The 144,179-nt window shown below is 43.8% G+C and overlaps 1 protein-coding gene and 1 long non-coding RNA gene across 3 annotated transcripts; one reads left to right on the plus strand and one right to left on the minus strand.

The window, feature by feature from the left end:
* Positions 1 to 5,919: 5,919 nt before the first annotated feature.
* On the plus strand, positions 5,920 to 19,630 carry LOC119712576. The gene is made up of 2 exons (XR_005259843.1): positions 5,920 to 5,992; positions 18,526 to 19,630. It is a non-coding gene; the product is annotated as an uncharacterized LOC119712576 (long non-coding RNA).
* ST3GAL1 (ST3 beta-galactoside alpha-2,3-sialyltransferase 1) lies at positions 18,763 to 97,699 on the minus strand. 2 transcript variants are annotated; one of them, XM_038163934.1, is made up of 7 exons: positions 97,571 to 97,699; positions 44,636 to 45,439; positions 34,023 to 34,219; positions 30,668 to 30,847; positions 25,955 to 26,000; positions 23,649 to 23,768; positions 18,763 to 22,234 (listed from the first exon to the last, which is right to left on the minus strand). In XM_038163934.1, the coding sequence occupies exons 2-7, from the start codon at positions 44,945 to 44,947 to the stop codon at positions 22,061 to 22,063; spliced, it is 1,029 nt and encodes a 342-aa protein (XP_038019862.1). In that variant the 5' UTR covers positions 44,948 to 45,439; positions 97,571 to 97,699; the 3' UTR covers positions 18,763 to 22,060. The 2 variants fall into 2 exon arrangements, with proteins under 2 accessions (XP_038019862.1, XP_038019871.1); XM_038163943.1 differs by lacking the exon at positions 97,571 to 97,699 and adding an exon at positions 74,838 to 79,465.
* Between the last annotated feature and the right edge of the window lie 46,480 nt (positions 97,700 to 144,179).

Raw genomic sequence — 144,179 nt, forward strand, 5'->3', positions numbered from 1 at the left:
ATCCTCCCAGAGTGTATTTACATTACAGAAAGATCGAGCTTATAACAACTAGCACTGGGGAAGCTTTGCATTTCTGAAATACCTGAATAGTGCTGTCCTAGCCCATTTGCTGCATGTTTTGTTTTCACAGAAATGACATAATCACCATAAACAGCATTTTTATGACATTGTGCATGCTGTGAATTCACGTGGTAATTCCCTGAAGCATCTGTTCCTCCATATTTACAGGTCCTTTAAAGGACCACAGTCTACCTGTGTACAGCTTTGCATCCTAATATTTCCTGATTTCTGCCACAGATTAAGGGTGCATTTCTCAAGTGCATGGCAGTGAAACAGGGAATGTATTGAAGACACCTCAGCTAGATATCTCTGAAAGATCTTCCTAGCTCTCTCCTTTTGGGAGGACGTTTTAGATGACAGGGTAGGAGTAAAGTACTTTGTGAGGAGCTAGGTGGCATTGAGACTGCAGCTGTCTTGGGAAAATCTGGATCCAGAAACAGTGTTGGCAGTGCTGACACAGAGCAATGCTCTCTAGAACCTGGCTAAGTGTTTTCCTCTCTAGCAAACCTTTTGCAGGCATAAGTTACCCTGCAACTACTTGCATATTTTAAAGAAATCACACTGCTGTGTAACAGTGATGTTCCTGATACCAGTTTCTTGCTCACCTGCTGGTTTACAGCTTTGGCAGTGTTTGTCTGGTCAGGGTTTGTCTGAGCTCAGCCCTGAAGCCCTTAAGTGAAGAAACAAAAGGTAAGAAAACACTTAATGACTGATGAGCTCCTCAGAAATCAGTTGCTGAAACAAATTTTTACACCAATACCTGAATTGATATGGTTCATCCTGGGCTTTACTGAGTTTAGCAGTTCTTTGAGTTGGTGCTTCCATATGTGTTTGAGCACTTTTAGAGCAAAGGGAAAACTTAAGTTTCAGACAGAATTCCACTGCCTGCTATTCTGTTTAATATTGACATTTTTCAATTGCATTAACATCCAGTCACTCAGCTCATCTGGCCCCATCCCAACTCACACAAGATCTCTGCTTTTCATTAAAAAATATTTTTAGAGCAGGACAAGTGGTGTCAATGTGAGTTTCATCTGGGGAATGTCTGTTTTCCTTTCAGCACACAAAAACATAGAGCTGGGCATGTGAGAACAGACACATCGTCATGGTCCATGTCTGGAATGTCAATAATTTCATTATGATTTGTTGGGGGTGGAGCATACTCAAACCTTGAAGAAGCCAAAACAGTATTTTCTTTATACAGGGCATCACAGCTGATCCATCCCAATCTCAGAGAACCCCTCAAATTCTAAGATCAAATCTACAGTGTGTTAATAATTCCTCAGACTCCTCATAAATCCTTTACTCCTCTGCCATACTCAGTCTCCCTGCTGCTAATGCAAGTGCTTTCTCCTAGTGATGTCCTGTCAGGAAGCACAGTTTGCAGGGGGGTTTCATGTCACCATTATCTTCTTTTTGCTGTTCTGTGAGGATGGTACCTCACAGAACATTTCAGTTTTGCTCTACTGTTTTTCTGCCAAGTGATCAACTCTCATTCTTTGTCGTGAACCCACAGCAGGGATTTCCCATTCAAATCCTGGGCAGGTCCAGTCTTAGCTTCTACTAGAAGGAGTGCTCAGACCATTAAATACAAGGTGGGGTTTTGTTTGGGTTTGTTTGGTTTGTTTTGGTTTGGTTTGTTAGTTTGGTTTGGTTTTGGGTTTTTGCTTGGTTTTTTATTTGTTTGTTTTTGTTTTGTTGGTTGAGTTTTTTGATACTATAAAAGGCAGCAAAAAAGGAGAGGTTGCTGCTATGTCTGTGTGTGAAGGGTGATGCTCTTGGCATCGGTACAATCTGTGTGGGACTAAGAGACTTATCCTGGTCCACACTCATTTCCTTAAGGTCATCACCTCTGTTCCTCTTTGTCATATCTTAGACTGATGGTTTTTTTCTCTCCTGACCCCAGGCCTGCAGACTTCAAGGATAGGATTTTCAGAAGTGACTTAAAAAGAGTTTATAGCTTGAATAATCCTGACTCTTCTAATCTTTTAACTCTGAGATGGGGCAGGCTGTGCTGTTTGAGTGTCAGCACATCTGCACCACGCAGAACACAGGCATGGTTCTGGTATGAGGAAGCTGATGTGTAAATTAAGATTTTCCTTTGTAGCCACCCTTGATGACAAAACAATGTCTCACCTTGCATAGGGGAGCAAGGTGAGTCATCAAATCTGATGACTTCATTCTTCCCACAGACACAAGGCAGGGTGAAGTTCACCTCTTTTCCTTCCTCTCCTTATGTGCTGGAAGGTATTTTGGAGGCTGAAATGTTTCCCACACAAGCTCAGGGAAATACAGGGTGTTTTAAAACAGAAAAGACTGCCAAGATTCATGGAAACCACTTAGCAGTAGCAGGAAGAGGTAGACATTGTTTTACCAAGACAAAGAACCAATATCAGAGAAGATGAAAGGCACCTGAGAAAATGGAGAGCTATCGTGGAGGACATGACCTGAAGACCCCAACTTTTCATTTCCTTTGGGTCTTAGTTTGTGGTTTTACTGATACCTGAAGAGAAACAATGAACTCAGAAACCTCCTGTGAAACTCCTGTGCGCTGTTGTGCGTGCCTGGGTGTGTTTGTGTGTTGCAAACCCCCCTTGTGCAGCCCCCAGAATGGCAATGGTGGTGAAAGCTACACTGAAGAGTCTGAGAGCTCCTGCCCAGTCACAGGAGCTTCTGTAGGTACACATGCTAAGGTTGTGCTTGGCCTTTCCAGCTGTGCCCAGAGGCCAAGGCAAGACTGATGCTGAATTTCCACTGAGAATCCACTTTGGCTGAAATTAAATGATGTCCTGGTGATGCCTTGGATCTTTTGAGTGTCTGATCAGGGGGAGAGGAAAAAAACTAGATTGAGAAATGCCTGCTAGGTGGTTATAAGGAGCAGTCACCTCCAGTGTCCTGCTCTTGGACTCCAAATCCTTGTACATGTAAGCACACAGGAAGTTCTGTGTCTGGCAATGGTCAGAACAGGAATATTATTGCTTGATTGGTCACTTTTCCCCATGTCTGGCTTCCACTTTCCAGAAATAAAGCAATGATTAGTAGCACAGGAGAGGAAGCTAGGAGAAAACTGCAGACAAAGTTGAAGTTTAGTAGGTTATAAACCTTGCTAGGTTTGGTGAGTTCCTGGCTGGGCCGTGTAGTGTTGGGAAAGTAAAGTAAAATTTTAACTCAGACAAAAATCCCAATGGTGAATCAGCAACCAATTCTCTAACATCACATCTCTGCAAGCACGTCCCTCACGTCTCCGAGGAGTGAGTGATACCTTTTCCTGGGACATGCACCTTCCATGTGATGTTCCTGAGTTCGGTGCTAAAAGAAGAACAGTGCTGCCTGGCATGTTTTGACCTGTGTGTGCTCTGAGCATGCCATTACCTCTGATGAGCTATTGTTTTTCACCACCCCTTTTCCTTTAGTGTTTTGTTTTTTTTTTTTTTTTTTTTGAGAATTAAGGCCTGCAGTCATAAAAAGTGCTTCTGCTCATATCCGTTGACTACAGGTCTGGGTGTGATTTGTTTCCATGTGAAGATATTGATATGCTTCTGAAAGATAAGGCCTTCTCTTGCAATGCAGATAAAAAGAGTATCTGTCCTGAGGCAAGACAAACTGCAGAAAAGCTTTCCAAACAGAGAAAATTACCTTTCCTGATTCACAGGTCATAGGTGCCTGTAATGCCTAGTTCTGCCACGAACACGGTGTATCAGAAGATTTCAGAAGAGGTTATAGTGTGAGGACAGCTGTTAGAACCCTGGATGCTGAGAATTTTAAACTTTCTATGTTGAAAGGCACAGACCCTCAAGAGACCATTATATTTGACTTGGGGCCATGGAGAAGGCTTCTAAAATTGAATGATAGAACTGGGATTATGGGTGGGTAGCTTGAATAGAAGTGTGTAATATCACATGGTGGGAAACTTAGAGTTTAAGGTTTTAGAATATAGTAATATTTATAAAGCTAAGATGGAGGTTTTAGGGCAGTGTGTGGTCCTTCTTCACCTTCTTCTTCATGGGTTTGGGTGGTATTTTGGAATTGGACAGAAAAGTCCACATTGTGGGGCACGGGTGATTGGTTACTGGGTTAAAAGTAAAAATAATTTAGGTGTCATTTCTTAATTGGATAATTTAGCCCTAAAAGACCTTGAAGAGAAAGATAGTTAGCCATTTTGTAGCTTGTTAGTAGAATGCAGCAGAACTCATGACTTGTGAGACTGTAATATAGATAAGAAATAATAATAATTTGAACCCAAACACGAAATACCGTCTTGAGCGCTTCAATCCCGACCTTGACAGAGGCAGAAAAAGAAGCCAGGAGCTGGCAGGCATCTACTCTGGAAAACTGAGTGGGAAATTACTGGGCAGCTATGGGAATTTGCTGTCTTGCCCTTTATCTGCTGCAGCCATCCAACCCTACCCTCAGTGCCAGCCTGCAGCCCATGTGTGCTTTTCTCACCTGCAGCCACTTGACTGAAGGCACCCACCAGAAACGGTGATGCATCAGCAACTGAGCAGAAAAGAGAAACAGCTTGCACAAGGAGGAACTGAATGTAGATAGAAATGTAAAAAAACTTACTACTTCCTCGTTAACATTCGCTGAGTCGGGCAATATGGTGGTTGTCCAGCCCCTTACCAATTCAAGCCTGGATGTCTCATCTCAGGGAGGTTGCCCCTAGGTTGGTAATTAGCAAACACATTGGAGCTGTGCAAGGAGCTCTGGGGGGCTCTCAATGCCATGTGAAATACTGCACTTAAGATAAATGTGTAGGCACTCACTGTTGTCTCTCACCACCATAAATTAGATTTGTAGGTAACTGTGTGAAATGGGGGCAGCAAAGAATTTAAGGTTTAACACTTTGAGATCCCATACTGCATTTGACATCTGGACAATGCCTTGGCAGGAAATGCAGTAATTTACACTGTAAATTACTTTACCTTGCGCTGTAGAAGGCTGACTCCCTGGATTCCCTGGAGCCTTATGGAAAATGGCGAAAAAACTTTGTATCCAGGGATGACTCTGGCTTTCATGAGAAGCTTGTGCTTTGTAAGACCAAAGCTCTTCAGCCTGACTAATGACTTTGCATGGTATTTTCATGCTCAACAAGAGACCTGCTATGGAAAACCAATCTATGCAACACTATTAGCCTCTCACTGTGGTCACAGGTTTTCTTGCCATGTTCTGTGGAGGATGATTTCTGTTCATGCTGTGGAGTATGGACCTCTGCTTACTCTGTATTGCACTGTTCTTTGTGACCAAACTACTCATCCTCCAGCAAAAGGAAAATGGAAAATTACTGATACTTTTTTTTGGTGAGATTTATACCTCTTGCTTGCTCCTTTTGCCTCTTTCACATCACTGCATATAACTGAAAGAGTTAATAAAAAAATTGGTAACACAAAAATATTGTTCTCTCTTACCTCTCTAGGGAGCTGGAGCTTTTCAGGCAGCTTAATAAATAGTACTATGAACCCAGGGCTGTTTTTGCAATAGGTGGCTTTAATTAGTGTTTAATGTAGGCTGGAAAGAGAAAAGAGGATTTCAGAATCAATGCTAGGAAGCAAGTAACATCATTGCCAGGTCAGAGAGTTTCTTCTCTCAAAAGCAACCATGAAATTTGCCCTGCACGGTTCTGGATTTGTTGTTTCTGGCTTTCTGTGGTTGGACTTTTCCAGTTTACAGGAAGAATATGTCCATCAATCCATCCTTCCTTTCTCAGTACCACTCCTTTAAAGGCTGCCTGGGCTGCTGGCATCCAGCTGTGAGCTTTCAGGCTCTGTCAACATCACAAGGGGTGTGTGCTACAGAAGCACTGTGCCTTCATTTAATTATATGCCCCCAGCTTTTATTCTGAGTGAGCTCAGGCTCACAGCCTGTTTCTCTGCTGGAGGTTATGTGTGAGGGCAGAGGCTCTGGGACAGACAGCCCCACCAGGAAGCTGGAGGTGAGTTAATGAGAGCAGCTGCAGCACTTCTGGTGGGCAAAGAGGAGTTGAACCTGGATTATTGCATGTTGTTATCAGTAGTGAGAAGAGTGGATTATGAACAAAGCTTTAATGCCATGAACTTTTAACAGCTGCTTTAAAAGCTGTATTTTGAAGAAAGAGAGAGAAAAAAACAACTAAACACTGAAGACCTGGGGAAAAAGGCAATGCAAGAAGGAATCAGAGTGATAGGGTGGGAAGGGGAGCAGAGAGATCAGCCCATCCTTTGTAGAGGAAGAGTTGCCTTAGAAGTGCATATTAATGCTTAATGCTGCCTTATGTACTTTCACAGATGTCAAAACCCTTCATGCTCAGCTGGTTTAGCATTGTAGTGCTCATGGACCCCATTGCCTCAGGTTACCTGTGAGCAGGCAGAGTTGTTGGCTTCCTTCATCTACACAGGTAGCAATGGCAAAACTTAGAAAGTACCTAATCCAAAATTTACTGTACAGTAAAAAATTGTTCACCTCCTTGCTGCTCTCCCAGCAAGCACTGGCAGAGAGCAGAGGGAAGATTCGTGGGACACAAAACTTTCAGAGATTTCATTTCTCCAAATGTTTCTGTGGTTCTGAGTGAACAGGTGGAAAGGAAAGGACAACAGAAGATGCTGAGACAGAGTGTAAGGGGTAATGTACTGGGGTGTGCATGGAGATGCCTGCAGAGCAGCACAGGACTGGGAACGTGCCAGACTAGACATGGTGTGTACTGAAGGGGCTGATTTTTTTTTGCTAGAAGCACATTTGCTAGAATTTTCCTTCTGATATGTCAAAGACTGTGGGACACAGCTGCTAACAGTCAAAATGGCCACCATCCAAAGTCATAATATGTTGAGAGAACAGGTGTATTTAATCCCCCTTCCCAGTAGTTACTCATTAAAGAAGGCAAAATAACCCAAACCAGCAGGTATTGCAAGGGAGGAAAAAAATAGTTAAACATGCAGGTGATAAACATCTGAGTTACTGATTAACTCCTGGCTTTTGTAACCCCAGAGCTGTTCAGTTGGCTTACTGGGAGACCAAAACACGGAGTTGTGCCAGTGCAATAATTTATAATGCACTTTCCCTCTCCTTGGCACAGGTGTGCCTGGGCTGTGACAGTGAGGACAGCACTGCCCTCTCTTGATGGGAAGGGTTCAGATCTTTCTCAAAGCGTGTCAAAGCAGCCAAAAAAAAATCCATGTAGGACAGGGTGGATTGAAGTATAACTTCTTCTTTGGGATGTCAACTGCCAGAAGTTGGGAGGGAAGAGAACGAATAATTGACTTGCTGTGTGTGCACATCCTCAGGCATCTGCTTCAGGATGTCCTCTGCAGATGGGATACTGGGGCAGCTTTGGTCTGTGACTCTGTGGCCAGGTTTATGCTCTCAGGGAAAACTCTGGGCTGGAAAGGAAAGTGGAGACTTAGCCCTTTCAGGAGCAATCACAGTGAAAGCAGTGCAACACTTTTGCCAGGATGGAGAACAGGTTGATGCTCATTTGTGAGAAAAAATAGGTGATTTCAGATGCCTTCCTCCACCTGAAGCATCTTGTTTTCCCTGCTGCTTTCCAACCTGCTGCATTCAGTCTGGAGTGATGCCTCAAGCAATATCTCTCCCTGGCTGTCAGGGTTGATGTTGTCACTTGTTACTGAAGCCTGTCACCCGGGTTTCACTGAGCACAACCTGCTTGCCATCTGGAGGGAGGGCTGAGAAGTGAGGTGGCAGCACTCACTGCCATCGAGGGCTCAGCTCAGCCTCCTCAGCTGTTGGCTCTTCCTTATGCTGCCTGACTAGAGCATCCTGAGGTCCTGCAGGGATGTGAGGAAACTCCTGAAGATGTGAGTCCCTGAAGAGAGGCAGCTTTGCCGTGTGGTGCAGAGGAAGTCCTTCCAAAATTTAATAGCTGCATTTTTGACTAACACAGCTTGTGCTTAAGCAGCCCTGGCAAAGAACTGATCCTGTGACACCCCAATCTCTGCTTCACTCTGAGGTTGTAAATGTGAGGAAATGAACAGAAGCACTCAGCACCATCAGTAGAGATGGACACAGGCTTGCTGAGTGGGCAGGATGTCAGGGGCCCATCAGGCTGAAAGTGAATGCTAGACCATGGTGAGCTGAGCCAAGGAGGGCAGAGCTGTGTCTCTGGGGATAAAGGATGCCCTGCAAATGGAGTCTGAAAAGATCCAAGTCTTGTTTGTGTTCTCTCTTACTTCTGTTCAGTCTCTTTTAGAACTCTTCATCTATAAGCCAAAAACAATAGCCATTAAAAAATCCAAACTCTTGTTTCTCACCATTAGCTGTCACAGAAGGCAAAAATGCCCATTTGCTGGACCAGCTCATTCTGCTGCTTGACCTGCCTTTGCAATGCTCAGCTTTAATATTTTTCACTTTAAATTTCACAGTAAGGCTCTATTTTCCAGGTCCCAAACAAACAGCAGGGTGCACACTGAACAATAGCAAAGGGTTTGGCAGCATGCAGGCTTCTCCTCTGTGCCAGAAAAGCTTTTCTGATGGCCCTGAGTTCCTCTTTACCCCCCTCTGCCAGGGCCTGACATCAGGGAAAGAGAAAATACAATTGAATGCCATCAAGAGTAATGTTCTGTTTATTTTCCTGCTAACAGAATTATTTTCAGAACATCTCAGAAATCAAAAATGGGAGCGATGGGAGGGGTGGGAAAAATCAGAACAAGCCCACTTTGGGATTTCATTAGCTGCCAGCAGAGAAGAGACTAGGATCAGGACTGAAATGCACACCAGAGACACAATAAATGAAACTGGACATGTCACGTGTCCTTGTTTACCCTTCTAGTAAAAGATCATGAAGAACTGGGGAGGTTTCTCTGCCAGAAGCAGGATGATGTAATCTGTTAATTGTGTTTATTGGTTATTGCTGGTTCCTATAGCTGTGTGGGGCAGTCACTCCAGAGCAGCTCATACATCAGTATGGATTTACCAGGGGAGAAAATAAAAGGAGATATGGTCTCCTCCCCATGAGCAGGGGCTGCTGTTTGCCCCTGTGCCCAGTGATGAGGCACAAAATGGGAGAGCCAGTCTGGCATCTCCTGGCTTCTGGAAGGGACGGGTCTCACCCCCTCTTTTTACCTCTCTCCTTTTCTCCCCACAGTTGCACCAGTGCAGTCTTGCTCTCTTGCACAAGCTGTAGCTTGGATGGGAAGGGGAAAAAATAAGCATCAGTGGGGCTGGGGCTCTAGTAGCTTCTGTAAAACAATTTTTTTTTTTTTGTTCATTAAGACTACTGTGTTAAATCCCGCTTTGTCAGCTCTAAACAGTGGAGATCCTAGTCTGTTCCTGAGCTCTCTTATCTCACGGAGCAGCAGGACACATGGACAATGCAGATCATCTCAAGGTTAGTGGAATGTTCTGTATGTCTTCTTGCACGAGTGGGGTCCCCTTGTCCAAATGTTATGTGCCCATCAGAGATGTTCAGCTCTGCCTTCCAGGATTTTGAACAACCCTCAAGAGTTCAAGTGGTCTGCTTGTCCTCAGGCCAGGAGAAATGAGGTGGATGCACATGTGATCAGGTGTGGGTAGAGGAAAATGGGCTGGCTTCCATCCAGGTTTGCAAAATGGGAATCAGAGACCAAGTGTGCTGCTCCTGAGCATGCAGTCTCTGGACCACCTCTGCCCACTCCTGTATGGGAGATGTTTCTCCTCTGGAAACCCCCACAGCTAACACTGTTTCCACTGCTTTAATTGTTATTCCCATCCCTGCAATTACAACTGCTGTGGATCAATAACAAACTGATGAGCCAGAGCCTTTCCTGAGGCTACTGCATGGAGCAGGGCATGAGGAATGGAGCAGGAGCCTTTCCAGCTTTCAGCTCACTACCTTCTGTCTCACCAAGGTCAGTAATAACCCAAAATCAGGCAGAACAGAGAGCTGACTGAGCAGGACCCTCTGATGGGCTTGCTGCCTGCTCCTCTCTCAACAGATTGTGCTGGTGATGATGGGGAAGAAAATATATGGGAAGGGATGAAGGACCTGTCACCTCCTGAGAGCAGGCTGGTATCAGCCATGGACGTAACTGGGGCTGGGTAGAATAGGGGCACTTGACCTTTCTCTCTCCATTCCCTGGACCAGTTCAGGGATGTCTTTCCACAGACAACTGTGCTATGAAATGAACTTACAATTTTCCAAGAGAAGTAGTTCTTTCCATAGGAAAGAGTGAATGAGCCATGAAATGACATTTCTGTCCTTTACACAGTATCAGGAACCACAACTCAATTGAGCTTTTAACCAGAACAAGTTACTTTACTGATCTGTGTACTGTGAACTCCCTTCCCCTGCCCATTCCCATTTTGGTAGGGACTGGATTCGTGGCATCATTTTCTTTGTGCAACTCTTTTTCAGCATAAATCACTTTCCATTGTTCCAGTCCAACCGAGTGGAAAAGAAAACATGCACGGGCTTTGATTGCCGTCTCTCTTGCTAGTAAAGGAGAAGTGCCAAACCCAGTCTCTGAGTCAGAGCCAACAGTGCGTGGCCAACACCTGCTTGGCAGTGGGGAGGAACAGTGAGGAGATGACAAAGAACATGGGGGCGGCTCAACCTGCCCCTGGCAGAGTGGCATTTCCTCCTGCTTCAGAGTGCACTGGGGGGACCTGGCTTTGAGCTCACTCAGGTTGGGTCCACAGTGATAAATAGAACACAGACTAAAACCCCGTCCCACTGCTGTCCTTACTGCTTGGTTGTTTGCACACTTGCTGGCCTGGTTTTGGGGGCCATTCCCATGAGGCAACACCTGGAACATGGATCTAATTGCAGCTGGCTGGGTGGATGTGAGCTGTGCCAAAGGTTTGGGACATGGGTATCACCTGCAGTTCTCATCCAAACCCACTAAAAACAATGGGAAGATCTCCTGGTGGCTTCAGCAGCCTTTGTGTCATGTTCTAAACTGGATTCAGGCCAACATGGGATCAGACCAGCCTCACTGCCCAAGCAGCTTTAGGCTGATGTCAGGAGTGGTTGGTGTGAATTCTCAGCAGCAGGGCTGGTGTTGAAGGGTGAAAGTTTCCTCAGGGGTGGGTGTTGGTCATCAGGTCCAGGAGTTTATAACTGTGAGCATGACAAGTCCAGTCAGGGTAAATTTTGAAATAATGGCCTGGATAATGGTTAGTGACTGACCTATGGAACAAATTTTTGTAGATGAAATCTGTTAACCTCACGCTTAAAGCAGCCATGCTGTACTCTCCCTCCACGGATGAGGGTTTTTCAAAACAGAATGGGATTTAACAACTTATTATTTAATAACTTAATGTTATTAATTTTTTCCAAGGAACATTTTCACTTTGTTCCAGAACCTATTGCTATGCTGTAAATACAGATGCTTTTTACTCTTTTCTCTGACTTTCAAAATAACTCCACAACTCCTAAAAATTTGGAGACAGGAAAAAAAGATTTGGAAAACATGTTAAAAAATTAAAACTTAGGCTCCAAGGATAGCTAGATTTCTGTTGTGTAAATATATGCATATTTCTACACAATTCACTTTATAAAAATAAGGTTTAAGATAATTTTGAAAATTATATAGTCATTAATTCCATTTCTTCATTACTCTTTGTAGCACAGTAGCTATATTAAATATTTACATAGCCTGTGCATCTTGGGGATAGGAATCTTTTTTTTCTGTGTTTTTACATCTGGTAGTGAGGACAGACACCATTATGAAGACACTGAACACTTTTGCTGCAGCAACAAGGACTTACCATGTCACTGTCATTTTGGTGACAACCTGTGGTCCTGCTGCATGCCATTAAGTGATAGGATTTTTAGGAACCTGTTGAGGTACAGGAAAACATTTGACTGACAGACAAATTTTGCCAGGCTTTCTTTATCATGGCTGCTGAGCAGATCAAAACTGTCTGGTCAAGGCCCCGATCTTCCAGTGCTAAGCTCCAGGCAGAGGTTTGACAAGCTGAAAGGGTTGAATGGAATGGATACCAAGTATGGCATATCTATAAATTTACGAAAATGGCATTTCCATAAATCTAGATTCAGAAAGTTAAATTCAAGGAGAGGGTACAGGTGATTACAAAAATGGAATTTTTAAAATTCTTTTTTATTTCTTCTGGGACTAATGGAAAATCGTGCTACCTGGTGTAAATTGATGTACCTTTGACCTCTGGGAGGAGATGATCCACATCCATGAGAACATGGCCAAGTATTAGTGTGCTGTAGGACTGCACAGGAGTGGAGGGTCTGAAGGGCACTGCTATCAAAGGAAGTGAATACTTGAAACACAAAGAACTAAAGTTGTTCTGTACCAGTTGTGAGGCCAACATTTGTTGCTGTAAGCACAGTAATCTCTCTATCCTTCCTGCAAAATAGAGCCTCTCCCAAAATAACCTGGATGACAGAGACTCTTCCCTGATAGTTTAAAGGAATTTTTCTGTCTTTTGTTCCAAACCCTGCAACATCAGCTGGTTCACCAGAGCCGTTCCCCTCCTGGAGTAGCCCACTGCCATAGCCCTGTAACCCCAGCCTTGCACATCAGCAGAAAAACACTGTTCACCAGTGCTTTTTCTTCCTGGAAACCTCAGCTGAAAGGACTCTCTGAAGGTGTCTGACCCAAGAGGGAATCCACAGTACTGTATGAGACCAGCCATGGCTTTGGCTAGCCATGCCCTGATGTCCTCCAAGGACAGAGGTCCCATTTCTTCTCCTGGCTGACCTGCTTCCTTCTGACCCTCCTGGTGAGAAAAGGCTCTTGCCTAATGTCCAGCCTGAACCTCCCAAGCTGCAATGCATGGCCACTGTTGCTTCTGCTCCATTTGATTCTACAGAAATGAACGTGTCTCAGTCATCTTCACTTCCCCTTAACAGAAGGGCAAGGCATCAAAGCCAGACAGTATTTCTTGGCCTTTTTATACACTGTTTGCTGTTATGGTAGAAAAGGTGACTCAGGCTGCACATTCAGGCTAGGGACTAACTAGGACCTGATATCATCGATGTTACTTAGTCCATAGTGTGTTTCCTGGCACTTTTTTAGTTTGTGGCTATTCATCCCCCCACAGGCTATGCCCAGGCTTAGCCTGGGACACAGCATCAGCCAAGAACTGTTCCAAAGACAGTAGAGATGAAGCCATCCAGTATTTTTAAGACAGTGAGGTTTATTTGTGCAGTCATACTCCATGCCCTCGGTCACAAGAATGGGTTGTGACCTATCTTATTACATCCCACTTTTATGTTTATATATCTACAAATATAAACATGTCCCAGAACATGCCTCTTAAGTGCCAGCTGCCAGGTCACCCTTTGCAATGTCCAGTATTCCCTTCCTGCCACCTCTGGGGACACAGTGTAAACATTCAGCTTCGTGTCACAGGAACGCCACTCTGATGGTGCTGCTGCAGTACTCTTACATTATTTCATATATTTTTACTTTAAATATATGAGTTTAAGGAATAACATTATTTTAGGTAACGGGGGCGGTTCTTGGGGCTGCAAGAGATGCAGGGTTAGGTGCTAATCAGAACAGATATGTTCAGTCAGCTGGAGAGAACTCATCCTCAGCACTGTGGGTGAGACCAGCTCCAGAAAATTAAGTCTGAGCAGTACTGATGTAGCCACAGGAAGGAATAGCTGCTCCTGGAAGGATGTCTAGAGCTGGTAGATGAGCCTTACTGTGCTTTCCATTATCATGAAGAAAGCACTGGGCAAACAGCTCACACACTGCTGGCAGCCAGCAGCCAGATAGACCTTCTGTTTTCATTGAACCCAGATAATTAATTTGCAGCATTGATTGTTTTTTACAATATATCTGTGCCTCATTTAACATTTGGTACTACAGCTGAGAACAAATAAATCCAAAACTACACAAGCTGATGGTACTGGTAGCATAACATGAAAGTCCTTCTAGAAATAACGGAGTTGCCTTTATGATCCACAAAGGACATTTTGTCTGCTATAACTAAAGCCTTTTACATCCCCAAATAAAAGATTTGTACCACTATAACATAGTTAGGACTCACAAATATGTGTTCCTTATCAGGAAATGAGGTTACAAGGGAAGAATTTTTTATTTCTTTTTTTTTAATGGTGAGCAGTTCTATATGGTCTGCAAAAAAAAAAAAAAAATTAAAAAAAATCATCCACAACATATCTGGGAGTGTTGTCCCCTTTCAAACAGAAAGGAAAACTGCACAGAAAGCAGCACTGATAGAAACCCTTTGGGTGTGAAGCCTTGCAGAACTTCTCCCATCTTGTTCTCCCTTGCAGCCTGTGGGCTCTTGCATTTAGTTATTACCCAGAGGCCAAAATAGATAGATTCAGCAAATAAATCCCAAGCCTTACAGCTGTGAAGATAGAAGTGTGAGGAGGGGACCATGCTCTGAGCCTGTGATGTGACACACTGCTCTGAAAGTGCTCCAGAAGCCCCGGGATAACTCATGGGAATGGGAAAAGAGCACGCTCTAGTGGGGAAATTATTGAAGCTTGTTAGAAAAATCTATTAGAAAACAAATCACTGAATGCTACATGTGAGAGCAGCTGCTGCTTCCTATCTCTGTCCAGTGCTTCTTCTCCCATCACTGTGCATCTCCTGTCACTTGTTGCCTCTGGTGCCCCTTAGCCTGGGCAGGGGGACAGTCCTTCCAAGGCTGTCCCACCTACTGACACACAGCTTGGGCTGATTTAAGGAGCCAGAATTGCACCTTCTCCCTTTGCCTGACTGAGTGCACTTGGCACAGGGCACATTTGCCTGTGCCAGTGTGGCAGGGCCAGTAAGGGGGGCGTGGGAGGACAGTTGGGTCAGACCTTGATGGCCAAGTGCCCCGTCAGCACAGTAATTAGCAAGCTCCTTCCCTCTTCCTTTCACTGTCACACAGTGGAAAACTCTGTCTCCATTAGGAAGGAGAACTCATTACTGGCAAAACAGACACTAATCAGATATTAGTTGTAACCATTAATGAAAAAGCTAATGAGGTGCTGAGATCCCCAGCGCTGACTCAAATGAGTTAATCACATCTCACTGCTCAAAGGCCCATTAATCTGTGTGAATGCTGATGTTTCCCACTCCTTTGCTTATTATAGGAAATAAAAACACCGTTCTGGCTTCATTTGTGTGCATCTGCTGGATCTCTCTGCTAAGCTGCAAAGCCATGTTGCAAAACCTGCAACATGGTGACATGCAAAACCTGCAACTGGTGACAAGCAGTGACGTTCCCTTGGCCCACGGGAAGCCATCGCAGAGGTGGAATGGCACCCACCTTCAAGGAAGGAAGCAAACACTGTGCCCACAGCCACATAAGAGTGATTTCTCACTGCCCCTGGCTTTTGGTCTAAAATGTTATTCCAGCCCCTACAAGTAACAAGAAGTGAAGAGCCACCAATGCCCCAGGTGCATTCCTCCTGAAGCAGCTTGTAGTTTTTTTCAGCTGGTTTCCTGTCTTTACTGCTAGTGGTGAGTATTAATCTCACCTGATTCCAGTGGGATAATCTCTGGCATGGATGAGTAATTGAGGTAGTTAGGTGTAAATTTGACCTAGATTTATTTCAGGTGTTGTTGGCAATAGATGTTTGCAGACTTCCAGTGATCCCCTGGAATCCACAAGATTCCTCCAATATCTAGTTTATTTTAATCTGCCTGGAATGGAGTAAGTTTTATTCCTAGCACCCACACAGTGCTGTGCTTTAGATTGGTGGCTGTGGGAAGTGAGTGAGTGGCTGTGTGGGAGCTTGGCTGCTGACCAGGGTCAAATCACACGTGTGCCCAAAAGCATCACCAGCCTAATTCACTCCTGGCCCACCTACTCTGATGAACCAAACTAATGGGTAAAACTATTCACTATCTATTTATCTTCAAAAGGTTCTCCAAAAGGTCCATTTGATTTATTTTTATGTATCCTGTCTTCACCTTTAAACCTGTTTATTTCTATTTCCTTACCTACCTGTTCAAATCAAACCCTCAGATGATGGAGCCTGTCAGCTTGCAGAATTTCTCCCTGCAGCCAACTCTTTGGTGTCCCCAGCGAAGAAACATCAGTCATCAGCTTCTCCCATGCCCCTTTCCTGTGGCTCTACCTCTGCAGGCAGGAGCTCTGTGCCTCATCAGCATCTTGGGGAACTTGCTCACACTTACCCACCCTCTGATACCTGAATCCTTCAACATTTAAAGGAGAAAGAGAAGTTGAAATAGTGGTGGGACACGGAGGAACAGTTTTAAATTAACAGACCAGAGATTTAGATTAGATGTTACTAAGAAATTATTTACACTGAGGGTGGTGAGGCACTGGCACCTCAGGTTGCCCAGAGAAGCTGTGGATGCCCCATCCCTGGAATTGTTCAAGGCCAGGCTGGATGGATCTCAGAACACCCTGGTCCAGTGGAAGGTGTCCCTGCCCATGGCAGCAGGGTTGGAACTGGATGACCTTGAAGGTTCCTTCCAAGCCAACCATTCTATCCGACCATCTCTGTGTTTTTGAATACAGCAGCAAAAAAATTTCACCACTTTTCTTTATCCCCCACTTCTCTCTTGGATCTAGTTTTAAAGGCACAAAACTTATTTCTGGGCTAAACAGATGAATGGGGATACAATTCAGCATCATAAAGCCAGCCCAGGACACAATGATTCTATGATTGGTTCTGTGATTGATGCTATGAAATCACTCTGCTATTTTGTACCATATGAAACCCACTCTGGTCTTTGCACAGGCTGAACCTTCAAAGCACAGCTCAAGTATGGCCAGTCCATTCACACCCCCAGCCCCAGACTGTGGGTTTGGGGTAGGGCAGGGGGAGCAATGTGCAGCTTCCCTGGGTGGTGGCAGCTTTTTGGGGCCAGCTCCAGTAAAGCAAGGAGAGGAACACAAAAATGCACATGGGGAGAAATGGCCATAAGGGGCTCCTTGATGTAACACTTGATTTGGAGCATCCTTGGGGAAGCCATGGTGCTGCAGGATGCAGTGCTTGTGGCACAGGTTAGGAGGCTTTCCTCACTGATCTGGTGGCTGGGTGGACAGAGAGGCCAGTTGGTAGTGGCTGTGTAACTCTGGAGTCTCTGATTATGTGGAAACTATTGTGGAAAATGTCCTGTCTTAGTAGGAGTGTTAATGTCATGGGGACAGACAAACTCCCACAAGGATATGTTTATATTCTGCCAGCAAAAGGTTACCTTAGAAACTACAAATTAAGGAGTAGACCAACATACTAAATTTCCCACAGAAGAAAATTTGACTGAAAACACAGAGATTTATCTCTGCACACAAGTACCTGACCATGAAGAACTTTTCGCCGTGTGAACCCTATTTTATTTCATATTGCCTGCAGACAATAAATGTAATGAGATCAACTCTCTCAAATTCTATAGATAAGACAAGGGAAATCAGATTTTTAAGGGTGGCATGGGACTCCTTTGCCTTTTCATTCATCGGGTTTAATTGCTATTCTGACTGCGAGCCATCAAAGGAACCCATGCCATGGACTGAAGCCATACAGTTCCCCTGTGGGTCCTTTTGCTCTTCATTCGATGGTATAAGCAAATTCCTCTGTCCAAGTCCTGTGGCTGGTCCATCTGTCTGCATGCTGCCACTGTTGCTGCTGCCATGTCTTACTAGTCTCAAGTGGTTTCCAGATTGTAATTTTATGCAAATTACTTTCCTGACAAAATAATTTCAGATCTGGAAGCTGCATTGCATTGCACCTCTTATGAGTGGACGTGAAGCAAAATATAAAATGAGTTCTAAGAAAGCTGTCCCTTGGTGTTATTTTGCTTTGCTGAGGGTAACAGAGGAGCAAGTGCTTTGCATCTCCTCTGCACCTGAAGCGACTGGAATAGCTCCTCAGGCTTGTGTGTCTCTACTTCCCACTTATTTTCAACAAATGTAATTCTGGCTGGCTGTATCCATCGATATCTCACTGGGGCAGCATGTCTAGAGCCTGGGTTGAAAAGCAAAGGGTCAAGCAGTTTCTGAGAACCTGATGCTCTGAAGGTCACACTTGACAGCAGCTCTTACTGTGACCAACTCACCACTGCCTGTGTGTGAACAGGAGCTTCCTGAGCTGACCTCTCGTGACTCCCTGAGCTCATACCTTCAGGATGGTTGCTCCTCAAAGGGCACCTTGCATCACTGCCAGACCATCTACCCTACTCAGTCCTTTAAACGATGAAAAGGACAGATAAGGAAAGCGAGCAGTTGATGAGATCCATGAGAAATGGCCAAGGAGCCAAGGTGGTGTTTCCACATGTAGAGCCATGGTCATGCAGATGTGGGTGTCACCTGCTGAAATGATACCTGACCACAGGGATCCATCTCCTGGAGGGGTTCTTCTAATGGACAGCTCAGCCAGCCATGACTCCAGTGCTTGTGTGACCTCAGCAGGCCTGAAAATAGGGAGCTGGGGTGGATCCTCAGCTCTCAGCCAGGTCAGACAATTAGAATTTTTTTCTCAAGTCACTGATTTCTGAGTCTGCACTTTTTTCCCTTATTTATTCCTTAAATAGAGCATAGATCCATCAGGAGACCACATGCATATTAAGTTCCATTTCTTTTCTCCAGAGAGGCCTAGAGCTGCCATGTGAGCAGTGTGATGACCACAAGCAGCCTGAAACATGCCAATGTCACCCAAGGGATCACAGAATCAAAAAGGCTGGAAAAGACCTCTAAGATCATTGAGTCCAACTAGATGGGTGTGAGGAAGTGGAATAAGCTTCATTACACTGTTATGTGACAGAGGAGATTCTAGGAGTTAATGAAAATACTGTGGAAAAAGAAGTGTGCACAGAAACACTTTGATTTGATTATAATAAAAAATTTATTTTGATTCATATCATACTGAAAAATTAAATAAATAAATTGTCAACAAATGATTGTGTCAGACTCCCACCATAAGGGAAAAAAAATCATAATTGATCATGTAGTCAGAGAAAAGTACAAAGAAAACCTGGACATGGGAGGAAAAAAGTGCACAAGAGATTTGGCTTTGGTAAAAAACATAACACACACTCAAGGAGTGCTTCAGAGATTTTGCAGTGGTGGCAAATACAGTCCAAGAGTTTGAAGCCTTGACATGTTGTTAAATGTTTTCCTTGGTTCTTTTAAATTAAATAAACCCAAAAAGTTTCTAGTAGGAAAACAGTCTTCAATAATGCCAGTAGGAATTAATTCTTCCCTCAGCATCATCTGTTTGTATCTCCTGATTCTGAAGGCAATTGAAAGAGCAGCAAAATTGTGGAGAAACTGAGACAAGAATCTAACACAACAGTCAGTTGCCTAAATGACTCTAGAAAAAGTTCCCCTGGAACAGAAACGTGATGGCACAGACTATTCCTCATCCTACACCTGGAGAGATCCACTCTCTGCCCTCCTTACACTCTGAAAAATGAACATCAGGGGTACACAGTTACTGCTTGCTGTTGGCAACAAAATTAAATGGGAATTGCAGCTTGTTCCATGATGAAGACATTAAATCTATCTGCATGTATGAGCCATGAGGTTTTATATGTGCTGTCAGAAGCAGAATGTTCAGGGGGAAAATAGAAATTTTATTAGAACAGAAAAATGAAACCTTCAAACAACACTGGCTAGAATATAGCTGGCTTCTTTTTCCACTGTTTTTTGATTCTAAATTGACCTCTGTGATAAAAAAAAAAAACAAAACAAACCAACAACAAAACATCAAGGGGATTTAACCACCATGAGTTTTCTTCCAAGTCTTTCTAAAAATGACCGAAAGAGTAGTCAATGTTTCTGAATTACTAATATTTGTCCATGAGGAAAACAAGAAAAGTACTTGAAGCTCCAAAATCCAGCCACACTGTGAAGCTATGACTGGCATCTTACATGCAGTCTTTTACCTCTTAATCTTGCTTTGTTTGTATTACTGCAGCATCTCACAAGAGCCATATATTGATTAACAGCAACCCAAACAAGCTGGAATCCTTAAAGCAAACAAACATGGTTCAGGCAGTAATGCTTCATTCTTTCACAAAGGACTTGTAGAAGACAGTAAGCCCATCAAATCTGCTGTGCCTGTGACATGCAGGTCAGTTCATGCTGGGAAATGGCTTCTTGACACGAGGATTGTGAACAGGTCTCATCACGAGGATTTGAGGATTTGAAAATCCTGCCCTTTCCATATTGCTGCAATGAAGGGTCACACGAGCTGAGGGAGCTCAATTCCCACACAGACATTTGGCATTCTTGGCTCTTTATGAGCCACAAGTCCCGGAATACTCACATGGGTAAAGCAATTCATGCTGGTGAGCAGTGCTGTGGCCCAAAATTCCAGCTGCCCATGACACTGTGCCACATGTTACTGCCTTGGAGGGAACCTCACTGGTACCAACAGGTGCAGAAAGACAAGGGGATAAATCTTGGATGAAGCACATCACTGTTGAAAGGCTTCCACCAGCTCAGATACTCATCTGCTTGGACATTCTGCCACAACTGATGCATAGAGGAGAGGACATTTAGACAATGATTTCTTTTGCCAGAAATTCCAACCAATGTGCTGCATTAAAAATTAAATATGCCATTTTTCCCAAGCCTGATCAAAAGTCCCTTGAAGTCTGTGGCAAGAACTCCTCTGGTTTCACCAAGGCTGAAAGTGGATCCATAATCCGCGAGTCCTGTTTTCATCATATTGAGAAGAGAAGGCCACAGTTTTCTATTCTTCACTGACTGAACTTGGATTTATAGTTTGTCTGTCCTTGAAGCTTAAATGCATTGATTCCAGCAAAAATCTGTGAGTATAAAACCTCCACTGTAACTTCACTCCTCTCACTGCCTGGAGGTACTGACATCAATATACTCATTTCTCCAGAGATGTATATGATTTTGAAGTCTGTCTCATGCTCTAAGATCAGCTTGTACAGATTGTGTCATTGTAGGTGCTGCTACAGAGCAAAAGATTCTTAGTGTATAACTAGTTAATATCCCAAACCATGATTTTTTTTCCATTTTGAATAGAGACCTTGTAAAGAGATACCACATTTTTAAACTTGTAAAAAAAATTAAGAAGAAATTTTTCCTTGGGACTTTTGAATATTTTCCGATAAAAAAAGGTAAAAGTTACCTTCAAAAATTATCTTGTTTGTGTTTGTTCAAATACAATATAGGAGTTGTTATTATTGGTTTTGACTAAAAAAGCATACCAGACAGAAGCTAAACTTTGGTTAATTTTTCCCCCTTTTATAAAAAATGTTGAATTTAGGGTTTGTCATCTTAAAAAAAAAAATCACATTTGTTGCACAATTATAAAAGGCACATATAAATGACTTGAAGAAAGTCCACTTTCCAACTTTAAATAAAGGAAAAATTCCGGAATATTTTCCACCAAAACACCCCCAAAAAACCCCAAAAATTTCATATAACCAAATGAGACAAACAAGTGGCTAAAAAGGCCATTTTTTTTTCCTGGAGTTTTCAGTGTTATTTTCTCCATCATTATGGCTGTGTAGGAAGCAATATTAAATAATACATGAGATGATTTGATTTATATTTTCTAGACACTATCAATGCAGAATGAGGCAATGGTTGAAATATTTACTCCTCCAGGCAACTTCATCATGTTTCTCCTTAATACAGCATGAAAACAGAAGTAATAAGAGAACAGAGAAGAGGTGGTTCAAAAAGAAGATCAACAGCAGAAGTGAATTCATTTCTTTGAGGTAATCCTTACTATGATGTTCACAGCTGCCTTAGTGGATCCGGAGTCCCAGAAGTCATTTTCACTCTTCTTCAAGGATCTGCTGCCTTGCTTGAGGAGAGAACAGACACACAGACAGCAGTTCCTGTGCTCAGGCTTCCTCTAATTGCAGCAGGCAGATCTTTCATCAGTAATTCAAGAATCAAGATGTAGAGCCTAAGCAGAGATTAATTTATTCCAGATTACCAGCTCCCAGCTATCCCAAGATGGGAAATCATGTGCAGCTTGGAAGCCTCGGCCTCGTCCCTTTGGAGCAGTGTGAGATGCTCCAAACCCACTGCAGATCTACACATTCAAACCTGGCTGGTGCCCAGATCATCTTCACTGAGCTGTGTTCTGCTGCATGCTGGAAATTGCAGCCCTACCATGTCCCCATGGCCAGGGTCATCTGCCCTTGAAAAATTTTATTTTTTCAATGGAGGCAAGAGTCAAAGTTATATTGAATTCAAAATCCCCGTCATGGACGCCGGTCTTCCGGAAAGCCCCACCTGAAGTGTTGTTTTCCCAGTAATGATGCCAGTGTCCTTTGCTGTCTGCTCCAAAGCCGTACACATTCACCTAGGAGGGAAGAGAGAACTAGTGTTATGGACTGGAAAGCAATTGCTCTTCATCCGAAATGCTGAAGAAACTCTTTCTTCTCAGTGTATTTACAGGCAGCAGCACCCGAGGTGCTCAGTGGCGTTCCCGAGCTCTTCTGCTGCATGACATGACCACAGAGAAACAGCCCAAGGTCTACCCAAGGCATGTGACATCCTAAGCTATGCTGAGACACCACCAGACCTCAACTCAGAGGGGAAGAGGAGATTTCTATCCATTAATTCTTGTTTGGCAACACAAAAATGCATTCCTATCCCTTAAGCATGATTGACCTCAGGAGGTCTGTGGCTTGGATTGGGAATCTCCTCTTCAGCTGATTTAAGCCACAAAGAGTGAAAAAAAATTTGGTTTGGTCCTGGTCTTCCAAATAATGACCCATGGTGACCACACTTATATGATTGATTATATGACATTTGCAGTTACTTCAGAGAAAGATGGATTTTATGTTCTTTGCATGCACCCAGCTACAGCCTCTCTTCTCCCAAAGGCTCCTTTGTCAATGGCTATGCAAACATCACCACTGATTTATTTAAACTGAAAGTGGTGATATGTCTGACTGGATTAGAATGGGTCATAGCCCCAAACCAGGTCCCTAAATCAACCACACCCAAGCCATTCAAATACGAGCTATTTTTAAGTTGGTTTTGGTAATGTCAGAGCCCTGCTCATTGCCTGCTTACCAGAAAACAGGCTCCAGCCAATCTGCTGTGACTATGATAGAGTCCAGTACCTTTAGGAGTATTTCCATCACCTCTCCAAGCAAAACAAGCCTTGGGGACCAAAACTCTCACCAGCAGATGTGTGTCCAGGACAGGGATTTTGCCAGCCAAGTGATTTTGATGCCCCATGCTGACAAGCCCATACTTGCAGGATTTTGTACAGCTGACCTGGCCTTACCCTAACTAGCTGAGTTTCCAGTCACCTTGGAGCACCTCACATCACTCAAACCAGGGAACTTCCCCAGGTGACTGCTGGATCAAAGGCACATACTAACTACCTAAAGTATAATCCCACAAGCCTGAGTTTGAAAATAGGAGACAAAATATAAGTCAAACTTTCACTAGCAAGATGGGCACAGATACCATTCATGTTTAGATGTCTTTTGATACCAGCTGGAATCTCTGTTTATGTTTAATTATATTCTCCTGGAGTGCATCATAAACCTCACGATTTGCTGACATTAAAAAAATCCATCACTGCCACTTGAACGTGTCTGCATGCTTCTGAGGAGTCTGCACATGTCTGAAGAGGTAAATAGCAGAGAAGGTGGAGAGGGGGAAACAAAGGCTGAGTGAGTGGCCAGGAGCTGTTCCTGGCTCTTCAGTGTGAAATGTTCTGATTTTTATCCATATATCCACACACAGACAGACTTTACCTCATCACATACGTGGAGAGCAAACATCAAAGACAGAAGGCCTGTGGAGGGGTATCTCCCATGATGCTCCAACCAGTTTTCATAGATGTATTTCATAAAAGCTGGATTATAAACCAGGATCTAGGCAAAATTGGAGAGAAAGTCTCATTAGTAAAATACTCTGGGGAAAAAACAATGATAGCACATCATTCCTAAAGAACACTGGGTTAGGGGACCAGGTAAGAAAGGAATAATAGTTATTCCTTGAAGGCAAATAAAAGGCAAGAATAAGTCCCATATTAAGTGCACTCAGGAATATTTCCCATATCAATAGCCCTTCCTTGGTCTTGATATCCCTCCTGCTTACAAGTAATGTAAATCCTGGAGATTCCTACTGAAACCAATGGGTATGAAAAGACACAAGTGAGATGGAAATTAGGCATTAGCCATTCAGCTCTCCCTCCAGCACCCTGCAGGTGAGCTCTGGGGAGCTGGAGTCCTGAACAAGGCAAACATGATATGCCATGACACGTTTCACAGAACCATGGATTAATTCAGGTTGCAAAGATCCCTAAGATCATCAGTTCCCATGAGTCTGAGTGGGAACATAGGAGCAACTGCCTCTTCTGCACAATGTGCCAGCCATGTCTTGGTATCTCTGCAGGTACAGATCTAAGGAAACCAAGGACCAAATGCAACTATCAGGAAGCCTATCAGGTCATGTATGCTTCTTTTATCCTGTTTTTCAAATGTGCCATTTTTCTATGCTGTATGCCTTTTTCTAACAAGACATAAAATGCATTTATTTATCTCACAAAGGTCATCTTCCAGAGACAGAGCACTTAAGATAAGACCTGAGAGCACAGTAAATCCAAGGACTGGTAGGAGCCCTTGGTTTAGAACACCCTCCCCTGAGTGAGGCAAACTGAGACTTTTCCCTCCACGCTGTGTTTGTAATTAGAGTGACAGCATTTCAGTGGTATCTGGTTAGCTGCAAGGCTTTTCCTTTTACAAAGTCAGAGGTTAATTGGTGATATTGCATCTGTGTGTAATCTCTTCTCACAGGGTGTTTTGCCTTGCACAGTGTGGGAAGAAACACAGGGTTCTCTTCTCATGCTCAGGAAGCTGCTGCATATCACTGTACCCTGAGCTGCTGCCACTCAGCTGTGATGTGAGTTTAACAACCTGCCTGGTGCTTCTCACAGGGGTTTTGCAGAGGTTATCATGTGCCTCACAACAGGTAAAATGAGCTTAGGGATTATTTATTGCACCCTAGAGGTCCATGGTTTGAAGCAAAGGAAAATAAACTGATTCTAGTTCAGGCTCTCACCTGAAGGCTTTGGCAAAACCTGGCCTCTTGAATGAAAGGTGTGTGCTTTAATTTGTAATTTTAATGCTCTGGAACTAATGTCATACTTTAACAGCCCTTGATGGACTAGACACCTGTACTTCTTGGGAAAATCAGTCTCTCTAAAGGCTGAGAGAATGAGACCTTTGTTTTTCTGGAAGCTAGAGGTTCTTCCTGGTTATAGGAAGAGCCTGCCTGGGTTATAGCCAAACCATGCAGCTACAACAACAGAAGTCTTTGCACATGTTAATTCCTTCATGGGAATTAACATCCTGCCCCACGGCAAACCCTGCCTCCAGCCTGTCCCTGTCTGTGCTCTCATGAAAACTGTGCTTGAACATTGCCTGTGAGACCTGTAATACACCTGGAGCAAAACCTTCCTGGACTTGGCCTGAGCTCAGCCTCCAAGCTTGTTTAATTGGGTACAGGTAATTACTGCAGCTGTGGGCTAAGAGCCTACCACCAGGAATTCTCCACTGACCTGGAAACACACAGCTTTATTTGTTCAGAGTTCACTTAGCTCCTTATTACAAGGAACTGACCTGGGAGTCAGGAACATCCTTGGTGTTCAAATATTAAAATTATTTAAGAAAACCTCCGAAGTCTCTCCTCAGTATCATTACATACAAATGACTGCAATGGGTAGGAACAGAGCAGTTACTGTGGAGGACAATGCTGCACTTTTAATGCTCCTGAGCAGCACCAGAGGAAGTGATGCAACCTTCAGAACAGTGCTCATGCAATGGCATAGCCACAAAAGCAATTTCTTTCCAACCACAGTTATTTAGTGGTTGATCTATGGCCTAAAAGGCACACAGGAACCAAATTTTTAGCTCAGCTGAGACTTTTAAAGTGTCTGTACTTTGGCTGCAACTTTTTATGAATGTCAAGGGCTTGCTTGGATTCTTACAGTCTCCCAAACAGGCAAAAGACCTATAAATAAATTAGCAGAACAAATCCACAAACCAGCTCTGCTCACCTTTTCTTTTTTGACTTTGATTTTCCTTGGAACTGGAACATATGTGCTGTTAAAGAAAAAAGAAAGACAGCACCATGATAAATAAAAGCCCAACTTATTAGTATTTTCATGTAATTCCAAAGAAAGACTTTTCTTCACGTAAAGTGATAAATTCAAATTATTCTAAAGTAGTAAATTCAAGAAGTTGTTGTAAAATGAAGCTGCAATTATGTAACACAGCAGGAAAAAACCTGAGCTGTCACTGAAGCAATTTTATAGGAAACTATTACGTTCTTAAATATTCAAGGTAATTATTGACAGTAGGACACCGAAGATTTAGTTGAGAATATACTATAGAGTCAATACTATGTGGAGCTCGAGACTTCTAATTCTGGGATCATTACTATTGCAGTCTTTGCTGTTTGATGATGAGAAAGACTTTCCACCTAATTTCTTGGCAGAAAAACCTTCTCCCACCAGGGGGAGACTTTTCCTCTCCTAATACTCGGAGCTACCACATGATTTTCAGAGTCGGTGGCAGCAGAGTTCACCAGTTCTGTGGTTATATGGAACTCGGGCATTCCCAGTACACAACCCCGCTCAGAAAGCTATTTCCCTCCTCCCCAGGGTGATGCTGAAGGCCTCCTGCAGTTTCCAGCATAAAACTTCCAAGTTACACCTTATGACTGGGTTGAAGTCATGAGTCATGTCTTGAAAATGAAAAAAACTTTTATCTTTTATTCCCCATATCTCATGCACAGTGTGTGCCAGCATTGCACAGCTCATCACGAGTGCTGTAAGAGAAAAATCATCCTGAGTTGGTTTCAAGTGAAAAAATTCGGTTGAGCTGGCCTTGTAATTGGAGTATATCCCAAAATATATCCTACACACTTTTTAGATGGGTTGTGGTAAATCACCATATCACCTTCCATTAGTTCAGTCCAAATGTTTTCACTTGGGTTTTGGTGACAAGGTTCCTGTCATTAAGGTTTTATTTTCTTTGAACCACGGAACATGATCACTTTCTAAACTTAGTCTAAATCTTCCCAAACCAGTGGTGACCTGGCAATGTTCTCCTGACCTGCCACCTGTGCTCTGGGCTGGAGGCAGTGAGAGAGGTGAGGGTGGTTCCAATGCTCCTAGGAGGTGATGCTGGTGGGGAAAGGGACACTCATGCAGACTTCTCACTCTGGTCTCAGCAAATATGCCCTTGCAGCTGCAGCTCATGCCTGACCTTGATCAGCACACCAACCAGTCTTGGTGATCCCATGCCCTTTTTGTGCTCATGAAGACAAAAAGGGCTTCTTTGCTGATAGCATCTCCTTAATATCATATAAATAAACAGGCTATCTTTTCTAGAAAGGTGATGTGGAAGAAACAAGAGGGCTGTATTTCATGGATAGATACAGTAGAAGACCAAAGAGATGAGTATGCAGTGTCATGACAGTACTTGTGGACACCTCTGATCTAACCAGGAGCTGCTGGAGCTCTTGTCAGATGACATATTAGTCGTTTTAACCAAGATCTACTTCATTGTTTCAGAATACTCAAGTCCTGCTGTCATGTGGCTGCAGAATTTCATAAAATGACACAGAAAATATTGGCACACTGATTGAGACCTCTGCTCTTATGCTCATGTGAAACCTGGGCTGCAGGGCAGCCAGGGAATGAGTGACCAGGAGGTACCAAACAGGAGTGGGACAGTGACACCTGTGATGAAGGTGGCTACAGGCAGTGTAACATCGCCTGGGAAACATCTTCCATGAAACACTTTCCAGGACTCCAGTGGAATCTGCCACTGTCCCTGTACAAAACATTCATTTCATTGTACAAAACATCTACTGAACCCTTGACCCAAGATCTGTAACATTTTGAGGAATACAGTAACTGTCTTTGCCAAACAAAGTGGAGTTTTTTCGCCATACAGATTCTTAAAAGATTTGCAAGTGAATGCAACCGGGGTATATACATGGCTCCTGAGGGCCTGAAAGCTTCCTATCCCAGAAAAGGCATTTCTTAGTCTTTTCTGGAACAATGCTTAGTCTTAAGGAGACATTTTTAGATGGAAATACATCAGTCAAATGGGACTGAGAATGTCTGAGATAATCACTCAGCTGTCAATTGAAGCTAATATTAAGAAAATATCAAGTCTGGCTTGTTTTGAATAATAAAAAAATTGCAAGAATTATGATAATACTAAGAGAAGAATATATTTAACTCACAGGTTTTGAGTTTTAGGAAATTATTTCATTTGGCTGAAATACAGAAAATTAAACACTGTGTAAAAGTCTAACCAATACAGGATGCTTATCTTTTTAGCTGTGAGTACACTTGGGTTCTTGTTAGTCTAAACTCAGCTGACACTATGCAGCCTGTGCACATGGAACAATGCCCAAGCAGACCAGGGTAAGGAGATAAGTACTTCTTCCTTTCTAAAATACTGACTTTCAAATGTGTTTTATTTTTATTTCATGCTTTCTCCCCTTTAAAAATGTGCACTCAACAATTTCCTTATACCCATTATCTGACACTGTGTGTTTAATGCATGCTCGTAGGTTAATTCTACAAGGCTAAAATTATGCTATGTACATTGTTATGATATGTATGCTTATGATTTTCTGCTTTTATTATTCCAGCTTATTAATTATGCAAATTCTCTGTTTTGAGTATGGCAAATATCTTAAAGTAGTGGTATTTCTTTCATGTGGTTAAATAATTGCACACTAATTTATACCAGATGCTTACCAAGCCCATGTATACAATCCAATTATAAATATATAATATATCCTGCAATTTATTAAGCAAAGGTGTTTTCCCTTTCGTGTGCTGTGACTGCAGTGTGGTCAGTTATATCTTCCTAATAGGCTAAGGGCTCACTTGAAATCAGGGCAGGGCTCAGAGTTCAGAAGCACCAAGAGCTTTCTCCTGGGGCAGGGACAGGCAGTGGACCTGCCTGAAAAACATGTGTCCATGTAAATTATAGAACAATAGAATCATTTAGGTTGGAAAGACCTCTAAGATCATTGAGTCCAAAGTTAACCCACCACTGCCATGTCCCTAAGTGCCACACCTATACATTTTTAAAATTCCTTCAGGGATGGTGACACCAGCACTCCCATGGGCAGCCTGTTCCAGTGCTGGACAACTCTTCTGGTAAAGAAATTGGTTTTGATATTTAATCAAAACCTCCCTTGGTGAAACTTGAGGCATTTCCTCTTTTCCTGTCTCTTGTTACTTGAGAGAAGAGACCAACCCCCACCTGGCTGCAGCCTCCTGCCAGGCAGTTGCAGAGACTGGTAAGGTCCCCCCTGAGCCTCCTTTTGTCCAGGCTGAGCACCCCCAGCTCCCTCAGCTGTCCTCATCAGACTTGTCCTGAAGACCCTTCCCCAGTTCCGTGACCCTTCTCTGGACAGGCTTCAGCACCCCAATGACTTGCAGTGAGTGGTACACTTTTCTAAGTGTACTGATTTTTTCCAAGTTATGAGTGTGTCTTGAAGGTGGATTTTTTTCAAGCCAGTTTATGAGTCTATGTATTAAATGCTGGTGATAAAAAAGGTAAAAGGAAGCTAACACAGATTTTTTTACAAGTTCAGGGAATCTTAATAAGAAATGAAAAGAATCTAAATGTATCTACAAAGAGAGAAAAGAAAATGAAGAGAAGAAATAATACTTCATTTGTTTTTTCATCAAAGAGTCTTAAAATTGCGAAGTGGGTCTTATGGCCAGTCAGCATGCCCAAGACACACTTTTCAAAGTTTAAATCTTCTGAGACTTTGAAACTGGGAAAAAAGTTTAAGTGTCTTGAAATATTTCTCTCTGGAGTAAAGCAATCTGATCTGCTCTTGCTGTCTGTGTGTAGCAGAGTGTCACCAAGCAACCCCACAGGGCTGTGGTTTCACATCCAGCAGATAACCTCACACACAGTACAAATGTCACGTATTTCATTCTCTGGATTAGGAAAAGCCAGCTTAGAGGAAGGAAAAGAATCTGCCAGCAGGCTTCCAGAAGAAACATGCATTTTGATCACATTTCTAATTCTGGTGCTGCCATAAATCTAGCAGGAGACAACCTTTACTTCTGACAGCACTCAGAAAAGAACTGGGGAATAAATTCCAGCGTGCCACATTATTGCCAAGTAGAACTCTTGAATTTAAGACTAAGACATGCAGGTGACACATAAAACATTGTTTCCTCTGCACAGTTCTCAGTCACTTTCCACCAGGAAAGACAGACCAAAGTCCTGACCAACCTGTCCTGGGGAGCTCATCCTCTGGATGGAGCACTAAGTGCTGTGGCCTGCATCTGCTCTCCCTGCCTTAGGTGAGCAACCTGCACAGCCCTCTCTGCCTCCTCATCCTCTTCTGCAAGGGTACTGACTCCCAAGGAACCAGAGAGGAGGAAGGATGAGCAGAAAAGCCCCAAACGAGGCACTGAACCCCAAAGCTTACAAGCCTTCCGACCAAACTGGTCACCTCCACCAGCAAAAACTCCCCTTTCCATTTCTCTGAGACCACTGGGAATGTAAGGGACTGGATCTCGATCCTTGCCTCAACAACAATCATAACATTAAGCTTTTCCTAGAAATCAAGTGTTTAGGGCTGAACTCTGAATTGAGAGGGTCTGTAAAGCACCCCTAGGCCTTACCAGAGGCAGGGATTTGCCCCACATAGGCCACCATCTCCTACAGCAACATGAACTATGGAGCTCCCACCCCTGCTGCCTGCCTTTACTCACAAGTTGATGGTGCCTGTGGTGAGAGCAGTGACGACCCAGCGCAGATCCAGGGTTTTGAAGGGGATCAGGATCATGCTCACATTTGCTGCCAGCTCTCGGTAGCTCTCAGGATAAACAAAGTGGTGAGTGGTCTTGCTCCCAACATCTGATTCGTAGCCAGCAGTGGGGGCACGGTTCATTCTGCAGCCCGAAAATAAGAATTGAGACAGAAGAGGAATTAGGTAAGTACAAGTACATGTGAGTTTTCATCAAGTCATTTGCTTGAGGTCAGGAATATGCTCCCATGACTAAGAGGAGTGCTATATGCAGGGTCTTCACACAGTCCTGAGAGGTGTAGGGGTCCTCAGGCCTGGAATGATCATAACCCATGTGATTGAACAGTAAATGAAAGCTCAGCTTTAGTGTGGAATTCCTTGGACGGGAATGTACCAAGCAGGTGTATCCCTGAGCACATCCCTATGTTCCCTTTACAGTCATCAAAAGAGTGGTGAGTCCATGAGGACACATCTCACTTCATCCTAAAGCTGCATCCTCCAGATGGTGAGGAAAACATTGCCCTGAATACACCAGCTTGACTTCTTGCAGTTCCATTTCCCCCTTATCCATACAGGTGTATTTGAATGTCTAGGGTCAAGGTAATAAACTATGCTATGTGTGACAATAAGCAGCAAATATTCCTTATGATTCTCCCACAAAAAGGCACAAAAGTCAGTGCCAAATAGACACAAAGACAGTGACAAATACAGGACGTGCTGCTGACCCTTCATTTACTAAACCTTACCTTTACTTTGCAATAGGTACTCCAACAGACACTCAGGGTCACTCTGCACACACATGGGGAGCTTTAGGTAAGCCTGGGGTCAGTGCATGGAAATCTGCCCAGGACCTCTAGGGCTCAGTTAAGACGTGTTGGCCAAACAGGGCTACCCTACCTTATGTTGGATGTATCAGAGATTCACAGAATCAGGGGATATTCTGAGTTGGAAGGGATCCACAAGGATCATCGAGTCCAATTCTTAAATGAGTGGCCCATACAGGGAACAGAGAGGGGATTTCTGAACTCAGGACTGCAGAAATGCCTTTATGCCTGTGTTCACTTCTGGAAGCCAATCTGGGAACACATCAGCAATTCTCTCCCTGATGCTTTAGCTCCTCAGTGGCAGAGATTTGCATATTTCTGTGGTGCAGCACAGTGCACATTAGAGATCCCTGAAGCAACTTGTACGAATCCATGGTGCTGTGCAAAAACCATGGAGAAACCCCTCAGTTGTCTCTGAGCAATTTTTTTTTTTTTTTCCTGCAATAACATTATCTCAGCTCCTGGCAGAAGCACAGGGAGGACAAGGAAGGATGTAGCTGACGAGGTAATGAGGAGCATCATACACTGCCAGACAACATGCTGCCCTGGTTAATGATAACAGGAAAGGCAAAATCTGTTTATCAAGTCTATGCCAGGCTGTGTTATTGCAGCTCTCCCCCAGGTGAATTACTTAAGTTTCTTCTAACTCCCTTCACGGGAGTTATTAGTGTAGTTAGAATATCCTGCCAGCTCGTGGATTTGTTACTGAGTTCCCTGTTATTGCCTTCCCTGCCAGAGACCCACACCATACTGTGTAGGAACACTGGAAAAACACAGGATTTTCTGTGTTTTGCCTTGAGATTAGTCAGTCAAATGTATAAAATATGGGTCTTTCTTTCCATCAAGACAAAAGCAAGGCTGCCCTCAGGTCCATGTACCTTTCCTGCCAGCTGTGGTGGGGCTGTCGGTGCCATATGGCAGAAGGAAGAGCTCACACCCAGCCTCAGCAGGAAGGACCAAGCAGGAACTTCCTTCTGTTGGAAAGCAGGTAATTATACAAATAAAAGTGGGCTCTTTGGAAGGAAAGGTGCCCCCTCAGACTCCTTGGCTCTCTCCTGCACTTGGCTGTATTGCCAGAGCATGTGGAAATGAATTTCAGGTCACCAGAGATTTTGTGTTTGATGCAGAGAGGGATCACCTTTTCTGCACAAACTCCCCCGGTGAATCCTAAAACCTTGTACAATCCTTTCAGATCTGGTTTAAGATTGCTCAAATATAAATCTGAGACTGAAAGGTTCACTAAGTCATCCAGAGTTTTGCCCTTGCCAGGGATGGCTGGCTATGGGAAGGCCTCGGAGCAGAAACATGCACCTGGGTGTGTTACTCTTTAGTCATTACTGCCAGCTTTTGAGTCCAGCAAGGTCTTTTCTGCAGGGGTCTGGAAATGTAAGACAGGCAATATAAGAATGTCCACAGAGGAATGGGCCTGTCTCCATATGGAAGGACACAGAGTTAAGCATAAATGCACCACAGCTTCCCACAATTGCAGCTGTCCCACATTTACAACCTGTAGGAACAATGTAGAGGGCTCTCCCTTTCCCTTCATGGATCTGAAAGCCAGGTTGGTGCCTCTGCCTTTGGGGAGGTACTGTTGGCAGAGAGCAAGACATGCAACTGCAGGAAGCAACTCCTGATATGATTTGTGAAGATACAGGTGTCACCTGAAGACGCTATGCCATGCTCAAGCCACATCAGAAGCCAAGGTGGCTTAACAGTTCAAACAGTGTTGATCTTCTGTTGATTTGTTCCTGACTTCAGTGCACAGCTTCCTACCAAGGGTTTTGTTGCTTTTGAGAGAATAATCCCACATGTGGCATTTCAAGAGCAATCCCTCCCTTCCCGCCCTTTACTGCTTTCCAAATTGTACTGTGCTGGCAGCCGTGGTGTGAAAGGCAGATGACACGTTGCAAATGAACTTAGTACAGATATTTTGATTGCCCTCTGGATGATAAGCTCTGCTTACCTAGCTTCTGCTTGCCTTTCAGTGGAACAAAGTAGCTAACCTTGCTGCTTCTTGGAACAAATGGAGAAACAATGCCATCCTTTACAAATTACCTGCAGCCAAACAGGTGACTACTGTCCATTGAAAAGTGTCTTTGGCTTCCTCACCCTACCACTGCTTAGGAATGAACTAGTGCAAGAAAGTCTAATCTAATACAGTCAGCTAAATGTTTAAAAGATCACTTGTGAGCACTGGCTGCAGAAATAACTTTTACTCATAAGTGCAAATCTTTTCTTCTCCTGTGTTTTTCAACACAGGCAGTTAGGGACTGTGCAGAACAAGCTACAGCATCAATATCTAGTAATGTCTTTTTGTCTGAGCTAAAACATGAGGTGGTATCTCCAACACACATAGTTTATGCCCCTGAAACTTAGACTTAAGTACCAGGTTTCACTAGACAGATCCTGAAACCTTGTTTACTCACTTGTCACACCCCCAAGTACCAGTGAATTTTAGACAGCAAAGGCAGCTGTAGCTGAGTGGTTTCCACTCACCTGAGCACGAAGTCATGGGCGTCAATGTCCTGGCCGTACTGGGACTGCCGCAGGTTGCCCGAGTTGCCCACGACGGCGCAGCGCCGGCAGGAGTAGGAGCCGCGCTCCTGCAGAGGATCCCCGTCCCCAGGGATGACCCCAAACAGCTCTGCCAGAGTGGCATTCAAACTCTTGGGAGCTTTCTCTCCTTGCAGCTTCTGTTAGGGAGAAAAAGCACTCCAGGTTACCCACACAGGCAGCTTTTCTGTGAGCTAGAGATGGCTTTTAATGTCTCCCCAAAGAGCAATCCTGCATCTACCCACAGATACTGCCTTCTGCAGCACAAGGCTTCGTGTTGGGAGCCAAAGTGTGAAAAAAATCAAGTGGAAAACTCCATAACTTTTTAAACTTGGCTTCCTTTTTCTCCTCCTCCTCATCAGATTCCCACACTTCCTCTATCTAGCCATGATAGAACATTTTCTCTGAGGCTAGCCTTAGCAGAATAAATGTTCCTCTGGTGTTCTATAAGCCTAAACCCACTCTGGGTCAGGTATTTTCTCTTAGGATATGTATAAGATTTCTTTTATTTATTTATATGTTTGATTTCTTTTAACTCTCCTATAAATGACAAAAAAGTCTCAGGTGAGCTGATGGAAGACAGAAGTGGCTGATATCCCTGTCACAAATTTTGGCATATGCCAGGAGTGGGAGAGGGAAATGGGAAGTGAAATGTGGAGGAACTAGCTTCTCAATAAGAAACTCTACTAGAGCTTGCCCTGAGGGCTGGAGATGTATAATCATCTAAAAAACACCTCCAGGATGAAGAAAACCACCCGGACCTTGGTCATTGTGTCTGCTGCCATGCAGGGGAACTGTTCTGTAGCAGCTCCGCAGTGCATGGCGGAAACAATGGCTGCATTGGGAAGGTACAGGCAGGTGCAGGGCAGGTGATGGTCAGACACTCCCCTTCTGGGGCTCAGCTCTCTGAGATTTACTGAAGAGGTTGGCAGAACTGGCATGCTCTCAAACAGCATCACTCACCCTCGTGGTGCCACTTGCTCCCAAGCTCACAAAAGAAGAACGGCTCCAGCACAAGGCCAAAAAGGCTCTGTCTTGCTCTGCCAGCCCAGGGCATGGAAAGACAGGACGGGAGAGAAGAGAAACACCTTTTCCCACGACTCCCAGGAATGGCCTGGGCTAATTTGGCTTTAGTTTCCAATGTGTTTCCCTTGACTGCACTGCTAATTTGTCCTGCTATCTCCCTCTCTCACACAAACACAAGCAGGTGCAGCACTGTAATTTTTGTTTAAATTCTGTGCTTTTTGCAGGACTTTATTTGCGCTGAAACAAACTACAGGTCTCTGGAGCTTAGAGCTAGAAGATGACATTGAGAACTTGGAACAAAGAAGACAAAGAAATGCATACACAGACTTAACCTTCCCACTAATCCTTCCTAATCTATATACTTGTATATGGACTGCACAAGGTGATTAGGATGCAAAGTAATTAGGATGACCAGACAAGAGCTGTAATTATGACTGTGTATGTCACTATTCAGTGCAAGGCTCAATTATAGAAATGAAAAAGGTCATCTTCTAAATTTGTGTGTGATCCAACAAACACATGGCCACATATCTAAACTCTTGTGTGTTCTTTATGAATTGAATCTAACCTTGTCCTACTCTGAATATGAGAAAAACAATGTTAGAAAACCTGCAGCCTTCAAAGTAATTTGAGACTTCATAGATGTCACAGAGTCTACTACAGGTGTATAATGTAGCGAAATACAATCTCTTTTGAAAAAGGAACTTACTTTGAGTAATTTGAACACATATTTACATATACCATATATATTCTCTTTCTCTGTAAAGATGAGCTGACTCTTAAGTGTCTTTAGGAAATGAAAAGGAAACATACCAAAATCTTATTCTTGAACTCATTTTGCCTGAGAAAATTCAAGAACAGGAAGGTAACTTCCAGAAAATTCCAAGTACCTGAGTGCCCTTTTTAAGTCACATTTTCTTTTCGTCCAGATTGACAGCATCAGAAAGGAAAGACCTGAAGTACTGATGCATTTTTGCTGCATTAAGATAGCAAGAAACATCCTGGATAGGCACCTCCATTTACACAGCTCAGGCATCTACCATTCTTTTATGCTTCTGTTGAGAGTTAACTCTACCGCAACCAAGCTGAAACATGGGAACCAACATCAACCTGAAAGCAGGACACCATTGTCCTACAATCCCTCTGTTGTACACAACTTCCATGGGTAAGACAATTACTAATGCTAGAAATTCTCTCATGACCTCAAATACTGTGATGACCTGATTGCACCGTGTGCTGGACATCCATTCAATGAGACATCTGTCCTTAACTCATTTTAAGTGCTCTGTTTTGATTTCCCAATGATTATCTGATTGAACTGTATGTTTCAGGTCTAATCTTCTATCAACACGGGTTAGTCTTTGACGTTTCAGCAAAGCAGAGAAGAGGAAGCAACAAAGCTGGTTAACTCCAAGGCATATTCAGCTAATAAATGTTCAGACTTCACATGCAGCCAGTTCCTTATTGCACAATGTTTGCTTGGCTTACTGAAAAAAGACCATTTTAATAGCATTACAATTACAAGCCGATTATAGTTCATTTTCCCACACCAAATTTTTGTCCTATTTTTTTTTTTTTAGTATTGTTGCCTTTTCTTTTTTTTTTTTTCTTTTTTTTTTTTCTTTTTTTCTCTTCCTTATCAAGCTCCCACCAGTCTGGCCTTTCCCATAAGGAAATCAACAAAAGCACAGAGTAGAAGTCTGTCCATGCTGTGCAAGGCAGAGCCACAGCAGTGCCACGTGGCTCTGCTAGGACAGCATCCTCCCTCCAGGTGCTGTAGATGTGTGACAGGGATATGTGTATGGATATAGCTGCTACAAATGGCCTTAACTACTCTGGAATACGTGACCCCCGTGTCCTGAGTGAAGTGGCTGCTTTTCTCAGAAGTCTGTGCAAGTAATATGTGTGTCTAAAGAAGCAGTTTAACTTTCTGTCCAAGATCATAAAGCATCTTAACCCATCTTGTGTCCACATATAAAATATCACTCAACACTCCAGCTTCCCTCTGCAAAATACTTGCTGTCACTTGAGAGTCAACTCTCCACCTTAGGTTGTTAAAAACTGTATTTGGGAGTTCAGATTAGAGAAGTTTTGTAAATAATTTCCCAGCCTTAGAAACTCCCCATTTCACATACAGAAGTGAACTAGCTGGTTTTGCATCTTCTTATTTCAAAAAAGCAAGCAAGGAAAAAAAAAAGCAATAAAAAAGAATGCTCAAAGTTCATGCACTCCCTTTCTTCACCCATGAATGGCTCTCCAAGGGAGAGCCTGTTATTCCCTTCTCATCACTGTGCACGCTCCCACTAAGGATGACAAGGGATTTGCTGCTTTTTTAAACTCCTCAGAAGGTTTCACTGGGCTCTCCAATACCAGCACACTGACAGCACTACCAAGCAGCAATACCCAAAACTTGGCTAAGGAGCTGCAGAGGGAGAGTGTGAATTCAGCCAAGGGTGCTCAGAGCTAATGGCTTGGAGTGGTGGGGACACAGCTACAGTCATGGATCACAGAATGGTTTGGGTTGGAAGAGGCCTTAAAGATCACCTTGTTCCAATACCCGTACCACGGGCAGGGACAGGTCCCACTAGACCAGGCTGCTCCAAGCCCCATCCAAGCTGGCCTTGAAAACTACTAGGTTTGGGGCATCCACTTTTTTGGGCAACTTGTGCCAGTGCCTCACCACTCTCAAAAGAAAGAACTCCTTTCTCATAACTAATCTTAAACATGTCCTCTTCCAGGTTAAAGCCATTTCCCCTTGTCCTATCAGCACATGCCCTTGTGAAAAGTCTCTGTCCAGCTCTCCTGTAGCCCCTTTAGATATTGAAAGGTGGCTATAAAGCTTCCCCAGAACCTTCTCTTCTTCAGGTTCAACAACCCCATTACCCTCAGTCTGTCTTTACAAGAAAGGTGTTCCAGCTATCTTCCTGGCCTCCTCTGAACTTGCTCCATCCACATCCTTCTTATCTTGGAGCCTCAAAGGAGTCAGGAGAACCTCCAAGGAAAGCTCTCCTGGTGTGCATCCTGCACCCATGGCCAAGTTTGGCAGTGTATAAACCACAACTTCAAAATCCAAAATTATTAGTGGGTAGAATAGATGAGCCTGCAATCATGGGTGTGATGTAGACACAGACAGAACACGGAGCAAGGCAGAACCCTTGTGGTGGACAGACAGGTACAGCTGTGGGTGTGGCAGCAGCCAGCACTGGTGAGGCAGCCCTGCCAACACAGCCAGGCAGCCTGGGGCAAGCTGGGGTAGCAATACTGGAGTTTGTGGCTTTTCTAATATTTTTAAACTGTATTTAACAGATAAAGAGTAAATAAAGCCCCATGAGAATCTCTTTTGCCCAGCTACTAATTGCCTCACCGCTGCAGTTTGGAGGCATTAACACTCATGCAACACTTTCCAGCTACAAGATTAATCCTAGCAAGAGTCTGGTGAGGCAAATCCAGGTAAACTCTGTTCTACAGACTCAAGGAGAACCTAAAAGGAAATCATCAATTTTAAAGATGCCTCTTTGGTCTGGAAAATATGGGTTTATTCTCGTAATATTTAATGTCCTTCAATTACTATGCATCTAAGAGTTGAAGGGGAAGAACAGAAGAACTGTCGAGTGTTTGGGCTTTGTATAATGATCTGTCCAGTCAAAAAATTTGCTTTCTCAAATATAAATAATATATACATGCATATATTCTGTAAATATCACACAATAATATGCTGAGCTGTACAATTTCTGACTTCCATGGCTGGTATGGGTCACCTCTACACTACTCTGATCCTTGCGCTGAGAGAGACCTGTGAGCTTGGACCCCTTCCACATCCATCTGTCCTCACCACAGGAGGAGCAGCTTCAGCCCAGCTGGACTTATGTGGGGGCTGCCACTGAGGGTGAGAGGTGGCCCAGGGTCAGGTTCTTCCCACATGTCCAAATCTGGTCTGAATGTGACACTTACAACCAAGCAGCTCAACTTCAGGTGGGACTGGGTGGGACTGGGCCAGGCACTGGGACCAGAGCCTGGGGCCTGGTCTGGATTTGGGATTTGGTACCCTCTTCTGCAGTGATCTGGTTGCTACATGCTACCTTCAAAGTGCTGAGCCCTCTGTATTGCTTTCAAAGTGTCACAGACAGCATCCCAGGCTTAAAGGAAACTTCTGGTGATGAAAGTATTTGGACACTTTTTCCTCAGAGAGCATTCAAAATGCATGACTCAGGTGCCAAGCAGCTCTGCTGCTGCCCTAAAAATCAGTGCAGCTGTCCCAACTTCCCCAGCACGTGTGTTGGGTGGGGATGCCCCTTTGTTCACTGGCTGAAAGTAAATTTTTAAGCCATTGTCTTTAAGCTTTAAGCCAAGCATCATAACGTCACCCTAGGACAGCCATCTACTACATTTTTCCTACAAACATAATGAGTTTGAACTTTTTTTTTTTTTGATACACTAATAATATGGCCCCAAGATCTGAGCTTTCTTCCAAAGAAAATGCAAAACCCTCAAACATTGTAAGACTCGAGATAAAAGTTCTTATGACGTGACAGCTTATGAACAATGCGCTACAGAGAAGATTGCCAGGAAACTCTGAGCCTAAATTTACTTATCACAAATTCAATCTATCAACCTCAACATCTGGGCTTAGAACAGCAGGTTCTGATCTATTTTTTATACTTTCTGACCACCAAGAACAACGTATCCAGCCCTTAGAACAATACAAGAAAACTATAAATAAATGCTGTGCTTTGTAATTCTTGCCATATTTCCTTATTTCCATAATGTAATGTAATTTCCTTATTTCTATGTAATTCTTGCCATATTTCCTTATATATGGGTTACAAAATTTAGTGAGAGCATCCACAGCATTTGTGTCATGGCAAAACAATGGAAAGCTTGCAGGTGAGCCAGCTCAGGGAGGTGGGAAAGAAAATATAAACAGAAAGGAATGTATTAGGTAACACCAGGTGCCACCTTGCAAAAACACTCTCACAGTCCCTGAGCAGAAGACGAGGGAAGGCAGAGGAGAAAGAGAGAGAGGAGGTGGGAGACAGGAAGGTTGAGAGGGAGAAAAGGGAGGGAGGAAGGAATTTCTAACAAAATATTCACAGCCTGAAGTGTTATTAATGCCCAGATCCTCCCTGAGAGTAGGGGATTCCAATTCAACTTGAAGTCACAAAAAGTACAGAGCAGCTGCAGGGGTGTACCTGGGAGAATTTGAGCCATTATTTGCTACCTGACTAAAATAATGAAGGGACAGTTTATAGCTGTGTATATTTAAGCAAATGAGAAGCAGGGAGCAATCCTGACAATAACCCCCTTGTTTCCACGAACAAAGGAAAGCCAGGTACATTTTCAGGGGCCTTCTCTGGAGCAGCCCTGCCCCATGCAGCAAGATGAGCCACTGCAGGGATGGTGGCACTGACCTTCTCCCCTCTGCTCCTTCCCACCTGCACAGGTGGTAGCACTAAATCCGGTATACACAAACAGTTTTATTGAGAGCAAGCAGGAATATTTCCTTCTAAAGGTCTCATCCTACCAGACTGAAAGTGTTCAAACTATATATTCTCCAAATAAACCATGACGCAGCCTGGCAGCCCTGGGAAGGGCTGTAAGGAAAGGAAACCACCCCATTCTTTGGTTGCAAATGTCCCTTTGTCTCCAGTACTGGTGATTAACCTCTGAAATCAGTCCTCCCTGTCCTAGTGAGGAGGGATACTAATGCTGCAGGACTATTGGGATGAGTAGCACTTATTCACATCTACAGCAACAGAGTTAAGGGGGAGGGAGGGCAGACTGAGTTTGGTGGACAGGCAAGGGCTGTGCCTGCTTTTAGGGCAGCACATCACACGGGTCTCCCCATGGGAGGGAAGTCACAGCCATGTAATAAAGAGCTCCAGTGCATCTCAGAGCCTCAGTTACAGCTCAACAAAACCACCACACTGTCTGAAATCAGCTCCTGAGAGTGAACACATAGTCATCCCCCCACCACCCCAAAAAGAAGTTTGAGCAATCTCAGGTTTCCTCTACCTCCTTTCATGTACAAATATAGCAGAAAGTCACAAATTACTGAGTTGGCAAAGCACTCATGAGTGAAACATGGCCATGAGCAATGTTTTCTTAAAGACTGGCCAAAATCTCAGAATTGCTTTGAAGATGAGCCTAAAAGTGAGCAGCGAAAAGGGAGTCGCCCTCAGGATGCACCTGGAAATTATTTACTGAAGAAATGACACTCTCTTGGAAAAGCTTACCCAAAGCCACATGTACATAAGGAATCACTTGCAATGAGGAGGTGAGGCCACATCATGCCTGGGGTTTACCCAAAACCATCTTTCAGAGGAGTCAGGGCACTTTCTTCATCTACTACACATTAGGGCAAAGACTTTCAGTGAGTAAAAATGTCGGAACCCAGGATGTCTCTCTGACGTTCCTGGATGATCCGAGCCCTGGCCAGGGGGGTCAGAGACCCTGGCGTGCAGCCAAAGACCCCTGTGGCTTTGAGTTTGACCCATGGAATCAGTTACCAACTTTATATAAAGAATTAAATGTCACAAAGGTTTAGATAGCACAGTAGTAGTGATCACAGGGTGGAGGGAAAAATGTTAAGATTTTGAACATGGGGGTTTGGGACTTTGTACATGGGGTCTGAGGCTCCAAGATGGAGGAATCAGGGCATGCCCTGTCCTTTCTCCTTCTTCTTCCTAGCCTCCATGATTTGGGTGATGTTGGCACTTTCAGATTGGTCTAGAGTAGACAGTCCCTGTCAAACATAGGTGATAGGTATTGGAACATAATAGTAAATATCAAATATATAACTTATAGTATAAAAGACAACACCAGCCCCTTGGGCAGGTAGTGTGCCTCTGACTGACCTGCTGAACAGATCGCGGCAGGCCAGACAGAAAATGTTCTAGATAACAATTAATAAACAACCTTGAGAACAACAGCCGAAGACTTCTGACTCCTTCTTGGACAGCTGGGTAGGAAAAAGGACTTCACAATCTTCACAAACACAATCTCAGGATCGCCCTGATAGCGGCGACCGGCACATAAAAGCTTCCAATACACAATGCAGTTATGGGGGACATCAAAATATTTCACATCCAGGTTGAAGACTGAAAAAGTCTCGGAATCTTAGAAGATTTATTTTTACCATCTGAAAAAAAAATTGCTTTGATTTTGTATTCTAAAGTGGTATATTCCCTTTGAACATGATCTGAATAATAAAAGAAAGAAAACACTAAAAGATGGTTAGACAGCCCTGAAAACTAATGAACAGCTTTTGTTCGGGATGGGGAGGGGAGACTTTCGGCTGTTCTGAAAATCTGCTTTTTTCATTTTGCTGAAAGAGAAAAAAACCTCCTCTGAAAGAATCTGTTTCAGGTTGAGCTGAACTTTTAACACACTGGTGAGGCCATACCTCGAGTGCTGTGTCCAGTTCTGGGCCACTCACTTCAAGAAGGACATTGAGGTGCTGGAGCAAGTCCACAAAAGGCAACAAAACTGGTGAAGGGTCTGGAGTCCTATGAGGTGACTGAGGCTGAGGGAGCTGGGGTGCTTAGCCTGGAGAAAAGGAGGCTCAGGAGTGACCATGTCACTCTCTACAACAACCTGCAAGGAGGTTGTGGCCAGGTGGGGGTCAGTCTCTTCTCCCAGGAAACTTGCAACAGGACAAGAGGACACAGTCTAAAACTATGGCTGGAAGATTTACGTTGGACATTTGAAGGAATTTCCTCATAGAAGGGGTGATTAGACATTGGATGGGCTGCCCAGGGAGGTGGTGGAGTTACCATCCCTGGAGGTGTTAAAGGAAAGGCTGGATGTGGCACTTGGTACCCTGGTCTGGTTGACAAGGTGGTGTTCAGTCACAGGTTGGACTTGATGATCTCAGAGATCTTTTCCAACCTAACTGATTCTGTAAGTTGAGGAAGCACTGCTTTTTCTTTTCTGTTTCACTACAAGAAGGAGCATTACATATTCAGACTTCTGTACTGAGTCCCAAGTTTTTTCTTTTTAAATTTTTTTTCCTAAGAGAGAATGCATTTAAACCTCATGCTTCAGTCAGTGAGTTCTGAGTGCAGAATGCAGCGTGGCTTTGCTCATGGGGTCCATGAGTAACCTCATCCTCTCATTACTGAGCTCAGTCTGGGCTATGCCCACTCCTTTGACAACTGACAGTTATCAGATCCGCCCAGCTCCCGGGTGAAACCTCAAGCCAGGGCAAGGACAAGGACCTGAGCTTGCCATCTTTCCTGCTCAATGCTCCAGCAATGTCCAGACAATAAACATGGGGACCAGAAAGAAAAGTGTCTGGAAGCTGCAAGAAAAAAACACAATAAATGGGACATCAAAGTCATGGCCAAGGGCAGGTGAAAAGGTACAGCACCTGCAGTACTTGAGACTCATTGCAAAAAGGAGGGCCTCATCATAAAGCAATGATATAATTTACACAACCATTAAAGATGGCAGAGTGGCATTTATTTTTCATCACTAAATGCAACAGCCAGTGGAGTGAGAAGTGATAAATCTGATACAGCCTCATTCCCACAGCACCTGACATCCCCTCCAAAACCCAAATGTCCCCACTGCAATGGTGGATGCCTGTTGGAGGGGGCCCCCTCAGGATGCCAGAGTAAGCCTGAAAGACCAGAATTCTACAACAAGGGTTGTGCTCACTGCAAGACACCAAGTTGCAGGCTGCTGTGGGTTCAAAGAAAGGCATGGGACTATTTTTCCAGAAGAGGGGGAAAACAAGTGCAATGAAACTGTGATTTCACTGGGGTTGTTGCAGCAGAGCCTGCACTTTAGCACCTGGGCAGCACAGCCAGGAGTAAATCAAACAAATGATGTCTTGTTTCAAGAGAACATAAAAGGGGCTTTTGTTAGGCAAAACAACAGGATGCATCTTTTTCCCTTCTGTGTTTTATGAACAAGGGATCTGCTTGCTTTCATGATGCTTGGATCAGGCTTCAAGGGGTAGCTGGACCACCCAGCTCAAGGATACACCTGGGGCTGTTCCTTCCCAGTGACCCACAGCCACCCATGATCTTTCTGGATAGGTTTTACACCAACAGCCACAACAGAGAATGTTCTCATACACATGGAATAAATAATTCCCCATTTAATCCTGCTAATTATTTACATATCTTATGGTAGGGAGAGCCCCCGGGGCAATCACACACTTCACAATTAGTTTGATTATCCACCTTGATGAATGGCAAAAAGCCCATGTGAAGCAGAAACAGAGGGGCTATGAAGCCTGGTCTTTGGAAGAGAAGGGACAAAATGACAGTGTTGACATTTGCAAATTCTGGATCTACCACCTAACTCTGTCAGACTTCTCTAGCTTGGAGCAAGTGAATGTGCAGTCCAAGCCCCTCTGAGCTAAACAGCAGCACAAACACCCACTCCTTCCACCTCCTCCTTGTCAGCTGAGACAGCAAATGCTTTGGGCAGAAAACATCTCTTTTTATGTGCCTGGCACCCCTGGAAGCCTGACACCACCACTGTCACCCAAAGCCTGGGCTGTATCCACACCCCCCACTTACCAGCCACCACCTGTAGCTGTCTTCTGGGATCAAGGCATTCTGTGAGGTCAGGAAAGGTTGCATAGTTGAGTTAAATCTCTGATCGAACCAGAGGGAACGTCCCAGCTCCGAAATGCACGTGTGACAGCTGCAGGGTCTCCTGGGGTACTTGAAGAGTTTCTGGACGTGCTCTGAAAACTGCACCACGAGATGTCGGGGGTCCCAGGTGGTGGTGCTCACCTGGTGTGTGTAGTTCAGCAGGAAGGACGTCACTGTGATGAGCAGAAAGGCGAAGGTGAACATTTTTACATTCCTCCTCCTCACCACAACCATCTTTGCCCCTCGGGTTCCGCCTCCAGTGCAGGGAGAGCAGCACAGGGTCCAGTATAAGGCAAAAAGGAAAGGCTGCAGCAGGTGCCTGCCAGTTACCACCCCAGCTCTAGGCTGAGCTGATTGACTCCACTACTTCCAGCCATAAGGGAAAAGCTTCATCTTCTCCAGATGGGCTTAAAAAAAGACAAGCTGGGTATCTCCTTTCACCTTCTCACAGTGCTTCAAAGTTCCTTCCACTTCTCTGTGTCCTGTTGCTAACCTCTCCTGGTGAGGGTTTACTGAAGGCAGACCCTTGTCTTTCTGCATACAGAAATTAAAACTCAGGTTTTGTGTGCGAGAGCAAGCCATACATTAAAACAAGCAAATTGTAGAAAGGATTGTATTCTTTTCCTTGGAATTTAGTTCTTGAAGGGTCAGATCATCTGGGGTTGTACACTCCATCAGAGAGGCATGCTCCGATGTCCATTTAAGCCATGGAGAGAAGTTTGCAACCTAGGGACACACAGACAAAAAAAGAAAGAAAAATGGTCAGATTTTTTTTTTTTTTTCATTCCTCCCAACCTAATTTTTCTGCTTTTCCCTCCCCATCCCAGAACTTCTGATCGGGTCAGAGCCCTCAAAACAGCAGCCCTGGTTTCAGGCTCTGCTCTGGTATTTGCACACTGAGGAGTGTGAGGGTGAAATTTTGGAAAGGGCAGAGCATCGACCTGTGGACAGAGTCCCTTTGTATTGAATCAGCCTCCTGGCTCTGCTCTGGCCTTATTTGTATTACAGTTTGTAGCTATTTGAATGACAGTGAGTCACCTCCCTCCTTCAGGCTGACCTTGATAGCCACAAGATCTGTGGCAAAGTATTCAAAACTCAGAGCAGCTGAACAGCAAGCACCCGGCAAAGCAGGGAGGAGCAGGATGGGGAGGAAGACGGATCAGTTCTTTTCTCTTTCTTTCCCCAGCCAGCTTAATTTCGTAAGAATTGGGATTGGATTTGAGATTAGAGAAAGCCAAGCAAAAACAGCTCATATGTCCTGGGACAAACACGGGAAATCAAAGTATAAATGGCCTTTGTTCCACATGGAAAATTGCTCTTTTTTCTGTCAAGGAAAGGTAGGTGATAGCAGCTTGACTCAAACCTAGGCAGAGAGGCATGGAGCTGCTTTGGAGGTACAGAGGGACCCAGAGCTGCTCTCCCTTCCCCTCCAGGCATTCCCTGCCTGGCAGCAGTGATTTAAATAAGTTTTTAGAAGTCATAAAACAGTGTTTTGTGGGAATGCCATTGTGGGACAGGCATTGTTTCGTAGGAAGAAAAACACGTTGTTTATAAAAGTTCAGATGTTTACCAAAAGTCCCAAACGTGCCATTGGTTAAATAACACTCTTTGTTTTGATGAGTTGGTTTTTTTAAAAAAAAAAGATAGGAAAAAATCAGAGAAGCAACCACGTCACAATATGTGCAATTTATGAACAAATGAAAGCCCAGGGAGAGAAGTCTCATTCACTGCTCAGCTGCAGGCTTCAGCCCAGCAAAGAGCCAGCAAAACTGCAACGGTTACCATGAAACCTCATTATTTTAATTATTTATCTCATTTCTGTGCATGGCACTGAGGCAGGACCCTCCTCACTGCATCACCCAAAAGTGCTGTTTATCCAGACAGGAGGGAAGTGCAGCTGCAGCATCCCCAGCTTTCCTGCTGGCTCCTCTCCTGGGGATCTGCGAGGAGCTGCCCCAGGCCAAACCGCCTTTCCACGGGGCTTGACACAGCACCTTGGAAACAGCTTGGATTTTAGAGGTGCTGTGTAAATATTTACAGAGTCCCACACAGCCAGCTCTGAAAACAGGAACCTCAGAGCTCGTTTTAAGCCTTTGTCCCATGTTTCTCCTCCTCAGCACATGATGAGCAGCATGTGCCCTTCAATTAGCTGCTGTTTGCCAAATGCCTCGAGATTTATTTTAAGTCTGGCCCCTCCACATGCATTTATAGGAGCTCAAGGGCTGACAAGTGGGTCAGGCAGGATAACAAAGGGCTGCATTAACCCCATCTGCTTGGGCTCCTTGCACGAGTAAATCAGGGAACCATCCTCCATTCGCTTTAATGTTGCAGAGGGAAGTTTTTACACTAACCAGAAATCTTCTGAAGTATTCCTGAGTTAAATTCAGGAATCCCAACCTTAGAGACACGATGGGGATGCTGCCACTGTGCCTTGGAGAGCCAGAAAGGGAGCTCAGAGAGCAGCCCCAGCGCACAGCCCCATCCACGCCAGCTGCTCCCAGTGCTGCAGAACAGCCCCAAACACATTTGCTTTCCTAGGCTGGATGCAGATGTGAGCCTAAACAAAAACACAGCCTCTAACAACCCTGAAAACATGCCGAATCCCAGAAGCAAATTGATTTTCCATTTATGGAGTGGATAATTCAAGAGCTGTAATGCTGGCGGGTCAACCCCCCACTGCTGTCAGTGCTGGGCCAAGTCAGTATTTGTAAACACAGCTCCTGCTCTTCTGCTGTTTTTTTAAGAGGAGAAGGGAGAGGGATTATCTAGCCTTCCTTGGAAAAGCCTATAAAATGGAGTATAGCTGATAAAACAGTTCTGGCCTCCAAAACAAGCACCCATTTCACCAGGTTTATTTATTTATTTATTGTAACTCAGCTAAGGTTAAATTTGTATTTACAACTCCAGGAGGAAGAAACCCAAACCCAAACCAGTGTTTACACAGTGGGTTACCATGTCTTCAAATTCCTAATCATCCTGTATTTTTTAGCATATGATGGGAAGGTAACATGCCAGAGTTCCTAAGGCTCTTTTTCCTTGTGGATGTGAACACTGGATACTCTGTTTTACTTCTTACTACTTAGTTTCCTCTGAATGTTCATGCTTCCTATAGATACTTATGATAGAAATATATATACAAATATATATATATATATATATATATATATATATATATATATATATATATATATATATATATATACAAACACACATATATAGGCTGACAGAAAGGCTCCAGGGACTATATATTTGATTTAGGAAAAGGACAACTGAAATGAATGTAAAACCTTTTTTTTTTAGTTCAGTGTGACTTGGAGCTTTCTAATAATTTTTCTTTTTTTTTGCTTTCTTAAAACACCTGGAAGATCCAACCCGGATATCATTACTTTTATTCTTCACAACATCTTGTACCACATCTCAGCCTCTCCCTGTGTCTGTCTCCCTCCCTCTGCTCACACAAGATGCATACATCTCTGGAAAACTGTTTCCACAGGATTCACTAAGATACTGGGAAGTGGAAGGTCAGGGACTGGTGTGGGAACACATGCAGAGATGCCAACCCCAGCTGTTGGGAATGTTTCACTTCTGGATACGACTTGTGATAGTTAAATTAAGCCATTACAAGTAGCGTGATACCAGCCACGGTCCTTATCACCATCCCTGGCATGACCTCAGCACTAGCACATCTGTGAACAGGCTATTTTGGCCTCAGACCCAGAAACAATTTCTGGGGACTTAAGGTAGGGAGATTTAGTGCCCAGCCCTCTCCCAGCTACAGTCCCCTGAGAGATAACCAGAGCTAAAACTGCATGCCTGCAGCTGTGCCTGTGCTCAGAGATGCCAGCTCAGCCCAGGCAAGCAGCAGGTTAAGCTACCTTAAGTGATTGGGTGCTTAAGGTCTTATTTCTGGTCTGGATTTTGCCTGCTACCTTCCCACTCCCCCCTCTTTCAACCACGTCATTGTCCCTATGTAAAACACCTTTGTGCACCCTGGGGCAGTTTATTTATGCTGATAATACCCAGTGATGGGCAGGGCAGGGAAAATGCAAAGGGTCATGTCCCAGGAAGACCAGAAAGGCAGGTTCGGAAGAGACAGGTTCCTCCAAACTCTGTCCTGAGTGTAGAAGTGGGTGCAGGGGGATCAAATGGTCGTGAGAATCGAGCTTAATCTTCTGTCTACATTTACGTTGTAAAAGATACCAGGATCAATCAATTGTGATTGTCATCATTGTCCTCTCACGTTTTAGAAAGAAGGAAAGAGCTTTTTACTTAGGTTTTTTTTTTTTTTGTTTAGGTTTTTTTTTTCTTCCTCCAACGTAGATTTTATTTGCATTGTAAACTCACAATTTGAAGAATGTCCCTGGTCCCCTGCCAATCTGGTAATCAACAAAGATAAAAACACATGGTTCAATGGACTAATACAATGCAATTCTTAACACATTAACACCTTAAGGAAATATGTTGGTTTTTTTTTTACAAATCCACCTACAAATGCAATGTATTCTCACTGCACTTGTCAGGTTCTTTGACGAAAGCTCATCTGCACACCCACAAAGAAGCACAGAAAGAAAAGGGGAACCTAAATAATGCCCTGCTGAGCTGCTCCCAGGCCCATCCCAGGAGCCATCAACTGCACCAGCCCAAAGGAGCCTGGGGGCACAAAGGCAGGTGGGAACCTGAAACAAGAACGAAAAGAAGGGACACCCTGCCTGCATCCCTCCCAGGGCTGGCCCTGCACAGCCTCAGCCTCAGGTATGAAACTCACCCAGGTGAGTCAACTCTGCCTTTGGGACTGAGATATGCTGCTGCCTTGGGCATGGAACGCCTTCTGGGGGGCAGGGGAAGGGCATTTGGGCATTACACAACATCTGTGTGGTCAGCCACACAATATTAATGGTTAATAGTAACCATTGTGTAATGGTTAATTTTTTAAAATTTCTTTTAATGGGTGGGCCTTAGACAAAATGCATGAAGAAAATAATAATGAAAAAAATTGAGAAAAAAAAATCACCATACTACTACCACTCATCCCCCCACACTGTAAATGTGCCAGTACATTGGTGTTTGGCCCTTTTTTGATGCCTGCTTTCCTAGCAAAAAAAGTGCTCTGTACCAGCACCACGTTGAGGAGATCTTTGTTAGCCCGTGTTAGATGCTGGTGGTTCAGGATCCAGCTTTTCTGGTCTGTAACTCACATTAAGACCCTGGTGTGAAATGCACTCTCTAGTTTGAAGTTGCCAGCATTTTCCAGACACAGTGTCAGGCAGAAGAGCACAAAGGCAGCAGAGAGCAGTAGCATCCCGGCACAGAGACATTGCCACTGTTCCATGCAGGGCTTGAACTGCTCAAAGGTCCCAAAATCCTTTAGACTCAAACCTCTCATATCCACCTGCCCTGTCAGAATCTGGGAAAGGACAGCGTGACCTGCTGCAGCTCTCTCTCTCGACTGATGGTGGCCACCACACAACCTTTGGACACCCCACAGTATTTTACAGCTGGAAACTCTACACTTGAAGGAGTAAGTTCAAGCCTTGCTGCAATTTTGGCTTCAAGAGGATGTGCTGTGCTAGAAAGGCCTCAGCAGCAGAACTGCAAGTGCCCATTTTCAGAAACACAGCTCAGATTCCTGCCCTGTAAAACCTACAGAGATTAAGTAGTTTCTCAGCTAAGCCACTGACAGCTAAAATGTTATAAATTCGACAACACCGACAGGATGTCCCTAAGCATCCTTTCTACCATTTGAGGACTTTTTTCCTGTCCACACTTCTTGTGAGCAACTACTTGAGCAACCCTTGGTCTCAAAGCCCTGGCCTGGGAGGTTAAATCTTGCCTTCCAGAACTCACAAGGGCCCAGAGCAGCTATGAAAGGTCTTGTTCTGGGACAACAAAAAGCACATCCCTGGAAAAACAGACATAAATTCACACCCCAGGTCTGTGCTAGGCCTGGAGAGAAACTATGGAGGGAACTGTTTCACTCCAAACCACAGGCTTGTCTGCCCTACCCAGGCTCATCACTGCCTGCCTCCCCTGACCAGAGCTGGCTGACATTTAGAAAGGAACATTTCCTTGGTCTGACACCTCACCAGAGACCTCAGCTTTTGCTGTGTGAGACAGAATGTGAATTACAGGACAGCATGGCAGTCAGAGCTGAGCACAGGGAGTCAGTGTGAATCTTAACCAGATGATGTTGGGACCCCCTGGCAGACCTCTGCTCCACGTCCCTCAGCTCCAGCAGGTCAGTCCCACCAAGCACTGAAGGCCTCATGGAGACATGACAGGGTGCTGCCTGTGCCCCAGCACAGCCTCTGCCACTTCAGCCTGTTCCATGCTCTGGCAGGCAAAGGTGAGCACTGCCCTTATAGGGCACCGAAAGCCACCACACGACACAATTTTGGAAAAGCAAAAGCTGCCACATCCCTTTGCTTTCTTTCTTTCTTCCTTCTTTCCATCCATCCATCCATCCATCCATCCATCCATCCATCCATCCATCCATCCATCCATCCATCTCTTAATTGCATTATGGATTCCATATTCCCCATCCCTGGAAGTGTTCAAGGCCAGTCTGACTGGGGTCCTGAGCAGCCTGGTCTAGTGGAAAGTGTCTGTGCCCAAAGCAGAGGGGGGTTGAAAACAGATGATCTCTAAAGTCCCCCCCCAACACAAACCATTCTATGATTAATTAAAATCAGATTGTGTTTTGTCTCCCTGAGTTCACTGTCTCTTTTCTCCTGTCCATCATTACATCCCCACTGAGACAGCATGTGTGCTGCTGTCCTGTGTGCTCACAGACAGAAAGGCAGACCCCAGTCTCACCTGCCATTTAATCAGGAAGAAAATGATCTGTAACTCTTCTGCCCCATCACTGACCATGCTGAGAGGCATAAATCTGTTTGATTGCCACTGTCAAATGGCATGGCAGCATTGAAATCAGGCAAGGTAGTTGGTATATTGCTCTTAGATTTATTAAAATGTCCACCCCAAGCAACTCAAACTAATCGTATCAACACTGCCTGGAAAACAAAAGCATTCAGGAGCATTTAAGCCATGAGAAAAAGTAGCTTCAGAAAAATTTGAATGCAGCAGCTCCTCTGTGCTTTTTGAATGTGAAGCCAGCTATTGGGCAGAGCTTCATCCATCACAGTGAATAGAAGAAAAACTGGAGATGGTTTATGGAGCGTAACCTGCATGGCATTTTAGGCGCCAGTGATCTGAAAAAAAATCATTACCCACTTGTGACTTATCACTGAGCAGTTTGGCAGCAGACTGGGGCTGGCCAGGTCAAAAGGGAATCTCCCTGGTACTCTGACACAGCCCACCCTGCCTACATGGATAACAGGTCTGTGAGGTCAGGGTAAGCCAGCACCTTTTTGTGCTAGATGTGTACAGGATCAAAAAAACTTGGGTGGGGAATTTTCATTCTGCTGCCTCAAAATAAGTATTTATCTTGGCAGACTTTATCAGGCTTGTTGCTGAGTGGAAATGAAAACTCCCTCGCAGTGTCTGAAGAAAGAGCTGGAGGATTTGGCTTGGAAAAGGTCAAGAGTCTGCTCTTGTCCTTGGGTGTGGAGAACTGCCATTCCTGACACCTCCCACCATGGTGAAGACATTTCTTCCTCCACCACATCCTCCTCCCTTGCACTCCAAGAGTTCGCTCCTGCAAAGACTGGAGAAATCACACTGTTAATACCCAGGATTAATTGTGCTGTCCTCCATGGGCTACACTGTGTACTCATGACTTCAGGCCAAGTAGGAAATTTTGCTTTTTAATGGGACTGCAAATGCCATGAAAGATTATCTGGCTCCAAAATCTCCTTCATGAGGTTCAACAAGGGCAACCCCAGGTATCAATACAGGATGAAAAGACTGAGAGCAGATCTGAGGAGATGGACCTCTCCTATGAAGAACAGGCTGAGACATCTGGGCTTGTTCAGCCTGGAAAAGAGAAGCCTCTGGGGAAACCTCAGAGCAGTTTCCCAGTGCTTAAAGGGGGCTTAAGAAAGGTAGGGAGAGACTCTTTAGTAGAGCCTGTAGTGACAAGATAAGGCAAAATAATAAAAGATGGAAGATTTATACTAGGTACAAGGTAGAATTTTTTACAGTGAGAGTGGTGGAACACTGGAACAGGTTTCCCAGAAGGATGCTAGATGCCCATCCCTGAAAGTGTTGGGAGACCAGGTTGGATGGGACTCTGAACAAAATGATCTAGTTGGAGATGTCCCTGCCCTTGGCAGAGGAGCCCCGTTGGACTAGATGATCTTTAAAGGTCCTTTCCAACCCAAACTTCAATTCTATGACTCTGTGACTCTTAAGAATAAAAAATGCTGATGATCCATTCCATTATCCCAATAAAATTTCCTCCTATTTGATAAATACCATGTCCCCTACTACCATCTCTTCACACAGCACCTGACTTCCAGCCTTGAGAGGGGAGGTGAGAGGAGGGTTTGTGGTGAAGGGAAAGGGTGGGAAGAGCCCAGCTCCCTTCACTGGTGGCACCAGCTCTGCAAGGATGGCATTCACCTGGGTATCACTTATCATTCAGAAACACATGAATGTCTGGGACCATGGAGATAAACTCATGATCCATTTATTTCCACTGGGAACCATGATGTGAGTAAGTCACTGTTGATATAATGGCCTTTTGTTACTGCAGCCAGGCTTGGTATCATGCCAGGTTCAGTGAAGAAAAGCACATGGCAATGCACCACAGCTTGCCAGTGGGAGCTTGGTCTTAAGTTTTCCAGGTCATTACCATGCCAAGGGAGCACTCAGCCTCATTCTTATACCAGGAAACAACCATGAGATAAACTGGGAGAGGCCAGGGAAAAGGCCTAAATTTGTTGATGAATTCAAACCTAACATGCAGCTTCACTGCTGAGCTGTTTATGGTCCATTCCTCTGGCTCAATCCTCAGTTCAAGTATTTTCAGGACAAAACAGGAGCACTGGAATGACGGAACTGTCCAGCCAAGTTGTGAACAGTAGCATTTATGGCCAAGAGGTTGGAGTCTGCCAGGTCAACCAGGGATGTGTTGAAAAACAACAGTAGAAAAATAAGCTGCTGGTCAGAATGTCTTCCACAGCCCCTGTCTTGCTAGAAAGTGATTTTGGAGGAGCCCTACCTCTTTGCACACACTCCATTAATCAGAAAATGGCACCTCTGCTTCCCTGGGGCTACTTAATTTTCTTTTATATATTCCAAATCCCCTTTCCCACAAGACACATTGATGTTTTAAATAGCAAATATATGTTACAAGTTCTTAAAAAATACTCTTTTCCTTATCCTGTAGTTTGCAATGCTGGAGAGACACATAGGTTTAACCTGCTGGATGAGAACTTTTCTGTGGTGGGCCAATATTCACCATGGGCTGGGATGGGGTTTTTTTGGGCTGCACGCCAAGAGTCCAAAGATGGGACAATGAAAAGAACAACTCCGTGGTGAAAATCCTAAACTAAAATTCACCCACTAAAATTTATTTACTCTATGTCTGTGAATTGCTCTACTTCAAAGAGTTCTTTAAAAACTTTCAAGCAGACAACTGGACACATAAAAATTGCTGTTTGATTCCTGTTGACAAACTTTGATAGCAAAGTCCATGGTGGACAGACTGCCCGGGTGCTTCCACATCCTTCCGATGCCATTACGTGATTTGTAGGCTGTGATCAAAGCTCTGCTACTCTTTGCTTGGAAAAGAAGAGTTATCAAAGGGATTTCCAGGACACCTATGTGTGTTTGCACCTAGAAGAATTTTTAAGTGGTTCATGATACGACAAGTCTAGAATTGGAGCGGGTAAGGAGCTTCTCAAGCACAATTTATTTTTATTTCTGTCTTGTTTCAAATCAGTTTGTCAAAATTAAATCTATTTTTCATCTTGATTTGATGTATTAGGAAATTTTCAAAAAGAAGGATCTTTGACATTTTAAATGAAGAAATCTACTTTTCATTTTGCAAAAGAGTTTTTCCGTAAAATGTATAACTTTTGGTAACTAAAGGAAAGCAAAACATTTTGAAATTCAAAATAAAACAAAAACACCACCACCACCATCATTGTCCAAATACAAAGCACACCTTTTACTCCTTGTCTGAGAAAGGAAAATAAAATGACCTTTTCTTTTTACTTTTAGCTTAATGTTGGGATGACTATGGATTGCTTTTAAAATCTTGCTAATTCACCAAAGACAGTAAGAAAACTACTTTCATGTAATTCAAGTACACAGTGACTAATTAACGATAGCAGCAGTAGTAGAAACAGATGCAAACTAAAACCACTGAAAAGTGAATCCTGTAGCTGCATTTGTTTTCATTTTATAGGATTACAGGTGAGGATATAGGATTATTTCAGACTGTAGAATACTCTGAACTAAAGGTGTGTAATGGGTTGAACCTGTCTGTGATCTTTGTGAGGTCCCCAAGACAAAGGAAGAGATGAATCTGACTCCATGTTCTCAGAAGGCTCATTTATTATATTATGAAATTATATTATATTAAAGAATGCTATACTAAAACTATACTAAAGAAATAGAGAAAAGGATACATCAGAAGGCTTAACAAGAACGAATAATAAAAATCTGGCAGTAACCCTGACAGTGACTCCTCAGAGCCTCGACACAACTGGATTGGTCATCATGACTGGTCATCAAATTAAAACAATTCACATGGAACCAATCAAAGCTGCACCTGTTGCTAAACGATCTCCAGACCACATTCCAAAGCAATTAGATAATTATTGCTTTCATTCTTTTCTGAGGCTTCTCAGCTTCTCAGGCGAAAATCCTGGAGAAGAGATTTTTCAGAAAATATCATGGTGACACCTGTCTGGGTGCCAGGTGCCCATGCTGGACATGGGGGCAGCTTCTCACAGAAGCCAACCCTGTAGCCCAAAACCAAAATCTGGCCCCATGCAATCCCAATACAAAATGGAACCCAACCACAGGTGTTTTGCTGCACTATCTGTGAGTATCCAGCTCAAAAATATTCACCAACCTGATCCTTGGTTAAAGCTGTAGGGAAATGTATGCGGCTATAAATACAGTTGTTCGTGACTTTAAAAAATGTGTTGTAAGAAACATTAATTTCTGATATTAAGAAAGTGATTAATGCACTGCAGGGGATGTCTTGGCATTATAATTCTGAATGCCAATAAAGATGGTAGTGATGATAATAGTGATGATATTGTCAATAATCCCAAAACTCTAGGAAAATCTAGGAGAAGTATTTCTGTGCCCATGTGAGTACCTCTGACTCTCCTTGCTGGGATTCCAGCCCTGAAGCAATACCAAGCAGTTGCTGGCACTGTGGGGCTGTTAAGTGGAGCTCAGCTGATGGGATCCTCGTTAAACCAACAGCGTTTCTCTCACAATCAATGCCTCCATCTGACACAGCACTGCATTAAACATTTATTCATCGGGCAGACTGAGTTCGCTCTGGGGAAGATTTAATGACACCACAGGGATTTTCTCATTCATTAACCTGGGATTTACATTTAGTCTTTATGGTGCTACAAAGGTGTCAAACTACCCACAATTAAATTCAGAGGTGTTTTAGCATCTGTGCATAGTCTGGACCTGGCACCCACTGCAAACCTTCCAAGAACAAAATAATACTTCCAAGTTTTTTATCTGCTGTGCGCACTATGATAAGTCTGGCAGCCACAGGAAGTTTACAAGAAGTCTATAAATAATACAATAAAATATATTAGAGATACAAGTAACACATTGGGTAACTCACATCCTGTGCTACAAGGCAGAATTACAAAGCCATTAGGCAACCACTTTAATTGATTGATCATTTATGTCCCTAATAGTTGTACTTGACCTATTTGGATCCAGCTGCACTGTGTGCTCTTGCTACCAGCCCAGGCATCACCCAGCCTCTGTGTGTGAGGTTCCCATTCCAGCTTTTGCTCTGCACCTACAACAGAGGTGACAGTCAAGAAAGAAATGAATGATTCAGGCTGCCTTTCATCCAGAGGGCTGCTAGATCTCAGGTTCTCTCTGATATCTGATGGATACAAGCAGCTGCCCAGAGCAGGACACATGAATATGGCCCTTCAGCACACCAATGGTGGAAGCTTTGCTCTGAACCATGTGGGAGTCTGGGTACAGAAAAAACAAAGGGTTTCAGTGAAGAAGAAATATTGTCTACTTGTCTGGACTTTTTAAAAGTGTTTTTAGAGAAACAAAGATTAGCATACATCAAAGTGGCACACAAAAAGCTTCCCATAATCCTGAATATGAAAATATGTCAAGAGCTGCATGCAAAATGGATTTGCATACATCAGAGCTGCACATACAGAACTCAGCTGGGCATCCTGAACTGCATTAAAAATGGTAATACTGAGGTTTTTGATGCTGATAATTGAATGCTGGAGAAACACACGTAGACATGCACACAACTATAACATCTTTTCCACTTGTCTTACTTGGATGGCTAAAACACAAACAGGGAGTCTGCTAAGGTAACCAGCAACACTGAATGTTTAAGGGCTTCCAATTCAAAGAGAAATTTAAAGTATCCCTTAGCAACACAGAAATAATTAGCAGAGGAAGCTTCAATTAATTTAGAATTTAATTTTTCAATTCTAAAATGGTATCATTGACTTTGTAAAAGGAGAAATTTTAACACAAGAAAGTGGTGACCAGCTCAATATTGCTTTGGTCTTGCTCTCTGCAGTGCTGCCAGCATTCTACCTAGAAATCAGTCTTCCACAGGACAGATGCTGTGAAAACATCAGTCTGAATTTACCCTTTTACCTATGACCAAGAGTGGCAGAGGGGAGATCTCTGTCCTTTGGGCTCCTGATTATTGAATCAGGATGGGGAAGCCCAAGCTACTGACTTTTCCCCAGTAATACTTCCCACTTAGTGACACATTAGAAAACCAAGAACTTCTTCTTGTGCATCAACAAAAGACAACGACCAGTCCTACATGGGGTGGTTTGGTGCTTGTCAGAAACCTCAGCTTTAGCCTCAGGGTCACTGTCCTGAAGTGACCATAATTGTAAGAGCAGCCCTTTGTCAGCACAAAACCCACAGCAGGGCAACATCAAAAGCTAAATTCTGTCCTTGGGTTCAAGATCACACCTCCCATTCAAACACTGAGAACAGGATCCCACACTCACTGCAATGTCCTTTCCCCACCTAAACCATCCCTGCATTTTCAGTGGGACAGGGAAGCTTTTCTTTGGGAGTGCAAGGTTTTGTGCATATGATTACTGAAATGAATGTGGGATCCTGCTCTCACTCCAATGAAAAATTTCATGGTAACTTATAAAAATGGAGTTCATGAAAATGTCACCACTTGCTCTGGAAATAAAGCTCCTGGAAAGTTTTAATGGGCACACTGTTAAAAACTAACAGTCCCCAGTGACCACAGGCAGCAGAGCCCTGGGGTTTAGGGTTTTTCCTTAAATGAGCCACCAATTTGTATCCAAAAGCTTGCTTTAAAAGTGGCAGCTACAAGATTTTTATTTGTGTTTTGCCTTTATTAAGGAAAGGGAAAAGAAACTTTTAATTAAAATCTCTCAAAGATTTGCAAGGAAATGTATACCAAGAAACTCTGGGAAATGCGCTGTTCCACTTGGCTTGGTTTTAAATGGGGTAATATGAGTTTTTAGTCTTTTTATACTACGCCCATCTTGCTCAAAAAAAAAAAAAAAAAGTGAATGCTGAAAAATAATGACAGCATCCAAAGGGAAGTCATTCCAAACAGAACTTAGACATTCCCAGAAGAGAACTGACCTATGACTTCTTATGGAGGAGATGCATCAGCTGAAGGGCACCACTGTTTTTAATTTCTTCTAAAATGAGATGTGACTTCCCAGCCCCAGAAGTATTGTCACACTCAGCTACAGGGGGATGATCCAGTACTTGGTAATTGCTGTTGCTGGGGAGTTTCCACTTTCAGGAGAGAAGAATGGATACCAGGGGTTGCTGTCCTGCAGTGGATTGCTACATCTTCGTGTGAAAGATGACGTTTCCAAGTTTCCAGTTCCCAGCATCACTGCTGCCAGGGTTTTTCCAAACTTGCAGCTGATGGAAATTGTTCTCATTTTGCAGCCTCCTGTATTTCTTGCTTCTGAACTTCATTGCCCCTGCCCTGGTTTATGTGCATGGCATATCTGGTGCATGTCTCATCTCCTCAGTGAGGAAAGTGCAGAGACGCACGGCAGTGACGCTCACAGCGACGGCACCCAGCACACAGAGGCAAAGCAATCTTTCCTGAGTTTTACAAATATCTGCAGTCATTTCTGTTCATGGAGCTACCAGCCAGAACTGCGGCCAAGGACAAGACTGCTCACCCCTCAGAGCCCCTAGGAGAGGTGCAGCTCCTGGCTGACACCCGAAACTGAGGCAGTTTGGCTTTAATCCTGGACATTTGTTCATAGACTCGTGGGAGGCTCAGCTGGGTGAGGTGCTGAGAGGTTTCCTCCCATGCAAAGTCAGTACCAACCAGTCACACAAAACTAACAGAGGGCTTTTTAACTCCTTCTCCACAAACAACCAGTACAGGAAGTTCTCTTGCCTGTTCTCAATCTCTTAAGTGATTTGTTATCACTACCAGATTGTAAGACAGCAGCAAAAAATGTGTTTCCCCAAACTCTTATTTAACGGTCTTAAAGGACTGAAAGCAGAAACTGAAAGAAGCCCAGCGTGCAGATGCAACACTGTGCTGCCATCCTCTCAGTCCTGAATAAAAACCAAACTCTTTGGCATCACCTCAGAGCATCATCCCCTGCAGAGTCTACGAGCTGAAGCTGCACCCTGGCTTGCACAGCAGTGCAGGGGGCAAAAATCACAGAATCACTCAGGATGGAAAAGACCTCTGAGATCACAGAGTCCAACAGTTAACCCAGCACCGTCAAGTCACCATTAAACCATGTCCCCAGGCGCCGCATCCATATCTTGATTGAATATTTTTAGGAATGGTGATTTCCTTACTACTCTGGGCAGTCTGTTTCAATGCTCAACAGCCTTTGTGGTGAAGAAATTTTTCTTAATATCCAATCTAAACAAGCCTCTAAACATGCCCTGGCACAGTGTGGGGCTGCTCCTTCTCATTCTGTCTCTTGTTACTTGGGTGAAGAGACTGACCCCCACCAGGTTATCACCTCCTTTCAGGGAGCTGTAGAGAAAGTCTCCCCTCAACCTCCTTTTCTCCTGACTAAATGAACCCAGAAGGAAATGTCCCCCTGATTTTAGATACAGGCAGAGTGGGAAATAAGCTCAGCCTTATTTACAGGACATGACTCTGTGCTGGGAAAGCTAGGGAAAGTCCAGGGATGCCATGGTCCAGGCAGTCATGGGGGGAGGAGCAGGTAGAGTGGGCAGACTGCACACAGACATCTGCACAGAGCCCACAGAGACAGCAGGGACCAGGTTGCACTCCAGGGAGGCTGATTTTGCTCTCATGCACCTACCAAAATGGCTAAAGCGTGTTTCCACAACTTTCCTTCCTTGCCTTCATCCTCACCTTTTTACTTCAAGGTAATGGAAGAAGCAGGAGAAGGTAGATGGAAAGAGGATTTGCCTGGATTAGCAGGGAAAGGAAGGCTCTGGGAGCAGGTTTACTGACCTGCTGACAGGGCTTACTGCTGGAATTAAACCCTATATGGGTCACGCTGCTGCGTGCAAGGAGGACAGGAGGCACACAGGGATGTCCAAACTTCTGCTGGTCTGAACCAAACCAGCCTTCCACTGAGATAAAACCCCTTTTCTATGGCAAAGGATAAAAAATGAGACATTGTCCCTCTTCCTCTCCACAGCTTTTATCAGAACCATGGAATGGTTTGGGTTCGAAAGGACCTTTAAAGATCATCTAGTCCAACTGCAGTGCAATGAGCAGGGAGATCTTCAACAAGATCAGCTTCCCCAGAGCCCCATCCAACCCAACCTTGAATGTTACCAGGGATGGGGAATCTAGGAATCTACAACCTCTCTCAACAACCTGTGCCTGTGTTTCACCATCCTCCTCATAAAAATTTCTTCCTTATATCTAGTTTGAATCTAAACACTTTTAGTTTAAAACCATTACCTCCTGTCCCATTCTTACAGGCCCTTGGATGTGTTTGGTGCCTTCTAAAAAAGTAGGGCTGGGTCTGCAGAAGCATCCATGAGGTGAAACATGATTTACAGCTTAACTTGTTCAACACAGGCAGAATAAACATAGGATTTGCTTTCAGAAACAACTTTACATGTTGGTAAGCTGCACATTTGGTAGCTAGGCTCCCCAGCACTGTCATAGCAGACAGAGCAAATCAGGAAGTTATTGCAGCCCCACCAGTGCTACTGGGCAAGAATAAAGCTCCTTCATGCCCAGCTGCTGGTCAGCAACATCCCTCCTGTTCCTGTGGGTGATACCTGCCCCAAGCCCACACAATACAGCCCTGTGAGAGCACATGTTCTCCTGTCCCCAGGCTATTTAGTCCTGGTGTGCAAAGCCTTTGGCTTGACAAGTGCTGCACGTTCAAGTTGGCCAGACATCTTTGAAGAAATACCAAGCTAATCAGGAAATTAAAATAGAGCTATCTTCCTGATGAGCAAGCAAAGAAAGAAAAATCCTAATAGTGCTAGACCAAAAAAAAAAAAAAAATCAAAAAAAACCAAAATTCAGAATTCAGGTGGCATTTGTGGCTGTGCAATACAAACAAGTAACAGCCAAAGCACTCACTGCTTCCATTTGTGGTCCTCCACATGAGATGTTTGGGGTATGAGTTTCCAGAGATGCTGAAAACCCACACCACTCACTGTCTTCCACAACTTTTGCCACTCAGTGCCGCCAGGCAGGCAGAGCAGAATCCTTCAGGATTGGTTTGCTGCTCCTCAGACTAAATCACACAGTTCAGCAACATCCAGCTTTGCTCTGACAGCATCTCTGCCACATTCATGCATGGACATCACACCCCTCCCAGCTGACCCAGGCCTGGCTCCCTTGCTCTTTATGGAGCTCTTTGGGAAGGTGTCACAGAGAAGGACTGATCACCTCTGGTTTTATCTCCTGACCCACTCAGGTCCACTTGGTGTGGGAGAAGAACCCCTTGGAGGGGAAGGTGGCACAAAACAAGCAGGTTATTCAACACCCACAACAAGCCCTTTTTTTGGTAATCCCTCCAAATACCACCATACGCAAGACACGCTGGTGCCAGCTCTGCTTTGCAGATGTGGAAGGAGTGAGTGAGCCTGCAGGCATCCATCTTTTTCTCACCATTTTACAGAGCTTGAGGTAGAAATATAACATCCATCCCTGGCTCCCAACTCTGCTCCTAACTCCACTTCTTCCCTCTCCCAGAGCTGCTCAGCGTTTTGACAGTAAATTATCAGGAATGGGAAGCTGGTGCAGTAGCAGACTCGTTACTTTGCCCTCTGCAGTCCCTTCACACCTCCAACCTGCAGCTTTTTCAGGGCTGTGTTTCAACCTCTGAACACTTGTTAGGCAGCCATCCCTGCCAGGGGTAAAAATTAGTTTAAGATGGAGTTGGCTGCTGTTCACATCACTCTTTGCCAAGTCTGATGCTTCCCTCAGCCAGATTTCCTGGCATAGCTGGACTGAAGGAGAAGCACCAGCTGTGCAAAGGCTACTGATAAGGGCCATTTAGTTTACAAATGCATGGGTAGATATCTCAGCACTAAGCAGGTAATGGGAGACTCAAACCATAAAAATATCAAGGCTTCTTTGGGTCCAATTCACATCCTTGTGCATGTGTTTGTGGCAAGTGGAGCTGAGTTCCATGCACGACCAGTGTATGGGAAGTGCTGCACCCCATGGGCACTGCTGGCAGTGCAAACCTGCAGGCACAGCAGCCACTCCTCAATCACAGCAGTGGAGTCTGGGGGTCCACCTGAGACCCTGGGTGCCCCCATCCCCAGCTGCACTGGGACACTGAGCCCCCGTGCCACTTGCCAAGGCTCTCATTTTTGCAGCGGTTAGAATGGCTCCTGCTGGAGATCTTTCCTATTTCCACACTGACACCAGCAGAGCTGCTAATCTGAGTTACTGTCCCCTGCCCCCCACGCAATAGTTTCCATATATACAAACTCCAGAGTTAAGAGGCTTGCATGATGCTTTTTATAACTTTACCACCAACTCAGTTTTTAAGAGCCTTTTCTTCCACTGTTGTGGACAAGATTAGCCTCTGCAATTTGACTGCGCTGCTATGGAAGTAATAAGAAAAAAAAGTAATTTCTTTTTCTTAAAAAAAGAAAAAAAAATCAATAATTGGCATTCCCGTGTAAGGTCTCTGACATTAATTATAAATAAATGTTAGACCTACTAAAATAAGAAAGTGAATTTATGGCAGCAGGTTGCATGCTGCTGCTGAAGCCTGTGTGGCTGCTGCGATACAGATGCAAAAATATAAAGTCTTGAGGACTGCAGTTTGTATTTTATTGCCTCGGAAAATAAATGTGTAATAGCAATAAATGCACAATTATTTAGCACAAAGCCAAAAGACTTCGCAGGCATTTATAGGCTGATGGATGGCTTGCCTGCCTGCTCTAATTTTCCATAAAACAAGGAAGACAAGGATGGAGGAAAATAAACAATGGCTGCTGTCACTATGATTAGCTGCGAGGCGCCAGGTGAGAGCAGCTGGTCCCTGGAGAGGGTAACACTGAGCTGCTTCAGCTGCTTTTTGCTTCAGGAATTGAGCCCAGATTGCAGCACTGCTTGGCAAGGGCAGCTGAGCAGGGGAGGCAGGGTGGCAGTTCCCAGGGTCAGGATGTGCCCCATCCCTGGTGCCTCCGGCAGAAGAATGGAGCAGCCGCTTGGGGTGGGGTGAGGAATTAGTGCCTGCAGTGGGAGGAGGGGGTTGTAGTCAGCCCTGCCACAGATTGGTTTCTGGACAAGAAAAAAGACATCTGGCCCTGATAATCTTGGGGGTCTTTTCCAACCTTAATGCCTCTATGATTCCATGAAAATCTTGCTGGTGCAGAAGGCAGTGGTCAGATGTCAGGGGTGTCACTCATTACGTGACGAAGCAGGGAGAACCTTAAAAGAAAAAAAACTGGGGAGAAAAAGGTGAAAGTCCTTCAATGTCATCTGTTAAAAAGCAAGGAGTGGGGCGGCAGCATTTGAAACTCTTTATGGGATAAAGAAAGCTTGCAGGCAGAGAGCTACCAGCTGGTTCCCTGGCTGTGATTCCGTGCCCCATGGCAATGCCTACAAAGGAGCCACAGGGCTCCATGCTGGGGCCCTGGCAGCAGGAGCTGGTTTGCCTGGCAGTACTCACCACAGTTATCTGCTGCCTCCACCTTGCACCTAGAAGACTCCATGCTATTGTCAGCCACCCCTATTCAAGAGCATTTCTGAGTGTGAACCAGGCATACACTAACAACTTGTTTCTTATTTGTTTTCTTCTAGCTATGGATGTCCATGTAGGCATAAAAGGCCAAATTTCACATACTGCCTTTCTCTGGGTCAGAGAAGCCACATGCAGCTGTTCACATTTGCACAACCTCTTTCAGGCCACTGAGGTTGCAAAGACATGAATCTGGGTGCTTAGTGTGATATGAACAGCAGGTTGCTTATGCAGAGAGCAGTAGTCCTGCAGAGGGTAATGTAAGTATCCTTGTGATGGTGGAGCAGGTGAATGGAGGTGTTCAAGCTCTTGAGTGACTCCCCACGAGCATCCAGGATAAGAGCCAGGATGTGCAGCTCCAGCCCATCCCTGAGACAGAAGCCTCAGTCTCACACTTTCAATGCACACTTGTAATTTTGGAGTTAAATTCTTCCCCTGAGTAATCACAGCGCAGAGAGTCACTCCTGCCACTGGAGATGTGGGGAGCCTCACTGTGCTGGTTGGACCCTGGCTGGATGCCAGGTGCCCACCAAAGCCCCTCTGTCACTCCCTTCCTAAGCTGGACACGGGAGAAAAATATAATGAAAAACCTGTGGGCTGAGATAAGGACAGGGAGAGATCAGTTACCATCACAGGCAAAACAGACTCAACTTGGGAATTGGAACAGGACAATGAGAAATAAAACCAAATCTTAAAACATCTTCCCTCCATTCCTCCCTTATTCTGAGACTCAACGTCACTCCTGATTTCTCTTCCTACTACCCTGGCAGCAGTGCAGGGAGACAGGGAATGCAGGCTGTGGTCAGGTCACATTGTCTCTGCTGCTCCTTCCCCCTCAGGAAGGCAAACCTCCACAGACTCCTCCAATGTGAGTCCTTCCCATGGGCTGCAGGTGTGCAGGATCTGCCCCAGCGTGGGACTCCTCCACAGGTGCAATCCTCCAGGACCCAGTGACCTCAGGGTGTGCAGAGCTGTTGCTCTCATACACTCCCTCCTCTGGCTGTGGGCAAGAAGAACTTTTTCCCCTTCTTATGCACATTATCCCAGAGGAACTACCAGTGTTGCAGATAGACTTGGTCCATTTTGGAGCCAGCTGGCATTGGCTCAGCTGGACATGGGGAGAAGCTTCCAGAAGCTTCTAACAGAAGCCACCCCTATAGTCCCCCCCCGCCAAAACTCTGCCATGCAAATCCAACAGACTTGCATTCTCATTTACTGGGCTCCCAATTTAGACACTGAAATTCAGTGCCTAAGGAGAGACAGTGAGAATAGCCCAGAGTGCAGAGGAAGGAGATACATCAGCTGACAACTGAGATGTTTTTCACTGCTGGACTTGTCAGTGTATTTTGAGCCTGCTCCAACTTCATGCAAAGCCAGCTGAGTTTTTCAAATGATTTCCACCAGCTGTTTTATCCAAAATCCCTTTTTAAAAACAATTAAGGATGAATTTTAATATTGCTCCTATTTATGGCAGTGGACATTACAAGCAGGGCAGCTCCTATATTCAACAGAATCAGGACAAAACCCCCCAAAAATAACAGATTAGAGACAAATGCTGTCTGTCACATCAAGTCCATTCACTTCAATGAGAACTCCAGAAGCAGGTCCTGCAAGAAGGGTATTACTCTTGCTAGAGGGAGTGTCCTGTGAAGGACTCTTGATGTAACTTGTCAGACCCTAGTTCAGATCACAAAGCCAACAGAAAAGTTTCAAGTAACACACGGAACATCTTTCATCAATTACCAAGCTCGAATGTGCAATCAAAAGAATGTTAAAGACTGAGTTTGGCATTTCCGCAATACATTTTCTCTGTGTAAGAATAAAAAAATAATCAGTAATCATCAGTATGACTGGTCTACTTGGATTTGAAAGCAGATAATGAATAGTACATCCGTTTTTCACTTATTAATATAACTAAGCTTGTTGCATAAGATCTGCTTATTTTTGGAAAGCAGCTCTTTTCTACCTGTCCCAACAGCACATTACTGTGTTGGCAAGAAGCACAAGCTTTTGAGTCAATGAGAGAATTTCTTCAGTTTGAACTCACTTGCCAAAGATTTTGTCTTGAAAGTCTGGGTCACCCATTACAAGAGTTTTTGAAGGAGAAGGTCCCCTTGACCAGCTTCCATTTCATCTGGCTGTGTGTGATGCCTGCAGTTTATTTATCTCACAAATGATTACAAAGAAAATTTTGGTAAAGACTCTTCTGCCAGATCACACTCAAGAGTGCTGAGAAGACATCTTCTTCCACCTGTCTTTGCTCAGGACAAAACCTGTTGCTCCAAATCCAAGGTTAGACACAGAACATGGTCCATAATGGCTTTCATCCCATGCCTGTGATGTGTGTGCTCCATGGGGCTGAAAGATTGATCCTGAACCCTGCAGAGGATGAACATCCCAGAATACCCTGGCTGGGACTGAGCCCTAGGAGATCTCATCCCTGCCCCACAAACAGATCTGCAACAGCTGAGGACTTCCTGCAGTGTTCTGATGGCTTCTCTGCACTGCTCTGTGCTGGCTCTTAATACCTGGACAGACTGGAGGTATAGCCTGAACAGACAGTCCTACTGTGCCTGTCACCCAGCGTTTATATTCCTTAGTCCAAGTCTCATAAAAAGCCCAGGTGTTGGTCTTGGAAAGACAAATCAGCATTTCAGTATTTACTTTTGCTTCCATGAGGAGCTATCAATGACATCCAATATATATTTTAAAGTGCTTCTCTTTACCTTACCACTGTACAAAACTCAGAGCTGGGGGAGAGAACACCAGCCTGTATCTGAATGCAAGCAGTTACAAGGTTTGAGAGTCCAGGGGGTTGTGGTGGATCCATATCTGTATCTCTGAATGGAGTTCTCAGGGGTTTATGAAGACAACAATGACTTGGGATACCTCAGCCCTGCTGTGGTCATAAAGCTGATAAAAAGGAGAAGACCAAAGGCATTTACCTTTCCAACTCTGCTTAGTCTAATTTGGTCCTAATAAGGGATAGTCAACATTGCACCAATACAGCAGAAAAACAAATAAGGCATTAGTTGGCACGTTAAATGGCTCCTAATGTCCCTCCACAGCCATGCAGTGTGCTGTCATCACTACAAGCCAAGTACCAGATGCCTTTATTTCCTTTATTTTAAATTGCACTGAAGAGATACTGGTCTCAGGGTAGGCTTTGTCCAAAGGCAAGACTGATCACAGCCCCTTCCCAGGCAAGAGCTGCTCTGAGATATCATTTTCCCTAGCACTGAAAAATGCTCCTAGTTCAAAAATTCATGGCATGGGTTCAAATGTCTCCTAGAAGCTCTTTCAACCACAGCCACAAATATGGTTTCACTCTTCAAATGCTGCATTGGCAGCAAAATCAAAGCTTTGCCACTGCTTGGCCATTCCAGTTTGGAAACAGTATTTTTAGCCAAGATTTCTCCAGTCAACCAAATTCCCACCAGTCATCAATCACAGCAGCCTGCTCAGATAAAGGTGATACTCTGAATTTGTCTACAGCAAAGTAACCCCTTGATTTTGGTGCTCTTGTGGCTTTTCCTCAAAGGTAAATTTCTTCATATGAATCATTACACAGAACCCCTCTGTCTTCCAGCTTGCTATTGAACCATCCAGGAAGCAGCATTTAAATGCAAGAAGGTAAAATAACAGTATTGACTGTCCTTCATCTGGGTTTATTTAATTCTCTAAAGCAAACAGTTTGTGTGAATTGCAGTCCTGGTAATAAAATCGTCTTGCACATTTGCTTATAGAGGGTCACCAGGGAGAGCAAATGCACCTGTACTCAGCAATAAATGTTTGATTCTGTGTTGCACAGCAATTATTCAAAATGAGAGAGACTATTGGATCCAAGACTGCTGCCCTTTAGGACTCAGTCTGTCAAGTTGCATAGCTGTGTACATTTTATCCAAGTGGATTTCATCTCCACAAACTTATTACTGGGTGATATTCCAGGCTTTCAGTCCAAGCTGCACCAAGCCTGCAAAACATTTGACTACCAGACTGTCTTTTCTTTGCTGTAAGGGGCATTGCTTTTTTATTATTATCATTTTTATCAATATCCCATGGCATATGAAAGGAGCAAAATTTAAAATGCATGGGTGGTTTATTCCAAGAGGACAGAGAAAGGCAGAGATTTCAACTGAATCACGCCTAAAATTGCTTCATCCCTGGCTTTAAAAATGCCATAGCTTTAGTCATCAAGAGGAAGTTATGATGCTGGCATGTATTTATTTTCTCATGTTTTTTTGTACTTACTTCAGAAATTTATCAGGAATGTGGTATTTTTCTGTCTTCTTGAATTAAACAAGGAGCCATTAATACATTTTACAAATACATCCTTCTGTAGATACTTTCTTGACATTTATTACTTATCTAGACTTGGACTTGATGTACTTTCACATACTGCTCAGCAAAGAGAAATGTAGTAAAATTCCACAGAGCTTTAAGTGCTTGCAGAGATGTGAACCAACTTCTCCTCAAAGAAAGATTTAATCAATGCAGTGCCACCCCAACCCTGACCAGATGATCAGTCACCATGGCTTTGAGCAATATCTTGGGATGTCTGAGCTTACACACAATTACAGATCACTTAATCACCAAATTTAATCAAGATAATAATTAGGCACTGCATCCTGTTTAATGCACAAGGGTGTGAGCCTTCCAGCTCCTGCTGCCAGATCGGACCTGGACACAGGAATGGAGGTAAAGAATCAGCAAAGTCAACAAACTATATCCATAATTATAGAATAAAAGCTAAACTCAGCTTGCCAAATCCTTAAGAAATCCAGTTTTGTGTGCCAGTTGAAAACCCAAGCCTAAATGATTCTTTCAACAACCTATTTCTTCAGAAGACCAACTTATTATTTTGCATTTGACCAGGCTTGAGAGATAAAGCTCAGGGTCCTGGCACAGTAGGTGTTCAATCGGTGCTTAGTAAGCACTTTCTGCTCAGATAAACCCTGCTCTGCAGAAGGGATGAGGCGGGAAAGAAAAAGCTCAATTAAGTGACTTTTTGAAGGTCAAAAAGCAGAATATAAATCTGTCAGTCTTCTCAGCCACTGTACTACACTGCCTCTTGCATCAGCTTTGTAGGTCCAAGAAAACAGTTACAAGACTCTACAGTTAATACATTTTTTGAAGCAGCCCATATTAACTGTAAGCTACGCAAAGTCACTTTCTGGGATAGATTCTATTAAGAAGATTTTTCCCTGTTTTCCTCCAACTTCAAAGTGCCATGTGAGTCTCCTTGTTAGAGCCCAGTGACATCCACACATCACTGAGCTGGAGAACAGCTGCAGCAGCAATGCATCTATAAACATTAAAAAGCCCAGAAACATGAAGGCTTGCAAGAAATAATGGAGGGCTGTAGAAAATGGACTAGATGACCCAGCAGGCCACATCCATTTCTAAATTCTACAAACCCTCTGTGTTAAAAATAGGATGAAAAGTTTTGGTTTTTTTTTCTTTTAAACCAGTGGGGATATTGGCTAACATTTTATATTCAAAAAGTGAGTAACTTTTAATAAGGGCCAGCAGGAAACCAACTCCAGAGAGTGATGGGGAAGTAAAACCCTTTCTTTACATACTTAAAAAAATGAGACTTTAAAAAAATAATAAAATAAAAGTAGAACTGAATGATGGTTACATTTTAATCTTCAGAGCTGCTGTTAGCTGCAATAAATCCCTTTTGTAAAACTGGTGTCTTGAGCTGCAAATTCTTATCAAGAGTGTTATTATCAGCCACTGTGGGACTGTGAACAAGAATTCTCACTGTATTTTAATGGCTGCTGGCCATATCCATCAAAAAGGGGACTCTAACACACATACAGTTATCATTGTTCAAATTTTAATGGATATATGGTATTCCCATTCATTATTCAAGTGACATTCAGATGCAGTTTCAGTCAAAGCTGCCTCTTCATAAATGTTATTAGCTACAAATGTGCCTTTAATAAAATATTACACTGTGCAAAAATAAAGCATTGTACTGATAATCAAAGGAAAATGAATGGCAGGAACTAAAATCCACAGCAATACAGTCTGAACTCCTTAGTCAGTGAAAAAACTCTTTGATTTTAATGATCAGTTTCTCAGAACCAGCACAGAAATGCAGGATCAGGTCCACTGGGCACACACAGGACACAAAAAAACACCTTCTCCAGACTCTTGTGGCTTCCATTCAGAGTGCTACCTGATTGAGTCAGAAGGGGTCTATCAGTGGTCAGTCTGACCACAGCTCAACAATACTGTCTGCAAATCCAATATACATCGTCCTTTGGACAACTTTACATTCATTATCCAACTGCTTGGATAAAGGACAGCACACCTTGGAAAACCCTCTGTAAATGAGTGTTGCATATGGTTCAGTGCCATTAAGACTCTGCTCTTGTTTGGGTGCTCATATTTTTTCTTATTAACTTGTATATTGAGGTATCTTAAGCTAGGCACTCAGAACGGAAACATCCTAAATCTAATCAGGTGGCACACGCTGGCCCCAGACTCAAGCCAGGAAACATCTGTTTATTTTCTCTACATTAGTCCAGCTCAGCAAGACACTTAAGCACACATCTAACTTAGTAACCACTACATAGTGCAGATACCAATGCTCTGCTGAATCAAATTTATAAAAACCCAATAGCAGTCAGTAATAAACACTGTGACTGAGCTCTGCAGCCAGGAGGCTGCAGCACACTGCTGGGGTCTCAAACACAGTGTCCACTCCAATGCCATAGGCCCACTTCCCTGCATCCCACTCAGTTCCAAGGCCCACAGCCACACACTCCTCATCCTCTCTGTCTGGGAATGAGATGTATTTCTACATAGGAGGTACCAACTTTGCAAGATCTATCTTGGGTTTCCCTGCCCTGCTCTTCTAACTGTGCATTTGAGATGGAAATACTGTCAGCAGCAAGGATGGCTGTCTGAAGCAGGAGGGACTGGAGCAGAGATGGTTTACTTGCCAGAGCAAAAGGCTTCTCTTCTGCAGCAACTTTACATGAAATTGGATTTATTTCTACCAGGATGAAAGAATAAAACACTTCAGTGGAGTTGAGAACCTGCCCCCACTAAGTATAGACAGTTCCTGCTAAACCTGGTCAGCTCAGATGGAACTCTAGACTCTGCTCAGGGTAAGAGTCAGAGAGAAAACAACAAGAGGATGCCTGACTGCAAACTTGTGCATCTAACCCCTCCTGGTCGGCAGCCCTCTTCCCACACTGGCACCTAAACTCTACAGAAACTTTGTCATAAAAGAAAAAAAAACAAAGTAGTAGTAGTGGTAATGTTCCCAGAGGTACCTGGTGTGATGTCCCTGCACCATTATAGAGCGAGCATTTGCCCTGTACCTCATGGCTGCATACAACAGGCACCCAAACATCACTCCTTTCCCTCTCTCTGCCTGTGCTTCCTCAGAGCTCCCACACTGTACGTGTTGTGCCCAACACACACGGACGAGATGGGCTTCTGCAGGAAGTCGGTTTTGTTGAGAGGAAGACTGAAGGCCATCCTCCCTTCCCACCACTGAGGGCTCTGCTCAGGCTTACACCTGAAGGATTAATAATCTATGACCTGAAAGAAGACAGCCAGCACTGGTTGTTATGTTTTTGGAGAGGAGGAAGAACTTGGGAGGTACTTTTGGGTGAAGGTTCGAGCTGAAGGATCTGGAGTACAAAACAGGCACTCTCCTTGTAGCCTGACGAAGGCCTTCAAACAGGTGTGACTTCATGCAATGTGGAGGATCTGGCCTTGACTTATGTACAATACATAAATGACCTTAATGGCTCAAGAAAAAAAGACCAAAACAGTCTCCAAACATCAGCCAATTCAACAGCTTTAGGAGAACCACTATCAGCATCAAGAAAGATGTGCCCAGGGAGAGATGCTCAAGGACAGAGTACAGTTTTATTGGAGTAAAACTGGATTAATCCAACTGGTTTTGATGCACACTAATCCCAAAGAAGCACATCACTTTTTCTATACACCGAAAATGATTTTTTTCCCCTACAATTTGGGTAAACCTTTCAGATATCCACCATTTGATCCTGAAGATTCAATTTCATAAGGAAGTTTCAATGGGAAGTCATTGTCCCTCCAGCCTGGGTGGAATCTGTCACTGTTGTTATTTTAAAAGGTGATCATAAAAAGACACCTCGCCCAGGCTACAAAAACCAGCATTTTAATCTTGAAACTCTTTCTGTTATGCAGGGTTATTTCCATGGAGCCAGGAGGGAAGAAGTACCCTCTTCACTGCTGCTCCTCACTTAGGGTTAAAACACTTTCCAATCCTACATTTTTTAGCAAGGTGATTTCTCAGTGCCTTTGCTAGATTTAAAAATGAAAATTAAAGCATTATTAGGGGGTAAGGGTCAGGCATATACGCAGGCAACTATTTGGCAATGACTCTACCTGGAACAAAGAGATTCTAAAATAAATTTTTTAATGAGAAGGATGGAGAAAAGCCAAGCAGAAGTTGCAGAGGACACCTCATTAAAGAAATTGATAAGCCCAAGTCAGGTCAATCTGTTTAAGTAACTCAATGGCTTCAGTCAGATTGGAATAGATCTGTTTAATTTGCCTTCAGAAAAGCAGCAGCACAGTGGGAGCGGAGGAGGAGACCTCGCAGGGAGCCATAAGCGCTCCGCTAAAGTCGGTAATTTTGCAGAAAGTTGCATCTGTGGTTTACTCACTTGGAAGAGAGACATCTCACAAGAAATGAGCTGAAGGAGTTGTAGGCAGTGAGAGCAGCCACACTCAGCACACTGTGACAGGACTGTGGGACCTCCCCTGCTCAGCCACAGCCCGCACGGGACACCACCAAAAGAGCCAATCTGGCAAACACAAAACACTCAATTTAAGGCATGAGCCAGAGCCTGGCTTATTTTTACACCTTTGCTGCACTGAGAGAGTTTCAGCAAGAAAGAGGAGCTGATTTGCTGCTGGAACAAAGAGCTCAAAATATGGTTCTCATTTTGAAACTCAAGCTCAGGGGCCCTGAAAGGGAAAATGAATTCTTGCAGTTCACAAGGACTGTGCTGTGAGCTAAGCAGCACTGTCTGGTCTCTGTCAGGATGTCTGCCCTGCTTCTGCTCGTGTGCTACCCACAGGTTTATCACTCACTTCAGGATTTCCATGATGCTGAGAGCAGCACAGCCACCAGCATGCCATGCAGCCTGGCTGGAAACTGCCACAGCCAAACAGCATTTTGCTCATGAATGCTGCTTCCAGGGCACTGCATCAGCTGCACCTACAGACTGCTGCTAAGCTCAGGCACCTCATCTGCAGGTACCTGGGTGACCTCACTTGTGAGACTTTGGGGCTTATTTCATCACTGAGCAGAGGAATAATGTCTTTAAGTAATTGCGTGGTTTGATAACAGGTAAATAAGAACCTTGACTCAAAAAAAAAAAAATTAAAATAAACCCAGTGCTGCTTTTATTGGACAGATAGCAGCAATAACATGGGAGGTTTTGTTGTGCTTGGACTTAATCTGCCTTTTAGAGATGATGTAGAAGCAAATATCTTAATGATTAAGAGGCAAACACAGCGCAAATGGAGTCCCTGTCACCCAGTCTGCAAGCAAGCATTAAACTTTATAATGTATGACTGTACACAGTGATGAATAAGTACATCTCTCAGAGGCTTTTGTTCCTTGCAGCTGTGTTCTGAGGGGCTTGGTGCAGTCCCAAATATTAAATAGCCCTCAGAAGGCCCTCAGGAACCATGAGGTTTTGAATTCTTTGAATAGACCTTCTGGTCTCAGCATTGGGAATCACACTTCAATGCTTATCCAGCTAACAGGAAAGTTAGAAAAAAATATTAAAACATGAAGGGAGAGATTCCCACATTGCTACCCTACCTGAAAAGGAGGTATTTTAGTGAAACACCATTAAGATGACCATGACAACATCATTAATCTTATCAACACAGCAATAACCCACAAGACTAAAACCTGCAGCATCAAAGTGAAACCCATTTATCTGGAACTGAGCAGATTATATTTTAGCCTGGAAAAAGGTATTACATCCCAATTGAAGGTTCTCCTGATTTTCCAAAATGGCACATGTTAGGCACATACTTCACCAGGAACAGGAGGATCCCAGGGGTCCCAGCCATTTGATGCTGCACCAATGTCACCTGCACTACTCATGACAAACAATCAGAGTGGTTTGGGGTGGAAGGACACTTAAAGATCATCCAGTCCCAGCCCCCTGCTGTGAGCAGGGACACTTTCCACTAGACCAGGTCTCACTTTCCACTAGACCAGGACTAAGCCTCATCCAACCTAGCCTTGAACACACACCAAGGCACAACGAGGACCCTCTGGCAACCCACCACATACATAAATGGTTCCCCTTTGGGAGGAAAGGAGCTACACAGGTTGAAGAGATGAAGATTTTAGCCAGGATTTTGGATGGATGATTACTACAGACCATTAAGCTGCTCTCCTCTGGCTGGATTTATTGTTGACTCAACAAAGTAACATGACAGGGGCTGGGTACCTGCCAGGGCTGTGCAAAGCAGTTGAGCCAAATTTATTTAAAAAAGGAAAAGCAAGTGTAAAATCGGAAGGAAGCCATAGACACTTGTTTCCTCTTGCACCTGCAAAACCAAAGCTAACTTCCCTCTCAATGGGAAAACTGCAAGTGCAGAAGCCAGAAGCTTGTCAGAAATACTCCTTGCCACCAGGAATACTGTCAGTAGATGTTTAAAAATCCCATCACCATCACGCACTTCCCAAAGTTGAGCACATTTTGCTTCACCTTCTCCTAGCAACTTGCAGTTCCTTTTCTAAGGGGTATGACTGACAAAGCAATGAGAAGGGGAAAAAAGCAAACCTGACAAATGCCCACGTCCCCACGGCAGCCAGCTCCGAGCAAGCGGACACGGCGGGAATCACGGGCGTCTCAGGAGTGGTGAGAGATGGATGATCTGGATCTGCAGAGAGCTTAGGTCTGTCAAATGACTTCTGCAGGCTTTGTGCCAGAACGAAGCAGAATGAAACAGAGATAATCTGCTGAGAGAATGCCCCATACAGCAGGGGAACAGCCAGACAGATGCTTCCTGTGCATGATATTCCAGGGTAGCATAAGATACAGATAAGGAAGAGGTTCAGCAAGGTCAGCAGCAGCAGGTCAGAGGGTGAAAAAAAGGTTAAAAAAATTGGAATACAACAAAGCAAAAGCAGAACTACAGGGCAAGTGCTTGTGCTGGGAAGTTGTGACTCCCTGAGGCACTGAGAAAGGGCAGCCAGAGCAGCAGAGAGCCACCTTGGAGCAAAGCTGCACACGGGCTGGTGGTAAGTTGGGGATTTCTGCAAAGTCAAATATTCATAACAGGTTCAGCAAAAACCTTGCAAATAAGGAAAGTATCATTCTGAAACAGACTTAGTACTCCCCAACCTGAAATGCAACTTTTGATTCAAAAGCTTCCAGAGTTAGAAAAAAAAAAAATCAACATGCTAAAATGGCATACAGTAGAGGTTTATTTGCTTTTTTTTTCTGGAAGCATCTGAAAATCTAAGGATCATCCATAACAGTCATGTTAGACTCAAAAGAACTGGCCACAACTTAGTTTTGTTTCTTTTTAATATACTTCCTTAAGTATCTAAAATTAGGTAATTAAGAAAACAGTGCCTCTAGCAGACATCTGGGCTTTCCACAGTCAGATTTTCCAGCTATATCATGTCCTATTCAGCAACATCTTTCCTCATCTTCAAGTATTTTGGCGTCTCAGGGGATTTTAGATCACATCATAACTAAGGCTACAGCTGCCCAGCTAGTGACAAATAATCAGAATATTATGAGTTGAACACACAGAGAGACAGACAGCAGTGTTGAGAGCCAGAGGTGTGATGCAGAATTACAATACAAAATCTTCTGAAAGTGGATTGTGTTTTCACATCCCTTAGCTGCATTTGCAAAGCATTGCTCCTTTTACTTCTCTATGATTGACCAGTATTTTTGGCTTTATTTTTTACATACTTAGCTGTTAACAGAGAACAGAAAAAATGTTTCTCTACTAAACAAATTTTACTTATGCATCCCCTCATCCCTTCCTGAGAAAAGCCAACCAAAAGCACACTTTTGCAAGGACAGTAAACGTGTGTAAGAGCAATGGGCTATCAAATTAAAGACAAATGTGTTATAATATCAAATCTGACTTCCATGCACAGCAGAGCTGTCCTGCTGAAAAAGGAGCTAATGGATCCTCTGCTACAAATCATCAGAAAAGTGCATTTGAGCAGTGTGAAAAAAGAGAAATTGCCACTGAAATTACAACTGTTCAGATGGTTGTACAGGAGAAATTCCATCCTCGGGTTATCACCAACAGCTGGTGTTCCAAAGGACCACCAGAACATTATGAAAGGCTCTTTCAGACAGGAAGAGCCATTTCCTCCTTACCCATATGGAGGCAGCAGTACAACCCAAACATGAGACACACCATATACCTGGTGTACCAGAAACCCTGCTCTCCTGGTTTACTCAAAACTACAGCACAGCAGCAAAATTCATGGTCAACGAGACTCTCATGAGCATCACCATTCCACTGGAATTTGAATGGTGCTATTCTTTCATTTGTGAAAAAAAAAGAACACCCTAACATTTGCCCTGTGCAGAGGGCTCATAGCATCCTTTCAATCAGGGACATGGCAAAGTAATAAATACTTGAGAAAGCTGTTTCCTCATGGGGATAAAAACCACTCTGAAAAGGGCTCACTCACTGCACGTGTGGGCACTTGGGATGGGGTCAGTCTGGACCACCTATCCATGATAGTGTACAGGGGGTATAGGCAGCAGGAAGGCACCATCCAGCTTTCAGCTGAGCCATGGATCTAAGCACAATTGAGTATGTGGGGTTTGACTCTGTTTCATGTGTTCAGGTTTTATGGAAAAGAGTCTGGGTCCTTAGATCTGCAGAACACATCTCAGTCAACCAGGCCAGTGATTTTTTTTTCCTCCTTTCTACAGAAAGAGGAACAGATCCTGTTCATTTTGGACCATAAGGAAGCTTCTCCATCTCCTCCACATTCGTCTAAAAGGAACACCTACATGTTAGATATTTTTCAAAAGATAACATACACACACACATACACATAGATTTTTTTTGTTGGTTTGGGTTCCTTTAATGACATAAAAGAAGCAAGGCAGCATGGCTCTCACTGACTTTCATTAAGGTGCAGGCAGCTCTGTGCTGTTTGGGCTCTGAAAGTCTCCCCTCAGGTTACCGGATGGGCACTACCTTGGTGCTTCAGTTCTCCACAGAAGAAGGTAACCACAGACTCAGCATTAGCTCCCTCATTTAGACACCCCAGCCTCTGCCCTCTGGCCCTTGCATCCCCAGCTAAGAGGTTAATAGGATCTCACTCCCAGCTGTGCTGGGGCAGGACCCAGCTGATCTCACCTCACACCTCAATGCCCGAGCAAGTCATCAAGGCTTCTTTAACTGTCAGCACAGAGGAAGTCCCACCTCCAGGGCCTAATTTTCCAATGCCTCCTCTAAAGGAGACAAATTACATTAAAGTACTCATTTGTCATTGTGCCCTATAAAAGGAGGACAGATTACCAGGCCTGACAGCAGCACATGCTTTGCAGATGCTTGTACCCTGTCAGATGTACCCAACATCTGCACTCCGGAGTATCTGCACTCTAAGGAAGCTCTAGCACAGGAAAACTCTCCTTCTTGCATAAGGAACATGAACTGTTTTCACCTTGTACCATGCCTGTCCTCCATGCACTCACTGCCTTTCATTTCAGAAGGAGAGCAGTCTTCTCCTGATTGAGAAAAACTGGAGTATTCTTAAAAGAAAATGAAGATCCAATTCCCTCTGTGACTCGTTCCTGCAATATTGTTTTTATAATATGGGATTGTAGCAGGGTATTACTCCCAGTACTGATTCTGCCAGTGGCTTTATCAGCCAGCAGTGAGCAGAAGGGGCAGATGGAGTGCGAGTCTTATCCATGAGAGCCACACATGTGCCCACATAGCCCTGGAGCAAGATGGAGAAACCAGGCCCTACCCTCAGTGCTGAAAGGCAGGGCTTGTCACCAAACATGAGCATGGTTTTCATTCCTATCTTAGTCATCCCACATGTTTTTGCTCTCCACTTTGCTTCTTAAGGAAATAAGTCCCAGAAGCCAGGTGTTTTCCCTAGCTGCTTGTTTTCTTGGCTCCTCTGATCACTGGCTTCAATCGACAGCTTTCTCTTGTCCCTTTCTGTCCTCACCATCAATCCAGGACACCCAGGAGGACAGTGCTCTGAGCAGCCTTGCCTGAAAAGCCACAGAAATAAAGAATAAAGGAAACATGTCTGGGAACAAAATGTACTGGAGCTGGAATGTTCAGGAAGCCCTGAAAACCTAAAACCACCTTTCCTGGCATGCGTACAATTGCCACATTTCAACCCCCCCTTCCCAGCACTGGGACCAAGTGGAGACAGAGATAAAACAGTGACAGGCTTCATCCTGCCAGAGAAGAGGAATTCCATGGTGGCAGCTCTCTCCAATCTCCATCACTGCCTGTCAAGGACAGTAGGAGAATAACATCTCTGAGTGGTCACCAGAGCCACTGCACACTGTACAGCACCTCAGCTTATGGACCTGCCTGGGCAGCAGAAATTCCTCAGGCCACCAAGGAATTTTCTGCTGAAAAGGGTGACACCTTTGCAGTTCCTTTGGGCCTGGCAGCTCTCCAAACTCCCGTCCCATGGGGCCCTGCTGTGCACCTGGGCTGATTCACTCCTGCACCCTTCTCTGCTCAAGGGTCATCGTGGCTGGGTCTCACCTCTGCTTTCACGGCAGGCAGGCAACAGCATCCCACTTGGATAACACCTCCAGCAGTGTCCCACATCTTTGTCATGCTGATAGCAAATCCTGCTGTGGGACATCTACACTCAGCACGCTGTCAATCACTACTGTCACCTGTAACCATGTCTGCTACGTACCAAGATTAATCACAGAATGGTTTGGGGTGGAAGGGACTTTCAAGATCTTCTTGTTCCAAACCCCTGCCACTGGCAGGGACACCTTCCATTAAAGTGAGTTAGTCACAGCCCTATCCAACCTGGCCTTGAACTCTTCCAGGAATGTGACATCCTCAGCTTCTCTGGGCAGCCTGTTCCAGTGTCTCGCTGCCCTCACAGTAAATGAGCCACTCATTCTTCTCATCCAGTCCATTAAAGGCTATAGGGTTGCAACTTGCAAAATCTAAATCTTTTAGATGAAATTCCATCTAAATTTGCCTCTGTTTTTCTTTCCTGTACATCAGGAGGCAAGACAAGTGCTCTATTTCTCTTGTTGCAGATTGGGACCTCTCAGTGTAGACCTACCTGGTTTTTATTACTCCCACACACAGCAAAGCTCCCCTTCCCATTGTTACCCCTCTGACACACTGTCACTGCAGGGGCAAAAAGGATGCAGAAGAAGGCAATGACACAAAACACAAGGTTTTGACCTGAAGTTTATTCCTCTTTTATTCCTCTTTGGCTGTCTGAGGCTGCTTGAAGCATGAATCCAGTTCTGTTGTTTAAAACAGGAACTACACAAGTGACTCACATCTTGATGAGAGAGAGACCACTGGCTTTTTCATCATGTGCCAGTGCTCAGGGCATGCCACTTGTCCCTGCTTACAGCAAAAAACCAATTCCTGCAATTTATTCCTGGCTCTGCTGTGGATTGCATGGCTTTGGGGAAATTGCAATGAAAACTGGAAAACTTGACAATTTTAAACTGATGCTTACATTCTCAACAGCCTCTTCCTGTACGGATTGTTTAAGCTCCAATGCTGAAGCTGAGATTTCAAACTTGTGCTTATATTTTGAGTTTCATTCACATAGTCATTAGCAGCATTAAATTGGGGGAGAATCTGCTATGAAACTTAATCAGCTGGTACCATGAAAAAGTGCTGGCATGGCTGTTTGATGCTGTGATAGAGGCTGGTACTCCAAACCAGGAGAGAGAAGAGCTTTTCAAGTTCTGCTCATTATTGCTTTGCAATGACACAGGAAACAGCAAGGGTTTTAATCTCTAAGTAATTTTGCATTCAGGGATTTGGGAACAATCTAGAGGATATAGAAGATGTTTTGTTTTCTCCATTAAATGCTTCATTAACGTACTGCTCATTTAATAACAGGCTTGGGAAGAAAAAAAAAGGAAATAAATGATGTGTTTTTATGCAAAACCAAAACTCTGAAACCTCTTTGCTCTTGTTGTGCTACAAACAAGCTTGCTTGAGTTACAGGAGACTTGGCTTTGCATAAGAATGTTTCACAGAACAAGTGGGAAAAACAATTTTAAAACACAAGGGAAAAATTAAGAGGGAAAACACAAGATAAGATGGCCAGATGAGCAGTTAAACACTCCGACACCTTGATCTCAGCACATCAAATAGAATGCATCTACTTACATGCAGCCTGTGCCCTCTTCCTAAAAATACACTGCCTCCTTGGTGCAGATATTTGATTTCAGATCAAAGCATTCTCAAAGGTTGTTTGCTTTTTTTTTTCTTTCAGCCACTTCCAGTCACTTTCTTCAGTAACCCTCACTGCTCCATACACCCCTTGATACACTGAATACAGGGCAGCACTTCAGATTCAAGTTTCAGGGCTGTACATCACCATGACTGATCAGACTTCAGCAAAAAGACTGTGTAATGAAAATTTCAGGAAGTGGGAGGATTAACGTTGGTGTGATACCACAAATCAGTCTTCATTTTGGAATAATTAAGCCCAGCAGCTACAAGCCTGGCCACACACCCAGGGCTGCTACAGGTACCCTGCAGCAATGTAAGCTGCAAGCTTTGTGACTAACACAGATTTCTGGTGGGACTCTGCCCAGCAATCCCCAGTAGTGGGAGCATTACTGCTGCAGGCTGCCCGGAGCAGTGGTGGGTGCTCCACACCTGGAAACACTCAAGGTCAGCACAGACAGGGCTCTGAGCAACCTGATCTAGTGGAAGGTGTCCCTGCACCTTGCAGGGGGTGGGACTAGATGACTTCTAAAGGTCCTTTCCAACGCAACTCATTCTGTGGTTCTAGGATCCTTCTCCCCTGCCAGCCTATCCCCAAGGTCAGAGGCAGAGTGTGATGCTTGCAGGTCAGAGGAGCAGGAAATACAAGAAGCATCTAATGAAGTTACACTGGCCATCCAGGCAAAATGTGGTGAAATCCTGGCCGTGGTAAATTTGGTAAAAGCTGCAGGCAGAGGAAGGAACTCAACAGCCTGATTTGCTGTGGCTGGGTTATTTTAAGCATAGTAGGAAATGCATCGATGATCCTTGGTTTAATAATTGAGAGCATCAAACTAAAACTTCAGGCCAAATTATGTTCTCATTTTAGTTCATTTAGATCTGTGAAAATGAATTGAATTACTCAAGATCTTCATCGATGTAATAAACCTGGTCATTTTGGCACTGCAGTCCATGGGTACTCATTACAGCAGCTAAACCACAGCCCTGCTCCAGATGGCTTGTCTCTACAACATAGCATACATCCAAGGCACTCCAAAAACTAATCACCCACTGATCATATCACTTCAATTAAAAATTACTCAATATTTCCAATTGCTGGCATCCATTTTAGAAATAACAGAAAATTACAAAGTGCTTGGCCAGTAATATGCAGCTTTTCCTACACTGCAGAAATGTCAGCTAAGCAACATTAACCAGTTCAGCAAGGCAGTAGATTTTATAGCTGGTATGTGGTGTATTTAAAAATTTCTTCACCTTTACGTCTGCTATGGCAACAGACTTTGTGGGACCAGCTGAGAGCAGAGACAAACAGGGAAAAATGTCTCTTACCCTATAGCAGATTTATAGATGGAGAGAATTTTTAGATAATTTGATTCAATCAAACAGCAAAAGCTTCAAAGGAAGGTCCAGTGTCACTCTTTTTCACTGAAGAGGACCCAGGTTGAGGCACACATTGCTGCAGAGGTAAGACTGAAGGAAGGGAGAGCTTTGCTGAAGAGTGTGGGATTAGCCAGCTCTCATTCCCCCAGTAAATCCCACATTTGCTTACATGGCACTTACTCTGGTTTATATCAGGTAAATATAGAAAAGAAGAGATGTGGACCTGAGATGATGATAAGTATTTTATGGAAAACAGAAAAATGCAGAGATCTCACTACAAAGTTTTCTGGGTTACTCATATGAACTATAGACACAAAGCCAACTGGGTTTTTTATTCTAATGCCAACTCCTCAGAGCATTGCTCACCAGCTGTCTCAGCTTGAATCAATGAAGTCTCACTTCCAGGAATAGTCATTAGTTCCTCCAGTCTCTGCTGATAGACAGGCAGGGTTTACATCAGCCATGGCTAACAACTTGGGAGTGACTAGCAATAAAACTGAATACACCTTTGAGGAAGTAGCAGACATCCTTAGTGATTGTAAAGAAAATTAAGAGTATTTTCCAGACAAATGACTGCGCATGTCAAATTTGGTTCAATATATTTAATGTCATAACCATGCTTTCAGGTTGGAAAGAAAAAAGTAGCTCAGCTCCAGAGCAGGAGCAGATGTTTGCACGGGATGACTGAACCAGGGTGAGCAAAATCTTCCTATACTGAGCCTTTTTGTTAAGTGTCCCACAGGTTCAGTGTTTTTTCCACTGTGCTTGGCGAATCAGGGGATGTAGGCATCCTACAGTCCATAAAGACAGCACCCTTCAAAGTCATCTAACTGCTGTAGTCTAAAACTTGGAACATCTCAAATGGACATGGCAGAGAGACAGCTACGAAGAAATTTGAGCTGATAACAGAATTCAACAACAAAATCTAAAAGGAAATAGGTGGGCCATTGCATGAGGCTGCCCATCTGGTTCCCACTGTATGGCTGCATTTAGTATGTTCAAACACTGTGCAAATGTGTCACCACAACAAAATTGTGCTTTGCAGAATGACAAACATGACCTGTTCATTTGAGAATATGCACAGGTGTATAATAATATACCAGTTTCCTTTAGAGCAGCCCCATGAAAAAGTGTTTTCAACCTTTTCTTAACTCAGTGTAAACACAGCCTTAAAAATGAGCATGTAGACAACCAAAACATGAACAAAAAGAATATTCATTTGGGGCCATAAGGAAGTTGGCATGATGACTTAAAGGCAACCTGTGCTTTCCCACCCTGAAACTGTACATTTGCTTTTGGTACCTGTCTCAGTGAACACTAACTGAACCTGTGCTAATAAAAATCAATTTTATTCTCAGCAGCTAAATATGACATAGCCTTTTTTCTAGAAACCCCAGTATTTTCAGCTAACAGCTTCACACTGTTCTAGGTTGCAGACCTTTTCTTACAGATGCCACTCATGACCAGAGACTCAATGTACTAACTTATTTTTGCTTCACTGCTAGCAACCAGAGTCGTGGCAGGTCATTAAAGAGATTTGTCTGGCTGAACAGCTTCCAGAAGTGCAATGAAGTAGTTATTTAATATCCTCAGATGAAAGATGCTATGCAAATGCAGAGCACTATGTTGCACCAAAAAGGATCCTCTAATTACCTCCTATTAGTCCAATAGAGGTAAATGGGGTTTAGCCTGAGGTTTTGCAGTGCCATTTCCCTGCTAAACAAGCTGTAGTCGACTTAGCTTGACAAATTTAAACAGTTAACCCACAGGAACTCAGGTCTCCTTTTCATATTTGCAGGTCAGCTGCCTTGAGACAATGTCTGAAGCACAAACAGGCTTTCAGGGCCAGATTCTGATTTCATTCAGGATGGTGTAAATCAGGAATAATCCCTTCAGAGATTAGTAGGAGTGAGATCAGATTCAGGCTCTTGGAATTAAAAAGTACAAACCATGTGCTTGTGGGCTTATTCTAATTCTGCTAAGTACAACACAATTCTCTTTCATGTCCTTCTCCCATTCTGTCTAAAGCACTCTGAGCTGAAGAGCAAAGAAAGTCCTGCTCTGAACACACTGCAGAAGATTTTTGGCATTGCAAAATATTTTTGTCTACAAAGTTCTTAAATAAGCCTTGTGCTCTAAAAAGAAAAAAACAAAACCCAAACCAAAAAATCTCCACTAACTGACACCAAAAAGAAGACAAAAAAAGCCACCTTCAAATTACACAAGCAGAGTGAAGATATGTTTAAAGATCCCCCTTACCCCCAAACTATGAAATGAAATACAGTAGCCATTTTTACAAGAAATCAACACATTTAATTACTCCATTTTACAGCATCTGTCTCTGGTTCTGGGCATATATCAAAGGAAAGAACAAGCAGAGCCTTTGCTGATGCTTGCAACATCCTTAGGAAGCATCTCAATGGAAATTCCAGCATTGCTACAAATTAATGCAATGTCATCTGAAAGTTACTTGTGTCCTTTCCATGCCCCTGTCTCCTTTGATAGGTCAAGCAATGAAAATATAACCAGGCCAGTCAGCACCTTGTTTATTTTCAGGTAAACTCAGGAAACCAAGTCACCACCTTAATGAAAAGTTCATCTCTGTTCAGCTAAGACAAAAGGATGCAACTTCTGCCATTCACTGTGGTGTGGTGCACCCCTGCTAGCATAGTGGCTTTCAGTGTGCACTTAAGAGAATCCTGGTGAAAGAAGCCAAGTGACAAATCTCCATCCTGCTTAGATAAAGATACAAATTCCACAAGTGATGAGGAACTATGAAGTTACCCACTGAGAAGGACAGCATGAGCCTGCACAAACACTGCTCCATTTGGTGCCGAGTGGTGGCTGATTTGGGCCAGTGTGGGGCTGTGTTTTGGGTGGTTTTCATCCTGCCACGGTGGCGAGAAGACTGGGAGTCCATGGGAAGCTGGGAGGAGACACAGCCAGGACAGGTGACCCCAGCTGACAAGAGGGATATTCCAGACCATGTGGCATCATGCTCAGTGTATAAAGTGGGGGGAACAAGGAGGAAGGGGGTACATTTGGGGTGACGTCGATTGTCTTCTTCAGTCACCATTACCTGCAACAGGGCGCTGCTCTCCTGGAGATGGCTGAACACTTGCCTGGCCATGGGAAGCAAGGAATTATTTCCTTGTTTTGTTTGTGTGCATGGCCTTTGCTTTGCCTATTAAACTGTCCTTATCACAGCCCTTGAGTTTTCCAGCTTTTACCCTTCTGATTCTCCCCCCAGTCCCACTGGTGGGGGAGTGAGAGAGTGGTGTTTAGTTGCTTGCTGGGGTTAAACCACAAGTGTTTCAGTCTCTCTGCCATGATGTTTACATCACTTAATGCTTCCTAAAATAGCCGACTGGGCAGGCTGAAGGACATCTTTCATGATAATGCCAGTGCTGTGGCTTTGTTCTGCACTTCCTGAAAAAAATTCAAACCAATTTTAACTCCCTCAACACCCAAGACACTCTCTGGGTGCCTGCAGCATACCCTAAAGATCACTCATCAGGTTTGACATCTTTCACCATGTACTGATGACAGGGATCCCTTGTCCTGTGTCCTTTCAGGAACAACATCTTGTTAACATCTCATGTCCCAATAATTTTGGACAGGAAGCTGAAATTCAGTAGGAGCTATAAATAGAGTGGGAAGAACTGTCACACCAGTGAAAGAATCTCCTTGGGAAAGGGAAGAACAAGAAAGAAAATTTTGGTTTTACTCACTTTCAGCTAGACTCTTAGACAGTGATGACTGATGGCTCTAAGGAAAGGGCTACACAGATGGGAGAGTCCTGTTGGCTTTGCGTAAGGGAACTATCATTGACAACCCTGTTCATACAAATGCCATGTGTTTTACAGACTATGAGAAACCACAAGCTTTGTAAACCTCAGTAAGCAGATGTCAGCTTCAGCAATCAATTCAAATACATGTGCTGAACAACATTCCCATGCTCACTCGGAGGGAAGCATGCTGCCCTCGCTGACTTCTGAAATATTTTGGTCTTGCCTTTAACAGTCTCCAGGTAATGAGCAGATCAAGCTCTAATGAGCTCACCAGACACGACAAGTCTACACTCAAGGTTACTGAGCACGACCCTGTTCTCTCTTGGAGACAGGGGAAAGTGTAATGCAGCATTTTCTCCTGACAGAAGAGAGTATCATAAACAAAACACAGGACTTGGTCCAAGATGCAGAAACACCCTCCTTTCCTCGGAAGTCAATATTGTTGGTGCCAGGCAAAACAATGCCAACACTTACCTGCCCAGGAGTAGCAATCGGCTCACAAGAGAGCACAGCAGCTGGAGGGGGAGATCTGAAAGATTGGTTCTGACAGCTATAAAAGCAAGAGATTTTTAAATATTCAGAAAAACGTCAGTGCCCTAATAACAGAATTTCCAGCTCCAAGAACTAGAGTTGTCAACTGAAGTCTGATCAGATACAAAAGTAACAAAGGCAAATTTGGATGGGTTCCCTTTGTAGAGATGACAGACTGTGAAAGAGATACTTTTCAAAACAAGCAAATCTCTCCCGGTTTCGCCCTTAACTTAACCCTTTGGGCAGAGGTGGCAGCTTGCCAGATCTCAGTGTTTAAGTGAGGTGGATGTCAGCAGCACAGCAGGTGGCACCAGTCCCAATTGCACCAAGTTTCATCCTTGTAAAGCCAGCTGGTCCCTTCCAGGAGTGGGAAGGGTTACATGCCACCCTGGGAATCCCACCCTCAGGGTGCCCCTCTGCCAAGCAAGCCTGAAACTCCCACAGCAAGTCCATCACGTTGCCTTGGGGTCTTGTTCCAGCTCCAGTCTGTTCCATGAGAAGCTCCTCACTGATATCTTCTGCATATCAGAGCCACTAAATTTCCAAGCAAGACAGTAAAGGTGTAAAAAGTGTACTGGCAGACAACAGCCAGACTCATAATACTATTTTCCAAACTCAGAGACATGCCAAATGTGAGGTTAGCAGCTCTGAGAGCAAGGCAGGGGGGAGTTACACCTTAAAGAAAAGCTGCTTTCCAAAATGGAGCTGTGCCTGGTGGGTTTATTTCAAAAAATACAGAGGACTTCTAAGTTTGTGTGGAGTAAGATAAGTCAGAAAAAAGACATTTTGAGCAATGCTTCTTTAAAAATTCACAAGAACACACAAAAAAAAGAAAAGTCGGGTGTGTCGCTGACAGCTTGCCTGAGGAGGATCTAAGGACTGCTTTCTGCTGCACTAAGATGAAACTCTTGGTCCAGCTTGTTCCCACAAGACAACTGTCCTTTTTCCAAGATAGTAACTTGAAAATTGGGCAAATTTCTTAGGATTGTTTCTCAGTTAGTGTGATGACAGTCACCACAGACAGGACTCAGGTATTTTAAGCCAAGGGGATAAAGGGCTACTGTCACTGGAGTGTGGGAAGCTTTTCTCCAAGGAACAGTACAGAGTAGCCACACTCCTGTCTTAATCTGGTAGAATTTTAGCTTTATATAGCTGCTGAAGAGGCTGGAATACAAGTCCTGTTGAGGGAGATGGGGGTGTTTAACCTGGAGAAATGGAGGCTGGGGGCAGACCTTCCCTCTCTCTACAACTACCTGAAAGGAGGTTGTAGCCAGGTGGAGGTCGGTCTCTTCTCCCAAGTAAAAAGTGACAAGATGAGAAGAAATGGCCCCAAGTTGCATCAGGTTAAACTGAACATTAGGACTTTTTTTTCCATGAAATGGGTTGTAAAGTATTGGAATTGGCTGCCCAGGGGAGTGGTGGAGTCATCATCCCTGCAACTGTTCAAAAAACTTGTGGATGTGGCACTCGAGGACATGGTTTAATGGTGAACACGATGTCAGTGCTAGTTTGATGGCTGGACTTGATGATCTTAGATATCTTTTCCAACCTAATTGATTCGATGATAGAATTCTTCATCCACACCACTTCCAGGCAGAGGAAAAGTGTGCATCCTCCCAAGACAGCAGAAGCAAACCTCAGCAAATGAGCCACTCTCCTACAGCAGCAGCAGGTCAGGTGGCAACAGAGGAAGAAACAAGCACTCTTCTGGTGCTCTGTGAAACAGAGACCTCCCCCTCCAAAGGAGATTGGTAATTCTAACCTATTGATTCTTTTCTATACTGACCTTTATAGTTTTCCTTTATTGAAAACAGTCCAAAATGAATTGCAATGCCATAGCAACATCCTCTGCCAATACTCAACTCAGTATCAACAGGAGACTTTGGCCTTGGGGAGAAGCAGCTTATCCTTAAAGGCCTTTGTTTCACTGCTACTTCCAAGTGTTTCAGCCACTTCTGCAATTACTGTTTGTTTTTCAATAACCTTGTATTTTTCAACAGCCAGTTTCCATCTCCTGCTCCTTTTTGGCCTCATAACCAGTTATGTAGTTGCTTGAGATAACTTCTGTTTGAAGCACTGGGTGTTCTACACAACAGAGTTAGAGAGCTTTTGGAGAAACATAAATCAGTGCCTTACTTGGGCATTAACACACAACTTTTGTTAGTGCAATTAACTGTCCAAACTGTGAGCATTATGCCAAATTGTTCCTGACAAATCTGGTGGCCTTCTACAATGGCCATACAAGGGTCTTACAATGCCAGGGGATGAGGGAAGAGCCATTGGAATCATCTACATGAACTTTTATACAGTATTTGACACACTATCCCACACAACATCCTTCCTTTGAACTGGAGAGATATGGACTTAACAGCAGGATGCAGGACAGCTGTGCTCCAGCATCCTCATAGGTCTATCACAAAGTTGTGAAGCTGCTGCTACTTCACACATCCTGCCACCACAATACAGGCTTTTTCTCTGTAACTCTGGGTCCGAAGCAGTTTTTACTTTTGCATATCTATTTTTGCATACTTTTTAACAGAAAATCTGCCGTGAAGCCACGGTGAGTCAATGACACTATGTTCCTCTGTAAGTTGTTAGGATCCAGGAAGGAAAAGCAGTTCATGAACAGCCACATGGATAAAGCACCAAGCTGCACAATCCTTGTAGCATTATGGTGATAACCTCATTGTAGTAAACAAAACAGAAATATAGTTGATTTATATTGCATCAGCTGTGCTTTTGCACATCTTTGATGACTGCACCACTCAAAGGAGTGGCAGAGAGTGAATCCCTTCTCTAAAGCCCTTTTCTCCATGTGGTAGATTTCCTTTTACTTTCATAGTTCAAAAATCAAGCTGTTGGTCAAAAGGGCAGTGTTTACATCTTTACTGGAATCTCCAACCACTTTACAGGCTAAACTGAACCTCCAGGAAACTGAAATACTGTCCTTTGCAGCCAGAAAGTCTGGAGCAGGGAGCTGAGAGGGGGCAGGCCTTCACTCCAAGTCCTCAGCCCTAAGTATGTCCTACAACACCACATACTTGTCCTCAGATGCAAAGTTTAAGTGTCCCTGGCTCTCCTCTGTCTTGGTTCACTCTGATCATGGCACACAGAGAACAAAGCCTGGGGGAGGAAGGGGGTTGGTGGAAGCTGCAGGAACAGTCTGTTTTCTTCGAGCAAGGAGAATTTGAGGAAAAAGGATGGATGAGAGGAAGAATGTGCAAAAGGACTCTGCTGGTTGTGGCTGGGATAGTTAATTTTCTTCACAGTAGCTGGTATGGGGCTGTGTTTTAGATTTGTGCTGGGTGCACTGTTGATAATACAGGCATGTTTTCATTATTGCTGAGCAGAGCTTACACAAAGCCAAGGCCTTTTCTGCTCCTCACCCCACCCACGAGGAGGCTCAGGGTGCACAAGGAACTGAAAGAGGACACAGCCAGGACAGCTGACCCCAGCCCATAGCATACAGCATCATGATCAGCATTCAAAAATGGGAGCAGAAGAAGAAAGGGAGGCACGTTCAGAGTGATGGAATTTATCTTCCCATTCACCATCATGTGAGATGGAGCCCGGCTTTCCTGGGGATGGCTGAACAACTGCCTGCCCATGGAAGGGATGAATGAATTCCTTAATTTGCTCTGGTGGCCATGCACAGCTTATACTTTACATATTAAATTTGTCTCAAGACGTGAGTTTTTCACTTTTAATCTTCCAGTTCTCTCCCACTGCAGGGAATGTGAGAGTGGCTGTGTGGGGCTTAGCTGCTGTCTGAAGGGTTAAAGCATGACAGGGAAAAAATCCTGAAGAGCAGGACCAAAGAACATTTCAGTACCTCCTCAGGAAGGAGAGAAATGGAGATGAAACTAGAAAAAAACTCTCCTGAAGCTCTGAAGAAGCTCTCAGTATCTGACACACACTTGGTACTTCCATGGGCACTTCACATCACCACATGGCAGACATCAGAATAACCTTAGTGGAGCTGACATCTTGTTGCCTATAGCTTCAATCTTGAAGCAAAGCCATATTCTGACCCCACAGCTGTGTCCCCTCAGGTTTGCTCCATGAATCCACTGCAGAGTCCCCACTTACGCCAGCAAGCCAACCATAGGCATTTCTGACAGCTCAAGAGAAGGGAGCTAGCTACCTTTTACCAAATCTATAAAGCATCCTCACATTGCCCACCCAAATTGTTTTCTTCTTCTTAGCACTAGAAAAGACAATTTTGGTTTACATATGATATTTTGTAAGAGCCAGTTTACATTTCAATATTGCCTTTCTAAGCAAGAGAAGTTTTTGCAAGGGTCTGTTTAACTCCTGACATTTTACAAAGGGTAATGCAGCTTCCACTTGTATTTCTGTGTTGCCATTACAGCACAGTCTCCAGAGCTCAAGAGACAACTTCATGATAACATCACAACAGCAATATAACACAAGAAAGAGAGAAAAATACTAGGATGTGTCCAAAGGAGAGCTATGAAGACAGTGAAGGGCCTTGAGGAGCAGCTGAGGTCATTAGGTTTGCTCAGCCTTGAGGAGACCTCACTGCAATTACAACTTCCTCAGGGGGAGAAGAGGAGGGGCTGGCACTGATCTCTTGTCTCAGGTGATCAGTGACAGCACTCCTGAAGCTGCATCAGGGGAGGTTTAGGCTGGATCCCAGGAAAAGGTTCCCCCCCCAGAGGGTTGCTGGGCACTGGAACAGGATCCCCAGAGCAGTGATTGCAACATCAAGCCTCACAGAGCTCAAGAAGCATTTGGACAACACTCTCAGGCACAGGGTGGGATTCTTGAGATGTCCTGCACAGGGCCAGTTCAATGATGCCTGTGGGAACCTTCCAAGCAAGGATGTTCTATGATTCCATGATAATTTGCACAGTTCCAGTGGCTGTAGCATTCTCAGCTGCTGTACAGGCATCAATGTCCTGTCTGCAAATTTAGTTTATACCTGCTCTGTGTTCTCACCAGTGCTACTGCTTGATCCCCTGGAGATATGAGGTAGCCCTCAGTATCAGAGTCTGAAGTATGAAGCTGAACATTTGATACTGGGCAAGCAGAAGTTCATTTTCACTTCCCAGGTTAAATTTTTAGGCTAGAATCAAGCCAGCTGCTTGAGAAGAGCAGCAGATCTGTTTTAGCAGGCAGAGTGAAGCCACAGGAGACCTGATCATAAAGTCAATGCTCCTCAATAAAGGCAGATTTTAACTGAAGGGGGAAAGCAGAGGATACAGGAGCTAAAAAGAGAAGAGAGATCAAGAAGAAACATGTTCTAATTCTTCTAATAAGCACTAGACTGAGGAACAGGAGAGATCCTTTTCTTACTTGAAATACATAGAAATGCCCCTGAAGAGAAAAACAGGGTAAACCTTCCAAAGAATAATAACTTCACTACAAAAATAGTTTCAAAGAGAAAAGAAACAAAACCCCAGATTCAGCTATAATATCAGTATTGCCATTGGCTGACAAACTGTGACAATGCAGGTCACATCAAATTCAGAGGAATCGTTCTGACATCTCTGCAGGCAAACTTGGTTCTTTCAAAATTAGTGATTTTGACTACCTGAGAGGTTTGAAATGGACCTGGAATGAAGAAAAAGTATCTAAGAGCAACAATGCATCACTTTCTCAAAAACCATAATTATTTTGACCTGCCTTTGCTTAACCAAAAATTGCTTCAATTCTATGTAAATGATTACTTTTCTCAGTGTTGTCACCAAAAAAAAAAAAAAAACTAAGTCAGATAACTTGGACAAATTGATTTAAGTGAAGCTCTAGTAAAAGAAGGATGAGATGCACAGAGCAACAGCATTCACAAGCAAAGTCTTGCAGTAATGCAGGCTGCTGTTTCCCTAGAAAGCATCACCATATCCCATCAGGCTGAAGGAATTAAAGATACAGGCATGGGTGTCCTGACAGCTTTGGATGCACTCCAGAGTGTCAAAAAGAGACAAAAACTGTCAGGTCAGCTCTGATTCAAGTTCCAGGTAGCCCTACACCATGCTCTTTACACAGGAGTTTGTAGAAGTCTCAGGGTGGAGTAACACAGGTCTCTGCTTCAGGACTAATCCCAAAGGACAGCCTGGAAGACTCAAACTGCTAAGTTTCAACCCAAATATTTAGATGACATTTTCCAATTTGATCTGCGTTTTTGCATGCCAGGATGCAAGAAGTACCTTAGAAATTTTTTTTTTTAAATCCAAACCTGGCCGCATGCACTGTGCTTTGATTTTGAGCTGGCAGTGGGAATCTGATACCTTCCTAAAAGAACTGGAGGTGATGCCTTATGCTTCCCTGGCAGGGTCATATTAACTGAGCTGGCAGATTTGATAGAATTAGATTTCTTTTTCAAGCTGGTACAGCACTGTGATGTGTCAGCACACAAAGTATTCCACATAAGTAAGATTAAGTCCTTGACTGAAGATCCAGCCTCTAGAAATAATGCAGTGTCCTTTAAAAGTAAAAACCTTTGTTTTGTTTTGGTGTACCAAAGCTCTAAAAACAAAAATAAAAAAATATCCAGAACTCCACGGCTCCTGGAAAAAATGTTAATAGCAATTATACAGTCCAGAGACATTTTAAAATTGCATCAGACTTGATACCTCAGTGTCACTGTGCCAGTTTTTACTCTGCAGAACAACCCTCCAAAAGGATGGCTAAAGGAGTCCACTGCAGGAGTTTTGAGGATACCAGGAGTATGTGTGGTCACCTCCATGCCAGCAGCAGTTCTCTGTCAGGCACCAGCAAGGTGGAAAATGTTGTGCATGGACCCTGTTGGCTCTAACCTGTCACCCATTTCTCCTTGTCTCCTCTCAAATCTTTTGGGATGGAAAGCTACAGAGTGCTGAGCCTGCAATGAAAACCTGAAAAGTTACTACAAAAAAACAACCCAAAAAAAGTTCTATCGAGATGATGTCCTCAGAGAAAGACAGCTGCACTTCAAACATTTGTCACCAGGTGCAGGTTTCAACCACTTATGTTGTGTCTCTTTTGCATTCTAGGTTACCTTGCAATTGCTTGGCAGAAATAGCTGTGGGAGTGGCCCAGAGGAACAAATGTGGCTTGATGAGGTTAACAGGTTTCCTGAAATAGCACAACTCCTGTCTGCTCAGAGGTTTGGTCATCTTGTACACAGGGCACAAATCTTCCTCCCCCCGAGGAGGGATGTGAATGTCAGTCCAGATGAAGCAACTTAATCACAGGCACTTCAAAGGGAAGCAAAGCCAGGAAAGAATTGCTTTCCATCCTCCTTTCCCACCAAATTGCATTATAACAATTACTACAGTCTTTACAATTGATGACATTCCTAATCTTAACTCATGCTTCAGAGCAAGCTTCTACCAATATTATGGGCGAGTCTCTTTTTAAAAGAGCTCCCTGCCTGTCAAGGCCGCCCATTTTACACATTCCACAGCTCTTTCACAGCTTGAGGGGGTTGTGACTTAAAGGAGCTTTTCAAAGTTTTATAGGACATTTCACACAAAGTGACTGCTAGTTACAAACCAGAGCATGGGACACTTGGCACCAGTGGGAAGAGGAGGTTGGGTGAGAGTGGGAAAGGTGACCAGAAGGGTGACAGCAGTTCCTCTGTGGCTGCAGTTATTTAGTGTCAGGTCAGCCCAGAGCAGTTATCAGGACAAGAGGGGTCACAAGAAGTGACAACTTTGAACAACGAACAGACACACATCCTGAACAGAGACCACTTGTGTTGATAAGGTTATCTATTTCATAAGATAGGAGTCTGTGCCCAGAAAGCACACATAGCTCCCAGGGTCAATTCAGTTGCCAAACACATTTCAGGTGCCACTGAAGATACCTTGGACATCAAAGCCACCTCCTGAAGCCTCAAATACAACACCAGGTGTCAGAAGACAAGGACAGCTAGTACAGGGCAGTTCAACCAGCACTGAGACACTACAGTTGAGAAGCCAAGGTCTCTGAAGCCTGGTAGAAGATTCCCAGCTCCCTGGAGCAGACACATGCTGGGTGATACAGAGCAGATGCCTAGTGGACACTGAAACCCAAGCTAGCCCAGAGAGGGATGCAGACATGCTCTGGAAGGGCTGCAAAGGCAGTTGTCCATCCCACCAGTGGCACCAGGCACACCATTCCTGCCAGGACTGGAGAGACAGGTGGGAGCTGTCACATCCCTAGGCTAGCCATGCACTGGTCTGTTGGCTGCTGCCACAGGCACTATGGCAAAAAGAGCAATACAAACATTTACAACAGCATTTTGCCTGCAAGGCTGCATATCTTTCACAGGAAGTGTCTTTATGGGTCAAGGAGCTTTCTCCCTGTTGTAAACAATTCCTCTGAATTGTGAGCTGACAGATAACCCCAGAGTTTACTTTCAGCTTGCATACCTATGATTAGATTTTCATCAGTCAGGAGGCACACCATAAACATAACAGACAGGCTTTGATGCAGTCAGGCAAGACTGCAGCAGAGGGGGTGAAGTGTCTCTGCCATACTTCACCTTAATTCCTGGAACTCATTCCCATGTTTTAATAACCTATATCAGGAATCTCAGATCAGTTGGAAATATATCTGCCTCTCTGCTCCTTGCCTTGCAAGCTTGACTGAACACAGGCTGTTTAGTAAATATTTTATAGTAAATTAAAAAATTATATTAATATTTACATAAAAATATAAAAATAATTAATACAAAGTTGTCTGGGCTTGCACTGTAAAGTTCCACTAGAGTATCTTGGCAGAGGGGCTGGTTATTAAAAATAATTCTTTCACTTAAGAAGTGTTTGTAGGTGAAAACTTTACCCCCTACTTCACCAGTTCATCTATCTGCTGCTTCAGATGAGACACCAATAGTCCTGTGCTGCCTTCTGCAAAGTACAAAAGATACAGAACAATAGAAAATTAAAGTCTGCTATAAAAAGAAAAAAGTTGAAGAAACTACATGTGGCATGTGACAGTGTTTAAACAAGACAAAAAGAAAAAGCATCTTTTTCAGAGTTCCCTCAGCCAGAGCCATGAAAAGCTCCACCAGGTGGTGGGATTAACAGCACTTGAAATATGCTGTGGAGCTGAGTTTGCTCTCTCTCCTTTGCTTTTTAAAAGCAGGTTTCTGCTTCACTATGCTTTTGAAAATAGGTGCAAAAGAGGGTTCAAGTAAAAATTTATTTCCACTATCATTTAATGGCAGCATTTGCAACTCACTTGACATAAAAGATGTTTTTATAACCTAGAAGATGGAACTGCCATCTGCATGACCTAACTTCCTCTCAAGCTGCTCCTAGTTTTACATAAACAAAAAAAGAAAATTGATAAGCACATACCAAGTCTTACACAAAATTATGTTTAGTTTGAAAAGCAACCTTCCTAAATTGAGAGGCTGTTACCATTAGCAGTATAATCAAGTTTGGAAGAAAAATTGTAAAGAAGGTCTCAAGTTTGTTTCTGGCCGAGATGTGTGACAAATTCATACAAAGAGGGCAACTTGCTGTCTCCCCTGCAGAATCAGATTGTGCATCAAGTGAGTGGGTCAAAAGAGTAAGTTATACCATCTATTTCTTCTTTTGCACTTTCAGAGGCAATGCTTCTACACACTACTAAGCAAAACAGTAAAATAAATGTGTATTAGCAGAACTGCAGTTTAAAAACTTGGTGGTAACTTTAAAAGCTGGTTTGGTAGAACCATAGACTGGGACTTGTTGAGGCACAGGACTTAAACCTCCTGACACAGAAATGCTACTCTAGAGCAGCATCAAAACAGAGTAAATGAACTGAGAAATTAGCAGAGGAACAGAACACCAAGTTCACCACAAACCTGTGCTGGGGCTTTGTGGTTTCCAGGCTAATCAAGAAAACACATGCTATTAACTAATAAACAAATTCGTTCTTTTTATTCGCATCCAACCTTTACCCCCCTGGACATGTGCTCAAGCAGATTAGAAACTGTCAGGTTCACAGACAGGTCCAGAAAGGAGCTGTGCCCTGCAGATAGCAGGAAAGGGAGCCCAGGGCCACCCCCAGCTTCTTCTGACACCAGAGCAGCTCTGTCGAGGCATTAAATACAGTGGGCAGAGCACCACCAGCTCCGGACCGGGACAGAAAAATGGAGGAGGGCTGAAGACGCTGCCTTGTGGAAGGTGCTGGCTGGCACGGGTGGCACAGGATGCCGTGGGTGTAACGAGCCAAGCGTCTCCAAGCAGATGCTTCACACAGAGCCACCTCTCCAGCTGAAGCTGTGTAAATAATATACGGGAGTAGTGTGCTCCTAATTGAATACCTGCCGAAATGCCAAAAGGCAGGAAGACTCCAGTTAAAGGCAACTCTTCATTTTAACTTGTGTCACTGAAGAGCACTAAAGTAAATGAACTCCTGAGGACAAGATCAAAGTAGAATAAGAGACTCTTTTTTTTATATCCTTGAATCTCCTGTCCCTTTTGTACACCGAAATTTAATTTCCTTTTCAAAGAGAGCTTTTGGAGCTTATGAAAATTGACCCAAAAGATTACAAGGGCTTTGTCACCCTTCCAATCTCTCTGAAAGATCCATAATTAGGGAGGTTTTTCCTTCAACATATGTGCCCAGCAGACAAACATATAATTCAGACTTACAATTGCATGAAAGTTACTTCAGTATATTGGATACATACAAGCCCAACCGTTACAAAGAATTGAAAAATCTCCTGCGCCTCAAATAAGTAAATATACATCAAGGCTTCTTTTTTTTACTGGCCTATTGTCATTTGTGCCAAGACTACACACAATCACACTAAGGACCTGGGATAGATGTTTGCTACTGAGATAAATATACCAAGTACAATAAAAACAAACGGCTGATCTCAAAGAGTAGTTATTTATGCTTCTCTAGAAATTAATTCTGCAAGGAGGAATGTGCGAGAGGATACCTAAGACAGCTAGTCTGCTTTTTGCCCTCTAACGGAGTAACACCGGCTTTACTCCTTCGGCACACAGCCTACCCAGGGGAGAAAGAAATAACACAAACCATCCAGGGTGCAGGTCTCTGCCGGGCTAGTCCCTGCCGCTGGGCAGGAGCGGTCCCGTGGGGCAGCTGGAGGGGGGTTCCCCGGCGCTGTCGCACCCTGAGCATCGCCCGAAGGCGGCCCCTTCCTCCGGAGCCCACCCCGGCACCCGCCGCCTCCCCTCTGCCTCCCTCCAGCGGGGAAATCCCGGCTGGATGGGGAGAAGCCTCCCCGCCCCGGAGTGCCGGGAATGCTGCGAGCAGCGCCAGGGCCACCCCTGCTTCTAAATCAGAGAAATTTTTTTTTTTTTTTTTCAGAAACCCCAACAACTCAACAGCCGAGTGAGGAGTCAGGAGGCTGGGAGGCTCCCACCGCGCCTTCTGCAGCAGCGGGGAGCGGGGGATTTGCAGGTAAGCGGGGAGGAAGGGAGGGAGAGAGAGGGACGGGGTCCCGCGGTACTCACGGCGGACTGCGGGGGGCCGGCGGGCGGCCGAGCCCCATGGCCGGGGGGGACGGACGGACGGTCGCTGCTGTGGTGGTGGCTGCTGCTGCTGCCGCCGCGCTGTCTGTATGTCTGTCCGTCTGTCTGCCGGCCCTGCCCGCCGAGCCGCTCCAAGCACCCCGTCCCTCCCCTCGCTTCCTGCCCGCTCATATAGCGCGCCCTCGGCCACGTGGACGGCGCGGGGCCCCGCCGGCTCCTCCTCGGGGCCGGGCCGGGAGGGGCGGACCCCCCACCACCACCCCTTCCTCACCTCCCCTCATCATTCCCCTGTCATCACCCCGTCACCCCCACCTCACCCCCCATCAACCCCATCTCATTCCCCAAGCACCCCCCTATCACTGCCCCCATCGCCCCCACCCCACCCCCCCCATCAACACCATCTCACTCCCCGAGCACCCACTCGCCATCGCTCCCACCTCACCCCCATTCCCCTCCCATCGCCTCCCCCAGGCCGCTGAGCGGGGCTGTGCAGCGCAGAGGTGCGATGCGAAGCCGAACTCACCCCGAGCGCCCTCGGACTGAAACCCGGCTCTCGGCGGGTCCTCCCCAGAGAGTCACCTCCCAGGAATGTCTGGGTTCGCCAGACTGCTGGTTCTGAAACTGGGCTGCGCAAAGGTGCCCAATTTCAGAACCGAAGGTGAGCGCAGTAGGGAAAGTGGAAAGAAATTCGGCGCTTCTCAGGGCAGAAAATCTATGTGACAACGCTAATAAAAATAGTGCATAGTCGATATTCACAGAGTCATAGAATGGTTTAGGTCGGAAGGGAGCTTAAAGATAATCTGGTTTCTACCCCCCTACTATGAACAGGACACCTCGTATTAGACCAGGTTGCTCAGAGCTCCAGCCAGCCTGGGCTCAAACACTTTGACGGATGGGGCCCCTGGTCTGGGCAACCTGGTCCCATATTTCACCACCCTCACAAGAAAGAATGTCTTCCAAATATCTAATTTAACCTACTCTCTTTCATTTTAAAGCCATTCCCCCTTGTTCTATCACTACACTCCCTTCGGAAAACAAACAAACAAATATTTCCAGCTTTCTTGCAACCCCTGTAGATATGAAAGGTGCTATAAGGTCTGTGACTTCTCTTCTCTGGGCTGAACAATCCCTGCCCTTAGCCTGTTTTTACAGGAGAGGTACTTCAGCTCTCTTCTTTCTGTCCAGCATCAGACATTTTTAAAGTGACTATAAAAAACTGTAGAATTAAAAAGAAAGCAGCATCATTAAAGAATTCCCCAGGCAGACACTTTGAAGTGATAAAGTGTCTGCTAAAACTATTTAACAACATAATGATGGCTTTTTCAGTGTCAATGTGTAAAGACTGAAGCCATGAAATGTGTAAAGACTGGGGCCATGACTAGAAGTGGGGGGATTATAGCACCTCCAAAGAAGCAAATGATCTCTGATCTTCTCTCCTCCACCCTTCCGTAGGCAGGCGAATATGCACAGTCAACATGCACAGCACAAATCAGAGGGGAGAATGCATTCCTGAGCTGTGAAAAACATGTTCTGTAACACTGGACAGCCAGTGCACAGCTCCCTTTGTGAAGCAGATGAGTTTACAGGTGATTAATCTAGTTACTGAAACTGCCCACGTTGTTGGGTTATTAAATCCAGCACCAGGTACTTCCAGTGGAAACTGTAACGTGCTATGTAGGAGCTGTAATTCATCAATCACCACTGAGCTTGTTTCCATAGAGTTATGTTAGTAAAAGCTCAAGTGTGGATTTAGACCGGTGTCACATCACGTACCACAGACATTCGTGTGCAGCTGAGAGCACCTGTGACAGCCTGAACTTTCTGCTGAGGGAGCATAAGCCCAAACAAGCCCATCAAGGGACTCACCCCATCACTAAATCCTGCCTCTGGATCCTGAAGAGCAGCGTAGTGTTATATCCGTCATAAACAGGGTTTGGAAGGGATTTAATCTACAGTAATGAGCATTAAAAAAAAAAAAGCACATTAGTCTTCTTTTACAAGGAATGTATCAGTACAAGGAATTACTGTGTGGTGGAAACAGTCTATTAAATAGATGTTCAGTGCTTTTTCCCAGGAGCTGCTTGACACTTTGCTGGAGGTGGGATGAGGAACTCCAATTTGATCATCTGTTAGTGTCTCTGCTACCTTTTTGCCTTGACGCTCTCCTACTTTCAGGCAAATTGGTTGAATTTGGTGCTTCATTTGCTTCACAATAATAGTGAGTGACTGGGACTGTTTATGAAAAAGAATCTCTGGGGAACAGCTCACCAGTAATAGGATTGTGCATCAGGTTTGGGGATTTCTGTCAAGCATTTCTGGAGGGAGGGAGTGAGAAAGTGATGAGAAAGAAGAGTCTGAGCACTTTGCATTTCACCACCTTTTGAACCACACCTGGTCTGTCCATGAGTTCAACAGAAAAAAAAAAATAGTAAAACAGCTGATTTATCATCATACAACATATAAAGTTTCGCTAGGCTGTATCAAGGAAAGCTTAACCCAGCAGCCAAGAATGTCCTAATTATTAATAGTTAATCAAGTTGACCCTGGCATAGGTTGCCCAGAGAAGCTGAGGATGCCCCATCCCTGGCACTGTTCAAGGCTGGGCTGGATGGGCTTTGAGCAACCTGGGATAGTGGAAGGTGTCCCTGACCATGGCAGGGGGGTTGAGATGAGATGATCTTTAAGATCCCTTCCAACCCAAACTATTCTTTGATTCTGTGACTGAAGAAAGGGAGTGAGAGATGTTTTGTTTTGGTTTGTTTTGGGTTTTTTTCTGTGTTTTCAGTCCCATCTCTGCACCATTTCTCTGGAGCACACAAGGTATAGGATATGGTGCACCCCTCCAGCCACACCTACCTTTGTCACAAGTTGCAAGGAGGAGATATTGAAGAGAGCTCTGCAATGGCTGGGTTTGCTCAGAAAGGCTCCTTTCTGTAAAGCAATGCAGAAGAGGAGTGTGTTTGCCCCAGAGATGTCTCAGGGAGGCATGACACAGTGACGAGGTGTAGCATGGAGAAGTGCAGAGCATGGAGAAGATCCGCAGGTCTCTGCCAGCGCCTGGCTGAGCCAAGAGCAGAGAACAAGACCAAATCCACCTGAAACAGCAACTGTGGAGCCTATTTCTCCTTTTTATATCAGTGTTACACTCACTTAATTCCTTTAGATGCTCTCAACTTCCCTGATGCACCTCAAGGAGCGTGGAGGTAACAAGCGCTCTCTAATAATGCCATCAGAATTACAGCAGGGTCCAGCCCAGCGTGCTGGATCTGATCCCCTCATACTGTAGCATTTCACTAGCAAGTGTCATTTAGATGGTTTTGGGAAAGAATCCAGGATTTGTTCCACAGACAGTATTTCCTCAACAGCTCAGTGAATATAGAATATTTTGAACTAACCATGCAAATCTTGCTTGTCATCTTATGTAGAGAAACTATGTCTATTCTAAAGTCTGGGCCAGGGCTTTCAACTGCTGATGGGGGATAGTAATGCAGACTTCAAAGGATCTGTATCAGCTTTTACCAAGTGGGGATCCAGACCTTTATTCATATTTTAAAATTCAGAAACTGTGCCTAGGTAAAGCATTTTTCTCTATATTTTTAAGTAGCCAGTTTTTTTTATTTTATAGCTGTTCCCTCAGTGGCAGGATTGTTTCTCAGTAGTCAATGTTTAAAGGCCCTTCAAGGCTGAAGGAATTAAAAATGAATAATTTAAAGCTGGTCTATGATGCATAATTTTTAACATATGTTTTACAGGCCATGTGGAACACTTTTTGACTTGTCAGTAGATTTTTTATAAGCATGCTGTGCTGGAACCAAAACCTTTTTTATTTAGGAGTTAGATTTGAGCCCTCCTATGCCTTCAACACAGCAGCGTGCTGGAGTCTACAAGCCATAACAAGGAAATCATTATCACCAGCATTGATCAGAAAAGAGGAGAGGAGAAGCAATTGCAGAACTTTTTTCCTCTTACACACACGGCTAAAACAGATGTGGGCAGAACTATGGCTCTCCCATCTTAAGAAGCCTCATCCCAAGGTAGAGGTAGAGGAGCTGTGATTTGTTTGCTCTAAGGCTCCAAAAGGGATAAAGGGATGGACTTAGGTGGTGCTGGAGAAGGAGCCATGAAACATGGTGTCTTTGGGTTACTTTTTGAAGGATGGCTGGAGTATTTTTTTTTAACCTTCTGTTAACTCCCTAAATATTGTGCTGGGAACGCCATCTGAGTAATTCTTGACAGTTTTAACAGGCAAAGCTAATTGCTGGTGAATAACAACCTTTTATGGATTTCATTTCTTGTCCCTTCCTGACTGCTTGCAACAAGAAAGGGAGGAGGCATCTACCCTGCAGATACTCAAAGGCAGCCTGGGTTTCAACCTTATTGACTGGTTCCCACACTCTTTCTTGTTTTCCTGGATTGTCCAGCTTTTTGTTTCTATTTTTAAGTTACTCCATATTTGTAGCTAAAAATAAATTGATTTGGTTACTTCAAAAGCTTCTTGGGCCCAAACCCAATTTCAAGTGTTTCACCAAGCTGTAAATTGAGGCAGTGCACTGTGGAATTAAAGATTTGGGCTCATGTTTGCTCCCCCCTCATTAGCTCTCCCTTCAGTTCATAATCCATCATCTTTCAAACAAGCCAATTGCCATTGTGTCTAGAAGTTAAAATAGAAAATCAGCATTTGGCATGTACACAGTTGCCAAGAAGCTATTTCTCCTCGCCTATGTAAATAAATTGTCGTTCAAAAATGGTTGGCTTGCTCTAAAAGATGATCTAAATGCTTCCACTGCACTGTGCTCCCAGTGGGAGGAAAGAGGTGAGGATCCAGGAGTGTGGCCAACTAGTGCCCCATCCCCAGCATCTCCCACTTATTCTGTTAAATGGGACTGTTCTTTGCACAGGCCAAAATGCCATTGGATAGTTCCTGTCTCAGGGAACAGAGCAGGAGTGATTACTGACCTTGCTGGTTATGCCCCCAGGTCAGGACTGAGCTCCACACAGGTGGTTCCCTTTAAAAGTGGTAATCTATATATTTATATTAGCTAATGATTTGTGTTTATTTTACACCATAGAGAACACACCTGTTGATCAGTATGACTAGATGTGAAAAAGATTAAATACTTCCAAACTTTACAGATATGAATCTAAGAAGATTGACCACAGATGGACTGTGCACAATTTATTTGTTCTGACTGGCAAAAGAGACAGATGGTCTATGAACATATGACAGGTGATATATGTATATCTCCCTTACCTCCACTGAAGAGGTACATCCTGTTCTGTATTCAAATGTGTAAGAGTCACTTATTTTGTACAGCTTGAAACAGTAGCACTTGATATACTGTGCTTGGTAAGGCTATTTGGTGGCTGTGGCCTTTGCCATAGTGACACACAGCTTTATCATGTCTGGCTTGGTCTTCTCGCTGTTTTCTTTTTACAAACTATCCCCACACTTCTGACAGATGTCACAGGACTGTAACAACCTTCCCTGTTCCAGAGTCTTCTAAAAGCAAGTGGTAAGAGTGCAGGCTTAAAGCAGGCTTTTAGATCGCATCCTCAGCCTCCACACTTCACAGCCAGGCTCTGGCACCAAGGTGCATTAAGAGCAAAGAGAAGAGAAACAATAAACAACATCCTTCCCTGCTTGTTCTTGGAATTCAAATGATGAGGAGTTGCAAGAGCTCAGTGGTACTGACACACAGTCAGTGGTCTCAGCCTCTGCTTCGCAGGACCAGGGTGCAGGCCCACATCAGAGACAGCTGTGACATCATCAGAAGATTTCTTGTGAGGCCAAACTATTACACAAAGATATGTTTTTACCTGCTAGGACTCATTAGTGTTGTGTACAGGAGCATTGGCTATGGGTAGAGGTTGTGATTTGGTACAATCTGCTCTCAATAAATGTCTGTGAAAGTCAGAGAAACCTTTCAGTATTGCAGCACATAAAAACACACAGTAAACACCAAAAGCTGGATTTGCAGAAATATTCAGCAAATCTGGAGCTCCCAAAAACTCACATAAAAACCTCTCTGTGCTATGAAATACTTCTTCACTTTTTTACTCTTGGATAAATGCAAGTTTTGCTATAAGGACAGTATAAAACCTGAGTGGAATAATAATTAAAAAAACAACTTTAAAGGTACTGATGGGATATGAAAATAGAAAAAAACCAAACCATAACACAGGTAGGGGTGGAATCACCATCTTTGATAGTGTTCAAGAAAAAAGTTACTATGGCACTTCATGATATGGCTTAGTGGGCAGGGTCAAAGGTTGGACTTGATGATTCTGGAGGTCTTTTCCAACCTTAATGATTCTATGATTCTACCTCTGTCAGGATACAGAAGATTAAAACAAAAAAAAACCCAATTTGCCATACATATTTTACTGCAGAAGGAAGAAATGGCATAAGAACCTAAAATGAGGATAATGGTAAGTAACTACATGGCAAAGAGAGGCAGCCATGTGTACCTTGTGTGTTTCACAGATTGAACATGTAGCACATTCAATCTCTCCAATATAAATGACCCTTTGCAGTTCAGACGTCACGTACAGAGCATCACAGAAGTAAAATAAACCTAATTTACCTTTGGCCATCTGGATCTCACAATGCCTTGAGTACCATCTATTCCCAAGCACAGACTTGAAAATATGTGCATTAAGTGATTGGGAAGTTATTAGCATAATGTAATTTTATTTCATTTCACTTGTCCCCAGGACAGTCGGGAATAAACCAGAAGGTGAAATTAGACCCAGAAAATAGATGTTGTTGATTAGGTTCAAGTGTTTATTAGGCTTCTGTTTGAGTTTCCAGCCCACAAGAAGAATGGCAAGCAAAGCCTGTTAAAGACACATTTTGACAAGAACGCAGTTTTCTGTGGCTCCAACAAAATAAATATAGTAACACAGAAGAACCTTTTAAAAGCCAGGCTTATGTGCTTGTCTGATCAGCACCAGCTAACAGTTTCATCTCTTCTGAATGTCACAGAAGCACACGAGCTGTGCCACCATGCAGTTCTCAAATTCTTTTCCTCAGAGGACATCACACACATACCAGGGGCTGTACATTTTGTATTCACTTAAACACAAATAACACAAAATGGTAATTGCAGGTAGACTTCATCCCCAGGGAAAATTGTGAATAAAACACTGAAGCACACCTGGCAGGTATTACTCACACAGCTTAATTTAGTATGGATAGGCATTTATTTTGAATGGTAGAAAAGCAATATAATAACAGAGGTAGGATAGAAAAGTTTGTGTGTTTTTATTTTCTTACCAGATATATAGGTTAAAATAACTTTTCAGTCCATTCCAGCTACTGAGATAGGCTGGGAAGGGATAAATGGTATGAGCAGAATCCCTCCAAGGAGGGATGGTGAGTGCTTGTGCAAGGATAATTCTGAAATTGTGCTGTTAACCCACAGCTTGGAGCTCAGTGCAGTACAGACCAGCTGAAATGCTGCGAAAATAAAAAAAAAACAAAACCAAAAACTAAAAATGTTTAGAAATCAATTCCGCAGATGTTGCCTAGAAAATACCTATGTCACAATATTTCTGTGTGCAAAAGCTAGCAGAATGCTTCACTAAAGCAGCACTAAGTCACCTGCAATGCTGTTTTACATCTGATATTAACAAATCAAATTTTAGAGAAAATATTGTCATCACAGGTCACTTTGGAATACACTTCCCTGATGGCAGAAGAGCAAAGTTGTGTAAACTAAGGAATTTAGTGATTAGATACGAGATCTGGACAAAAGATTTCAAAGACTTGAAAATGTTCTTAGTCTAAACCAGACAGGTGCTGCATTCAGAGTATAGCCTACATCTAAGACATAGGAAAAAAAAAAAGATTTAGAAAACCAGAGAGCAATTAATCCAAGCTGAATACAGTGTGATTTCTTACAGTAAATCAAGAAGGAAAAAAACTATTTGCCATGCAGAAATAAATACAAAGTCGGATAAAATGCAAATCTGTGTTTATCAGAGAGACAATAAATGAGATTACTTTGTACATTTATTGAGATAAGAAATGATTCTCAGGAAAAGATTAATATAATATATTGTGTTTACCTGGACTTAAATTAAGCAGATAAAAAGATACCCAGATAATTGGCTGTTTTCTTGGGGGCAAAGGGTAGAACCAGACTGGTAGAGCAGAGTCCATGTGTGCTAAGCATGGTCTATCCCAAGCACAAACACACACTGCAGGATGAACAGATTGAAAGCAGCCCTGAGGAGAAGGACTTGGGGTGCTCATGGATGGGAAGCTGAGCATGACCCAGCAATGTGCTCTGGATGCAGCCCAGGAACCAAAGGTGTCCTGGGCTGCATCCAAAGCCCCGTGGGCAGCAGGTGTGGGAGGGGATTCTGCCCCTCTGCTCTGCTCTGGTGAGATCCCACCTGGGGTACTGCATGAAAACATGAAAAGGATGTGGACCTACTGGAATTCCAAATGAGGCCTTGAAGATGATCAGAGAATTGGAGCACCACTCTCTATGAAGACAGGCTGAGAGAGTTGGGGTTGTTCAGCCCAGATAAGAAAAGCCAGTAAGAAGAACTTCCAGCACCTTTGGGGACTTCAAGAAGCTACAAGACAGCTGGAGAGGGACTTTTTCTAAAGTCATGTTGTGATAGGACAAGGGAAAATGGCTTTTAAATGAGACAAAGTAGATCTAGATTGTGTATTATAAATGAATTGTTTCTTGTGAGGGTGGTGAGGCACTGGACTAGGTTGTCCAGAGAAGTTGTAGATGTCCCATCCCTGGAAATGTTCAAGTGCAGGCTGGGTGAGGATCTGCGCAACCTAAACTAGTGAGGGGTGTCCCTACTCATGGCAGGTGGATTGGAATAATATGATCTTTATGGTCCCTTCCAGCCCAAATCAAGCTATGGTTCTATGAAGGTGCAGACACAGCCTTTGGTGCTTTTAGTGAAAGTGGATTCAATATAGCTCCCTAAGGATACATGGGAACATTTCCCGACCTCCTACAATCCTATTGGATGCACTGGTTTTATCCTGATGTTGAGGTGCTCACCTTCAGTGCTGCAGCTGCCCAGTTGATGTACAAGGCTGTGCCTGCAGCCAGGGTGCAGAAACCTGGCCCCTGGAGCAAGGTTCATGTCCAGTGCAGTTCAAAGTGCTGCACAGCACACCTCCATGAGGCAAGCTGCAACGTCACCCAAGAGAATAGGTAAGCCACCGCTCAGCAAGAGAAGGTATCCAAATAAAGCACAGAACAGAACCATGGAATCATTCACATTGGAAGCTCTCGCCAAGATTTGTGTAGAAGGAGTTACCTGGACTGAGAGATTAACTGCTGGAAAGCAGTCAGCACATTTGAGGGAGCTGTCAAGATGTCCTTTAGGGCAAGGTAACTGAGTGAACCTCACCCTTAGAAATTTATAAAACAGTCTGCCTTGGGATAAGTGCTCTTTACTTGCTTCCAGTGTAGGAGGGGAAAGATTGTGATGTACATGATGACTTTAAGCTGCTGGCAGGAGGAAGCGCTGAAATGGGCGAATGAGATTTGCTCAACCTTGTAAAAGGAAAGCTGAGGTGGGATCCTGTTGCTGTTGATTGATAGGGAAGTAAATGTCAAGGAAGGGAGGATGTATAGCAGATGAAGGAGAAAGGAGTATCATGTGCAGGTGAAGGTGTTCATGCTGTAAATTAAAATAATGTTGGTAACCATCATATCAAAAGTCAAAAAGATGCAAGGATGAACAAATTCTCTTAAGTTTGCATATGGGGCTTGATGCATTCCTGACAAATATATTGTATGGTTTCCTGTTTGAGAAAATAACCTGTTTAATAGACCCACACTTCCTTATATAAAGAACAGTAGCTTCAAGTTTCCACAAAACTATTTCTTGTTTTACAGCAAGGAAAATGTGCAAAGCAAGAAACAATGCATGTAAAGACATGAGGACATAGCACAGTGCATGAATCACCTCCCAGCTGCCCCTGTGATGCTCTAACTCTGCTTCACAAAGGAGTCAGAGGAGCTGGCAGCAGTTCATGTGAGGCAATAGAACATGTTCTACTGAATTCTCTAAGATCTAAACTGAGCTAGCAATGCAGAGCTCAGGGGAAGTATTTCTCGTTATCTCAGAAACCAGGTGGTTATGGACACCAGTACCACCTGGAGGGGGCTGAACAAACCCAACCCCTCTAACCTACATTTGTCACTTGAGGTAAGTACAAGACTGAAGAGCCATTGATTCTGGGGGCAGCAGCTCAGGTGACTTACTCTGTTTGGCATGCAAAATTGTTCCTGCCTTTGCAGATGAAATCCTTGTGCTCACTGCCATGACTGTGCAGAACACAGTTATTTTTGAAAAGTATTATCTCTCTTTTAAAGATGAAAAAACCTACTGTATCTCTATGTGTTTATTTATTTCCCCTGCAGAACAGAGGAGAAGACTGTTAGATATAGAAAAGTATGCAGGTTTTGAAACTATTTTAAGACAGGGACCAGACAGACATTCTGAAGGAATCTGATCTGGTCTGATTTATGGAGCAACACAGTTTTATTCAGGTTAATACGTTTATTCATTTAATCCACATTAAGTGGTACTGGAGCACTGATGTTTCATAAAGACATTGGAGGCTCTCAGAGATCAAGAAGCCACCTCTTCTACTGTTGAGCAATGGCTTGTTTCATTCATTGTACAAAGCCCTTCGCTTTGTATTTTCCTTGCATGTGCCTGGATTCAGCCTACACCTGTTAATTCCTGTTTCTGTCTGCTGTTAACTATGCCCATTGGAAACAAAACTGTCTTTACATGAAGTCTCCTTGATATGTTAGCATTGTGATCTGCTTCTGACAAATTAAGTAGATGGAACTTTTTCGGTCTCTCACATGGATATATATATCTGGCCAGATGTGCACTTCTACCCAACAGATGGCTGTACAGCACTAGTCACCATCCCCTTGGAGTCAGCTCGGAGCAATGAGCCCTTTCACAGTGAAGTTCATCTCATCCCAGACTGTATAAATGTCCCTCACAGCATTCCTATTTCTCTCTAGCAACAGTCAAGGAACCCTGTGCTGGCTACCTCTCATATCACAGCCCGCGTTACAGACTTCTGTATTTAGGCAAGATGAGTCTGACTTTTGGACTAAGGCATTTTCCCAGGTTTGAATCATTTCCTTGGCATCCTCCTCTGCACATCACACTGATGAGGCTTTGCAGATCTCCAACAGATGCATGGTGTCGTTGCCTATGTATGAGAGGACTCACTCTCAAGTGCTGGGGGTGCACACAGGGGCAGCTCACTGAAAAGCTGGTTAGGGAGATAGAGCTGGATTTCAATACTTATGCTGTCCACAGTCTGTGCTTTCTATTGATTGTACCTTTTTAATGAGTTGCATGTGGCTCAGATGAGAAAATGCCTTAATAATTATGGTCCCCTGGAAAAAGAGCAGATTATGTAACCATTGATCTTGATATTTTTGTTCCATAACTGTTTCCCCTTTTTCTGATACTAAAAAGCATTGCTGCATCACGGATTTCAGCTCCTTCCATCCAGCTTGGTTTCCAACATTAGCCATTCGGCTGTATCTACTTGTACCAGGCTCAGCCACTAGCCCTGCCAGACAGCTGCCAGGTGTTTTATTGTTAAATAAATTCTTACATCTGTCAAGTTGTAAAGCAGAAAGCAATGAATCCATTCTTGATAGCTTTTTTTTTTCTTCTGTCACTTGAATAAGACATGCTAAGATTACATACTCTCTGCAACAAATGCCAAAACATTTGTGTATCTCAGCAGGTTCCCTTTAATTCATACAAAATGTGTTAAGTGTTGAAGTGTTGACCAGCAATCCATTGTGGCTTATTAGGTCTGAAGGAAAGAAATGTAATGAAAATCCTTTCTCCTGCCCAGCATCTTACCTCTGTGTTAAGAAAGGCTGGTTGGAATGTTCTCACATGATAAATATGATTGATATGTTTATGTATTGCCTACTTGCTTGGGTGGCATGTAGAGCTGAAGGGGATCTTCCAGTCTTTCTGGCTGGGAGAAATAAGCAGTTTTCCCAATAGAATCCTGCTGTTCCTTATGGAGGTCTTCCACCACAAGCTGCAGGAGCAGTTCAGGTAAATCCTATCCCCACCTGTCTCTCTCACCCCTCTGTTTTGCACATTCTCTCTCCATCCCTGTCTTCTTCCCCCCATTCACTTACTAGCTCTGGTTGCAGATACTTCCAGGAAAATGAACAGCACTTTTGGACAAGTGTTGCCATTTTCTCTTAGCTCTGTGTCCCCACAGATGTTCAGGCCATCCTAGAGCCAAGTTTCAGCTGACGCTTGCTCTGTCATCTGAGCATCAACCTCCTCTTTACCCATAAACTGTTCTGATACAGATAATGAAAGCAAATTTATTATGGCATTTATTGCTTTGTCTTAGCACTTGCTCTTACCATGTTCTTTTGGGACAGGAAGAATAAATTGCAGCAGAGAAATTCCCCCCCAAAAAGATTTTTCTTCTTGAATTTTCCTGTACACTATTGCATTCTGTGAGCTGAGATGTGCAGGTGAGATCACACCTCTCCCCTGCAGCTTCACATTGCTCTAAAAGTGATTTCTATCCATTTAGTTTTAGTTGGTAGGAATCAACTTCAGTTAAATCAATATAATGTGGGCTTGCATTGGTTTGACAAGGTTGATACAATGTGTTGTGCTGGTTTAAATAATAATTTTCAAGATCTTTGGAAACTGTCGTTTAAAAACAGCACAGAAGACAGTTTGAGATCTCCAGATAAACTGAGTATTTTTAGTGGTGGATCATTGCAGGGGTAGTAAAGTCTAGGCAAAAGTGAAAATCTTGTGGGATAAATGTGAAAGTGTTAAAAACATGAAACAATTCACTAAGAATTCAAACCATGTCTGGCATTTTGAAACTAATCTTTACTTATCTAATATAATCGTGCTTTTTAAAAAATAGATGTAATTTGTTCATTTCTTCACTTTTTTTCTGCTTTTTATATTAGAAAATTTTGATGATTGTCTGTTCACAGACAATCATAAAAACAACCCTGTGACAATTGAAATGATGTTTCCTTGAGGATTAGGGGAATTTGTAGGAAGAATCATTGCTTCATGTGGGAACAATCAAGCACTCTTTGGAGGCATCTTTGTTGCTTAATTTCTTTGTGCCAGTACCTTGATTTGTTTCTCAAATTTAACAAAGAAGAGTATGAAGCAACAAAAAAAATCTAAAATTACAATGTAACCATATGGAAATATTAAGTTAAAGAAGTCTAAGCACTTAAACCAACTGTTCAGGGTATTTTCCCCTTAATGTGCTTACATAAATCACATTAGTTTTTATGAGAGTTATTTTTCAAATTTATAGACTTTTTCAGATGGATCTTCATCTCCCAAGGTAGCATATGCGGACGCTGAGCGTGTTTCTGCAACTTAAAATCTGTGCAATTCAAAGTTTAACACTAGATTTGGGGATGTTATTGCATAAGGAAGTTATTCATGGACTTTTGGAAATAGCTTTTACTTTTTAGTGCTCAGTTTTAGAAAGCTGAATTGTCATTTCTGAATACCCAGCATTCAAATTATGGCTGTAACAAGCAATATTTGTGTGGCAGTTCTAGAACTGATCTGTACTAAGGCTTCATCGCTAACAAAATCTGAGGGGGAGAAAAATCACTGCCACTATTTGAGCAAACACAGTGCACAGAAGTGTTGCTGTTTCACTGAAATCCCTCATTTCTGGAAATAGCTTTTTTGAGGGTGTTGTGGTTTAACCCTGATAGTCAGCTCATCCCCTTGTGTGGGATAGGGGAGAGAAGGGGAAGGGTAAAAGTGAGAAGATTCGTGGGTTGATTTAAAAACAGTTTAACAGGTAAAGCAAAAACTGCATGCCCAAGCAAAGGAATTAATTCCCCACTTGCCATGGGCAGGCAGGTGTTCAGCCGTCCCCAGGAAAGCTGGGATCCATCTGCCTACCTGGGAAGACAAACACCATCACTCTGAATGTACCTTCTTCCTTCTTCTCCCCCAGCTTTATACATTGAGTGTGACCCCAAATGGTCTGCAACATTCCTTGGGTCACTTGGGGTCAGCTGTCCCTGCTGTGTCCCCTCCCAACTCCGTGTTCCCCCCAGCCTCCTCACTGGTGGGTGGGGAGCAGAAAAGCCCTGGACTCTGTGTAAGCTCTGCTCAGCAGCAATGAAAACATTGGCTTTCAGAACAAATCCAAAACACAGCAGTGCCATATGAGCTGCTATAAAGAAAATTAACACTATCACAGGAAAAAAATATGCAAGGGAATATCTTACAATTTAGAAAAATAATATTTCTAATTAATATTTCTAGCCTTGATGAATTGTATTACATTTATGTACTTAAATGTTTATACAGTAATGCTTAAATATAATGTAAATTTATTTTAATTGTATTTTAATTTATATATACACTATTTCTAATTTTGCTAGGAGCATGTACTGAATGCACCCTGAAGGTTCAGAAACCAGAATGCAACCCAAAACATTCCAAAATTTATTACAATATTGAATGTTATTTTAACATTGATTTGGAGATTTGAGAATGATTCACCTGCTTTGAATTTTACATTAATGTTAAAATCAATGAGGATCTCTTGAGTGCATTTGGGAGCCGTGTGGGCTGACTGGTAGCCCTGCAGGGAGTTCCCATGGAACAGGCAGGGTTCTGTGCCTGCAGATCACAGCATATTGAAGATCTAAGGAGAGGCTTCAGATGCTCAATTAGAAGTCAAGAAGCAGAAACCAGACAAAGCAAAGAGTTCTAAGTGCTTCACACATCTGCAGCCCAAACAGATTTTGCCTTGGAGCTCTTGAATTCACCTTTAACCAACCTTTTTGCATGATTGCTTATGCAGGTGAGGGGTATTTTGGAGTTACAACCTGCCTTATACTTCCTATGTACAGCTCCAGGTTTACTGTATCCAATGGGAGACAGTGTCTGAAAAGTGCATCTAAATACATTTGTAAGGTGAAAGTTCATCACAACAAGGCCAATGAATAAGCAGCACAAACAGGGGAGGTGTGCTGCCAGCTAAACTTGCCTTTGGGACAGAGGGTGGGTCCTGATTCATATTTAGCTCAGTGCTTAAGCATCTTTGAATGCTGGTTTTAACACTGTCTCACCCCGGTGAGACTTGGAAACTTTTCAGAAAAAGGAGAACAAAGCTTCATCAGAAGGTCAAAGTGAACACCAAGGAGGTTTTGTCCCACCTTTGATGCTGGCAGCGACACACACAAACACTCAGCTCCTTGCAGCTGTGAGAGGAGGCCATGAGCTGCTGCCCCTCGGCAGTGCTGAGGGACGGAGACCACCTCTGGAACATGCTCCTCCAAGCTGGCTCCTTAGGCCTGGAGTTTGTGACATGTGTGGAGCCTTTTCTCTCAGGTGAGAGACATCAACTAACAGCTTAACTTCTGAACAAGCTCAAGGCCTAATATCTGCCCTCTGAGGCAGCAACAAGGCCAATTTTGGGGCCTAGAGGGTATTAGACCTAGCTAGGACATGAGAGCAGTGGGATGGGAGATTTTCCAGGCCAAATCCAAGCTTCTCCTCAAACATCTCCTTCTTGAGGGCAGTGGGGTGTTATCCATCCCTTGATACCTTTACCCAAGACTGAGAGTTTAGGCTGGCTCTGTGCCGTTCTAAAGGGACTCATGCTCAGGCAGGAGGAGCCGTGTGCTTGACGAGGGAAGCACTGAGGAAACGCTGCTCTACCTTATGCAGGAGTTCAGCAAAGATGACCACAAAGGCTCCTGCTGGCCTTACAGCCACTATTTACCCTCTTTTGGCCTACATAATGCATGCTAGCATCTAAGCCTTCACTGACTCTGACCTTAGTTTCTCCAGCATCACACACTTGAAAGGCCTTACAACTGCCTGCATCTGGCTTTTAATTACTTTCCTTGCCAGCTGTAGTCTAGTTCCTACACCTTAAAAAAAGAGCTTTTCCATTTAATTTCTGAGTGCCATGGCTATGAATTGGGGTGAGTTGAACTGGCCAGTGAACACTAAAGCCACACCTACCCAACTCACTGTGTTGGTAGTGGGGACTGGCGATTGCGCACATCACATGGAGACAATGTGGACATACAGAGATAAGGGGAGAGGCATTGCGTGGTTACACAGGATGTTTTTTAGCTTTGAGGTCAAGTCCTCTGCTTCCTATTTATTTTGGGGAACAGTACATTGTCTTTGTTTACCTAAGGAGTCAAACAGAGCTGTAAACTGCAGGGTTGGAAGTACATCCTGAGTGGGGCAGTTACCTGGATTACATTTCAACGAGGCAAACCCCACTGCTGTGTGTTAGAGAAAAGAGCAAATTCCTTTCCTATTTCAATGGCAGGTGACATCTGTACTGCCAAATGGTCTGTTCAATGAACTTTTTACAATAATCACCTCAGTGTAGCCCAGATCTCATTCTCCTCTCTTTTTCCTTTGGCTGCCATGGAGAAGGAAGGGCTGTGCTGTGCCAGAAGGGCAGCAGAATTACAGTGCACAGTAACAGCAGCCAGATTCCTTCAGCTTAAATGGCATTAAAATAATTATTTCCTTGCAAGAAAAACAAAACAAGGAAGGCTAAGAGGAAAGTCTGTGTGAGGGAACATGGCATGTTAACCAGCTGTGTCTGTTCTGTCCTCTGCAAAGAGAGGTTTCATGGGAGACAGTTCTCTTCAGAATGCAGAGGTGAGGTGTGACAGAGCTGAAAGCTCAGATGCATCAGTGCCTGTCCCAGTGGGCTTGTTGCATGATAGCTGTGCTGCTGCAGACTGGTTAAAACTATCTGCAAATTTATTCCAGAAGTTGTTGCCTTGATGTTGCTAGAGAACTTGATATGTTGAAACCTCTCTTTTCGCAGTCTTTACACTTTCTCATGATTCTCCCATCTCCAGGAAAGACCTTTGAAACTGATGCCTTAAGTTTCGGCTTTCATATTTTCTAGATTCTCTAGTGCATTAGTATAGAACTCTGAACTTCATATAAAGTCTTAGCAAGTTCTCTTCACAGTTTTGTTAGACAAAACTATCCTTTTCCAGCCCAAGAGCCAAGGACATCGTTGCAGATTCAGGCCGAAAAACTACAAACAACAGAGAATTGAGGAGAAAAATCTGGGAGGATGTACCTCATAACCTGAAGCTGTAATTGGACAATTAAACCAATATGTAAATGGACCAGAACTTATAAAAGTGTGAAAACTCATCGCCCAGGGTCCATCTTGGGTGGAGCCGTGGCCAGGCTCTTGTACTGCCCAAGGTGTATCCTTTGAAGGCCTTTTTAATAAATACCTACTTTATTCCTTTAACACTGTCTAGCCTCTGTTCTAGATAGCTTGTCAAGGCATCAAAACAGCTTGAGACACTCCTTCTTCACAATACCCCTGGATGAGCATTTTGTCAGCCTCACAGGTCTCCATGAAGAACTATTTCTGCAGCTCACAGCCCCCTTCTCACTCTGCATCAGGTGTTGGAGACCACCTGAAGACCTTCAGACCCAGTGGGAACAGAAAGAACATCCAAAGATATAAATAACCCTCCATAGATGAAGTGCTCAATTACATCTATGGATCTCAGCTGTGGTTTTTAAAGTTAAGAAAATGGGAGCTTTAAGATTCCCAACTTCTTAGACAAATAAATTCCCTTTATCCCCAAGTCTTCCTTTTTTTTTTTTTGTTACATTTTCTTTTTTTCCCCTAATTTTACCAAAATTTCTGCATCTACAGACAGTGCAAAATCTACTCGTAAATATGTTTCCAGCCTGGTAGTCCCTATTGTTCTGACACTGATTAGTGCTCCAAGCAGCAGGTAAGTCATCTGCCAGGAAGAGTGTGCAATGAGCCCCCTTCTCTTTCCTTCGCTGGGCACCACACAGCTGCAGGCAGGGTGCTTGGGTAATGACAGGGTACTTCTGCAAACAGCCGGCTGTGAAGTGACACATTCCTGTCAGCAGAAAACTCTGCAGATGTTCTTTAATCTCTCAACAGAGCAAACATTTCTGTGCCACCCTAGCTCTTTGTTAGAGCACGTCTGAGCGACTTTGCTCTTTTCCAGAATATGCTACAGCACAACTTTGTGTGCCATGGGGAGCTGCACCAGGCAGACAAACCTGCTGACTGAGACACCACTGGACACAGATTTATTCCTGAAGAAAAGGTTGAACAAGATAAAATCCTCGTGGCAGCATAGAGGTATCCGAGGCTCCAGGGAACGCAAACAAGCTGCAGGGTAAAGCCAGTCACCATCAACAGCTGAGTAGGTAATTCACAGCAAACCACAGGTTTGATTAAGTGCACCCTTTTCCCAGCCACAGAGAAATTGTTAAAGCTCTTGGAAGTTCCCTACTTGCTTCTAGTAATTACAAATGGAGCCCTTTATGCAGAAGACCAGTGAAAGAATTGTGCATCTGTGAAATGCCCTTAAGCCCTGGAAACAGAGGATGTCACAGCATTCAAGGTATTTCAGAGACTTTGAGGACCTTGTCACTGCATGAATTCCATCTACTTTTGAAGTCTTGCCTTTTGCATTCAAGAGAATAAGGCAGAACTGTCCTTATTGCCTGTCTCTAAAGGCAGGAGCCTGGCAAAAGGAAAGCATCATGCAGAGTACGTAAGCAGCAAGGCTGGGAGACATGAATTGTGTCACTGCTTCCTTCATAAAGATTAAAGGTCATCTGTGCTTGCCCCTCCATGCATGGAGCTTGTAGGGGCATGGGGACACCCAAACAAAGTCCATAGCTACTGCAAAGCCAATGTGTTCGTGTCAGTGATATCCACATTTCCTGATCACCCAGCCCTTCCTACACTTTGGCTTCCAGTCTGGTTGTACCCCAGAGCCAGCAAACTTCAGACACTGCAAGAACCAGCTCACATGTGGGTATGGATTTAGCCTAAGATAGTCAGGGAGCCCACATCACCATAGTAACTGCATGCTGTTGCATTAATTTCAGCAAATAAATTAAGCTTGTAAGTCAAGGGGTATTTATGCAGAACAGTGCAGGAGCACACAAACAAACTGCAACAGTCCTGAATGAGGCAGCCAGGCTTCCCTGGCTTCTTCATCCTGCTTTTCAGGAGGACTGATTGTCTGGTTGGAAAATTCCATTAATATGATCAGCCTGCTTTCTGTATTTGATGTGGTGTTTTCAGACATGACTTGTGTATATCTACACAGCACATGACTGAACCATGCAGGACCAACCAAAAGTATGAAAAAGCTTCTACAGTAATGTGCACATTTTCAAAAACTGAGGTTGCTATAGAAAAAATTAGCAGGTTTGAGTATTCCTCTTCTGACTGGTGATGTTTGTTTAGGAGCTTTTACATATTGATAAAGATGGAATGAATTGTTCTTTATGAGGAAAGCAAAAACTTACCTGAGGCAGGCTAGAATTCTCATTTTGTTGCCAAAAACCCACCCACTATACTTTAAAAAATGAAACAAAAAATACTCACCGGGGCAAACACAGGTACAAAGTTCTGGTTCATCCAAGCTGACTTAAAGACAGCCTGGCGAGGAGGGGAGCAGTCAAGCACTTGCTCGTTGGCCACTCTGACTGCCTTAACACGTCTATGTCTGCGGGATGTTGACTTCCCCTTTAGTCACATGTTTGCAGAAGTGTTATAAAATAGGAGAATCTGACTAATCCAGGAACTCTAGAGTCAGAAAGAAGAAAAGCATTTTTATTGTGTCGGTCTGAGATCGAGTTCATTTTTCTATGGCAGCCCTCACAGTGCTCTGCTGGGTGTTGATAGCTGGAAAGGTGCTGGTAACACAGCAGTGTTTGATTCCTGCAGAGCAGAGCTGGCACAGCACCAGCACTGTCTGCCCAGAATCCCCCCATCAAGAGGCTAGGAGAGGGCAAGATCCCAGGAAGGGACACAAGCAGGCCAGTTGACCCAAATTAACCACAGGAATATTCCATACCATACAAAATCAGCTCTGATATAAAAGCTAAGAAAAGGAGGACAAACAGGGTGCTTTTGTTATTTACAATATTTGCTGTCTGGAAAAACTGCCACCCATGGAGAAGTCTTGGCTTCCTGGGAAGTGCCTGAACATCACTTGCTGGTGGGAAGTAGAGAACACAATTTTTTTTTTCTCTTTGCTTCAGTGCATGTAAACTTTTGCTTTTGCTTTAGTAAATTGCCTTATCTCAACCTATAAGTTATTTTCCATCTTATTTTCCCTCTGCTGAGAAGGGGGAGTCATAGAGTGGACACTTGGTGTTCAGCCAAAGTCAACCCACCACAACATTAAAAAGAATGAAGATGAGCAGAAATATTGGCATAAATAATAAATATTCTGAAGATGGCAGATGTTCCAGAGATGGGGCATCCACAACTTCTCTGGGCAACTTGTTCCAGTGCCTTACCACCCTCACAGGGAAGAATTTCTTCATAATTAATTTAACCTACTCTCCTTTAGTTTAAAGGCAATGTTACTTGTCCTATCTCCATCTACCCATGGAAAAAGTCCCTCTCCATCTCTCTTGTAGGCCTCCTTTAGTAACTGGTAGGTGTTTTAATGTCTCTTGAGAGCCTTCTCATGTCCAGGCTCAACAGCCCCAATTATATCAGCCTTTATCCATAGCAGAGGTGCCTCAGCCCCTGATCTTCACCCTCAGGACTCACTCCAAGAAGTCCACACCCTTCTTCTGCTGGGGGCCCCAGAGCTGGATGCAGCACTGCAGGTGGAGTCTCACCAGAGTAGAAGGGGAAAATCACCTCCCTTGACCTGCTGGCCTCACTGCTTGGGATGCAGACCAGGGCACAGTTGGTTTCCTGGGCTGCCAGAGCACATTGCCAGGTCACCAAGCTTTCCAACAATCAACACACCCAAGCCCTTCTCCTCAGGGCTGCTCTCAATCCATGCTTCTCCCGGCCTGTGTTTGTGCTTGGGATTTCCTTGACTCGCGCAGGACCTTGCACTTGGCCTTGCTGGCCACCTTGTGTTGTCTTGTTTTTGTGTTTGAGTTTGTCCAGGAGCTTACACAAGTCTGTCCTTCAGGCAACCAAAAGGATTATATATCTAAGCCACTGTCCTCCTGTCAGTGCATTCATCCAGAAGTGGGGCAAGACACACTTATCATGCTCACAGCTGCCCAAGAACTTCCTCCACCCCTGATATTTTGGCAGTGACTTGGGAACATCATCTGAGTGAGGGCTCCAGACTGCCAGAAGCCTTAAGCCTCAAGCCTCTGCTAGCTGCAGAACTCCACTGGGATGATGTTCATACAAAATGGGAGATGGTGTGAGGACAGCCTTCAGCCATACATTCCTTCAAATGTTGTTTTTTTTCAGGTTACTGGAAACTTGAGCAGCATCTAAATAACTACAGGTTGGAGAATGCATTTTGGGGGGCTTTAGCTGCAGAGGGCACAACGGTAGTTTGGAACATCCCTGACCTCTGATTCACATGGACCCGATAAACTCTGCAGCCTGATTCATCATCAAGAGTATTCTGATCATGTCCTCTTTGCTTATATGTAATATAAGGAAGTGGGTTTGTTTCCTTTTATTTAAAAAAAGTCATGTCCACCAGTCTGATTTCTTTTCCCTGCAAAGCTATCCATTTTCCAATAAACCCTCCAGCAGCACAGGCAGTGATAATTCAGGTCACAGGTTTTGACAGAGAAACCACATCGTCAGCAAGTCACTGCTAATGAAAATGGTTTTTTCTTCCTCCTTGTGCATTTCTTCTTCTGTCCAGACCTCTGCTGCCTGGAGTGGGAGTAAAAGATTTGTTGCAGCCATATCTTAGGAACCCTCTAAATCTTTGCATGGGGCTGCCCTTTTGCTGAACTTTTAAATCCACAAAGTGGAGGTGAATTCAGGACGTGAACAAGGTGAGCAGCAAAGTCACACCCCACGCTGGGAAGTCTGGAGGAGGCAACATGCAAGAGAGGAAATTTCTGAGGGCATCTCCAGGATCTCTGCAGGGGCTGAATGAGGATGTGGGATGGTGGGAGCAGCACAGCACAGGGCAAGTCCTGGTTTTCACACAGAAATTCAGGGGTGTTTCGGCTGCCCCTCAGCTGATGTGGCAGAGGAAAGGAAAACACTTTCTTCCTGTTGCTCCCGCTTGCACAGGGATAGGTGAACATATGACAATGAATTTACAGCAAACTTGACATTTTTCAATCACATCATGATGTTCCACCCCAGAATCAGTGCGCCCAATGTCTGTTTTTTCAGAAAATTAAACCAAAAAAGCTCAAAGGAGAGTCAGAAGATAACTAGACAGCAGGTCCTCTAGTGCATTGACTTCCGCACCTGTGTGAGCATCCTGAGAGCTCAGGGCTGAGTTGAGGCCACAGACAGGTTCTTGGAAGCAGTCAATCGCTACTGCCAATGTCATCTCTATAAATCAGCTATATCTCAATTGATTTCAGTGACATTCTGCAGGATTTATACCTGAGAGCAGACACTGACCTTAAGCACATGGTCTGAACAGGGCCATTCCCACTCAGCTGAAACCATTTGGAGGTTTTCCAATGCCATTTGATTGGCATTAAGACTCAATCCATAATGGGAGAGTATATGATAGCCTGAGAATAGAATCAAATAAATCTAATCTGGGTCAGATTCTCAGACAGGGATGTTGATGGATCATGAGCCAGTTTAGTGCAGGTTTTAACTAAAAATAAGGACATGGCTCTTTAAATGTCACTGTGAAAGGCCCATATTTGATTACATAATAATAATATTTTAATTTGAGCTTCTTCCTTCTTCCTCAACAGCACACATCTTCCTTGCTCATTAAAGTTAATAAGCTACTTTCTCTGAGACAGACAATGCCCACACCTGTGTTTCAGGAAGAAGGTGACAAGAAAACAAGGATGACACGACAGTTCAGGAATGCTCAAAGACCTTCCTCACCTTAATGCAAGCCGAGTACAATTTTGCACAGCTCCTTAGCTGGAGCAGTTCTCTCCCCTGGGCTCTCCAGTCTCTAATTTCTATGACCCTGTGAATTTAGTGTACACACAATGCGTGACTGATGCTTCTACATGGCAAAAAAACACATTAATTTTTTATTCTCACCCACCACAAAACTAGAAAACTGCTGCCAAGATTGTGTGAAAGTTCATCCCTGGAAAGACATTTGACTTTGGTGGGTGGATTTGATCACAGGTTAGGTTTGAGAAGGCAGGAAGGAGGGAGGCAGCAAAACGTTGGCTAGATTTGAGGAGTTATTACACATTCTCCCTTCAGAAGAGAGGAGATTGGTGGTATGCAAATAGAGGAGAGAGAAAGGGATGTGGGGCTTTGGAATCCACAGATCAGATAGACTCAGGACTGATGGAAACAGGTGCTACATCATCCTGGGGTTTATAGCTGTGCTCTCCCTTTCCTTCTTTCCGTAGCTTTTTCTGCCAAGGCAATGATGTTGGGCTGAGAGTTGGAAATCATTTCCCATCTGTGCCTAGAGGTGTCATGGCAGTGGTAGTGGCTGCTGCTGGGGGAGGCTGGCTCCAGCAGTCACAGGGATGAGAGTCTGGCACAGCTCCGTGCCCCAGGTCCCAGCAGCATCCCTGGGCACACACTCACTGCAGGCACACACACACACACACACACACACACACACACACACACAGAGGGCAAGCCTACACACCACACATTTACACGTGTACATAAATCCTGGACACCCAGGTTACAGACACACAGAGAGCACACATGAACACAGTAAGCACTAGTGCTGGCACTTGGAGATGCCAGTCCCTGGGATCACAGCCCCAGTTCAGTTGTTATTACAGACCAACTTGCTCACACAGAAAGCTCTCTGGGACTCCCTTGGTCTCTCCAGCCTCATTTGGTCTTGACCTCAGAGGCTTGTTGACCCCCTTGCTCCCAGGCCATGTCACCTACTCCCTGGCTGGTCCACCAGCTTTTCCTGGTGACCACAGACGCCGACCCTTGCACCACCAACATGGGGATCCCATGGCTCCTGGTCCCATTCCAGTTGCTGCACTTGGAGCTGTTCCCATATACAAGCAGAGAGTCTCTCACACAGAAAAAGGGGGTTTCAATGAAGTTTGAAATGCTGTTTATTGAGAAGACAGGACAGATAGGATTCATGAGACACAGAGTATGGCCAGGCAAGCATAGTGTCCAGCAACCTGTTTACACTTGACCAGCCACTTTATCCCTGTATCCATCTATTTTCCAATGCTTGTTCCTCCCTAATCCTTGCTTATGCTTTCTTTTCCCTGCCTTTGGTTACCCCCCTCAGCACCCCTTAACAAGCCTTGCACAATCCAAAGATGTTGTTCCCATGCATCCCCATGCAGAGACTCTCCTCAATCAATGAGGAGACCCAGAGAGGTGCTGCCCAAAACAGGGGTGCAAATCTATGGAGCCAAAGCTCCTTTTGGACAGCCCTGGCAGATATTTGTGCCTCTGACTGGGGTACTGGGACTCCCCTACATCCCTTGTGCCTCCTGTGGGTTTGGAGATGAGCTTTTTGTGATAAACAGTTGCAAGGAGGGGATGGAAGAAGGCAAGAATAGAATGTCCTAGCATAGGGGTTCTGCACTGCTCATGGGTCACCATAATGGCAAACCCAAGATGAAGTACAAAGAACCAAAACTTCTAAAAAACAACCAAACAGCAACAGCAACAACAACAATAACAAAAAATATGCTTTCACACTTCTAAAATTTTTTCATTAATCATAAGGGCTTTAGGGAAGGGTCTGACTGTCCCAATCCACTGAGCCTCCACACTCCTTCTTGGTCTCAGATGACAAGGGCTGTCATCCTTCAGTGTTGTGTAGCCTTCGTGCAAATGTGCTTCCTCCCAACACCTGACAGTGTTGCTGCTGTGAGGTGGGTGAAAAAAATTAATCATGAAAATGGGCAGAAGGGGAATCCCAGGAGTAAAGAGGACACTGTGAGCAGAGCTGAGGTTTGGGGACTCCTGTATTGTTTTATTTAAAACCGGAGCCTACAACTATTCCCTTGTGTGCTGCATTCCCTGGCCTGCTGCAGCAAGCCAAAGTTAATACTTGGGTTGACTAAGGCTCATTTTTCACACTAGCTTAGGACAAATTTTCAGGATGTTTAGATATTAAACCTTCACTGAAAAAATGACTTTAAAAAGCTGTCTCTGAGTCTTCTTCACTGCATGAGAAGAGATTTGGCCACCAGTAAAATTCTGCCTCATTCCATCCATGTGGGATTTCTTTTCTGAGCTGTGAGACATGGGCAAGATAACAAGGATGGGAAAAAGGGATCAGCAGCCTTCTGGGTCACATGTGTTGGTTATCAGTCCACAACCAAACATCTTCTGTCCTGCCAGCATCTTCCTTAAAGTGGTACTAGAAAAATTGAGAAGATATGCTTACTGAATTCTAATAAAAATTAACTGTTTCAAATAACTCCAATCTGTGCATAGGATGCATTTAACAATGCAGTGTCCAGCGATGTTATGCCTCATAAAAAAATATAAATATTAGGGTAATGCTGAAGTTAATCAACTTCAGCCTGATTGGATTTTGCTGCTGATCTTTCCCATTGGAATATTGTCTCAGTTTCCAAATTCCTCCATCCACCTCAGATAACACAGAAGGTCTGAAAATCCCTTGTCAGCCTGAGGTGCCCATGATTTCCAAACTTTTATGATAGAACTGGGAGTGGTACCAAAATCCAGGATGAAGTTTTTAAGGATTTGGGACTACTTGGGAACTGATACTTGGTTACAGACCCTAATACCTAATAGTAGAGGGGAGAGCCTTGGGACTCCGTATGGCTTCCAAATTCAAAGGTACCATGCAAGTTTAGAGTTTAATGGAAGATTGCTGCAATGAATACATTCCCATGGATATTTAAAATCAGCATTTTCTAACAAAACTCAGTTCTACAAAGAACGTCATCTTTATTTTCCTCTGGTTGTACTCAATGTAAAGCATTAAACCATATTCTTCTTCTGTTATGGTATGGAAAGACCAAAGTGACCAACAACTACAGAAATTAGAAAATCTTCTAAGGTATTGTGAGTCCCCTAGGAACAGAAGTGTCTTCAGTGTAATATGAGATCTACCAGACTTCTTTTCAATCTAAATGTATCAGGCAATCTCAGATTTCTATTTTGGGGCAACTTTTATTTCCATTTCCCTATAAAGACTACATTAGACTCAAAGCCTGTTTTCACAGTGATGGTTTTTCATCATCTCATGACTGATAAAAAGGCACAAATAGACCAAGATTTTCCCTCCCTCATACTGGTACCTGTTCTTGGGACTTATCTTCCTCTTCCATTCCTTTTATTTTCCTGGTTTATGCATGTTTATGGCTTATGGAAAACAGGAAATATAAAGGGGAACCAGACTGATTGTCAAAAGTTAAAGATGAACTACTGAAAGGAAATAACCCAAATAATTTATTAGAATAAAGATCTGGGGCTTTGGGTTTTTTGTTTGTTTTTTTTTTTTTTTGTGGTTTTGTTTGTTTGTTTTGTTTTGTTTGTTTGTTTGTTTGTTTGGCGCTTTTTTTTTTTATCTTTGATTAAAAATCCCAAGGAGGCTTCTGCTCTAGTGTCTGGCTTCATGTAGGGCAGAGGATCCTACAGAGCCAGGAGAAAGATGCAGCTGCTGTACCCTTTGGCAAGGACCTGATGGGCTGTCTTTTCTTGACAGCTGAACAACAGAGTAAATGGACACGGGAAAGTTATATAGATTTGCTGTCATATAAATGTAGTTTGCACAAAGTGATGAATTTAGCAAGTGTAGTAGTGCTTTACCTTGGCCTCAAGAGAGAAGAAGAAACAAGCATCAATACCTGCATTTAATGCCCCAAATGAGGAAGATGGGCAGACTACAGTCCTCTAAGGCAGCAAGGCTGGTATTGGAAGTTGTGCAGTATGGGATAAGAGAGGTGTGATAGCACAAGGTAGCACAGGTCCAGAGTTGTGGTCTTCTCTTGTCCCATGTCCCCATGGAAGCTTATTCCATGATGCAGAGAGAGCTGATCACTTCCATACAGCCAAGATTATCAGTGCTCTTTAAATTAATATGAATGTCCAAAGTGCCCACAAAGTATCTGTATCCTTCTCTCACTACAGTTGTGTTTCTCTCTTCCCTTTTTGTTCCTAATATTGTCTGGTTGAAGCATAGCCCTATGTGTTCCCTTCTTTAAATGTTTTCTCAACCAAGTCTTTGGCAGTATCTCACAACCATTAAAAAAGTGCCCAACATCATCACTCTCCTCCACTTCACCCAGTGTGTTATGTCCCGTGGTACAGACCAAGAAAGTATTTTATTCAAAGCCGTGCAGAAAAGCTGCATCTACAGATGCAGAGCCAGAGGGGCATCCTCAGGATCTTCTTTCATTTGATGTGATGTGTTTTGGAAGAACTCTATTATGTTGTGTGATTGAAGGCTCATCTCCACACACACAGGCAGAAGGACAAGCCATGGAACCACAATATCACAGTCAGAGACACAAGACTCTAAACTGGGCAGGGGCTGTTCCAGGAGAGCTTCAGGTTCATGGGCAGAAGGTAACACCCTTCCCAGGGGAAACAGCTCCCCAGCTCACCTCACAGCTGGGAGAGGCATCGCTGCCTGGGTATGGGACACGAGAGGATGTGGAGGAAGAGCAGCTGGGGATTCCACAAGACCTGCTATGGGATAGGCTGGGGGAGAAACCAAAGGCAGGGAAAAGGAAGGATATGACTGGTTTAGAGAGGAACAAAGTGGGAAAATAGAGGGAAAAGGGGATTCAGTGGCCAGTCCCAAGTAAATAGGTTGCCAGTTGGTGTGTTTGTATGCAGGACATGCTCCCTAGCAATGAGACCAGGAGAAGAGATTTTTGGGGAGCTTTTATCTAGGAGATGGGATGGCCCTATTTTACAAGAAGATCTTTCTTTTGGTAATTGCTTCACATCTTGCTCTGGCATAGCACAAGTGAGATGCTGTTCTCACCCCAAAGCAGCACTAATGAGTGGTGAAGACAGGAATGCATCTTACTTTTCCATTCTACATTCCTTTTGTAGGGACACTGTTAATAGAACAGACTGAGGAGTTCACCCTCTGAATTCCTTAGACTCTCTTGTGATTCTGGCACTAAAAGTCTCACTGAGAGCAAAATCCAAAGGGAGTAATTTGTATTAAAAGCAGACAGATAGAGACCCTAAAACAATCTGACCATATAAGGAATCTTCAGTCTTGAATTAACTTAAATTCAGTTCTGAATTTGCTAATTAGAAGTTAAAGAGCCTACAAAAGGCTTATCATGAAATGCAAGTCCCCATAATCAGCAAAACATATAAATTCTGTCTGTACTAAGTATTTGAAAGATGACAACTAGAGTTGTTACATACACATAAGGGCTTGGGTTATGACCCTGAGGAACTGATAGATGTAGCCAAAGGATGATCGGAATTTCCTGTTGGCTCTAATTTCTTTGGGCCTGCTTTTACTGTGTTTGGCTCCTGCCAGGATGAAAACCATGACTTCTGAATCTGGAAGCCTTCCAATCTCTTGCTTGCCACCAGACTTGATGTCCTTGTGAGGTTCATAGCAAAGATCAGATGCAGTGAAAAGGAGCTTTGTGTGTTCAGAGTCACAGGGGCATAGAGAAGACCCACTGGGCTGATCCCCTGCCTTGGATTACTGCAGGTTTCTTCTCAGATGCAAGATCTTTTCAGGTACATCTACGTTTCACTGAATGGCCGGGCTCTGTACAGAAACACCTGCAATAAGGTGGTTATGCAGCAAACCCACACTCACCAGTGTAAATATTTTTTCTTTGGATAGTTTCTAAGTATTTGCAATTGCTTTAAGAAGCCATCTTTTCTGTTGCCCAGATCTGAAGCATAGTTTTACATCAAACCTGCTCCTGAAGTAGTCTGATTTATACTTTTCTCATGCATGGTGAAGTGACTCCTTGAATCGAACAGTTATAGACAAATTATAATGCAATAAAAAAGAAGTATATTTGAGGTCTGTAGGCAGTTTTATGCCACTCAAAATATCACCCTTCTTCCCACAGTGATGTGTGCAAGTCCCACTGAAAGATAGCACTTGCCAGTTTATCTCACTGGCATTTGCTTTCTGAGTTTCAAATCATGATCAGGGTAAATCCTACTTGTGTAGGAAAAGTTCTGCTTCTGAGAAACAAAATTCAGTTTTGAATACGTGTCCATCCTCACACTGGAAACCTTCCTCTGTATGCACACTAAGCTCCTCAAGGAAATTGAGGCCCTCAGCTCTCACTGGAGGGCACAGGGAATGAAAATGGTTTGGTGTTTACTCGGAGTATTGTAGGATGAAGCCTCATTTCATGCTTGTATATTAAAAGGCCTTAGAGTATTTATTTTTGCATTAAGCTATTCTTTCCTCAAACAACTGGTAGCAATATGCCTCCCTTAGGGTGGAAGTCTGTTCTGATGATATAATATATCTAGTGTTTCTCTGTAGCAGCTGATCTTCTCAAAATATCAGATTGGATTGATAACCTTCAAGGAAGGGTTGTACAGCGTGTGATGACTGCTTCGTATTTTATCATGACAGTGAGAATTTCTTTAATCTCTCCTACTTTTTCATCACCTACAGGACCTACAAGGAGGTAGGTGGCACTTATGTGTCACCTGCACTGGTGGCTCAGGCAACTCTCCCACCAAATCTAGTGTCATTGGTGCCTTTGGTAATTATCTTGGGGCTCAGAAGGAGGTAAGCAAGATTAGTAGGCATGAGAAATAGAGATATCCATACTATCACTCAATGCATGCATGGCTTAAAAGCTGCAGAAACTTTGTAAATATTTCTCTTAGAAAAAGAGCTGTTTTAATTTTGTGAGCTCTGAGCTCTTTCGTGATGGTGATTGATAGAGACGTGGACTCCATGGCTTGGATGCATGAAACCAATTTTATTGATTCCAAAAGCTCAATATATACCTTTTCAGCTACAGCTAAAATTAGCAATAATCACATTCTTCAAAGCATACCAAGCACACGTTTTGCTTCCTCATTCAGGATTCTGCCTTGGCTTGCCAGGGCCTGTGGCTCACTACATTTAGCATATGCACCTCAGTCACAAGTTGAGCAGTGCTCTGAGTCTGCTCTCCAGCTGTATTCCCAACCTTTTATTGTCATTACCCATTATAGAGAAATCAGTATTCCTGAGCCAGGTTTTCAGAAAGGCTTGTCTTTCCTGGTAACACTAATTGAAACTGATGTGGGGTCATATATCGTCCTTAGAGGGTGGAAGACTGAGGTTTTTTTCATTATCCCAAATCTTATCTATCATGGAATTTAATTAGGGGAGAAAAAAATCATACACAAGCTGAAAAGGATTTTTCCTAAGCCCTCTGAAGTCAATGGATAAGGTCCTACAACCCTACCCTGTCTCAGTGATTGGATCATATGCACCCACTGCTCAAAGGTTACAAACATTGCTGCTGATCTGGTGTTGAGAGATCTCAAATCAGGGGCAGTGAAATCATTGTCTTATTTTATAGGTGAACTTGGGACAGCTATGTGGTTTCCATCTTGCAGACTTACAGTGCTCATGCCCATGTTTTTAATCACTATGCAAATTCCCTGTTCCCTTCATTAGGTACATCTGTTCCACATGGCTCATACATAAGCATTTCAAAATATACAAAATACCTCTAGTCCTAAGTCCAATTTTATTACATTCTTAAAAGTTTATTTTTAGAGTTAGCAGGATGGACAAATTCCACTCCTGCCTAAGTAGTGCATGACCTTTAGCTTTCCTTTAAATCAGGCTTCTCCATCTGTGTGATCTTTACAAATCAAAATGTCGTTCAATTAAATCTAATCTTCTGCTTGCAACTCTTGCCAGGGTTTCCTCCACTGCTACTTTGGGACCAGCTGACTCTGTGTGGACCAAGTTCCTGTGTGAAAAGGAAAAGGCACATGGAGTGAGGAGGAAGTTTCTCACTTGTTATTTAAGTCAGTGTGCCACACTGCTCATACATACAACACTGGATCAGGACAGGGTTAAGTTATGCCAACTACAGTGTAATTTCACTAATATAAAATGCAAACTATATAGGTTCATTATTAAGATGATACTCCTCATGCTCCTTCCTATGAGAAGTAGGTGACTGTTACCAACTCTCTCCATGTCCTCCAGCAATGGAGTTTCTTAAATCTCCTCTTCCCTGCTTCCTTCAAAGATCTTCCAGGTCTTTGAATTGCTGCTAAGCAAATGCATGCTTTGATACTGAAGTAATGAGCATTATGGAAGAAAAAAATACCAGTATGTGTACATATATGCAGCTCATATCTCTGTTTATCTGTTCATGATTCAGCCTATCTCCAGCCATCCTGTCTAGAACTTATGGGTTTTTTCAATATTAAAAATTTTCATACTAGGTAGCTACAGAGCCCAGACCAAGCTTATGAGTCATTCCCTTTCCTCAAAGGACATAGATTAACTGTTTTAAAATAACACAGTGACTTTCTGATCAACAGCTGAGACTTGGTGCCAGAATCTGAACAACTGTGTGACAGACTTCCATGTCAAAGCTCCCCTAACCAAGTTTAATGTGTTTTATGCTCCCTTTTAATCAAAGTTCAGTGTCCTGTTTCTTGCACTCATGTTTTTATACACAAAGGAGAAGTATTGTATGGATTTTAAAACCGTAGTATACATCCAGATAACTAGAAGCAATGCCTGAACTAGCCTAGATGTAGCTCTCCCTGGACATCTTAAAGCACACCCCACAAATGTGTCCACATTTGTTTCCAAGAAGAAAACTGTGGTGCAGCCCCTTGTCTTAATTGCTGTAGCAATTGTAGCAAAGCCTCTTGGAGACAGTTCTTTGAAGTTGCAAAACTATTGTCACTCTGTGATGGGGAAGGTCCTGGCAGGTCCTGTGAAGGTCCTGGATCACTCCCCACATCCAAGTGATTTATCCTGTTTTGCAAAAGAAGGGTAGGAGTACCTCTGTTTTATTCTAAGTATTCTCTGATGCACAGTACAAATTCTATACAGCAGCAGTAGATAAACTCTAGGACACACAGCAATCTGGTCTTCTCATTGTCTGCACCTTGAGAATAGCAGGTGGATAAAATAATCTTGTTAGTTGTGAGCACTGACTCACTCCACCCTTTACCTCAGACATCCGGGCCAGGGGGATGGTTCTGAGTTTCTTAGCTAATATGTAAACAAAGTTCTGCCAGTTGTCTTGAGCAAAACTAGATAAAGCAACATCCTGATCTCTGTTGAGTGAGGAGCTAGAATCTACTTTGGAGGGTTGTGATCAAGCTCCTTTCTTGACAATAAGATTAAAAGAGAGACTGGAAAATATGTGGCAGTGACATCACAGTGAAGCAGGAATACAGACATGCATTAAAGGACAGGAACAATGACAAAGAATCATTCTCTGTTAGCAGCCAACAGCTAGAGCCACATGTGGACATGGGCTTTTTTTAGGGACCAATAGGTTGTTTCATTCAGTAAAATGATGATCTGCTTCATTCTTTCACCCTTGATGGAAAAAATTATTGTCTGAAGGTAAAGTGGATTATTCTGTATGTGGAAATTGGATTATGGCTGAAGGAAATGGAGCACTCTGCTGTTTCAGCTCATTAGACAGAGGATTAAGCTTCACCTTCCTGCAGATCAGCTTGGTCCAGGTGCTGGAGGCACACGCTGTGAGTGATGTCCCCTGATGTGGCTCAGGGCACAGGTCAGAGCACCCAGCAATTCCTTTGCTGCTGTAGATGTGAAAGAGGATCAGGATTGACAACTGTCCAGAAAAAGCCCCTCTCCTTTCTGTTTGACTAAACTTTCAGGGTTTGTTTTCTTTACATTTTACTTTACTTAAGCAAGATTCATTTTATCTTCTTCCTGTGCCCTCTTTTGACCAAGTATTGGGGGTGGCTTAGGCTTTGTTTGAAGAAGTCAGTGGGTACAGCTGAACAACGTGATCACTGCATCTGGCTTAGGCCCTTGTGAGCCTTTGCCATTGCTAATGTTCATACCTGTGACAACAAGGCTCTCTAGTTACCAGTGCAGAAACAGGTCTCTGAGACGGTCTCCTCTCTGGGCTGAAAATAAATCCTGTCAGGACCTTTCTGTCTCATCTTCAGCTCACCTCCAAATGTATTGCAAAGCTGCAGTACAAGGAATGGTGTGAAAGTCTTTTAATGGAAGCCCTTGTGCACTTCCTCCTTCCCTTTTCATTGGCACTGGTGTGATTGAAGGCTGTCTTTCCAGCCCAATTCACACTGAAGTGACAGATGACATTTCAGTCATTTCAGTTATATATGGGAAAAAATTCAAAATATGTGTCTCCAGGAGCAAAGGAAAAGCAGCATTTGATACTGAAGGAGAATCTGTGACTGCTGCCTTGTCACTTCTAAAAATGAGTGGGCAAAGGAGACTAAGGTACCCCACACAGCTGGGCAATGAGAGAGGGCATGTCCTTCATAATACCCCAATAAGGTCTCACAGGTTTTATTTGGAGGGACTGTTTCCTTAATATACCTTCTGCAAAGATGAAATTTCTGCTGATTCCCTTCCCTTCCCTTCCCTTCCCTTCCCTTCCCTTCCCTTCCCTTCCCTTCCCTTCCCTTCCCTTCCCTTCCCTTCCCTTCCCTTCCCTTCCCTTCCCTTCCCTTCCCTTCCCTTCCCTTCCCTTCCCTTCCCTTCCCTTCCCTCTTTCACAGATGTACCCAGCAGCATAGGTAGCTGATGATTATTTTTCCCTTTCCAACATAAGTGAAACAAAAGATTCACCAGTGAAAGAGCTCTACTGGCAGCCATAAATTAGATTCTGAAAAGTCAAATTCTTGCTGTTTTATCAGTGAGTATGGCTCCTGTTGCACAAAGGGCTGTTTGGAGAAAGAGAGCTGCCGGGAGCAATGTCAAGGCAGTGAGATTCTTTCCTAGGATGGGTAGCAGTGATAGATGTGCAATGGTAGGGTTATATCATCCATTTATTTTCCAGTGTTTAAAGGTTGTAACTCACCATAAAAATCCAGTTTTTGCCTGCCCTGTCATATCTTCTTATAAAATATAAGTGATCTTCCGGTCTAAATTTGGCAAGGGCATGCTATAGACATAAAAGGTTACAAATAAGAAGTGATTTCATAACAGACGATAATCAAAGCCTCTGTGGAATCAGCTTTCAGGAAAACTTTCTTGAATGTAACCTTACAATTGATTGCACCTTCTTTTTTAACCAACCCTAAACCGAACCCTTTTTTGAGTAAAGGATTTCCTTATCATCTAATTGTGTTCTGCTCACATCTGATCCGCAAGGGGATTCCCTGCTGATGTAATGATGATGATGAACCACAGCATTCTTCACCTGGAAATCACCTGTGATTGCTATGATTTTGTTCTGTGATAGTGGCTCTGTCTAACCCTTACAGAGAGAGCAGCCAGAGAATGACCTGTGTGCTCTTCACCCCACCTGGGGGCTCAGTGACATGTGAACAATGTTTGTTCTCCTGGGGTTCAGAATGTCTTTGGGAGGGGACAGGTGTGCTTGGACACACTAGCAGTGTCTGGGAGACACCAAGGTGTTAGGAGACTTAAGGTACCCAGGGTTGCCTCTGGGATGGACTCACCTTGCAACAGTTCACAGAGAGCTGTTGCTGGTGAGATGGACTTGCTTGGAGAAGTTCATGCAGACCGAATGGTAGAACAGATACAGGGGTGCAAAAAAATGTGACTTGTTTTACAGATCTACTTTTCTAGTCAGTAGAAATACTAGCAAATCAGAGAAACAAGCCATGCCTCCTACAGCTGGATGTTTCCAGCACTGCCTACTCAAGTGCTTTCCCAAAATAAGAAACCCCTGATCCTTTGCCTCACTATTTGTACACACCATGGCACAGCAGAAAGGTGCAGAGATGCAGTACTTTCCCTGACCCCCTCAACCACTATCTTCTGGCCTCAGCATGAGATATTACCCTTTTCATACCTAGGTTTGCAGGGTTACTGATGCCCCAACTGTCCAACACACAAAACTTGGAATTCCATCACCACAACACACAGAGGAGGCACTAAAAGCACTGCAAAGTATTATCAAGAGAAGTTATTAACAAATAACCAAGCAGAAGGATTTATTGCACATAAATTCTGAAACCAATTATATCTCCTTTGGGGCCTTGGTAATTAAAAGTCTCCTGTGTGTGCTTTCAAAGCACTATAAATCTGATGTATTCTTCAGTGTCCTCACATAGAAAATGGGTCTAGTGTTGTAGGCTGCAGCAAGCTGGATGCACTGGTTATTACCACCCAGCTACTCTGAACTGGCAGCAAAACAAATAATTCTATTTAGGATCTGCACAATTTTTAGTAGATTTTTTTGGGGTTTTGTGATATTTTTGGGGTTTTTTTTGGAGGGGTTGTTGGCCTTTGGTGGGGCAGTGGTGTTTGTCTGATTATTTAAAATAAAATAATGGCCACTTCCTGAATGACCTATCTTGAGATTTATTTAATTTAATTTCTATTGTTGCACATTCCAGGATGCATGTGAATTCCTTTCCATCAGTAAACAGTCCTTGTAATTGTAATTGTAGAGAGATGGAAGGACAGAATTTTCAATGTACTTAAGATTTTTCATCTTAAAGTACCTGAATCTAAACTGATTGTAAATTTAAATTTCAAAAAGTTATAAATGTCAATCCCTTTGCAGAAAAAAATAAATAGGAATAGTGAAGAGAATATGTTTAAGTATTTAATAATTACAAGACTAGGTATATCTATACCACATGCACCTAGTAGCCTGAATAATTATACAGATGAAGAGGCTGAGAAATTGTCAGTGTCTGAAACTAGTTGCAGCAAATCAGAGGGGTGGGTTGAAAAGCTAAACCTAATGGCCAGAGTGTTTGTGCAGGCAGGCATTTTTGCTTGGTTTTAGCTGACTTGGGGGAGCGAGCAAGAAAGTAGTAGCTCATTGTAGCTCATTCTTGATCCTGAAATTACTTCCTTCTTTGTGGCCACATTATGTTGCCACCTTTCTTGATAGTGGCAATTTGGACTAAAGGATTTATTGCTCTGCAATATGTTTATGCATCCTACCTTTGCTGTACCAGGCCCAAGATCAACCATAAACTCATAGGGCATGCTCCAGCTCAGGCTTGTTTGCAGGTGGAGTTTTGAGCAGTGCTCTTTGCTACTTGCAGCTGTCATCCAAATTTTAATTGATTCCTCAACTAGACTGAAATGACAGACTAACATTTTTTCTGTAGGATCTACTCTGTTGGGTGATATCTGTGGAGAGACAGTCAGCAAGGTGGATTTCTGGACTACAATGATGCAGTATGAAAGAGGATAACAGAACTGAGGAATTACTTTTACTGGGAGATGATGTTGTGCTTACCTCATGTGTGTCTCAAACTGCTATTGCAGTCTTGGGGTGAAGGGAATGAACTCAGAAAAAGGAAAACACCATGTCATTAGATAGCCTGAAAAAGAATTGGTATAGGAGACTATGAACTAAGAAGTGAGTAGCCATCTACTTCTTGGTGCTGGGTAGTTCTAACCAGATAATCAACAGTGGAGGATGTTTCTTGACTTGTGCTGCAGTGATGTGCTCTGCCTTAAGCCACAGAGCTGGGCACCACAGGGAAGAAGACAGATCTGCCAAGCTTTGGGCTCCAAGCTCCAGGTACCAGTCATGACTTGGCTCCTGTGTAGTATTGTGCATTTATATTTTGTAATACATGTAATCGCATGATTTTATATTCCCTTATTGTTCCCAAATGTTTATCCCAGAGTGTGCCCCTTCCCTTTTACCTATCTAGGCATTTCCTTTTGCTGACATCATCCCCAAACCCCCCTCCCTAGTTTCCTTGTCAATCACTTGGTATCCTGTCCCCTATATCCAGAACTTTCAGACAAAGCCATCAGGTGATTTGCTAGGGGCCAAAGGTCAGCCCCCCAACTACTGTCCTATACATTATCTCAAATGTCCATTCCCCATGGCCTGATGCCTGGGGGATCTTTATTGGTCAAGCAATGTATATACCTTCCGTTACCTCCCATCTTTAAATGTAGCCTCTGCATTTCCCTCGGGGCTCTGAGCTAGAGGCCCCCCCTGAGGCAACCAGGGTCCCTCTGGGGCTCCGAATAAACCTTGGTTTGGCCTCCTGCTGAGAGTCGGCCTTTTATCTTCCACCACTGTCTCCAGAAGTCTCTCTGCTGCAAAGACAAATAGCCTAACAGCCACCAGCACCCCCGGGCACGAGAGAGTGTCCCCCCTGCTGTCGGTCCACTTTGGGGGTTGCCCCCCAGCTGTGTGCCGGCCGGGGCCAGCCGGGGTTTGCTGAGAAGGCTCCCAGATAGAGACGGAGACACTCCTGTACCTGGCAGCAAAGTTCAAAGGGAAGAGGAGCAAAAGAGCATAAAGCCAACAGGAAATGGAGATGGGAGGTTGGCACACTTGACTAATGTGTAAGATTTATTAGATAGAGAGAAACAAGCTTTGGGATGCTGTATCTTTTGACAGGAGCAAGAAAGGATTGTAGAAATGCAACCAGAGCCAGAGAGGGAAGTTTTTACTTCAACTTTCTGACCAGGACTACAAAGAAAGGGAAGGGGTAAGAAGATGGCAAGGGTTTGCTCATAAGAGGAAAGAACAGAAATAGCATCTGTCATGCTAGACACCTCAAGAGAGGTTCTTACTAAAACTCAGATTACTGAAGCTATCAAGGAATCCCACCCTGGAGTAATTCACCTCCTAACTGTGCTGAGTAAAATGATTGCAAGACCTTAAACCATCTCTGACACAGAATAGCAATGGGTTCAATCAACTGTAATCGTCCTGCTGCCACTATGATGCCAGCTGGGTGTAAGAGCTAGAAGGAAACCAAGCCCTACAGGAAAAAAGGTCTGTTAGCTCCTGCTGAGGGCAGAAGGGGCTTTAATGTCATTCTGTCTTTCCTTCTCGAATCCTTAGAAATATGAGGCTGAAACGTGTTCCCAAGTCTAAAAGAAGCTGCTTTGACTGTTTTTTTCCCAGGAGAGGCAGTGCCTCTCCTGCAGCACAAGAGAACACGAGAAGCATTTATGTTGATTTGGTCTGAGATATCTTTTTTGCTGTTGCTGGATTGTTGCTGGGGAGGGCATATCTTTCTATTAATTCAATGTGGGGAGAAATAAGGGTCCATACCCCTCTCCAATTACATCTTATTTCCATGGAAACATTTGCTGTTCTGGAAGTATTGTTTGTTTTCTCCTCTGGTCCACTGTGTTCTGCTCATTTCTCCATCTCCTTTTTCAGGCAGCACTTTTTCATACTCTTTTCCAATTAATTTCCCAACCCCTCTCTCTTGCCCCAGTTTCTATCTTCTTTCAGTCTCCTCCCATTTTCTCCCAATCTGCCTTTTTGTCTCTTGCCCTGGTTTGCTGTCCTCCTCCCTCTGTCCTCTCACTTTGATCTTCCATCTCTCTTTATCAACTTTGTCTTCTGCACAATCCCCCTCTCTGCTTCTTTCCTTGTTCACTGTTCCCAGCCTCCCCTGAGGCAGATCACTGTCTGCTGCTGCAGCTTTTCTGGTGGCTTGAAACACAGCTGACCTCTCCACAGAGGAACCAGAGATCAAGTTTGATGCAAGAGACATCTTAAGACTTAGATGTTTCACTGGTGACAGCAGACACTTCAATTGCCTCTGGAGACCTGTCTCTCTGGGTCACTTAAGATATCACCAGAGGTATCCAGTTAACTACTGCAGTTCTCCTTGTCTGCTCTATAGCTTCAGATTTTGAGCCTGTTCTCTCTTTTCCTGTGAGTTGTGGGTGGGAGCAGCCTACTTCCTTCAACACCTGGATCATCAGAAGGAAAAGGAGACATCTGAAGGGAGTTTTAGTCTGCCTGGCTCTCCGTGAAGACACTCACCTGAGAGGGGCATGCTGCAGAAGAATACCTGGGCATAGCAAAGATCTTTCCTGAACAGCAGATGTCTTGGAAAATCGACATTTTCACTGTGAGGCCTTATATGAAAGGCATGCCCAGGCAGAGAGCTCTGGGGAAAAGTCTCTGCAGGAGACCAAGTGGTACAACATTTCAAGAAAGCCACTGAGGCAGTGCATTTATTGGATTGGAGGAAAACTGATTGGAGGAAAAATTACAACTGCTTTGTGTCTCTCAGGCATCCCTTGGCCCTCTGCCTCTTCAGGTGAGCCTCATCTGCCAACTCAGCTACAATCACAGAATGGCTTGGGTTGGAAGGAAACTTAAAGATCAGCTACTTCCAACCTCTTTGCCCAGACCAAGTCCACCACACCAGGTTGCTCAGAGCCCCATCCAACCTGGTCTTAAACACTTCCAGGGATGCCCAATTCTCTGAGCAACCTGACACAGTGTCTCATCAGCCTCCAGTAAATGGTTTTTTCCAAACATCTTATCTAAATCTACCCTTTTTAAGTTTAAAATTATTTCCCCTTGTCATGTCTCTATCTGCTCATGTAAAGAGTTTCTCTCCATCTTTTTTAGTAGTTTCCTTTAGGTGCTGGAAAGCTACCATAAGGTCTCCCTTGATCCTTCTCTTCTCCAAGCTGAATAACCCCAGCTCTCTCACCTTGTTTTCACAGGGAAGGTGCTGCAGCCCTCCTCTGGATCTGGTCTAACAGGTCTATGTCTTGTGCTGAGGACCTGTAAGAGCAGGTTCAGAGGAAGGTCTCACAAGAGCAGAGGAGAGGGACACAATCCCCTCCCTTGGTGCTGTGGATGCAGCCCAGGATGTGGTTGGCTTTCTGGACTGCCATCACACATTGCCAGGTCATGTCCAGCTTTTTACCCAAAAGGAACCCCAAAACCTCTCTGCAGGATTGCTCTCAGTGAACTCTCCTCCCAGTCTGAACTTGTGTCTGGGATTGCCTCAACGAAGTTGCAGCACTTTGCACTTGGGCTTGTTGAACTTCATGAGGTTCTTCATGAGGGCTCACACTCCAGGTTTGTCCAGGTGCCTCTGGACGGCATCCCATCCTTCTGTCGTGTCAATTGCCCTGCTCAGCTTGGTGTCATCTGAAAATCTGCTGAAGGTAGACTCTATTTCCCTTTCTGCATCACTGATGAAGGTGTGGAAGGTATGGAAGAATCCCAAGGCACAGCCTGAGGGACACCACTCATCACCAGACTCTACCTGGACATAGGAACCATTGACCACAACTCTCTGGCTGCCTCCATCCAGACAATTCCTTATCCTCATCAAATCCATGTCTCTCCATTTGGAGGAAATCATGTCATGCTGTGTCAAAGGCCTTACAGAGCTCTAGGCAGGTGGCATCAATCAGTCTTCCCTTGTTGCCTGCTGCAGTCACTCCATCATATAATGTCACTAGATAGGTCAGGCATAATTTTCCCCGTTAGTGAAGAAATTTAGATATTTTTAGCTCCTCAGATCAATGGAATGAGGCACAGGGTTTTCTCCCTAAGCCTCATTAGAGTTCAGCTTCATAGCATAGCTTGACTCTGAAAGCTCTTACCCTCAATTTTCAGTGCACCTCTGCAGATGAAGGAAAACATGGTAGTAGGGTCTCTGGGGATGCTCTGCTATTGGAAAGCAAGAGGAACCCTCACTCTTCTCAAAGGTTATGTCAAGACAGCAGGCAATTAAGCGTAGTTATAAGTGAATTTCTTTTAATCTTAATAAAAGCAGAGGAACTCCCTGCAGAAAACTCCTGGGTTCCTCTTACTGACAATATATGTGCCCAATATAAACCACACCAGACTCAGAAGACATCATTTATTGTGTAAAAGTTTGCAGTTAAAGAAAAAAAGAATGTCCTATCTTTATAACTGGGTCTGTGCTCTTTTCCCTCTCTCTCCCTTAACTCCATTTAACATTCCCAAAGGATGTACTGAGACTGATGGGAAATGTTCTGGACTGGTCTAAAATGACAGTTCTAGTCCCAAAGATGTAGGACATTGAAAAACAAAGAGTCTACAGCCCAGATTACTGCAATATTGCTCTAACACATGCACAGCACAATAAAATATGATATAATCTCATCTAATCTGTCAACAGGACAACTAAGTACTGGAAAGCTGAATGTTGTTTCTATTTTTCTCACATTTACAATGCCTTCAAAATTGATAATATGGTAAACTGATGACCACTTGTGAAATATTTTATTGGAAAAGCAACACCTCTTCTGCCAGGGAAGTTGTACTGTCACAACTCCTCCAGAATCAGCTCCAAGGGGGACTTAGCTAAGCAGAAATAGCCATGACAGTACTCATGGCTCTCCCTGGATTTTTCCATCTGGCTGCATGCCTGGTGGCAGCTCTCCTCCTGCAAATCCCAGCAAGTAGTGGAAGAGTGCTCAACAACTTTCACTACCTTCAAGTTTTTTGTCCTGGAGTAAACCTCATGTAATTTCTTGTGAGGGTGTGGTCTGGCTGCAGCCTTAACGCAGCACACTGGAAAGGACCCACGCAGGGCAGGGAAAGGGACACAGCCCCTCTCCCTCTGTGCTCCTCACTCTCTCTGTTTCCCAGCAAGGAAGGCCTAAGTGATGCTCCATTTATTCCCATACTTTGGCATTTTATTCTGCCTCTTGTTGAGTTTCTTCTCTGTTTTAAAGTTACTTAAAGGACTTATTTCTAAAAGATGGGATCAGTTATTCTACAAAAGGAAGGAAAAATTCCTGTACCTGGGAAGGAACAACCTCATGCACCAATGCATGGTGGAAAACACCATGGAAACCACAGATGGAAATCACCTGTGCACTACAGGGGGGTCCTGGTGAGCACCAAGTTGAACATAAGCCAGCAATGTGTGCTTACAACAGAGAGGACAATGGTGTCCTGGGCCTGATCAGGCAGAGCATTGCCTGCAGGATGAGGGACGTGACCCTGCTTTTCTACTGAGCACTGGCTGAGACACATCTGCAATGTTGTATCCAGAGCTGAGCTGCCAAACGTGGACATATTCGAGACAGTCCAACAAAGGGCCATGAAGATAATTAAAGCAATGAAGCATTTTTGATGTGCAGAAAGGCTGAGAGAACTGGGACTCTTCAGCCTGGAGAAAAGAAGCCTCAAAAGGATCTTATAAATACAGATAAATACCTGAAGGTAGGGTGCAAATTAGGATGGAGCCAGATTCTTTTCCATGGTGCCCAGTGCTAGGACCAGAGGCAATGGGCAAGGACTGAAACAGAAGAGGGTCTCTGTGAACACCAGGAAACCCTTACTGCAAGGCTGACTGAATGCTGACAGATTACCCAGGCTGATCTGGCAGTTTTCCTCACTGGAGATATTCAAGAGTCATCTGGACACGGTCCTCAGGAGTTGGCTGTAGGTGGCCCTGCCTGAGCAAGGAGTTTGGGCTGGATGACCTCCCGAAGTCTCCTGCAACCTCAGCCTTTTTGTGGTTCTGTGATTCAGGCTGTAGAAATGCATATGCTGCTCTGTACTTTTTCCTTTTTAAAAGAAAAAAAGAAAAATGAAAAAAGATTCATGAATAGGCAGCAGTCAGAGATTCCCAGAGGCAGAGACCTTCTTCCCCATACCAGGCATTTGAGACAGCTCTCCACGCTTCAGGCATGATGAAACAATTCAATTTTCATGGCCAGCCAGGCCTTGGCTCCTCTCTGGCTAACAGACTTTGCAGCTCTGGTTCTGTGGAGTGGCAGGCTCTGCTCAGCAGTGCTGGGCTGACAGTGGGAGCTGCCTGCTGGAAATAGAAGCATGAGAACGGATTGCACATGTAGTGAAGGGAGTAGCAAGTTTCTTCAGCTGGAATTTTTGAAGCAAAGCACGCTCTCAGCCTGCCCAAGATGTTGCTATCAGCTCAAATTGAGCCTCACTCTATCCTACCTGGCGAGTCCCTTTTGGTGTGCTGCAGACAGCAGTGCTGGATGCTGGTGGCAGCAGCTGCAGCACAGCTGTGGTAGCAACAGGAACAGATTTGGGACCTTCACATCTGCCCAGAGTAGAGATCATGTGCTGCTCTTTCTCAAGGGGTTCTCCCTGCAGTAACCCAGGGCAGCTGGTTACAACAAGAGAGGCTTTTAAAGCTCAGTTTTCCAGGAAGGGATAACACAAAGTAAAAATGTCAGGAAGACCACATGATGTGTGAACAAAAGCTTGAGGATCAGTAGTGCTGTGAGAGAGCATTATGAACATCTGCTTTGAACAAGTCAGCACCCCCAGCAGCTTTGCATTCAGCCCAGCTTCCTTTGAGAGGGGCTCCTCAGACCCTGGTCCTTGCCTCGTGCAGGAAACTGCCATAAATCAGTTGAATTTCTAGGTTAATGCTCAAGCTGAAGCAACAAAGCAGCGCAGGATTCCCAGGATTTACAGCCCAGAGTCAATCACCTGTGTCAAGTCCTGTTTTCTTGGGAAGTGCATTTCCCTGCTTCCTAAGGCAGCTGGGGTGAAGGGGAAGCCATGAGGGTTTCACCATGGGCTCTCAGGTGACACCTTTTTTTGGGAGTGTCCTCTGCCACCACCACACTTCCCTCAGTGCCTGGACTGATGCCCACTGTCCTCCCACCTGCTCAGCAGGGCCATGCTATGCCAGCATCCTTTGTTGCACAGCCCACCCCATTCTACATTGAGATTTTTGCTTTTTCATCCCAGAAATGACATTCTTTTACCAGCTAAGCAACAAACATTCATTCATTGTCCTGCTCAGGTAGCAAAAACAATGTATTTGTCTAATATCTGACTCTAGGAGGTGACTTTCTGAGCTAATTAAATTTTGACTGTCAATTTGCACTGAATTTTCCACAATTATTAATCTGCTGTCACTTGGTAGGCTGATGGAACCTTCAAGAAATACTGCAAAAGAGTGCATCCAATTTCTTTTTACCAAGCAATTAATGAAAAATATCAAAAAATGACAGCAGCTGTTTTCAGGTGCCAGGATTTAAAACAAATTCCTTTATTTTAACTACTGTCTGAGATATTTGTGGAAAGTATTAGTAAGCCTGAGTGACCACAGACATTTGTGGTTTGTGAAAATTGACTTTTGTTTCAGTAAAAAAGAAATAACCATTAAAAGAAATATTTTAAACCCATGGCATGCTTTCAAAACCCTAGGGGTCCCCACATAAAGGAAATAGTTTTTAAAATGCCATATTTCAACAGGAGCAGGGGGATTTCAAGAAGTTACAAACTTGAAAATTTCTGGATCAGGAAGCTATGGAGAAATGCTCTCCAGCTGGCATAAACACACAGCAGAGCCAGCTGAGATCTAAGGAATTTTAATGCCCACTGCTTGCCATGGAGGCAGGCCCAACTCTGCCAGGGATTTAGTGCGAGGTTGGAGGGAAGGTTGTCCAGATCCCTGGTGGGAGCAGGGACAGATTCTCAGACCAGGTGGGTTGGGCTTTGCTTTGCTCGTACCCTGCCAGTACTGAGAAGTTGCTTCACACTCTGTGGGAGGCCAAGAACAACAGCTCTGCCTTCTTGGAGATGGTTGTTTAATCTTGCAGTAAAAGCTGTCTTGCTCTTTTGACTCAATATGGAAGATTTAGGGTGATTTGTTTTAAACGTTGCTATTCAAAAGAAATGTTAAAAATTGTTACTTCCAGAGATATGGGAATTGTATTTCTATTTTCTTCTCTCCCCTTCACTTACATCTCCCTTCTGCCTGGATTTACACTGCACCAGCCAAGTGGCACATATTGCTCTTCATGCACCCTGTGCATGGTTTCACCATCTTCAGCAAGGCTGCATCTGCTACAGTGAAACGTGAAATTTTACCCACTAGTTTCCTGTCCCCCCACTTCTGAGAAGGGAAGTGTTTGGGGGTTTTCTTTTTCTTCTTCTTTCTTTTTTTTTCCCCCTTCCCTTTTCTTTCTTCTTCTTCTTTTTTTTTTTCTTTTTTCCTCTTCCCCCCCTCCCCCCCCCATTCTCTTTATCATTTTCATTTTAGGCATTTCATGGATTAAATTCTGTGGCCTCACTTACATCATTGAGGTCAGGATGTTCCACCAGCCTGACTGCAACCCCTGTCACATGCTACAAGCCACAGTGTATGTGTATCTGTTTCCCTCTTTCTCACTTCCCTGACTCATAATGGCTCATAAAAATTTTGATTTTCGATTAAATGCCAGATGGGTCATCTTTTGCACAAGAGAACTTAAAATCACTTCAAACCCTGGGCTTCCTTAGCAGCAGCAATGACGAACATGAAGTTATCTTTAAGGCATGGCTTCAGTTGGATATTATCAACATTTTATAGAGAAGAAGAAAATGCATGAAAGGAAAAAGAACACCACACACGTAGACAAATATTCCCAAGAATTCTGGGTTTTCTACTGGATTGTTTTTAACTGGAGTGTAAGACTGATGGATAAAAGTGCATGGGCAGCAAAAACAGGGCAGTGGGTAGCACTACATCTGTCTAAGGAAACAATGTGTTCAAGCCCTTTCTCGTTGCCCTGCTTTGCCAAGGAATGTGTAGGTGCACCCCTGACAGGGTGCAAAACCCTGTTTAACCAGAGAGCATTTATACTGAGCGTGATGCCAGTAACTTATCCACAGCCAGCATGTAACTCACAAATATTGTCATCTTGGCCACATTTTACAAATATTTGTCTTCCCTTGTGATAAAGTCTCATTTATGCATCTTTTCCATGTGCTGGGGAGCAGGATTTCATGGAAGGAATCCCCCTGGAGTTCAGTGAGGGGAGTTCAGTTCATTCCTGTAGATGTTCATTGCTTCTGTGGTTGCCCAAACAAAACCAGGATCCAAATTTTTAAAGGATTACTTAAAAGACACATCTAACCTCTCAATGACACTGGGATCTAAGGGCTAAATTTAAAGAACATGAATGATGAAAAAAAAACATGACATGATTTTTCAGGGGTGGGAAACTGATGTTTTTCTAGAAGGAGCCAGCAATGGTAGACTTAAAAATGGAGCCCTTTTAAGGATTAATATGCACATTTCTATTCCAAATCTTCAAAGCCTCATTAGTAATTCTGGGTACACAACTTCTTTTATCAGACACACTTGAGAGAGCACTGAGCATGGTGAATCCTTAAAACCCATGTCCCTCCAAGGTGTCTCAAGACACCCATCAAAAATACTGTCAATTTGGAGCATAAGTCACTTCACAGATCTTTTATTGCTTCTAAATAGCTGCTGTCATACTGTACCAAATTAATAGAGAAACTCCACACCTGCTATCCCAAATAACTGTGTTTGGGGTGGAGTTATTTGGTAGCAAGCAGCACTGCACGCTCTACAAAACATTAAAGTGTAATAATGGAATCACTGAATTATTTGTGAACGGTCATTCCTGATTTATATCAAATGACATATTCCCCTTCAGTCTTCCTAATTACCAGTATTTTTTATTCCCTGGTTTTTTTTTGGGTTTTGTTTTTTGGTTTCTTTTTTTTAACAATATCTCGGAGTATTTACTGTATGTCAAATGCCTTATTTAATATAATTTTCTGTTTGGGAGATTAGATCATTGGTAGTTCTGGAGATGTTGCTTTGAATTATTTGGAGGGTATAAATCTATAACATTTAATGAATTTCAGGAGTATTTTTTCATTAAAAATGTATCACAGGGGTTCAGTGTGTGATTTCTTGAGTCACATTAGGCATTTTTAATTAATTTTTGAACCTGGCAAATTGCTTTTTCTCCAGTGTGAATAAGTTGTCTGCCAAAGGGAG

Source organism: Motacilla alba, chromosome 2, assembly GCF_015832195.1.
Source record: "Motacilla alba alba isolate MOTALB_02 chromosome 2, Motacilla_alba_V1.0_pri, whole genome shotgun sequence".
Classification (NCBI taxonomy): Eukaryota; Metazoa; Chordata; class Aves; order Passeriformes; family Motacillidae; genus Motacilla; species Motacilla alba.

Coding starts and splice junctions, on each gene's coding strand:
- ST3GAL1 (XM_038163934.1), bottom strand. CDS start 44,947: ATGGTTGTGGTGAGGAGGAGGAATGTAAAAATGTTCACCTTCGCCTTT. Junction 30,848..34,022: donor GCCCATGACTTCGTGCTCAG/GTGAGTGGAAAC, acceptor TTCGGGCTGCAG/AATGAACCGTGCCCCCACTG. Junction 23,769..25,954: donor TCAAAGTCAAAAAAGAAAAG/GTGAGCAGAGCT, acceptor AATTTTGCCTAG/ATCCTGGTTTATAATCCAGC.